The sequence below is a fragment of the Pan paniscus genome, chromosome X, assembly GCF_029289425.2.
Source record: "Pan paniscus chromosome X, NHGRI_mPanPan1-v2.0_pri, whole genome shotgun sequence".
Lineage (NCBI taxonomy): Eukaryota > Metazoa > Chordata > Mammalia > Primates > Hominidae > Pan > Pan paniscus.
Window position 1 is genome coordinate 100,223,089 of NC_073272.2, and position 144,179 is coordinate 100,367,267.

At 41.3% G+C, this 144,179-nt stretch overlaps 3 protein-coding genes across 12 annotated transcripts; 1 reads left to right on the forward strand and 2 right to left on the reverse strand.

The window, feature by feature from the left end:
- Positions 1-13,746: 13,746 nt before the first annotated feature.
- TSPAN6 (tetraspanin 6) lies at positions 13,747-24,708 on the reverse strand. Of its 3 annotated transcripts, XM_003810386.7 has the most exons (9): positions 24,637-24,708; positions 21,301-21,797; positions 20,252-20,440; positions 19,872-19,946; positions 18,650-18,748; positions 18,124-18,258; positions 17,204-17,287; positions 15,481-15,588; positions 13,747-14,708 (listed from the first exon to the last, which is right to left on the reverse strand). In XM_003810386.7, exons 2-8 carry the CDS (start codon positions 21,385-21,387, stop codon positions 15,520-15,522), a joined length of 738 nt encoding a protein of 245 aa, XP_003810434.1. In that variant the 5' UTR covers positions 21,388-21,797; positions 24,637-24,708; the 3' UTR covers positions 13,747-14,708; positions 15,481-15,519. The 3 variants fall into 3 exon arrangements, with proteins under 3 accessions (XP_003810434.1, XP_057157063.1, XP_008960989.1); XM_057301080.2 differs by lacking the exon at positions 24,637-24,708 and having other exon boundaries at positions 21,486-21,591; XM_008962741.4 differs by lacking the exons at positions 21,301-21,797; positions 24,637-24,708 and adding an exon at positions 20,884-20,900.
- Positions 24,709-25,036: 328 nt separating this feature from the next.
- Positions 25,037-55,960, forward strand: SRPX2 (sushi repeat containing protein X-linked 2). The gene is made up of 11 exons (XM_057301081.2): positions 25,037-29,191; positions 30,869-31,080; positions 35,458-35,538; positions 46,856-47,047; positions 49,452-49,628; positions 49,921-50,047; positions 50,214-50,335; positions 51,432-51,611; positions 51,952-52,085; positions 53,912-54,033; positions 55,468-55,960. Exons 2-11 carry the CDS (start codon positions 30,999-31,001, stop codon positions 55,646-55,648), a joined length of 1,398 nt encoding a protein of 465 aa, XP_057157064.1. The 5' UTR covers positions 25,037-29,191; positions 30,869-30,998; the 3' UTR covers positions 55,649-55,960.
- A 63-nt stretch (positions 55,961-56,023) lies between these two features.
- On the reverse strand, positions 56,024-115,063 carry SYTL4 (synaptotagmin like 4). 8 transcript variants are annotated; one of them, XM_055106322.3, is made up of 20 exons: positions 114,916-115,051; positions 114,331-114,418; positions 89,471-89,546; positions 87,753-87,845; positions 86,588-86,767; positions 86,118-86,333; positions 85,880-85,989; positions 85,557-85,659; positions 75,768-75,869; positions 75,223-75,298; positions 74,735-74,825; positions 74,516-74,619; positions 73,022-73,114; positions 71,738-71,916; positions 71,350-71,452; positions 70,661-70,822; positions 65,888-65,996; positions 63,974-64,073; positions 63,052-63,260; positions 56,024-60,837 (listed from the first exon to the last, which is right to left on the reverse strand). In XM_055106322.3, exons 5-20 carry the CDS (start codon positions 86,695-86,697, stop codon positions 60,689-60,691), a joined length of 2,016 nt encoding a protein of 671 aa, XP_054962297.1. In that variant the 5' UTR covers positions 86,698-86,767; positions 87,753-87,845; positions 89,471-89,546; positions 114,331-114,418; positions 114,916-115,051; the 3' UTR covers positions 56,024-60,688. The 8 variants fall into 8 exon arrangements, with proteins under 8 accessions (XP_054962297.1, XP_054962298.1, XP_034805546.1 ...); XM_055106323.3 differs by lacking the exon at positions 114,331-114,418 and having other exon boundaries at positions 114,916-115,058; XM_034949655.4 differs by lacking the exon at positions 89,471-89,546 and having other exon boundaries at positions 114,916-115,058.
- Positions 115,064-144,179: the final 29,116 nt, after the last annotated feature.

Consider the following 144,179-nt stretch of genomic DNA (forward strand, 5'->3'; position numbering starts at 1 on the left):
TGACTCTGAGCTTGCTTGACAAGAAAAGCCCTATCTTTAGTGCATTTATCAAAAATAATCAGCTGCAATTGTTTAACATCACAACTGCCTGAGGTTATTATACACGTTTGGGCAAGCCAGGGCCTGTCCAAAAACTTAAAAGAAAGATCTAAGGAATGCAATGTTTGTAGTGGGCTTTAAAGAACTTGAGACCGGCCTGGCCAACATGGTAAAACCCTGTCTCTACTAAAAATACAAAAATTGGCCAGGTGTGGTGGTGCACACCCATAATCTCAGCTACTCGGGAGGCTGAGGCAGGAGAATCACTTGAACCTGGGAGGCGGAGGTTGCAGTGAGCCAAGATCATGCCACTGCACTCCAGTCTGGGTGACAGAGCAAAATTCTCTCACACACACACACAAAAAAGGGTTTAAAAGATGCAAACAGAAATTACAGAAATTATGGAGTTGCAAAATACAGTAATTGCAATGAAAGATTCACTAAAATTGTTCAATAGCAGATTTGAGCTGGCAGAGAAAAAGAATCAGAGAACCCAAACATAGGTTAATTTAGGTAATTCAGTCTGAGTAATAGAAAGCAAAAAGAACGGTGCTTTGGAGACCTGTAGTATACCATCAAGCATACCAATAGACATGCAATGTAAGTCCCAGAAGGAGAAAGGGAGACGTAAACAAATAGAAAGAATACTTGAAGAAATAACAGCCAGAAATTTCCCAAATTTTATGAAAAACTTTGCTCCACATAGCTAAAAGTGCAACAAACTTCAAGTAGGGTCAACACAAGGATATCTACATCCAGTCACATCATAGTCAAACTGTTGAAAGACAAAGACTCTTTAAAGCAGCAAGAGAAAAGCAATTCGTCTCTCAGTGAGATTAATAGTGGACTTCTCATCAAAAAGGACAGAATGCCTTCTTGCCTTCATGGAAGACAGAATGCATTGGGATGGCATCCTCAGAGTGCTGAAAGGAAAAAATTGTCAACTAAAAATTCTGTATTTGGCAAAACTATCCTTCAAAACTGAAAGAGAATTAACACATTTCCAGATGAACAAAAACTGAAAGAATTTTTCACTAGCAGATCTGACCTACAAGAAATACTAAAATAAGTCCTTCAGTCTAAAATGAAAGAACTACACAGTAATTCAAATCCACACAAAGAAATAAGTAGTACCGGTAAAGGTATCTACGTAGGTAAACATAAAAGATAGTATAAATGTAGTTTGATAACTTTTGTCTCCTCCTACCTTATTTAAAATATAATTGCATAAAGAAATAATTGTAAAATTGTGTTGATAGACTAATAATATAAAATATATAATTTCTATGACAATAACAGCCCCAAAAAACAGATGGAATGGAGCTATATTGGAAAATGATTCCATATACTATTAAAATTACATTTCTATTAATCTGAACTAGATTGGTTTGTTGTTGTTGTTGTTGTTGTTATTGTTGTTGTTGAGACGGAGTCTTGCTCTGTCGCCAGGCTGGAGTGCAGTGGCGCGATCTCGGCTCACTGCAACCTCCACCTCCCGGGTTCAAGCGATTCTCCCTGCCTCAGCTTCCCAAGTAGCTGGGATTACAGGCGCCCGCCACCAAGCCCAGCTAATTTTTGTATTTTCAGCAGAGACGGGGTTTTGCCATGTTGGCCCGGCTGGTCTTGAACTCCTGACCTCAGGTGATCTGCCCACCTCGACCTCCCAAAGTGCTGGGATTACAGGCGTGAGCCACCGCCCAGCCTAGATTGTTTTAAGGTAATAATTGTAATCCCCAGAGCAACCACTAAGAAAATAACACAAGGGATATATGGTAACAGAAATGACAAATTAATTAAAATAGGGCATTAGAATAGGCCTACATGTCACAAAGTAAGGAAGTAATGGAAAAACAGAGGTACAAAAATGATATGACATACAGAAAACAAATAGAAAAATGGCAGATGCCAGTCCTTTCTTTAAAATCAGTAATTACATTACATTTAAATGGAGTAAACTCTCCAATAAAATGTAGAAATTGACATAGTGGATAAAACAAACACAATTCAACTATATACTGTCTATGAAAAAACTACTTTAAATTTCATATGGAACCGGAAAAGAGCCCGTATAGCCAAGACAATCCTAAGCAAAATGAACAAATCTGGAGGCATCACACTACCTGACTTCAAGCTATACTACTAGGCTACAGTAACCAAAACAGCATAGTGCTGGTATAAAAACAGACACACAGACCAATGGAACAGAATAGAGATCTCAGAAATAAAACCAAGATGAATTAAAGACTTAAATGTAAAACCCATAATTATAAAAGCCCCAGGAGAAAATCTAGGCAATACCATTGAGGACATAGGCACAGGCAAAGATTTATTGATGAAAATGCAAAAAGCAATTACAACCAAAGTAAAAATTGAAACACGGGATCTAATTAAACTAAAGAGCTTCTGCACAGCAAAAGAAACTATCATCAGAGTAAACTGACAACCTACAGAATGGGAGAACATTTTTGCAATCTATTCATCTGACAAACATCTAATATCCAGTATCTACAAGGAATTTAAACAAATTTACAAGAGAAAAACAAACAAACCCATTAAAAAGTGGGCAAAGGACATGAACAGACACTTCTCAAAAGAAGACATACATGAGGTCAACAAACACATAAAAAAAAAGCTCAACATCACCGATCATTAGAGAAATGTGAATCAAAACCAATCAAAACCACAATGAGATACCATCTCACACTCGTCAGAATGGCGATTATTAAAAAGTAAAAAAAAACAGAGGCTGGTGAAGCTGCAGAGAAAAAGGAATGTTTTTATGCTGTTGGTGGGAGTATGAATTAGTTCAACCATTGTGGAAGACAGTGTGGTGATTCCTCAAAGACATACAGAAAGAAATACAATTTGACCCAGCAATGTCATCACTGGGTATATACCCAAAGGAATATAATATAATCATTCTATTATAAAGATACATGCATGCATATGTTCATTGCAGCACTATTCACAATAGCAAAGATATGGAATCAACCTAAATGACCATCAATGATAGACTAGATAAAGAAAATGTGGTACATATACACCATGGAATACTATGCAGCCATAAAAAAATAACAAGATCAGCCAGGCGCAGTGGCTCACGCCTGTAATCCCAGCACTTTGGGAGGCTGAGGTGGACAGATCACGAGGTCAGGAGATGGAGACCATCCTGGCCAACATGGTGAAACCCCGTCTCTACTAAAAATACAAAAATTAGTCCGGTGTGGTGGTGCGCACCTGTAGTCCCAGCCACTCGGGAGGCTGAGGCAAGAGAATCGTTTGAACCTCGGAGGCAGAAGTTGCAGTAAGCCGAGATCGCACCACTGCACTCCAGTCTGGCAACAGAGTGAGGCTTTGTCTCAAAATAATGATAATAATAATAATAATAATAATAATAATAATAATGAGATCATGTCCTCTGCAGGGACATGGATGGAGCTGGAAGCCATTATCCTCAACAAACTAACGTGGGAACAGAAAAACAAACACTGCATGTTCTCACTTATAAGTGAGAGCTAAACAATGAGAACACATTGACACATTGGGGGAAACAACACACTGGGGCTTGTCGGGGGGTTGGGGGAGGGAGGGAGAACATCAGGAAGAACAGTTAATAGATGCTGGGCTTAATACCTAGGTGATGGGATGATCTGTGCAGCAAATCACCATGGCACCCGTTTACCTATGTAACAAACCTGTACATCCTGCACAGGTACCTCGGAACTTAAAATAAAATCGAGGGGAAAAAAAGAAAGCATTCTTATTGTCAATTATGAAATCGTCAAATATATCAAATATAAATTATATTTTTCAGATGAATGTCAAACAGAACATGTAACATGTATAATGTAAAAAGGGTACATGAGGAAAATGAATAAGTACCACTTTTAATAAATATACTGATTTTAAAAATAGTGTGAGACTAATTACCTTAGGAAACAGAAAAACAATAAAAATCAACAAAATCCAAGTTGACTTTCTGAAAGGATCAACAAAATTAATAAACCTTTAGCTAGACTGACCAAGAAACAAAGATTCAAATTGCTAAAACTATAAATGAAAGAGCAGGCATCACTACTAACTTTAGAGAAATAAAAACATTATAAAGGAATACTATCGACAATTGCATGGAATCGAATTAGATAATCTACATGAAATGAACAAATTACTAGAATAACACACAAACTACCAAAACTAATTCAAAAAGAAATACAAAATCTGTATAGCTTTATGACAAGTGATTGAATTGGGAATCAATAAACTTTCCACAAAGAAAAACACAGGCTCAGATGGCTTCACTGGTTAATGCTATCAAAAGTTTAAACAGGAATTAATACAAATCCTTCATTAACTCTTCGGAAACTGGAATGTGAGAAAACACTTCACAACTCATTCTATGAGGCAAATATTACCCTGAAGCCAAATTAAAACAAAGACATAATGAGAAAGCTACAGACCAATATCCCTTATAAACATATGCACAAAAACCCTCAACAAAATATCAGCAAGCCAAACCCAGCAACATAAAGAAAAATTTATACATCATAACCAGTTGGGATTTATTCTGGGAATGCAAGGTTGGGTCAACATATGAAAATCAGTCAACATAAACCTAAAATGATCAATTAAAATATTTTAAAAGACAAAAACCACATCATCATTTCAGTAGACACAGAAAAAGCTTTTGACAATGTACAATATCTTTTTATGATAAAAATGTTCAACAAACTAGGAATAAAAGGGAACATCCTAAACCTGATAAAATGTATTTACACGGTGGCTCACGCCTGTAATCCCAGCACTTTGGGAGGCCGAGGCGGGCTGATCACAAGGTCAGGAGATACAGACCATCCTGGCTAACACGGTGAAACCCCGTCTCTACTAAAAATATAAAAAATTAGCCGGGCGTGGTGGCGGGCGCCTGTAGTCCCAGCTACTCGGGAGGCTAAGGCAGAAGAATGGCGTGAACCCGGGAGGCGGAGCTTGCCATGAGCCGAGATCGCGCCACTGCACTCCAGCCTGGGCGACAGAGCGAGATTCCGTCTCAAAAAAAAAAAAAAAAAAAAAGGTATTTACAAAAAAACCCACAGCTAAAATCAGACTTCAATGTAAAAAACTGAAAACTTACCCCTAAAATCAAGAACAAGACAAGAATATCTGTGCTCACCATTTTTATTGAACATTGTACTGGAGGTTCTATCAGGAGAATTAAGCCAGAAAAAGACATATAAATCATCCAGATTGAAAAGGTAGAAGTACAATAACTCTATTTGTATATGACATAATCTTGTATATTGAAAATCCTAAGGAATCCACAAAACAAAACAAAAACTATTAGAAGTGCATCAAGGCCACAGGATATATGATCAGTGCATGAAAAAGATTATATTAGAGCTTCATCTCACACCATACAGGAAAATTTATTCTGAATTTTTCATAGACTTAAATGTAAGAGCTAAAAACAATAAGATTTTTAGAAGAAAACATAGGATAAAATCTATAAGACCTTAGGTTAGGTAAAGGTTTCTTAGATATGACACCAAAAGCACAATCCATCAAAGAAAAAAATTGATAAATTCAGCCTTAGGAAAATTCAAAACTTCCACACTTCGAAATGACGCTATTAAGAGAACAAAAAGACAAGCAACAGACTGGAAGAAAATATTTGCAAAACACATATGCAATAAAGGATTTCTATTTAGAATACAGAAAGAACTCTTGCAATTTAATAAGCAGACAACCCAATTTTAAAATGGACAAAAGCTACGAGCATAGTTTTCATCAAAGAAGATCTACGAATGGTTAATAAGCACATGACAACATGCTCAACATCGGTCATTAGGAAAATGCAAATTAAAACCACAATTAATACCATTTTGTACCCGGTAGAACGAGAATGAAAAGTAAAACAAACAACAACAAATGTTAGTGAGAATGTGCAAGAATGGAAACCCTCATGAAATGCTGATAGGACTGTAAAATGGTACAGCCACTTTGCAAGCAGTTTGGCAGTTCCTCAAAATGTTAAACATATAACTTCCGTACAACCCAGCAATTTCATTCCTAGATATCTATCCAAGAAAAATTAAAACATATGACTACACAAAGACTTGCATGGAAATGTTCACAGGAGCATTATTCGTAGTAGCCATATATTGGAAACAATCTGAATGTCTATCAACTGGCAAATGGACAAAGTGCGATATAACAGAATAGTACTCAGCAATAAAAATCACAGACTACTAACACATGCTATGTCATGGATGAACCTCACAAACATTTGGTAAAGTGAAAGAAGCCAGGCAAAAGAAACCACGTATTGTATGATTCCATTTACATGAAATTTCTATAAAAGACAAATATTTGGAAATGGAAAGTAGACTAATGCTTGCCTAGGGTTGGGGGTGTGAACAGAGATAAACTGTAAATGAGCAAGAGGAATGTTTATTAGGAGAGTGAAAATGTTGTAAAACTCATTTATGGTGATGATTGTACCACTCAGTAATGTTACTAAAAATCACTGAATTGCACACTTAAAAGGGGTGAGTTCTCGAGACCATCCTGGCTAACACGGTGAAACCCTGTCTCTACTAAAAATACAAAAAATTAGCCTGGCTTGGTGGCAGGCGCCTGTAGTCCCAGCTACTCGGGAGGCTGAGGCAGGAGAATGGCGTGAACCCCGGGGGCGGAGCCTGCAGTGTGCCGAGATCGCGCCACTGCACTCCCAGCCTGGGCGACAGAGCGAGACTCCATCACAAAAAAAAAAAGGGGGGGGGTGTGAATTCGGCTGGACGCAGTGGCTCATACCTGTAATCCCTGCACTTTGAGAGGCCAAGGTGGGCAGATCCCTTGAGCCCATGAGTTCGAGACCAGCCTGGGCAACATGGCGAAACCCCGCGTCTACAAAAAATACAAAATATTAGCCGGGCATGGTGGCACGTGCCCGTAGTCCCAGCTACTGGAGGGGTGAGGTGGGAGGATCACCTGAGCCTTGGAGGTCGAGGCTGCAGTGAGCCGTGATCGCACCACTGCACTCCAGCCTGGGTGATAGAGTACGACTCTGTCTCAAAAAAAAAAAAAAAAAAAAAGAGCTGAATTTTATGATATGTAAAATATATCTCAATAAAGACCCTTTAAATATTAGACTGACACTTACATAACGCTGTTTTAAGTGTCTGGCATATAAGCAACTCATTTAATCCTTATAACAGCCCTATGAAGCAAGTAATATTATTTATCTTTTCATAAATGAGGAAACTGAGGCACAGATAGATTAGGTGACTTGCCAAAGAGCTCACAACCAGTAATTGGTAAAGATGGAACTCCAACCTAGCCAGTCTGGCTCTAGAGTCTGTGATCTTAACCACGGCTTCCATTTGTGGGAAGAAAAATTTGTACAGATACACATGTATATGGCAATATGTGGAAGGAATCATAAGGCACTTTAATCAGTGATCCTCTCTGGGCAGTGGGAGTGAGGGTGGGCAGCAAAGCAAGACTTTCACTTATTACTTTATACTTCTTTGAATTCTGAATTTTTTATACATTTTCTAATAATTCATGTATTCATTTTGTAGATAAGAAACTTCTATTTTTAAATCAAAACATTGGTTATCTTTGATTTGTTACATTATACACCTTTAATTTCCCTGAACATTTTTACATTTTCCATGTTCTTTGGGATATGTGTGTCTTCGGGCCAAGTTCTCAAATAATTACCATGACATGTTTTCTGCTACATTTTGTCTTGCCAGTGTCAGAGTCCCAAGATGGGGCTGAGGCCAAGAAGGGTTGGGTAGGAGGCTAAGGAAAACTTCATGAAAGAAGGGCCTGTATTGCTCGCTCTGCTTGGGCAAGACTGTGATTGGGCTGGATTCAAGGCTGTCCTGAGCTGCAGTGTGCAGCTCTGAACTCCCTGGATCCCCTGGGGCACTCTAAGGGGGGCTGGCTGCTTCAGAAATTGCTTCTATTCTGTAGGGGAATAGATTATCTGCATGCATGTGCACATGTGCGAACAAACCCATTTAATGAAAGCAGGAGTTTGGACTTGTGCCTAAAGGGTAGGAGTGATTCTGCCCTGATGTGTGAGTGTGTAGCATGGGTGTTTTTGTTCTTGTTTGTTTCACTTAATATTTAAAGATACTCAAATGGGACTATGTTATGAAAGCAACTAAGTGTTGTGGAGTGTCTTTACTAACATAGGAAATAATAGTTTGTAAACTTTAGGAAGCATTAGACTGTTGAGATGCTTAAAAGAAAATGGAAAGAGTTGATGTTTAGACTGCGATTAACTCTCTTTGTAATCATTCCCTTGGTTCGATGATGTTGTGGAGCTGAGGAATAATAACAAGGTTGGTTGGTTTGTTTTTAATATGTACTTACTGTATACTAACACCCTACAAAGGGCATATTGTGAGAGAATAGGATATTCTTTTTTTATTATTATACTTTAAGTTCTAGGGTACATGTGCACAATGTGCAGGTTTGTTACATATGTATACATGTGCCATGTTGGTGTGCTGCACCTGTTAACTCGTCGTTTACATTAGGTATATCTCCTAATGCTCTCCCTCCCCCCTCCCCACACCTCACAACAGGCCCCGGTGTGCGATGTTCCCCACCCCGTGTCCAAGTGTTCTCATTGTTCAATTCCCACCTATGAGTGAGAACATGAGGGTTTGATTTTCTGTCCTTGTGATAGTTTGCTGGGAATGATGGTTTCCAGCTTCATCCATGTCCCTAAAAGGACATGAACGCATCCTTTTTTACGGCTGCATATTATTCCATGGTGTATTTGTGCCACATTTTCTGAATCCAGTCCATCATTGTTGGACATTTGAGTTGGTTCCAAGTCTTTGCTATTGTTTACAGTGCCGCAATAAACATACATGTGCATGTGTCTTCATAGCAGCATGATTTATAATCCTTTGGGTATATACCCAGTAATGGGATGGCTGGGTCAAACGGTATTTCCAGTTCTAGATCCTTGAGGAATCGCCACACTGTCTTCCACAATGGTTGAACTAGTTTACAGTCCCACCAACAGTGTAAAAGCGTTCCTGAGAATAGGATATTATTTCATGAAGGTTTTCTCTTTGAAGATTTCATATTCAATAAGGACTGATTAAAAGATATTTGGACAGGTCGGGCGCGGTGGTTCACACCTGTAATCCCAGCACTTTGGGAGGCTGAGGTGGTCAGGAGTAAGAGACCAGCCTGACCAACATGGTGAAACCCCTGTCGCTACTAAAAATACAATAAATTAGCTGGGCGTGGTGGCATGCGCCTGTAATCCCAGCTACTCAGGAGGCTGAGGCAGGCAGAATTGCTTGAACCCGGGAGGCGGAGGTTGCAGTGAGCCAACATCGCACTACTGCACTCCAGCCTGGGCGACAGAGAGAGACTCTGTCACACACACATGCACACACACACACACACACACAAAGAAAAAAAAAGAAACTGAAGGGGGGAAAATAGGTCTTTTCAAATGGCCTATCTTCTCTTATATGCCACTTTTTTTTTTTCAGACGGTGTTTTGCTCTTGTTGCCCAGGCTAGAGGTGCAATGGCGTGATCTCGGCTCACCACAACCTCTGACTCCCGGGTTCAAGCAATTCTCCTGCCTCAGCCTCCCAAGTAGCTGGGATTACAGGCACGCACCACCACGCTCCGCTTATTTTGTATTTTTAGTAGAGACGGGGTTTCTCCATGTTGGTCAGGCTACTCTCGAACTCCTGACCTCAGATGATCTGCCTGCCTTGGCCTCTCAAAGTGCTGGGATTACAGGTGTGAGCCACCGCACCTGCCCTTATCTGCCACTTTCCTGCTGAGGAAGTACATGGCCTTTCTGGACAGGAAAATGTGTCCAGAATCTCTTACGCTGTACCCTAGGTTGCCCTGTGTACATAATGTAGCTACTACTTTACCTTTCTAGTTATGATTCTGAGTAATTGTCTACCCTGCTATATATGCTGTATATAGCCATTGGTGAATTGTCTATATCCAGGCAAGTGCCACGTCAGTTTGATTTGCTTTGTGGACATTGCTAATAGGTTTGTGTTTTCCCAGAAAAAAAGTGGTGAGAAACCGGCTAGAAGAAACAAGAGCCTTACCAACTCACCACTTCATTTTTTTTAATGAAAATTTTGAGGATATGGTAATGAGAACACCATCAGATGAAGCATGACAATCCCAAAGAATTGATGTGCACTTGATAAATGCTTGTGGTTAGAACAGCTGACCCATTTTCCCCAGTTTCCATAAGCCATGTCATCCCTGGTTAAAGAGCCAGGTAGGTCAATGTCAAATAAGTACTTACTCTTCCATTTGCTAGATGTTATAGGAGGAATATTTTAAAATTTTTAAGTGTTCAGAATGCTACTAAACTTTTAGGTATTGGAGAGGGGTAGGAATATAAGCAAGCTGCTATGACCAACACACAACTAAAGTGCATGTCCCAAGAATAAAAGGTTAGGCCTGATGATCATGCACTTTATTCCTCAAGGTAAGGTCGGCATAATCTAAGAGCAAAAAGCCAAATACAAGCCCTTGGGGTCAGCCACACTTGAAAAGGAGGAGGAAATTCAAACAACAAAGTAAACTAGAAAGAGCAGTAAAAGGGAAGAAAATCAGGATGTTACACAGTCAAAACAAAAAAAGAAAAATATTTTTAGTGGTACCAAATGCAACAAAGACTTCAAGAAAGAGAAGCAGCAAAAAGCGATTTGACCAGGAGGAAGTTAGCTGTGGTTTCCGAGGTTAAGTGGTTTCTGACTGGGCAGGTGGTTTCTATTATATAAATGGTGGCTTACATACAATGAGATGTTGAGATCATCTTATTTCACACAGAACATTAAAGGACCATTATAATTAGACTCACTCATTCATTCATTTATTCCATTAGCATTTACTGTGTTCTTACAAGTGCCTGACGCTACTAAGCTCCATGGGGTCAGGGTACCTAATAGAAAAACCATAATTAAATCATAATGGCTTCTCTCTCACAAGCAATCTGGGTGAAGTTTTAAAGCGATGACTTAAAAATGAAAGTCTTATTTCCCTATAGCTGTTTCAGTTTATATATTCATTTCTGACACATTAGCCTTTTGTTTTCCTTTTTAAATTAGTAAGGTTTGGTTTGCCGCATCACAAAGTTTCAACCTAGAAAAGTGGCAAACTTAAAAAAAAATCAAATCTCAAATTATCTTATATATGCTGTGAGGAAAAGTAGAAATGGCATTAATAGGTTAATTTTTTTTCCTGCAAACACAAACAAAAACCCTCACAGAATAGTCCAAAGGAACCAAAGTTTACTGTTTCATGAGAAAATGCATATATTGCTTTGTGTCTCTTTTTTATTTTATTTTATTTTATTTTATTTTTTTGAGACGGAGTCTTGCTCTGTCACCCAGGCAGGAGTGCAGTGGCACGATCTCGGCTCACTGCAAACTCCGCCTCCCGGGTTCACGCCATTCTCCTGCCTCAGCCTCCTGAGTAGCTGGGACTACAGGCGCCCGCCACCATACCTGGCTAATTTTTTGTATTTTTAGTAGAGACGGGGTTTCACCGTATTAGCCAGGATGGTCTCGATCTCCTGACCTCGTGATCCACCTGCCTCAGCCTCCCAAAGTGCTGGGATTACAGGTGTGAGCCACCGCGCCCGGCTCTGTGTCTCATATTTTAACAGGTTTGTTTGGGTGCATCACCAACTTGGATTCTGACAGGAGGTTGAAAACATCAAGTCTCAAAGATTCTTTTGTGAGCTCTGAGGAAAACCAGAAATGGTATTTATACCTTGTATTAGGTATTTATTTCCACAAAAGTTTGATGCTTACAACATAAACCCAACAACCCACCTGGAATAGGCCATGGAAATCTAACAAGCTTTTCACACTTAAGATATACCTAGAGATCTCTGCTTCTCAAAATGTCACCTTGCAGTGAGCAACCTGGTGCCTGGAAATAAGGCAACCCACATCAATTTTGGGACATCAAAAATGAATTATTTTAAACATAGATATATAGTGAAGTAAAATGTAAAATTATCCAGATTTCTATAAAACAAAACTTAAAAGCTCAAAACCCCCAGCCTGTGCCACTAAGGGAAACTCACTCCCTCTGCCATTAGGATTGTCACCATGGAAATGAGCAGACCTACTGCCTCCAGTGGAAACTGGATCTCTCTCTCCAATCTAGTGATCCCTCTTTCTAACCAGCTAGTCTAATTAGCAAACTATTAAAGACACGTGAACTTTCCTTTGTACCAGTTATCATCAGGTGAAATGTTTCCTCATTACTTTCAGAATTAAGTATACAATTCAGTATGCACAAGCACACATCAGCTATAAGGGCGTTTTCTAACTGGCTATCCAAAATAAACCCATCTTAAAAATAAACAAACCAATCCACCTGACGAGTGATGTGTGGTGTTTTTCCTCTTTCTACATTCTATATTTTAATTTTCTATAATTTTTCCTTTTTAATAATGAGGGAAAACTTTTTTTTTTTCTGAGATGCAGGTTCACTCTTATCGCCCAGGCTGGAGTGCAGTGGTGTGATCTCGGCTCACTGCAACCTCTGACTCCCGGATTCAAGTGATTCTCCTGCCTCAGTCTCCCAAGTAGCTGGGATTACAGGTGCTTGCCACCACACCCAGCTAATTTTTGCATTTTTATTAGAGACGGTGTTTTACCATGTTGGCCAGGCTGGTCTAGAACTCCTGACCTCAGGTGATCCGCCCGCCTCAGCCTCTCAAAGTGCTGGGATTACAGATGTGAGCCACCATGGCTGGCTGAGGGAAAACTTTTTTAAAAACTCTAAATATAACCTTAAAACATTCTTCAAATGTTCCACTGCAGTGAAAAATATGTATCTGAAAATTGCTGATAATCCTTTAAATATTTGCTTCTTTAATCTCAGTAGCCAAAAATCTGATTTGCTGTACTTGAGTCACTATTTTTCAACTTAATTTTCTTATCACCTTATCCTATGTCAAAAGTCACACATCAAATGTTCTAATGGAGAATATCATTTTTCTGCAATAACTCCAAGCATTTTAAAACACATACTCAAAATTCATGATTATTTAACTAGTAGTTTTTGCCCAGGTTTTTTTCTAACTGTAACTGACTCCCCCTTACCATCAATTCAAGGACTGTGGCAATCAGACTAGACAGGTTCTACTAATGGATGTATAAAGAGACTCAAAACCAAAGAAATAATTCCCTGACTTCAACTCAAATTTTAGTAATTATTATTTTCCTTATTAATTTCCCTATTACCCTGAAGATACAGGTTACATCCCTCCCTGTACAACTTTTTAATGCAAACTATACAATCAAAAAAGTCTGATCTCTAGGAGAACACTAGTCATATGCTACTTTATAACATGGAATATGATTTTTTTCACAGAGAACAGTTTTTTTTAATATTTGCACTTTAAGATTTTTTTGTTTACATTAAGTTCTGGGATACATGTGCAGAATGTGCAGGTTTGTTACATAGGTATACATGTGCCATGGTGGTTTGCTGCACCTATGGGAACAGTTTTTTTTAAACAAAAACTTTTTTTTAAATACAGAGTTAAGGCCGCAGGCTTATATTTCACATCTAAAAACAGTACTCTGAATAGAAATGTAGGGCTTAGCTTTCTCAGTGGAAAACAACAACCATTCCAGCAGATTTTCTACAAGTTAACTTAAACACGATCTTTTTAGAGGAAAGCAGTATTTATTGTATAAGAGTTATACTTATTAATCAAAGGCACAAACGAAAACTAAGACTTAAAGTTGACCATAATATTGACAAGTCATATCAACCTGGTACCAGCTAAATTTAATGAAGATAAGTTCCACTGAATTCCTAAGGAAAATACAACAATTCCGACACCATTTAATAATTAGAAACTTTCAAACAAGAGGGAAAGTATGAACATCATAATAAATGCCTCAATTTGGAGGCAAAGAAATGTAAGTTGTGTGCTGAAACCTGATGTATCACAGAACATCAGTAGTCCCTTCCAGTCGTGGATGCCTTAGACCCAAGGCCTTACACTGTTATCACCATCTGGCAACCCTGATGAGGGATGCCATCTATTGACTGACTGAAATTAAATTACACAATGTGACTCTCTGCCTGTCAGCAGAACAGAGAGTCATAAAACATTTTAACTTCTTGGTGCAAATTATACAATCAAACCAGATAACCTTGACTGGGAAGGAGCCAGTTCAGAGAGGTGAATTTTCTATCACACTACATCAATAGCAAAGTCAGAGGAATCAATTTTCCATCTTGTAACACTACATCAAAATAGCAAATTCACAGTGCCTTCCAAAGGCCCCCTACTAAGAAAAATAACAGTCAAGAGGAACACAGTATTACTTCATTTACAATTTACTAGCTCTTCCAGTGTTTCAGAGGGATACAGGGTTTCAACGATCTAACATGAATGGGATAGAAGGTGGACTTAGAACATAGCAAACATACATCTTGATTGAATCAGCCCACTGCGAGCACAGATCTTGATTGAATCAGCCTATTGGTGTAGTTTTAGGTCTACATACATCTTGATTGAATCAACCTACTGGTGTAGTTTTTTGGTCTATCAGTAAGTAGTGTTGTCAGTTCTCCAGCCAAGCAACTTTCTAATTCACAGGGGGGACCCTAAATGTCCTAAAATTAAAGAAAAAAAGTTAATGTACTTGTTACCCAAATTTCAACATCTGTATTTGCTTACATACATTCTAATCTATTCCTGCTAATGAAGACCTTCCTATGTGTTCCTAGTCAGTGGCTCAAGTAAAATGCAAAGTGTGCCCTAGGGATCAATTCAGCCAACAACAGTTCTCACAGTATTTTACCAGTCAAATACTAACGCCATTGAAACACACGTCTTCCCAAAATCTGGTTCCTTATTAGACCAGATGAGTTTACGGTTTTAACAATAGCCCACCAAAAACATCTTTTTACCAAGAAAGCCACACTCTCAACGACTGATTAAGATTGTGGTAAATGAAAACTACGAAAAGGACTAAGGAAAATGTCAGTATTGGTGAGGAGCAGAGTGCACCTGCCAGGGAACCTCACGAATAAGGTCATTCTTGGGATTCTTTGTTTCTCCTCTCTCTAGGCCAAAACATGTTAGAAAAGGGACCACTTATGATCTTTAGGCTGACATGTGTATGTAAATATATAAACCCACACGGGGAGTCTTCTGTTGCATAACTGTAGAGAGCATGCATAGATAAGCTGTAGCTAAGTCATTACTTTCTGACCATGCCCTGTGTATAGAGACCTAACCTGCCTACACAGGGTTTACATAGCACCAGCTAGATTTAAATATACTACTAGACAAGACGTTCTTGGCAAACTTAGTCCATGCATCACATACACAGGCTAGAATAAATATCAACACTAACAGAGCTGAGGACCAAAATGAACGCACCTTAAAGGTAGAGAGGAATAGGCCCACAGATACATTGGGTTACACTATCTCATACTGGTTATTTGTTATGGCACGAGAGAGGCAGTAGGCGAGAAAGATTCCAATCAGCTAGAAATAAAATAGGAACAAAATTAAATACATACACAAAAGAACTTGAACACCTCAGACTATATTCTCCTCTCACTTGTAATTCGCTTATAATTTTCGTCCTTGAGTTTTTCTAGAGTTATGTTTAATACTCTGCAGCATCTAGATCACATTCAAAGAATGTAAGTGAAGTTTCATTGCCACTGTGACCCAGAATTTCACAACTCGCACCAAAGGAAAATCCAGCAAACTCACTCAAGGAAAATTCAGTCACGAGTTTTGAAGAAACTTTTCTTACTCTCATTTCCCAGAAAAAACAAAGACATGGTTTTCAATAAGTATCTTAACAAGTGAAATCTCCATCAACGAGGGCAGAGATTTTCCTGGAAAGATCCACAGCAATGCTACAATAATGAAAATGTTCTAGAATCCCTGTACTGTCCGATATAGTAGGCAGCAGCCACATGGCTACTAAGTATTTCAAATCTCCAGCAAACTGAGGTTTTAATTTTATTTAATAATTTATAACAATTCAAAGGTGGCTAGTGGCTACTGCATTAGCATAGATTTAGATATAGCTTTGCTTGCTACTTTAAAAATATATTAAGACTAAACTTGAATTGGTCTTATTTCTAGTGTTTAATATAAAAAAAAACGTTCAGAGCCACAAAACAAACTTCATGCTACAGTGGGAAACACAACTTGGGAAACACAATTTGATCTACAACGTGGAATCAACCCCAAACAACTGGTGCATAAGGAATGTGGGGGTGGCATCATCTAAATTTTAATAGGTTGGAACTTGTATGCAACTCATCAGGCAGTTGCAGCCCAGAAAAGATCCTAATAACATTTTAGAATCTTGACTGACCGCAGAGAGAACCAAGGTTCCTATCTAATGTTTTGTTTCATGAGCTATGATACTGGAAAGTTGCCATAACTAAGAGGGCACTGAGTCTTTCCACAGTTAACTGCTTTCAAAAGATACGCACTGCTACAAGTTAATTCTAAATCTTACTTTTTTTCTTCTTTTTTTAAATTATACTTTAAGTTCTGGGATACATGTGCAGAACGTGCAGGTTACATAGGTATACACGTGCCATGGTGGTTTGCTGCACCCATCAACCCATCATCTACATTAGGTATTCTCCTAAATAAAGTATTTTTATACTGTGACAACTGAGAGTTTTGTGAAAACGCGACTTCCCTAAAAATGTCCTCACTATCCAGTCCCCTGAAGCAAAAACTTATAAGCCTTAAAAGTGAAAATCTCGCTGCATGCAGTGGCTCACGCCTGTAATCCCAGCACTCTGGGAGGCCGAGGAGGGCGGATCACTTGAGGTCAGGTGTTCAAGATCAGCCTGGCCAACATGGTGAAACCCCAACTCTACTAAAAATACAAAAAAATTATCCAGGCATGGTGGCGCACACCTGTAATTCTAGCTACTCAGGAGGCTGAGGTGGGAGAATCGCTTGAACCCAGGAAGTGGAGGTTGCAGGGAGCTGAGATGACGCCACTGCATTCCAGCCTGGCAACCGAGCAAGACTCCATCTCAAAAAAAAAAAAAAGTGAAAATCTTCTAGCTTACACCTACAAGAGGGATGAAATATTTCCTAAGTAACTACAAAGACTTACTTGGAAGCAAGCAACTCCAAAGGAAATTCCTGCAACGACTCCCATTTCTGACTCTATAATGGTCATCACCTTTATAAAACAACCCTAATGGGAGGAAAAAAACAAAGATTAAATACAGCACAAGCAGCCTGTGCTTTTCTTTATGGTAATAAATACTTCGATCATATAACTCTGCAGAAAGATATATTTATGGTAATAAATACTTTGATCATATACCTCTGCAGAAAGATGTATGTATCATAGCCTTTGATTGTCATTTTATTGAAATCTATTCTCTTCCATATGTTCTCAACAGAACAAATAATTATTCCCAATTATTTCCACCTTCTGGATTATATATTTAAAAGTGTTACTTCACTTGAACCCAGGAGTTCAAGGCTCCAGTGAGCTATGATCACAACATTGCACTTCAGACTGGGTGACAGAGAGAGACACTGTCTTTAAAAAAAAATACTAAATAATAAATAAACAAAAAAGTGTTACTTGCTGGCCGTCTGAACTCAATTCTTACCCGCCCTATCTATTTCAGCTTATATTTAAAAATTAAAAACTGGCCAGGTGCAGTGGCTCACGCCTGTAATCCCAGCACTTTGGGAGGCCAAGTCAGGTGGATCACAAGGTCAGGAGATTGAGACCATCCTGGCTAACACAGTGAAACCCCGTCTCTACTAAAAAATACAAAAAATTAGCCAGGCGTGGTGGTGGGCACCTGTAGTTCCAGCTACTCGGGAGGCTGAGGCAGGAGAATGGCGTGAACCCGGAAGGCGGAGCTTGCAGTGAGCCGAGAACGCGCCACTGCACTCCAGCCTGGGCGACAGAGCGAGACTCTGTCTCAAAAAAAAAATTAAAAACTGGGTCAATTTTGCATTCAGTTAAGTCTTCAAATATTGCCAAATAGAATATTTTAAAAGGCACCTTACTTCATTGTTTACTTTGTCTGCATCTCTCTGTGGAGTACAATCTTCAAGTTTACAGCAACTCTTAGGAAATCCTTTTTCTGAGTAATAATTAGTATCTGTCCAATCTCTATAATCGGTGACACCACAACAATGCAACTGAAAAACCCAACAAAAGCATTTACAGTTTATATTACAACTTTGTAGTCAAACATTTAACCTAATATCCTCTATTGCAATTTGTGCTCAAAACATTTACTAATCTCAATGATCTCTCTCCTCAATTGATTCAAGAGATGAGCACTGGGTCCCTGATTAGCACCATGCATGACAGTTTTGTATTGGCCTTACTTTCCTGCTATAGTTGGTACTAACTGTACCTGGACTATGATGTAAGTGGGGAAGGAAGAGAACAGGTGCACATGTGAGGAAAATGAAATACGTCACACTTCTTTCCCCTACAGGTGGATAACATCTAGTAGCCAGACTCTGCTCTTTTCTCTGAGGCAACAGGGAATGTGTTCCCCTCTAGGTGGTGGTTACCACTTACCGTATTTTGGATCTTGTCTACTGCATGGCTTCTATAATCTCCTGTAGAGTTATACTGCTTCAAAGCCTTCTCATAATTATTCTTAAAGCTGTTCTTAATCTATAGCAAAGAAACACAATGTCAGTAAGAAAATCCTCTAGAAAGTTTTTGGTTTCAGGTCAAATAAGTTCTCGAATCTGACCAATGGTCATATCTTTAACTTCCATGGTACAGTCCTGTCCTCTAAGGGGTATAGGTTAGCTGAGAGGACTACTAAGCAAATCATTAAAATATATGATGAGAACCACTACAAGTTCAAAGTGCTGTGGGAATATGTATTTATCTGAGTGGCAATGCAGTATTGCTGTATTCTGCACCCTGCTAATTTTTCTCCACTTTAAACTGAGTTCAAATTCGATGCCTATGGAATTTGTAAGCTACAAAACCTTACTTTGGGAGGCTGTGCTACCACTTTATAAGAACTCTCATTAATGAGCCTTTGCTACTCACCGAATGTTATTTGAACAACCCCAAGTTTACCTGTTTTCTAATTCAGTATTAAGCTTTTTTTTTTTGAGATGGAGTCTCGCTCTGCTGCCCAGGCTGCAGTGCAGTGGCGCGATCTCGGCTCACTGCAAGCTCCACCTCCCGGGTTCATGCCATTCTCCTGCCTCAGCCTCCCGAGTAGCTGGGACTACAGGCGCCTACCACCACGCCCGGCTAATTTTTTGGGTTTTTTTGTATTTTTAGTAGAGACAGTTTCACCATGTTAGCCAGGGTGGTCTCGATCTCCTGACCTCGTGATCCACCTGCCTCGGCCTCCCAAAGTGCTGGGATTACAGGCGTGAGCCAACGCGCCCGGCCCAATATTAAACTTCTGATGATTTGCATTAAGTATATCCAATCTTTTCAAAATGCAAGGCATAAGAAGGTTATCAATTTTGTGATTTGAATATTTTCCTATCAGCAAAGTTATAAATTGTACTATCTCCGTTTTAATAGGTATTTATACACAGAAAAACGACAGGGAATATAAGTAAGTAATTTTCTTCTGGTGACTATCAGTCTTTACAATTTTCTAAATTTTCTTTTAAATTAGAAGTGGACCAGAATTTTTACAAGAAGGCCATTATTGTCAGCTACAGGTTTAAATACAGAGGTCTGACTCTTCTACTTTAATAAATCCATTTTTATCTCTCAGAGGATAAATGTAACATGCTAAGCTTCCCTAATTCAGGCTTACCTCATGTCTGAAAACAAATCCTACGATGGCAGCGACCAGTTCGACCAAAAAAACGAGAGTCAGAAACATTGCATACTGCAGGACAAGAAAGAATGTCCAAGTCAGCATAAATAAGATATAGCACAACTGCAAAGGGAGTCAAAGAAAAAATAATGGTCGTCTTCTCAATTAGTTCATCATGTTTTCATTGAAAAGGGCAGGGAAAATAACAACATGTCTATTTTGAAAGTGGAAACTGGCAGCTGAACTGTTACTTGATAAGTTTCCATAAGGAACAGGAAAAATTGTAAAGGGCCATGGCCAGTTCCAAGAAAGGAATTCTATAACATACAAAACTTCTCTAAAACCAAGAATCAATTCTAATGAAAACAAGGACTCACCAGTTTTAGCATCCATGCAGAAGCTCGGCAGGTAGCAAAACAACCAAAGGTGCCCAAAAGAATAATGACGGTACCAGTAGCAATGAGCACGAAGGGGACATTGGTGGCCTTCTCATTTAAAAGAGAAAAGTAATTCTCCAGGCTCACCTTGCCCCAAATGCCAACTGCAAGAAGGATAACGCCAGTGATCTATGTGGGAATTCAGAGAATACAAACAGTTACGCACTGTGTACAGCAGCATCTTCAAATCACAACGCATGAGGTATTTAAGGCACAATAGGTGTAATATGCTGGGATACGGCAGACAAGGGGGAAGAGTAGAAGGGGTTGGGGGGGATCTGCACACAAGAGCAGGCTGTGGACCAGGTATCTTATCAAAATTCTTAAAATTCATCTTTTTGTGTGTAAACACAAGCCCATGGCATATTTGCCCTAGGGATCAAAACTTCCTTAACTATCTTACTCCAACCTTAGGAAGAAAACCTTGAAGGGGAAAAAAAAAACGTGATTTTATGAGTTCCAGAAACTTCCCCCGTCCTCTCCAGTTAGGGATGGGCACAGGGTACAAAGGACTGGTACACAAAAGCAAGCCCAAGGATAGACTGGCGGGAGTGGAGGCATACCATACTTACCTGCGAAACACTCCTCTCTTACGAAGCAGTGAAAAGAAAGACACTATTATGCAAGTGAGCCCTCAAAGGGGCCGGGCAAGCCTTGCTTGCCTTTGCAAAGGTCCAGGGTCACCGTCTGCGTGCTCTGGGGGCTTAAGGCCCCACCTCGCCTCCCGTATCGAACTCGAACGCTGGTACGTCTGGGTCCCAGCTCAGCCTGTCGGCTGCCTTCGTCCCGCACTCCGACCCCAGCGCCGGCGAGATGCCTGAGTTCTTTGTTCGGGGCCCAGTCACTGGTCGCCGGCGTCGGGGTCCCAGGCGCGATGGCCGCCCAAACCCCACACCGTTCCCGACCTGAGCTCCCGCCGCTCAGGGTCACACCCCCCACAACTAAAAGCCCGGGATCCCCTGCCGGCCCCAGGCGCCTTCGTCTCTCACCCAGAAAATAAAAGTGTAGATTAGCAGAACGCTCTTGAAACAAGTAATGACTGGTTTAGTCTGCAGTCTCCGAGACGGGGACGCCATGACTAGCCCGAGACCCTGCACCACCGCACCGGGCGATCGGAACACAGAGAGCGAGACGCGGAGTCCCCGAGTCTCCCCGGAAACTGCCGAAAACTTACGAGCGTCCACAACTGAGAAGGGCCGGAAACACTGTGCAATTTTGTAGAGGGTAAAGTACGGGAGGCTGTCCGGAAAGTGGCAACAATTTCAGAGCGCCCCCTGCCGAAGGTTACCGAAAACTATATACAAAGGTTCTAGTGTCGGAAATTTCATAGGTCTTCAAGTGGAGCTTTCTTCATTGTTTTTTTTCTATCCTAAGGAATCTTTCCCGCCCCCCACCCCTCCCCTCTCCTTATAACTTCACCATATTGTTTCTATCACCAGCAGAGCCCGCAGCGCTCTGAGATTGGGCCTCCCTGGCCCCTGGTGCCCTAGAGAGAAGGAAAAGAATGAAGAGGTTAAAAGCGACCTAAGAAAATACATGGGAAAATACCCACAAGAAATATATTCGCAAAAAGAAAGCGGATTGCAAAGCAATACATACAGTCACGTGTGCTTAGACAAAAACTGAAAGGAACAGTGAAATTTACCTCTGGTGGAATTAGGCTGATTTTTTTCTCACTTGTGTGCTTTTCAATTTGTGAACATTGTTTTATGGGTTAGGAAGGGGAGATGTGAATGGAGGAAAATAATCACCACTTGTTGAAAGAATTTCTAAGCTAGGTATTAAAGATAATAATGACTTTAGAATTTACCTGCAGGACTTTGCAAAACCCCAGTATTCCTCTCCTTTTTTATCCCCTAAGTAATTGGAAAGTTGAGGGAAAGTATTTTTACATAATAGTGAAATGTAAGTTCAGCTATTCGCTGTAAACTTTTAAAAAGAGAGAGTGCAATGGAAAATCCCTGGTGAGTGTGACCTCCTCTTAAATGTTAAAACAGAAAGGCACTGTACATTCCAGCCACCTGGTTTTTGCCATCAAAACCCAGCTGATTACAGAGAGATTAAAACCTAATGTTATATATTGTGAATATATTGGTCTATGTTGTTACAGCACAGGAGGTGCGTTAAGGTCTGATTTCTCAACTAAAGCGTCAGCTCTTTGAAGGCAGAGACTGAGTGTTAAGTGAGTTTGTGTTATCTCTAGAGGAACGGGGTTAGAAGGCTGTATCAGTTCCCTATGCAATCCAACCCTTCATCATTGACACAAGCTTAATATCACAAGTGGCTATTTACTCTATTGCCATTGCAAAAAGACCTGCATTTGTGGAGGAGAGATGAATACTCAAACTTTTCTGCTTGAAACGTTGCTTTAAACATACACCTCAGGACCAGAACACAGGAAAGTTCCATTGACTTGGTCACACAGAGCTTCCCTGTGCTTCGAATATTGACCTAGGACCAGTTCCTATAACATCTTGCCAGACGTCTGAGGTGCAAGGCAGCAACTGTTGGAAAATTAATTATTGCACTGCCAGGCTTTATACTAAAATTTTTACTAAAATTTGAAAGGCCTAATACACAAATACATGGAGAGAATGGATAAACGATACATCTACATACACCTTTAAACACTTTGAGGTAAAGTCGTTAGGAAATACCAAATATTCAACATGGTGGAGGGGGGTGTCTAAGTATATGCAAAGATTTCTCCCTAGGCTAAATGACCCCAACTGAAGGGTTCTTATACTAAAAACAAGGATCAAGGGAAGTCTTGATAACTTCTTGTCATCTTAAAGAGAAGTTTCTCTGAAACTTAGATATGTACTGAAAGGGATTTACAATGTGAGCCCAAGAGCAAAGAAATATGTCTGTAGCTGAAGAAAAAACAAAATAGCAAAGCAAAAGCCACATCTTATTTCCAAGAATGTGTTGACTTTCCTCCTCTCCCTTCCTCTACCACTCACAACGCTGCTTTGTTTGAATAACACTCGGTGCCAAATTAAACCAAATGCTGACATGGAAATTCATATTCCTATGGCTACAACACCTTGCACCATTGCCTCCTACTCTGCTACACCCACTTCCATCTCCCCACCCCCACAATGCCACCAAACCGAAAAATTCAATTTAGTTCAAACCTAGTCCTGGGTCTGGGTACAAACCCAGACCAAAGGGGCATCTAATCCCGTTTAAGGCAATTTAAGAAGTATTTCCCTAGGCCACTAGATACATGTATTCTTTAAAGTATTAATAATGACTGTGATAATAAGCATTGACTATATACCAACCACTATTGCTAAGAGCTTGATACACATTACCTCGTATGCACACATCACAAGAACCCTATTATGAGGTTGACACACCTAGCACCTTCATTTTACAGATGAAGAAACAGGTTGAAAGAGGCCAAGTAAGCTGCCTAGGACTAAACCTGGGCAACTTCTGTCTCTTTCATCAGAAATGGGGCCCACTTTGTGATGAAACATAGCTGCTGTTGTACGTGCAGCTGCCTCTGCGCAGAGTAACCTCAGTAAAGACTGCTGTTGCACAGACATTTAACCTAAAACAAGGACTCCTCGGAGCCTCTGAAGCTTAAGAACCTCAATGATTGCCCCAATTCTGCCTTGCACTTGGGGTTTTTTGGTTGAGTTTGGCTTTTGCCTTCACTCCAATAGCCCAGCCACCTAGGAAGTAACCCTACCTGCCCCAGAGTGGTAAGGCAGAGAGTTCAGTACTTTTTCTTGTTCAACCTCTTAATTTCTCCCTCTTTCTGAGCACAGAAACACAATTTGATGCCAACAATGTAGGAAAAAAGGAAAATACTTTAAGTATTGTTACTGCTTGTTTTACATGGAACATTTAGTAGCCCCCCTTCCCAATTAATTTCCTGTAACCTTCAAGATTAGGTGTAAATGTTTTTCATTGCTAGACATCAGGCAAGGGAAATGACATAAACAAGGGCTCACTGTTAAGTCAGACCTCCCTTGTGCCACCTCCAGCCTCCCTCCATCCCTACCAAGCCCCTCATCCCAATACAATCTCAACTGATTTCCTACTGCTTTTCCAATGTGAATTTTCTGCTCTGTACCAGGTCAGTATGATCAACCCCCCAAATAAACAAGTCCTATTCCCTAGTCCCTGCCCGCCCTCAACTTCACTCATACTTTCTGCTTCTACTGAATATCCAGTTCAATCCCAACTCAGTAAAAAGTCCCTCCTTCCTCACCTCTTTCTCCAACACCGTAACTGTCTTAACTACACACTCACTCCCATTAACCCAGCCCTTTAGTCAATTACTGCAATATCTGCTTTGCATTTCTACTTACCTATTCTACATCCTACCGTCTAGATGTTCAGAAACTACTGAAGAGCTAGTGTGGCAGGGCCCCTATGCCCCCTTTTATACTCTCCTCAGTACCCTAGGACATAATGCCCAATTGATGAGTTCATTTTCTGCTCGGCCAATCCCTGTTGAGCTGATTGCTCATTGAGGTCATAACTGGTCTCTGGGAGCAACCACATAGTAATTACTCAGGATTGATTGTTGAAATTAAATAAAAAATTAAATGTCTAAGCCATCCCAGTATCACACTATAATAAAACATAAAAAATTAAATTGAGTACCTAGATAATGTCTTGGGACATTCCTCTCTCTCTCAGGAACCACTAAAATAATAACAACAATAATAATAATAATAATAAACTGTATCGCTGAGAGTACATCTTATCTCTTATTCACATAATAACTTTACCATTTTCATTTTCTAATCCCTTTTCTAGCATCCCTTCAATTACCTTTGGCTAAGTGCCTATCATAGAATTTAAAGGCGCATCCTACTTATCTTCTTAATATCTCATATTTTATGTTACAGCCATCAGATACCTCATTATTTAAACAGTTAATTCATATGTACAGTTTTAAAAATCCATTTCGTTAATGGAATATCTCTTTATTTCTATTGTCTCTTGTGCATTCCCATTCTCCTTCTCTGAAATTCTATTCTTTGTCTATTTTTATGCCCTTGTTTTCCATCCACTCCTTTCAGATGCTCTGTGAAACCTTTCCTCCCTTTCCATCCCTGATCTTGCCTTCTTCAAAAAAGCTCATAATATACAGTTTGGGACACATAGACATGATAAATACTTTTTTTTTTTGAGACGGAGTCTCGCTCTGTCGCCCAGGCTGGAGTGCAGTGGTGCCATCTCAGCTCACTGCAAGCTCCACCTCCCGGGTTCATGCCATTCTCTGGTCTCAGCTTCCCGAGTAGCTGGGACTACAGGTGCCCGATACCACGCCCGGCTAATTTTTTGTATTTTTAGTAGAGACGGGGTTTCACCGTGTTAGACAGGATGGTCTCGATCTCCTGACCTCGTGATTCGCCTGCCTCGGCCTCCCAAAGTGCTGGGATTACAGGCGTGAGCCACCGCGCCCAGCCATAAATACTTTTAAATGGTATTAAAATTGACAATTCTATGTCCATTTTCTAAGAAAGTTGTTTCTAGTCTAGCCTTGTTGAGCTTTCCTGAGATCTCAACTAGGGAAGTCAGTTTCCATATCTAATATTTCGTAAAACAATACCTTATTTACTGCTGAGGGGCTTCATATTAAAAGTCTTAAAGTTGAAAATGGTACTGAACTTTAAGAAACTTAAGAAATTGAGTATGCCTGGATGCTGTCAGTCTCCTTATCCACCTTTGTCTTATCCTCCCAACCAAACCATAAAGAGAGGTGTTTTATTTTACTTTGTAGCCTCACAGTATCTAACGTTGTGTTTTACACACTGAGTATGTGCTGCAGAAACATTGGGGTTATTATAATTAACCTCACTTGTTTTGGGTGAGCTCTTTATATTATTAATCCCAATGCTTTGCAAGAATGCTGTCTCTCTCTTCTGACATATCCCCTTACTTTGATCTCCCTATGATTTCCATATTCTCCCCCTTCACTTTCTTCTTTAACCTCTCTCTGGAACCCTTCTGTCCCACTGCTTCCAGCTTTCAGTGGGATTGAGGCCTTACGCAGCATCTTCACCCTGGCATGTGCTAGGCTTTGTGTTGGATGGCTGGGGATATGAAGAAGACTAGGATAAGGTTCTTGCCCTTATAAGCACTCATAGTCTAGTAGGAGTCAGAGATAAGTAAAGAACAATGCCAATAAGTGTGAAAAGTCCTAAAATTGAGATATGTACAAAGTGCTGTGAGAGAAAAGGAAGGCAAAGTTAACCATCTTGGGCTGGGATGGGCTGGGGGAAGGTTCCTAGCAGCAAGGGTGAGTAGAGTTCCAACAAGCCAAGAAAGGAGGGAAGGGACCATGGAGCAGAGTGAACACGTCTGTGCAGAGGCTCCAGGGTGTGAAAGGAAGAACAAGAAACTCAAGGAAGAGCATGAGGTAGAGGGTGTCCAGAATGAGGAGGCATGGGGTGAATGCTTAAAACTAGGCTAAGGACATAGGTGGGGTTTGCTTGTGAAGAACATGGTATGCAATGCTAAGGAACTCAGACCGTACACTATGCCAAGAGGGAGCCAGTGAGGGGGGTCTAAGAAAGAAAAAACTCTGGTAGAATGTATTACTTTGCTTGTTCCCTCTCTCTCTCATATTCCTCTCTCTCTCTCTCTCTCACCCACACACACACACACACTCTCACATACTCAAACACACAGACACACACATTTAATATATTCACTATTTTCTCACACACGAGTTTAAAATAAACTCCTATATCTGATTTTCTGGCCCTACCCTATTTATTCAGCTTTGTTTTCTATCTTTCCCTGAAACCTCTTAGCAGTTAGCCTCTCCCTCCTCTGACCTAAAGGTGAACTCTTGTTGATGGCATTTCCTTTGCCTGAGACTAGACCAAGGCCCACCTCTTCTCAGGTGACCCCCTCCTCTGACTTCCTCCTAGCGTCCTTAAAGTCTGTAACACAGCTTTTGGCAGTCTATTACCATAGGGAGTTGTACTGTTTTCTAATTGATTGTGTCCCTCTTCTCTCCCCTACTAAACATAAACTCTGGGAGCTGGAGAGTAAGCTCCATAAGATCAAGAATCACACATTACTTGCTCACCACTGTATCTGCAGTGCTTAGCTTATAGTAGACGACCAGTAAAGATTCCCTAAACACACACAATTGTAATTAAGAACATGCTTGTTTGATGTCTGTCTCCTCTGTTCCATGAGGGCAGGGATTTTTGTCCATTTTGTTCACTGATGTTTCTCAAATACCTAGAACCATATGTGGCACATAATGGATGCTCAACAAGTATTTGTTGAATTAATTATGGATTACAATGCCTGGGATTTTGTCTGTCTTGTTCACCACTACATCCACCACTCTTGACATGGTAGATACTTGATAAATTTGTGGAATGAATAAGGCCATGACGATCACGTCTTCTTCTTCTTCTTTTTTTTCTTCTGAGACGGAGTCTCACTCCCTCGCCCAGGCTGGAGTGCAGTGGTGTGATCTCAGCTCACTGCAACCTCTGCCTCCTGGGTTCAAGCAATTCTCCTGCCTCAGCCTCCTGGGTAGCTAGGATTACAGGCGTGCACCACCACACCCGGCTAATTTTTTTTTGTATTTAGTAGAAACGGGGTTTCACCATGTTGGCCAGGCCGATCTCGAACTCCTGACCTCGTGATCTGCCCACCTCGGCCTCCCAAAGTACTGGGATTATAGGCGTGAGTCGCTGCGCCCAGCCACATCTTCTTTACATAGCTATTACACTGTTAAGCAAATGGTAGATACTCAATACATATTTGTCACAGGTGAATTGGAAATGAAGCAGGCTCAGGCTTGCTTTTCAACTTTGTATACTCATAAGTACAATTCTTCCCCTTATGACTGAGAAGGGGTTACCAATTTGCTTGCATACACAGGAGAAACACCCTTTCTACAACAGCTTAAAATTCTTCCTTCTATAACCACTGATTTTCCAAGAGATGGAAATGTCAACCGTGAGGGGAGGGAGATTGTAAGTAGCTGCTCTGTGCTATGGCAGAATAGTCTCATTATCAGATACTAAAATGAAAAAATCTTGCTGAGTGAAATGTAGCCCTCCATCAGAGACCACTGGGAAGCAGCTAGATTTGCTCAAACAGCCTCCCAGTAAAGCCTCTCCAGGCATGCTTTCCCTCCATTCTTAGTGTGGGAAATCAGTCTTGATCCTTCGGGCAAGAAGTACATGTTTTTTGTTTTTTGTTTTTTGTGGTTTTTTTTGGTAAACAATATAATCTTAACAGAAACTGAAGTCCAGAGAAGTTAGGTCACTGGCATGAGGGTTTCAAAGCGTATCTGACGTGATACCATATAGATTGCAAGATAGTTCAGAGTTGGGAGTCTAAGGAATTACAGGAGAAATCTTAGGGAATGTCAAAGTCAGCTACAGTCTTCCCCTCTCTTTGGTGTTTGTGAGTATTTATGAAATTCCTTTTCATTCAATTCTTATGTCATGCTGAGTCATAAAAAGAAGTGTTCTTCAGTGCAACACATCTCTGGAGGCCGCTTAAGCCAGCCTCTGTGTTAGTCATCACTATATTCACAGGCTTGGAGCCAGTGCCATTCACACTTCCCCCTCTTCTGCAGCAGACGGACTGAGTTCCTCTAATCCCTGTGTTCCTTCTCCCCCATCTTTCTAAAACCCTTCTCTGAGAGAGGAATAACTATAGCTTCAGGGATAATATAGCTTTAAGGAAACTTTTGGCAGATGTGGACGTCGTAACATCTGGGCAGTGTTAACAGAATCCCGGAGGCCGGGACAGACCAGGAGCCACTCGTTCTAGGAATGTTAAAGTAGAAGGTTTTTTCCAATTGATGAGAGGAGCAGAGAGGAAGGAGAAAGAGGAGGAGAGAGAAAAAGGGCACAAAATACCATAAAACAGGTAAGATCTGCAACTAACCCCTCCACACTCCACTACCCCAATTCACAATTGTGAAGGGGATAAGGAGACCCAGAACTTGGGCAACATGGCTGGGGGTGGAGGTCGGGGGGAAGTTCTTTTATGAAGCTGGATCATATGCTGCTTTTCATTTGTGCCGTGACCTGACTGCAAACACATGTTCCCAGCAACTTCTCAGCCCACAGCAGAGGGATGGGATGGTTGACTCTGGTGAGTCAAGTATTAAGCCTGAGATTGGGGAGAAGCTGGGCAGGTACGAGGTCACAGGTTCAGGGATCTGAAAAAGGAATGCCTCTGCTCCAGAACGAAGGAACTGGATGGAGGCTAGATGTGGGAGAGGGGTCAGTGATTAGTTATCTAATGTTCATTTCCTGGACCTCTCTTTAATCTCCTCTTTCTGCTCCTTTTGTTGCCTCTTTCTGCGTTTATCTATCTCTTTCCTTCAGCTCTGTCAGATTTTCTTTCCTTCCTTCCCACATCTTTCTACTTCCCTTGCCTCCTTCGTTTACTCTCACTTTTTCTCCGTCCTGCTTCCCTGTCACTTTCTAGACAAAATCTGAAGCCAAGTAGCAATGAACTAAAAAATACACTTTTCCCTTTCTTGGGCTTTGCATGTCCCTTAGGGACTCTGGCCAGAATCTACCACATTTTTGTTTCTCTATTTCTAGGACTGACTCCTCCCCTGAGCATGGCATTTCATTGAAAGCCTGTGAGTGAATGGGTGCTTGCTGAAATGCCCAGTGGCCAATTTATACCAATGGGCAGCAAGTTTTAATACTGTCATTTACAAAATATTTGCCCGCCGGGGACCACAAAACTCTCGTCCCATTAGGGTGAGGACAGGGGAGGAAGTGAGAGGGCAATTGGAGCTTGTTCACCCTCTCCTCATGTACCTCAGCAGGTCCTCCTCTACCTCGCTGACTTCCTGCTGGCTCAGCAAGGTAAAACTAGAGGGTTAGGCTGGACTTGAAAGCCAGAAGCCACTACCAAACCACCAAGCCTTAAAACTCAAAGCTAAGAACAGAGCCAGAGTCTAGTTACTGCCTGGGACACTAGAGAAGGGAAACATTCAGTCCTGTCCAATACAAAGTTGGTAATAATATTGTCTAATATATAAATTACCTCCCTATATGACAGACAATAATCAATTCATGAGGTAGACAGTATTATTATTCCCATTTTATAGATGAGGAAACCGAGGCTTAGAGAAGTTAAAAAATTTGTCCAAGACCCAATAGCTAATAGGTGACAGAATTGGATTCACATCCAGACCTGTGTAACTTCAGTGTTCAAATTCTTAGACCACATATGCTAACGCTTTCCCAGATTAGTGGCTAGGAAATGTTAGTTGAATGAATGAAACCTAATGGCAGCCTTTAGGTCACCAGGTTCCCTCCTGGTTCTGTGTAACTTCATGTTGGCCTTTTCCTGGTCTCAGTACTTCAATGTCCCTCTCTACAACTTGGACCATGAAGCATTTGCATCTGATCCCACCAGAGTCAGATGAAGATTGGTTGTTTTACATCCTCCTCCTCCTGGGAGGAAAAGGGACCATAAATAACAAACAGAGTCTTGTTATTCTATAACATGAAAGATCCTTATGAGGGAGATAATATAAAAGGCATTCATTAATTATAAAATCTCTCTTCTTCCTCACAGATCCCATATTTCTGCTTCCTCTCACTTTTAGAAGTTAATTGATGGCTGACTTCTGAAAGTCACTTTCCTTTGCCCTGGTACTTCAGGCCATATACATCTTTTCTTGTCTCCATAATCCTCCCTTTCAAGGATGGCCAGTCAGCTAACTCAAAGAGGAGCTCTCTTTCTGCTGTTCTTCCTAACTCCGGCAGTGACACCAACATGGTATGCAGGTAAGTTCTAGGAGCTGTTGCCTATTATTTCCAGGAAGGATAGGTCCTAGACCAAGACTTGGAGAAGGAAGAGTTAGACTACAAAAAGAGACACTTATTTTCTATACAGAGAAGTAGTAAAGGACAGTAAAGATGGTTAAACATGGCAACAGACTACCAAGGGAGGCTTTTAAGGCAGCCTAACAAGAGCTATTTGAAATAGGTGAAATAGGCCACACTAGTACAAACATGAGAAGGTTGGACATCACCTTTGAGGCCATTGTCTCACCTGCTTGTGCACTTAGCTTCCTGAAAACCATTTTCTAATATGAAATCCTTTATGAGTCAAATCTTTATTAATATTAATTCTTTTATGAGTCAAATACTCTTGTCAAGACCACAAAAATGGACTTAGACCACATACCTCATTTGGAAAAAATAAGGGGGGCAGGCAATCTATTCAAGTGAAACGAGAATCCATCAGACTTCTTCCCACCCTCTCTGATCTTATTTATAAAATGAGATTTTTTATAGCCCTTTTATGCCAAAGCTGTTAGTGGCAATACAGATCACATCCTTTTAATCAGGAATTTCCCAGTTTCTTCTCATTTGTTCTTTACTTCAGAAGGGATGGAGATTTCTGGATTCCTGAATATTTCACTCTTCACCCAGAGAGCCAGAGAACAAACTCAGTGAGAAGAGGGAAAGGGGAGGGGGAAGGGATGAGGGCAGGATAATGAAGTGGCATACAGAGGTTTTATATGGGGCCCAGCTGGCATTCCAAGTGCTAAGAATATTCTGTGGCCTGCAGTGTCTGCCCTCACAGGGGCCCGTGGGGAGCAGTGGGGGAAGGAGACAGGCCCAACCAATGGGGTTAGGAAAATATCCAGAGTTGAGTAAATAACAAACTGCTCCCATCACAGCCACAGTCCCTGCAGCTAAAATTTTCCACATGCCCTTAGCTCCTGGTGGAGGCCTTTGGCAGTAGCTCTGTTTGTCTGGAACAGCTGCATCAAGCTTTCAAACAAATATGCAAACTTCTTCCCCTTTTTGGCTTAACCTGGCTTTGTAGGGGGTGAAGCACAAGGACTGACATTGAGATGAAAAAATTCAAGTCAAGCCCTTGGCAGAGCATATCCTGTTTGGGGTTAAAGGTGCCTCAAGTCTCCAGGAGATAAATATGCAACTGTCCTCCCCAACCTCCCCTTGCTTCAGTTCATTTACAGAGACCAAAATCCAGCCAAAGACCACAGGACTAAAGGAGTGGAGATTAGATGGCTCGAAGCCCAATTCTGAACACCTGTATGAAACCTCATGGCATGCAAAGGTCTTTACCTTTCCCAAAACAGAAGCCTGAGCTGTTGGAGGCGTGAGCACAGAGCAGTTTTTTAAAAGTGAGATTCAGTTGAGGTTCTCAAAGGGCTATTTGCAAAGGTGGAACACCCCACTTCCACGTGAATCACAAGTCACCACTCCTGAGAAGCTCAGATTGGTGAGGCCTCTGCCAGCCCTGCAATTCCACTCATTCTTCCCTCTTCTATCCTTAGGAGGCCACATGATGAGAGACATTTCCCCTACACTGCTAGCTCAGCTGTTGGGCTTGCCTTCATGCCTTTGTTCATTCATTCCTTCAACAAATATTTATTGAGGACTCTTTATGCATCCAGGACTGTTTTGTTTACTTGTACAGCCTTGTCTTCAAATGGGCATGGCACAGAATAGCAGCCAAATGTGGATCCAGGGCTAATCAGAAAAAGGGTCCAGGAATAATCAGCAGTGGCTGGGAAAAGTTAAGAATATAAATAAAGCAAAGAATGGGTTAAAAGTGTGTGCTGGCATATCTGTGCAGCCCAGAAAGTCAGACTGTATTTGTCATCATAAGCCAAGGATTAATATGAATCTTAAAATAGTCTTTTAACTATCAATTACATGTCTAACTATACTTTTGTGAAGGGCAGTGCTTAGAGGGCCTGACTGTACTATGGAGGTTGGAGGAACCCAGTAACAGACCACACAGTAACCAAGCACTGATTGATCTAAAGGAACTGAGGAATGCTCCCCAAGTCCTTCCCCCAGGGCTGAAGAGGGACAAGCAGACAGAATAATGTAGGAAATGTTCCCCTTTAATTTCATTCTTATACCCATCTTAGTATTCCACCATTTGCAAAAAAGAAAAATAACTCAAAGATAGGCAAAGAGGGGAAATGGGAAAATGGAAAAGTTTAAAGTGGCAAGATGGTCTGAACCCTTTCTCCACACAAAGCATAGTTGGCACTGGTCCAGCTACTTCCGCACCCTGATGGAGACTGTAATTATCTTATTGAGTCTTCCCCACAGTTTTCCTACATCCCTTGTAATTCTGGAATGATGTAAAATGCTTGGTGGCCTTCGATCCCACATACACAGTAAAAAAGCTGGATTGCAAAAGAGATTTTGGACTTTTACCCCAGTTGGACATTATCAAAAGCTCTTCCCTAATCACCATCTTCAGTGGAGTGTCTGAGTTTGGTATCTAGGGGGTCAAGCAGACCTGGGCTGGAATGCCCACTCTGCTGCTTACTAGCTGGGAGACCTTGGTTCTCTTGGTTCCTCAAGCCTGTTTCTTCGGCTTTATATTGGAGCACATTAGTAGTACCTACCCTGCTGACATGTTATGGTGACATAATGAGCTAACATATGTAATGTGCTTAACACAGAATATGAGCTGAGAGATGTTAGCAGTCATTGTCGTAGTTGTTCTTGTTGTTGTTACTGTTACCAAGCCACAGGGCTCTGACACTCCTGACACTCCTGTTTTCTCTTCTGTTAAACAGTCCTTTGCTCCCTGCTGAGCATTTCTTCAAAAGCTGGCTCTGTAACCGGAGCAGGGAGACCTAATACTTTAGGGAATCACACACATCTGGCCTCCTGTTTACAGGACCTATAAAGCTTTGAGGCTAATACCGAACTGAAACAGCTGACAAAAATTCCATGACCCCCACCGACTCCCCCGCACCCACCAAAGAAACCTCCCATAATGGGAAAAAAGAGAGCAGGGGAGATGAGGTCTGAGAAGAAATCAACGGAAGCCAGAAGAAGAACTGAAATGGGAAAACAGAAAAAAAGAAAAAGGGGAAAAAGAAAAAATGAACTCTTTCCTCTGGAATGAGGGCAAACCAACGAGGACATGATTTCATAAGGCAAACTTTCAATTGATTCATTCCCTTGTTCACCAAGTTGGACTGGTTTCCCAATACCTCACCTCCCCCGCCCCTAGTCTGGGCCTGTGGGGAATGGAGGAGCTTCATCATCTGGCCCTCTGCTCCGCCCTTTAGTGCAGGGGGCCCTGTGCCTCTTCCCAAGAGGAGGAGGCGAGCTTGTGGCCTGAGTATTTACACAGGCCAAAGGGCTCCAGCACTAAAACCCAGCCCTGTCCTGGAAGCACACCCTCTCCTGGAAATAGGGAATTGTCTCTTGACTCCAAAACAGCTGGCTACCCTATTCCTGTGCGTGCATTAGGGCTCAGGGAGGCTGGAAGGAGGGCTTCCGGAAACTTCACTCCGGAAAGGACCAAGTTGTTTTCCAATTAGTTCGTATTCATGACCGATTTCCTGCCGTCTGGTGGAACATACTGTTTAGTCTCCCAGACAGCCGCAGACCTGCCTCCACTAGGGACTGGGCCACTTAACTGGATGGAGATAGATTAGGAATGTTCTCTAGCTCAGCAGCTCCCTGTTAAAGTTCCTTCTGATTAGAGAAACAGGAAATTTATCCGAAGGACTCTGCCTTCTCTGTTCTCCAAACCAGGGCAAAGTGCTCACAAAACGCTTTCATTTCCTCTTGCCTTTTAAGTCATCCCTCTCGGCCTTGGCATGCCACCCCCAGCAATGGTAATCCGGTAATCCGATGACAAAAAGGCCTGTGCCCTGTGGGCTAGTGGAAGCCTGAGTAATTGTGTTTTTTTGAGGACCATAAGCAGGGCTGTCACTAGGGGGAAGACACAGGTTCTGTTTTTGCCTCCTATCAGGGACCACAGTCCATTCTCAGAGATTAGTCCCCAGTGTCTTACCAAGACTCATGTGTTGCTTCAAGGAAATGGGTCATTTATAGTCCAGATTGACAGGATTGATGTATGGTCAGGTTCAATTTTTTTCTTTTAGATGGAGTCTTCCAGTGCTCGCAGTAACTGGCCACCACAACCATGAGCCTGCCCTCTATGCAACTGAGGTGCTGAGATTCACCCACAGTAGTTCTGCTGCCTTACAATGCAGGATTTCCCCCATTAAATATCCCCCTGGCTCCCCACCCATGGAATGCCATGTCCTAAGGAAGTGACAAAGTTGGATGAGAGGGGGAAGGTTGGGAAGGAATTGAGTGAGAAATCAAGACACCATTTTGATATTGTCTTCCTTATTCTAGGTTCTGGCTACTATCCGGATGAAAGCTACAATGAAGTATATGCAGAGGAGGTCCCACAGGCTCCTGCCCTGGACTACCGAGGTAATCTACCCTGCTTCTCAAGCCCAGAAAATCTCTTTTCTGGCCTCAGACCTAGGCCCTTCCCTGAAGCATCCCCATCAGGCTTGGCTCACATGTGCCAAAACTGTAGCACAGGGAATCAGGGGCTGTGATTTCTCATCATGAACTTGGTTACTGACTTACTGTGTGACCTCACCTCTCCAGCCTGAAGGTTCTCCATGTATTATTAATCATTAAGTATTGACTAGTTACTCAATGCCTAATCCTGTGCAAGGTAAGCCTGTGGGTAATACAAGGTCTCAGATAGGGTTTTGTCCCCATCATGTAGCTTATATTCTGTTGGGGGTGATGGGGGGGTATAAAATTAGCACATGTAGGGCAAGTAAGTGTGAAGCTATGTCATAGCAGTAAATGCAATAGGGTTTAAGAAAAAGAAGTCAGGAAAAGGGTCATGAAAGATGACATTTAGGCTAAGCTTAGAATGATAGGTGGGATTTTGAGAATCAGAAAGGGGAGGGGAGAGCATTCAGCAAAGCAGATGGCTAAAAATACGAAAGTAAGAACAAACCTGGTAGAGGAGGGAGCTAAGAAGAAACGAGCCTGATTGGAGGAAATGGAATGTGGAGGGAGTAGTATCAAAGAAGGTTAAATATAGGCCAAGTGCAGTGGCTCATGCTTGTAAACCCAGCATTTTGGGAGGCCGAGATAGGTGGATCACTTGAGGTCAGGAGTTCAAGACCAGCCTGGCGAATATGGTGAAACCTCATCTCTAACAAAACTACAAAAAATTAGCCAGGCATGGTGGCACGTGCCTATAATCCCAGCTACTCAGGTGGCTGAAGCAGGAGAATCACTTGAACCTGGGAGGTGGAGGTTGCAGTGAGCCGAGAGCTGAGATGGCACCACTGCTCTCCAGTCTGGGTGACAAAGCAAGGCTCTGTCTCAAAAAAAAAAAAAAAAAAGTTAAATATAAAGAGTGAGACCAAATTAGGAAAGACTCCATGATCTAGGGACAATACTAATGAGAAGCAGGAAAATTATCTGTGATGAATGCTGCATAGTGAGTAATTCCTGCATTAAAAGGGAAGTTAGGCCAGGTGGTATCTAATATCCCTTCTATTTCTGATTCTTTGTTTCTTTGCTTTGCAAGCCATGTGGAAGAGTTTAGCTGTTGTACTAGGATCTATAGGGAGCCCATCACATGTTTTTGCACAGAGGCATGACACAGTAAATTGTCATTTTAGAACATTAACCTGATTATTCTATGCAGAAATAGGGGTTCAGTGGTTAAGTCTGAGTCAGGGAGACTCTCCAGGAACCAGCTATAGTAATGTTGGCTAGAGATGACTGATGGTGGTGGCAAAGAAATGGAGGGTACAGATGAACCCCATAAATGTTTCAAAGAAAGAGATGACAAGACTTAGTACAGACTTGATGTACCAAGAGGCTAAGAAACAAACTGATGTCTGAAAGCACTCAGTCTGTACACCTGGAAGAAATATGACCCCTCTCAGAAAGACAATGTCAAAAAAGAAAACTGGTTTGGTAAAGATGCCCTACAGGCGGCGGAAGGATGAAGTTGTGTGAGTCATCAGCTTAGATAGATGGGTTGTCTGAGGGAGCAGAAGGCCAGGGTCAGAGCTTTAGAAGACATCTGTAGACATGAGTAGGAGAAGAGGAACCAGCAAGGGGAAAAAAAGAGAATTAGTGGTCAGTCATGTAGGAAGATATCTGGGCAGTACCTGTCATATTACAGAAGCCACAGGAGAAGAGAGTTTTAAGGAAAGGAAGGGGTAAGAGATAAATTGTGTCAAATATTGCAAAGAAATCAAATTGAGGGTAAAGGAAAGATTTTATTTGGCAAGAAGGAGGTAAATGGTGACCTTTAAGAAAAATAGTTTCAACTGAGAAATTATCAGAGCTTTGAGCTCCTCTGAGCATCTTTGTAGCTACCTTCTACTCACGTTCTTCTCACTGCCAAATGGTGCATACCCACTGCCTCTCTCCTCAGCACCCACTAACTCCTAAACTCTCTACAGTCTGTTTCTCGCCCACTCACAAATCTACAACCTGAAATGACATCTCTTGAAGAAAAAAGTTCTCTCCCATGAGAGAACCAATTCCCATGACCCTTTCTTGAGCTTGTCTCTCAGTCTCTCCAGCAGCAGTGAGCACCTTCCTTTCTTCTTAATCCCCCTTCCTTGGTCTCCATGGCATTTCACAATTCTGGTCAGAGCTGAAACCGGGAAAGGAGGTGGACTCTCTGGTGGTGACAATAGAGAGAATGAGACTGGGATCTGAACTTGGGTCAACCCTGACCTGTCTCCTGAGCTGGTGGACTACATCTCCAACTGCTGCTACACACTTCCATTTGGAGATATCTAAAACAAAAGTATTTCCTCTCTCCTGAAAAATGTTCTACCTACTGACCTTCCTACTTCTGATAACACTACCATCATTCTCTTAGTTACTCGGACTTCAAAATACCTCAATGTCACCTCTAATAGGTCCTGTCACCTTTAACAGCCCCCTTTTCCTCATCACTTCCTGCCAGTCAGTCACCAAGACCTGTCATTTCTTTATTAATCCATGGGATTAAAACTTTGACCTCACACATGGATAATACAGTTGCCTCTAACTGGATTATCTGACTCATGTTTCCCCCTCCCCCAAACCTACTGGCCCACAATGACCATTTTAAATCAGAATCTGGCCTTGGTCTAGCTTCCCAGACTGACAACTTCCTACCTGTTCTCCCCACATGAAATCTGTGCTTTGGTCAGGCTGTGTTCAGTACTGTGTTCCCAACTGCTTTAGCCCACACTGAGCTTTCTCTCACCCATTTATTCTTTCATCGAATATTTATTGAATACTTATTAGGTACCTTTTCTGAAATAAATGTTTACTGTCTAGACACACTCATTTGGCCTTCATTATGCACTGCCTCTTTGGTTAACTTTTTATTACCCTCAAGAAAATAGTTCTGTATTTAACTGTATTTAGCTATATTTCTGTATTTGACTGTATTTGACTGTATTTAACTGTATTTGTGTATTTAACTGTTTTTAACTGTATTTAACTGTTTTAACTGTATTCCTGTATTTAACTGTTTTTAACTGTATTTGTGTATTTAACTGTATTTAACTGTATTTAAGGAATCATGTGTGTTACTCTCACAGAGCCATGGTAAAAAGTAGATGCTGACCACTAGCATCCTGGGAGCAGAAGCCAGATTATGGGAGACTATAGTTTGGAGAGGTGGCTAGTAAAAAGCAACAGATGCAGAAGGTACTTTCATGGAGTCTGCAGCCCTATTATTAACATTAACCTTCTTCACTGGTTCTTCTTAAATGAGCAGAAAGCCCTTTAGAGAAATATAAGCTGCATACGGGCCTTTGGTTTGGAGGTGTAGTGTCTCATAGCTCTTTTTAGGACTTAGTCTCAGGGCATAAAATGAATTGAGTGAAGTTAGCAATGATGAGGGGGAGGGAGTGGCCAGGAAAAGTACAACCTGAGGCCCCAGCCTCCCAGGTAAAGTCTTTGTGACCTTATAATCAATAGGTCTGCAACTGTAGTGCTAAATGACTTCCCGTAATTTGAAGATGGTGTCTCCAGATGGCAGTAGTGTGTCTCAGTCACATGCTCAAAACGAATGCTGGGAACCACAGCATGTTGCTGCTTTAGGAAAGATGGGACACTGGCTCAAACCCAGACACTGACTTAGGGAAAATCATTCACAGGGTTGAATATTTTACACATGAAATTTCATTTGGTTCTCACAACAGCCCTATGGAACGGTTTATTATCCCCCATTTTACCAACCAGGAAACTAAGCTCAGGGAAGTTTTAGATTCAGAGAGTCACAGAGAATTTAAACTCAGATCTGTCTGACTCTAAAGCCATGCTTAATTCATCTCTTTCATCAAAAATTAACTCATTGTTCTACAAAAGAAGACCAGAAAAAAAAGAACAACCAAATCATTATTTTAGAGCAAATTGGCATGTCATTTGCTATCATTTTCACTCATCTTGCACTTTCTATCATTCCCTTATCCCAACTCCTAGCTTGGAGTCAGCTGGGGCTGCTGCTTTCCTTGCAGCTTGCCTCATCCCTGAGCAAGCTAGTCACACTGCCTGGGTTATCTGAAGATAATAGAAGACAACAGAGAAGGCCCTTTCAAAACTCTTGTCAGCACTTTATTTTCTACATACACCTTAAAAAGAGATAGACAGATGAATAGCTACAGAAAGCAGAGACAATGGGCCTGAGTTCAAACCTCCGCTTCTCCCGCTTCCAGCTCTTGGACTCTGGACAAACACCTATTATGTGCCAGTCACTGTGCTATGTATTTTATAAATGTCATTTCATTTAAATAAATTGCACACTTGCTATGTAGTGATATGGAAAGATCTCTAAATACACTGTTAAGTTTACCAAACAAGCAATGGAGGGAAGAGTGGGCATAATATGCTACTCTATGTATTAAAAAGGAAGGAAAAATAAGAAGCTATACCAACATTTGCTTTATAGGCACAAAGAAACTATTAAAAGTAGTTATTTGGGAAGGGACTAAGTCGGGGTGGGCATGGGAGCAGGGGTTGGGGGAAGACATTTTACTTTGTAACTTTTTATACTTTTGAGGTTTTGAGTCATGCCGATATATTATCTATTCAACAAGGTCAGTGTTTACTTCAAAATAGTAGCCTATTTTATATCTGCAGTGGCAGACACTGCAATTACATAGGACATGGGGTTTGGAGCAGACAAAGCTTGGGTTCAAATTTCAGTTCTACCCCTTACTTGCTTAGGGATCCTGGGCAATTTACTTCCTCATCTGCAAAAGAGGGATAAACACCTGCATACCTTACAGGGCTGTTGGGAGAACTGTATAAGATGATATATGTGAAAAGGAAAACATGTAGCATGGTGCCTAGAACACAGGAGATACACAATAAAGACTTACACACTTCCTACCAGACAATTTTGCCATACAGTATTTTGGGGGTTTTTTTAGGTGGGGTGGGGGAGTTGGTTTTTTTTTTTTTTTTAAGACAAAGTTTCACTCTTGTTGCCCAGGCTGGAGTGCAACGGCGCAATCTTGGCTCACTTCAACCTCTGCCTCCCAGGTTCAAGCAATTCTCCTGCCTCTGCCTCCCAAGTAGCTGGGATTACAGGCGCACACTACGGCACCCGGCTAATTTTGTATTTTTAGTAGACCGGGTTTTACCATGTTGGACAGGGTGGTCTCAAACTCCTGACCTCAAGTGATCCGCCTGCCTCGGCCTCCCAAAGTGCTGGGATTACAGGGGTGAGCCACCACGCCCAGCCAGCCATACAGTATTTAACCACATTCTTTTTTCTTTTATTGGTACATAATACTTTACATATTTATGGGGCACATGTTGAGTGTCACACGCATAGACTGTGGAGTAATCAAGTCAGGGTATTTGCGGTATCCATCACCTTCAGTATTTATTATTTTTATGTGTTGGTATCAAGTCCTCTCTTCTACTTACTTTGAAATATACAAAACATTGTTGCTAAGTATAGTCACCCTATTCTGCTATCAAACATTAGAATTTATTTCCTCTAACTATAGATTTGTATCCATAACAAACCTCTCTTCATCCCCTCTGCCACCCACTTACCCCTCCCAGTCTCTCGTATCTATCATTCTATTCTCTATGTCCATGAGATTAACTTTTTAGCACCCACAATTAAATGAGAACATGCAGTATTTGTCTTTTTGTGCCTGGCTTATTTTGCTTAACATAATGTCTTCCAGTTCCATCCATGTTGCTGCAAATGACAGGATTTCATTCTTTATTATGGCCAAATACTATTCTATTATGTATATGTACCACATTTTATTTATCCATTAGTCCACTGATGGATACTTAGGTTGATTCCATATCTTTGCTATTGTGAATAGTGCTGTGATAAACACACGAATGCAGATCCCTTTGATATCTTGATTTCTTTTCCTTTAAATAGGTACCCAGTAGTGGGACTGCTGAATCATACGGTAGTGCTAGTTCCCTCCCTCCCTTCCTTCCTTCCTTTCCTTCCTTCTCCTTCCTTCTCCTTCCTTTCTTCCTTCCTTCCTTCCTTCCTTCGAGATGGAGCCTCATTCTTGTTGCACAGGCTGGAGTGCAGTGGCGCCATCTCGGCTCACTGCAACCTCTGCCTCCTGGGTTCAAGCGATTCTCCTGCCTCAGCCTCCCCAGTAGCTGGGATTACAGGCACCCGCCACCACGCCCAGCTAATTTTTGTATTTTTAGTAGAGACGGGGTTTCACCATGTTGGCCAGGCTGGTCTCGAACTCCTGACCTCAGGTGATTCACCTGTCTTGACCTTCCAAAGTGCTGGGATTACAGGTGTGAGCCACCACGCCTGGCTAGTTTTCATTTTTTAAGAAATTTCCATACTGTTTTCCATAGTGGTTATATTAATTTACATTCTCATCAACAATGTATGGTTCCCTTTTCTCTGCATCCTGGCCGGCATCTGTTATTTATGTCTTTTTTTTTTTTTTTTTTTTTTTGAGACAGAGTCTCACTCTGTCCCCCAGGATGGAGTGCAATGGCATGATCTCGGCTCACTGCAACCTCTACCTCCTGGGTTCAAGCAATCCTTCTGCCTCAGCCTCCCAAGTTGCTGGGATTACAGGTGCCCACCACCATGCCCAGCTAATTTTTGGATTTTTAGTAGAGACGGGATTTCATCATGTTCGCCAGGCTGGTCTCAAACTCCTGACCTCAAATGTTCCGCCTGCGGAGGCCTCCCAAAGTCCTGGGATTACAGGCATGAGCCACTGTGCCTGGCCTTTTTAATAATAGCCATTTTAACTGGGGTGAGATGATATCTCATTGTGTGGTTTTGATTTGCATTTCCCTGATGATTAGTGATGTTGAGAATATTTTCATATATCTGTTGGCCATTTGTGTGTCCTCTTTTGAGAAATATCTGTTCATGTCCTTTGCCCAATATTTTGTTTTTGTTTTTTGTTTTTGTTTTGGAGACGGAGTCTCCTGACCTTGTAATCTGCCCACCTTGGCCTCCCAAAGTGCTGGGATTACAGGCGTGAGCCACTGCGCCCAGCCCCTTTGCCCAATATTTTAATGGAATTATTTGTTTTTCTTCTGTTGAGTTGTTCGAGTTCCTTGTATATACTGGACATTATTAGTCCCCTGATGGATAAGTAGTTTGCAAATATTTTCTCCCATTCAAGAGGCTGTCTCTTCACTCAGTTGTTTGTTTTGCTGTGCAGGAGCTTTTTAGTTTAATATAGTCTTCCTGGTCTATTGTTGTTTTTGTTTCCTGGCTTTTGAGGTCTTAACCATAAAATTGTTGCCTAGACCAATATCCTGAGGAGTTTTCCCTATGTTTTCTTCTAGTAATTTTATACTTCTGGGTCTTACATTTAAGTTTTTACTCCACCTTGAGTAAATTTTTGGATATGAGAGATGGGTGTCCAATTTCATTATTCTGTATAAGGTTATCTAGTTTTCTCAGCACCATTTATTGAAGAGAGTGTCCTTTCCCCAGTGTATGTTCTTGATGGCCTTGTCAAAGATCAGTTGGCTATAAATATGTGAATTTATTTCTGGGTTTGCTATTCTGTTCCATTGATCTATATATCTATTTTTATACCAATACCGTGTTGTTTTGGTTACTATAGCCTTACAATATATTTTGAAGTCAGGTAATGTGATGCCTCTAGCTTTGTTCTTTTTGCTTGAGATTGCTTTGGCTATTCTAGCTCTTTTTTAGTTCCACATTAATTTTAGGATTGCTTTTTATATTTCTGTGAAAAATGATGTTGGTATTTTGATAGAAAGTGCATTGAATCTGTAGATTGCTTTGAGCAATATGGTCATTTTAACAATATTAATTCTTCTGATCCATGAACACGGGATATCTATTTTTGTGTCCTCTTTAATTTCTTTCATCGATGTTTTATAGTTTTCAGTGTAAAGGTTTTCACTTCTTTGGTTAAGTTTATTTCTAGATTTCTTTGTAGCTATTGTAAATGGAATTGCCTTCTTGATTTCTTTTAACCACATCCTCGTTTCAGTTTCCCATGGGCATTCTTTGGGTACAGTTGCTCAGCCACTTATGAATTTTTAACCATATTGTCACCTCTCCTGTATTACATCTCATCCACATCAATGACATGAAAAGCATTGTCACATGCCTCACTTACTTGCACATAGTGTATCCACCATTTCCCCTGCTCTACCAGTCTGGTGACCCTACCCAAACAGGAAATTAGGTCAGTCTGGAATTACTTGTTCCAGAGGGTTTCTGGAGATCACTATTTCTCTGGGTAACTGCCATACGCCTTATGTTTAAATATTCTAGAACACTATGCTATCAGTGCTGTCAGTGTCACTAGGCTATAGTTCCCAGAGACTTCTTCCTTATTTGAAAACAGATTGTGTTTGCTCTTCTCCAGCCTTTCAACGTTTTTGTCTTTATGCCAGGATTTTTTCTGGGTCGGAAAATTTGAACTTATTTACAATAGTTGGGGCCTCTCCTACTGTCTCAGCATTTAGACCGACCTTTATATTTCCCTTTACCATTCTTACTTATTCTACCGATTCCAATCTGATGTGTATTTTCCTTGACAGACTATGGGAGCGATATAGAATGGGAGTGATTGTTGAGGTCCCAGCCTGCCAAATAAGGTCTTTGTGATATGTGTTGTGGCCTTATAATCAACAGCTCTGCAACTGTAGTGCTTAAAAGACTTTCTGTAATTTGGAGATGGTGTCTCCAGATGGCAGCCATGTGTCACTGCCACAGGCTCAAAAGTAATGCTGGAAGCCCCAAGAGTAGTGTTTACTGAAGAAAAGATTTCTCACTGTCATCTGTCTTCATTCTCCAGTTGCACTCAGAAAGAGGCTCTAGCCTTTCTTTGTTCCTTTGTTGTCTCATCTACTTCTTTTTTTTTTTCAAAGCTTTTTTTTTTTTTTCCCTTAGGATGTGGGAACTGAGTCAACTCACATGGGGCTTTAGCCTTCCCAACCCTAGGCCAACAGACCTGTGCCATGCTGTGTGTGTGCATCCTTGGGCAGGCGGCCCTCTGCTTGTTTATATGTGCCCCTTTAAACTCTGAACCCACTAAAGAGTCATTTATTTTGTATAGCCTGTGAGGCATCTTTATGATGCCTTTATGATTTAACAGCCCTATAACCTTTTGTGCTCAGTACTGAACTGGGATTGGACTTTAATTCCTAAGAAGCCTTCTTCCTTCTTTGATGTCACATTCCCTTCCTTTCTCTACTTTACATTTTTGTATTATCCTTTAAATTTTTATTTTAAACATACATACAGAAAAACTCACTCTTTTTGGTGTACAGTTCTGTGAGTTTTGACAACTGCATAGGGTCACATAACTCCCACCACAGTATGAGACAGTTCCATCACTTCAAAATCTTGCCCAGTGCTTCCCCTTTGATGTTATTCCCTACCTCTACCCCTAATCTCTGGCAAACACTGATCTGTACTCTGTCACTGTATTTTTGCCTATGTCCCTATATTTTTGTTATATAAATGGAATTCTACAGTATGTAGTTTTTCAAGTGTGGCTTCTTTCACGTCCCAAAATAAATTTGAGATTGATTGATGTTGTTGCATGTATCAGCATTTCATTCTTTTGTATGAATACACCACAGTTAGTTTAGCCATTCACCCATAGAAAGACATTTGAGGCTGGGCGCAGTGGCTCATGCCTGTGATCCCAGCACTTTAGGAGGCCAAGGCGAGCAGATTAAGAAGTCAAGAGATCGAGACCATTCTAGCCAACAAGGTGAAACCCCGTCTCTACTAAAAATACAAAAATTAAATACAAAAAATAGCTGGGCGTGGTGGCAGGCGCCTGTAGTCCCAGCTACTCGGGAGGCTGAGGCAGGAGAATCAAGCTTGAACCCGGGAGGTGGAGGTTGCCGTGAGCCGAGATTGCACCACTGCACTCCAGCCTGGTGACAGAGGGAGACTCCATCTCAAAAAAAAAAAAAAAAAGAAAGAAAAGAAAGACATTTGAGATTTGAGTTGTTTCCAGCTTTTGGCAATTATGAATAGAGCTACTTTTAACTCTCGTGTACAGGATTTTGTGTGGACACAGGTTTTTATTTCACTGGCATAAATACCTTTAAGTGGGATCTCAGAGTCGTATGGTAAGTGTACCTTTCTTTATAAGAAGGTAGGTGTTACCTTTATAAGAAATAGCCAAAATATTTTCCAAAGTGGCTGTATTTTTGCATTTCCACCAGCCATATATGAGAATTCCAGTTTCTCTCCATCTTCACAAACACTTGGTATTACCAGTTTTTTTTAAGGATACCCTCCCTGATGGATATATAAGTAGTATCTCATTATGATTTTAATTTGCATTTCCCAAATGATTAATGATGCTGAACATCTTTTCATGTGCTTATTTGCCATCGGTGTATCCTATTCAGTGCCATGTGTGTTTATATCTTTTGTCCATGTTCTAACTGGATTGTTTGCTTTTTCAATGTTTTGAGAGTTCTTTCTATATTTTAAATACTAGTCCCTTTTATGGCTTTGTCTTTTCACAGAGCAATTTTTAATTTTGACAAGGTCCAATTTGTTAATTCATTAATTTATTTATTAAAATTTAATTCTTCTGGCCGGGCGCAGTGGCTCACGCCTGTAATCGCAGCACTTTGGAAGGCCGAGGCAGGAGGATCACAAGGTCAGGAGATCGAGACCATCCTGGCTAACACAGTGAAATCCCGTCTCTACTAAAATACAAAAACTTAGCCAGGCATGATGGCAGGCGCCTGTAGTCCCAGCTACTCAGGAGGCTGAGGCAGGAGAATGGCGTGAACGTGGGAGGCGGAGCTTGCAGTGAGCTGAGATTACGCCACTGCACTCCAGCCTGGGCGAGAGTGAGACTCCGTCTCAAAAAAACAAATTTTAATTTTTCTTTTATTAATTCTGCTGTTGGTGTCATACCTAAGACCACTTTGCTTAGCCCTAAATCCCAGTGACCTTCTCCTGTTTTTTCAAGTCCATGATCCCATTTGAGTTAATTTTTGTATAAGGTGTGAGACTTAGGTCGAGGTGGGTTTTTTTTTTTTTTTTTTTTTTGCATATGGAAGTACAAGTGCTCCAGCACCGTTTGTTTGAAGGCTATCTTTCTTCCACTGAATTGTTTTTGCACTTTTGTCAAAAATCATTTCAGCACACCTGTGTGGGTTTACTTCTGGGCTCTCTATTTTTTTCCATTGACCTATTTGTCTTTTCACCAACACCACACTGTCTTGATTACTATACTTCTAGCTTGCCTTTCTTCTATTGCTACAGTCCCCCGATGGTGTTATACATTAAATATCCAGGATGGAGAAGCCACATGCTACTCACCGAGGGGAGGAAATTATCACAGCAGCCTGGGCACACGTTGTGAGCTCTCCTGTGACCGGGGCTTTCGATTGATTGGAAGGAGGTCGGTGCAATGCCTGCCAAGCCGTCGTTGGTCTGGAACTGCCTACTGCAGGCGTAAGTTGTGTGTGTGCATATGCTGATGTATGTATGCGAGAGAAGCCAGCCAGCCAGCTGCTGAGGGTATATGCCCGGAGGTGTTACTAATATGCCCTTCTCTCAAGTACAAATTGAGAATATTCCATAAGCCCCCCAGCAGGGCCTTTCCCCATTCTAACATTCGAGTTCCATTTCTCTGGGTTACTGCCCAGGCAATATGAGCATTTAACTAGCAACAAGCTCTTCTGTCTCGGGGAGCCCAGGAGTGCACAGCCAGAGCTAAGGCTTGGGCCTGAGGTCTGTTGTGGACCTAGATCTTCTTCTGGAGCTCCTAAGGATGTGTGGTCTTAGACTCTTTTCCACTTGTGGTCAACTGCTGTACTTCCTGGCCTGTAGCCTTAGAAGACCTTGGCAGTGGAGCTGTGAAACATCTGCTATTCTTAATTTTCTTCTGGAAGTCAGAAGAAAAATCCCTAAGTCTAGAATGTGAAAGTGCTGATATACACACATTCCAAATCACGTCCCCCTTCAGCTTCCAAATCTCTACCTCTTACTCAAGTTCCATAGCCTTTTAGCAGCTGAACTTTTCCTGTCCATATGTCCATGGCAGAACACCACTTGTAGGACACCCATGTATGCGCAGCCCTGTATTGGTCACTTCCTGTGTTACTCAATTCTTCAAGTACTCCCAGGCTGCTTATAGACGAATGGGATAGAAACACAAATGTGTGCACATCAGTGTGGTGTAACTGGATGCAGAAGTGCTGAGCATTCATATAGAAATGGGGCTGGTCAGAGAAGACGCTGTAGACGAGAAAAGAAGCTTGATAGCCAGAAAGCAGGCAGTCACCACACCCCTCTCGGTGACTGGAATTAAATTGTTTCAGGACTTAGACCCCAACATTTTCAACAGGAATTTGAATCGGTATGACACAATTGAAAAATATAGGGCTGTAAAGTACACGTGAACACAAAACCAATTAAAATAATGGTGACATACATATTTCCAGGTGCCTACAATGAGTCAATTACTACATTTGAGCACTGAATCTAGCTTTGACTTTCCTCATAAGAGACAAAAGGGCAAATGCTTTGGATCTATCATTTTTCCTGTCATATGATACTAAGCAAACACATTCATCTGAAGAGACAAATCTTTTCGCCCTGATTTCAAAAAGGTCATTTTTGCATAGGTCTTTACAAAGGGACACTGGAAAACAGAAAATGCAATAATCTTTAAGTCTGGTTTGCCAAGCAACAAAATGAACATAGCTTATACAGATCTTTATTCAAAGCTCCAACAATTGAACTTAGGCAGGATTAGAAGTTAGACAACCTAAAGGAATATATGGCCTCCTTCTCTCAAGTATCAGGTATCTCCAACAATACTTTGGCAAGCATAGGCTCACAATTAATCCATGGTGACAGGCTCCACCTCTGCCACATGTGGTGTCCAAGGCACATGGATTCCTCTTTTACCAAATACCACACCTGGCCCTCCAGGCACTGGTCTGACTTGTATTCTTGCCCAGACAGAGAGTCAGCCCAAGTTGGCATGTAAGTGAGCCTCAGCTGAGCAGTACCTACGGGAGCCCCAAAATTATATTGAGTATGCCTGGAGGAGAAAAGAAGCTTTGAACGTGCTCAAGGGCATCTAGCATTTGAGGAATAAGAGACAAAAATTAACAGTTGCTAAGGCCCTAAATGAGCCCAGAGGATATATGCATTGTCTCTTTTAATTTATACAACAATCCTATGAGATATCCACATTTCACTGAAGAAAACACTGAGACTCAAAGAGATGAGGCAACTTCTTAAAGTTACAGAGCTAGTAAGAGGTAGAACTGGGATGCAAAGTCAGGTCTGATTTTTTTTTTTTTACTCTTGATAAGTTGTTTTCCTTCCCCCTCTAAAATAGATTCTAATTGTTTAGAGAAGTTTTAAGTTCACAGCAAAATTGAATGAAAGATACGGATATTTCCCATTTATCCCCAGCACCCACACATGTACAGCCTCCCCTGTTGTCAACATCCCGCACCAGAGTGGTACATTTTTTACAGTTGACGAACATAAATTAATACATCATTGTCACCTGAATTCCATAGATTATATTAAGGCCCACTCTTGTTGTATATTCTATGGATTTTGACAATGTACAGTGTTAGGTCTGATTTTGAAGTCTACATGCTTGGACAAGTAATTTACTTTTTTGACACCCCGCTGCCCAAGGGTGCTGCTATACTTTATGAAAATACAAAGACAATTAGGGAAAAAGGCAGTTAGGCACAAAAATGTAAGGGCAGTTCAGGTAGGGTTTCTGTATTTTCTGCTCTTTCTGATGTTTCTCCCTGTGCTAGATGCCCAGGCATCACCTCCAGATAGTCGCACAAGCCACTGAGCTTGCCACTTGGTTTTCTCTTAGAGATGAGATGCCACGCACTACCATTCATCACTAGTGGCACTTACACCTGCACAAATGGAGTGCTTCTTGACTCTCGCTGTGACTACAGCTGTTCCAGTGGCTACAACCTGGAAGGTGATCGCAGCCGAATCTGCATGGAAGATGGGAGATGGAGTGGAGGCGAGCCTGTATGTGTAGGTAAATGCTGGTTGCTCCCAGTTGTCCTGGTGCAAAGAGCCACCCCAGCATTATATCGACAAAAGATGTGGAATTCTCACCACAGAAGGCATTCCTCTTAGCTATGAGGGTGGCACCCTGGGTATTTGCTAAACAAAATGATCTTCTCCCCTGAAGTTGCGCTTCCTTCCCCAGTTTCCTTCAGCACCTTGAACTTTTTATCTACCCAGTGGTGTGTGGCATTGCTTCAGTGGATTCCCTCCAGGGAAAGCAAGGGGCCCACGAGTCAGCACTTGATTTTTCATCTTGGCAGACATAGATCCCCCCAAGATCCGCTGTCCCCACTCACGTGAGAAGATGGCAGAGCCAGAGAAATTGACTGCTCGAGTATACTGGGACCCACCGTTGGTGAAAGATTCTGCTGATGGTACCATCACCAGGTGAGCCTGAATAATGGATGCCCCTTATGCCTTCCCTCGGCTTCTCTCAGTCATTCAGGCTGGTCACATTGAAACTGCACAGGCTAAGGTGACAGTGGGGATGTGCCTCAGACTTCAATTCTAAGGGTCTCTTTCCTCAGTGTTTATTTCACCCTGTCCCATGCAGGGTGACACTTCGGGGCCCTGAGCCTGGCTCTCACTTTCCCGAAGGAGAGCATGTGATTCGTTACACTGCCTATGACCGAGCCTACAACCGGGCCAGCTGCAAGTTCATTGTGAAAGTACAAGGTCAGAAAGAATTATTTAGTTTCCATATTGTTCATTAATCCTGCTCTACCCTGACCCACCCCATGTCTCTCCTCTCTGTGCCTGGAAGAGACACGCCTCATTTATACTGGGAGAGGAGAAAAACAAGTTCACCAAACAGGCTTATTTAGGAAGCCAGCGTTACATGTGCATACATATGTTTCTGAAACCTTGACTCTCCAACAAGACTCTCATCAACAAGACTCTCATTATCCTAAATCCAGATAAAATCCACAAGGATATTCTTTATCCATTTCTTTTCTTAGACTTCAAAATGACCACATGTAATCAGCCATCATTCTGTCGTTCACCTCTGATAAAATTGGTGGTGTTGGCTGCCTGATTCTTCCTCTTTGCTTTGTGTTGTATTGTTTTGTTTTGCTTTTCTCATTATAAAAATAATTCATGCTTATTGTTGAACATTTGATAAATAAGGAAATATATAAAGGGGGAAAATCTATTACCCCATCATCCAGAGGCAACTGCTATTAACTTTTTGGTATTTTCCTTCCAGTCTTTTTTCTATACATACTTTAAAAAATATATAGTTGAGATTGTACTGTACATCCATAAATCATCCTTTTCACTTTTCATTAACAAAGTAATTTTCCCATGTTATTTAAAAATTCTTCAGAAATATTTTTAATGACAGCATAATATTCTACTCTAAAAATATATCGTAATTTGCTTAACCCTTCTCCCACCAATGAACATTTAAGATTCCTCCAACTTATTTCTGTTATTAAGAGGAATTCTGCAAGGTAGTCATCTTTACATAGCATGTCCATAAAGTCTGGAAACAGATGGTAATATTTTCTTTTAAAGATTGTCAGTCTTTTGATAACAACATGTATATTCACCTGTGTTTCCAGACTTTACAAACCTTTGTCTGCATTTCAGATTTAATTCCTTAAGAAAGGAAAATTCCAGCTCTATCTCCAGCCAGTGGAAATACAGAAAAGCCATTTTTCTGATCATCCTAAGTCTTCTGATCTAGAAAGCCCAGCATGGGCACCCTCTTAGCCTTTCCTTCTTATAAGAAACACCATAACTTCTAACTTGAGCTCCTCCCTGACAGTGAGACGCTGCCCAACTCTGAAACCTCCGCAGCACGGCTACCTCACCTGCACCTCAGCGGGGGACAACTATGGTGCCACCTGTGAATACCACTGTGATGGCGGTTATGATCGCCAGGGGACACCCTCCCGGGTCTGTCAGTCCAGCCGCCAGTGGTCAGGTTCACCACCAATCTGTGCTCGTGAGTGAAACCGGGGAATGGGGCAAGTGGATGTGGTGATCAGGGGAACTTTGGAGGATCTTCCTCATGGACAGGGGTCCAATAACAATGTATATGATGTGGGAAAGGGGGGTTCTGGGATGTGTCTAATTTAAAGGCCAACATTCCCCCGTAGATTTCTCCTACCCCAAGAAGAAGGGTTTAAAATCTCTAAGTGTTCTTTTAGGATTTCCCCCAAGGGATGGGAGAAACAGCCAGAGAGAGGTAACCTGAAAGACTGGAACACCTCAAGATGTTAGGTTACCTAAGCTGGGATGGAGGAGAAAGCCGTACTCTGACTGGTCACCTGCTTCTGCCCTAGCTATGAAGATTAACGTCAACGTCAACTCAGCTGCTGGTCTCTTGGATCAATTCTATGAGAAACAGCGACTCCTCATCATCTCAGCTCCTGATCCTTCCAACCGATATTATAAAATGCAGATCTCTATGCTACAGGTAAGGCCCACTCCCCTAAAGAGGGCTTAGCTCCTGTAAATAATCCCTTACATTTTCCAAATCAGAGTTGTTCTCTGCAGCACAAACCTTACCTACTTCCTGAAACTTTTTGTGGATAGCATTTGATCAGTTTTACCACAGACATATTTAGCACATTAAAAAAACTGTTTTTACTGAAAAGGCAATAAAGTCACTGGAGTGGTGGCTGTGACTTGCAGGGAGCTGGGTGAAAGATGGGAAGGGAGTGTGGCAAAGCACTCTGAAGAGACTTGCAAGACAGCTATGATCAAATGTAAATGTTGGGAATTAAGTACATTTATGTTTTCAAGGAATAACAGCGCTAACAAACACTTATGCAGTAAGTGCTATGTAGCTATCCAGTACTGATCTATGGGTTTTACACATATTCATCCAATTCTCACAACAACCCTTTGGAGGTAGATACTATCGTTATCCCCATTGAATAGGTGAGGAAACTGATGCATAGAGATTAAGTCACTTGCCCAAGGTCACTAGCTAGTAAGTGGTGGAGCTGGGATTGAACACAGGGAGTCTGGCTGCAGAATCTGTCCTCTTAGCCACTACCAGTAGCAAAAAAGAAGGAAAAGCGTTATGATATCTCAAAGTAAAATGAGAGAGTTGCATGGCAGTTTTTAACATAAGAGATACCTAGCCAAAGCCACTGGTAGGGAGAGGTCGATAGGACAGAATAAATATGATTATGGGGACTTATAAAAGAACAGGCTAGGTTACTGAAGATAATTCAGGGTGTGCTGACAAGACTAAGAGAAGCAGCTCTAGGGAGCTACAAGGGGCTGGATACCCACGTGGGAGAAAAAGCTACTTAGGAGGTTTCTAAAGATTGAATCTTAGAAGTTGCCTAGTGAATATTCAGAGGCCCAGGATGGAAGCAGTTTTACAAAAAAAAAAAAAAAAAAGGACCCTGGAGGGTCTAGACCAAAAAGAGGGCCTTATTCATCCAGAGATCCAAAAAGACTGACAAAGACAACAGTTCATTTGGAAGCAAGGGAGTAAGAACAAGAAAAGGAACCTGTCAGCAAGCATAGTGACTCTGAGGGTGAGGACTAGAGGGGAAGCCCAAAGATGAAACAGAGGTGGGGTGCCGGGGAGTATTCAAGGCCTCTTTAAACCTCACCCTGGTAAATGGCTAGCAGGTGATCCTGCAAGACAAGGCAGGACAGAGATCTGGGGTAGGACTGCAAGCTGCACTGCCCAGTGCAAGGAAGGTAACAAGGGGTAATGAAAAGAGCACTGGGCACAATTTTGGAGAAATCCTGGAGACCGAGCGAAGGCCCTGGCCAGGTAGCCTATCGGTAAAGAGCACACGCTTGGGCAGGGGGCATCAGTCCTCAGTTTGAATCTTGGCTCAGCATGTTATTGTCACCACCTGGCTTGTGAGGGGTGTTGTGAAGATTAGATTATGTCTACAAAGCATTAGGTTTGTGTATTCAATAAACAACAGCCATTATCATATCACATTGGCTATCCATCAAGAACTTATGTAATTTAAAACCTATGCAAAGCTAAATGATTATGTTCCTGCAATTTACTCATTGCATTTCTCTTCTCTACCCCACTTTGTGTAACTGGTTTCAGTAGAATGAAGGAAACACTGTTGGGGCAAGTACTTCAGGAATGACAGAGGGAACAGGTTGTTGTAGACCCCACAGTGTGATTGCGTGATCACTGGGGGAGAAGGAGCTCCTTTCCCACACTGCTTCATATGGTCCCAGGAGGAATCAGCCAAGTAGCCTTAGGTTTGAACGCACAGCTCTGTTGCATAAAATGTTCTGTCTCCCTCCCAGCAATCCACCTGTGGACTGGATTTGCGGCATGTGACCATCATTGAACTGGTGGGACAGCCACCTCAGGAGGTGGGGCGCATCCGGGAGCAACAGCTGTCAGCCAACATCATCGAGGAGCTCAGGTCCAGGCTGGGAGGCTGCCAAACTTGGGGGGAGGGGGGGCTGGGGCGGGGGGAGAAACCCTAGGCAGGACACTGGCAAAAGCGGACTATGGGGAAACCATCAGACACTACTCTCTTGCGGCACTTCTTGCGTTTGAACTCTTATGGATGCATTAGGTAAGACCAGAGAGTAGTTTCTTTACTTTGGTAGAACATCAGAATCAAATGAGGGCTTAAAATACAGATGACCAGGCCCCATCCTAAACCACCTTAGGAATGTGCTTTTACAAAGGCACCTGAGGGGACTCTGAAGCACAGCCAGGGCTGAGACAGTAAACCCAAACTTGACTCAGATAAGCCCCTGCTCTTGTTTTCTGGCCTCATCTCTTTGCCTTCAGTCTCCAAAGGAGCAAAAGCCATCTTTTTTTTTTTTTTTTTGAGACACAGTTTTGCTCTTGTCGCCCAGGCTGGAGTGCAATGGCACGATTTCAGCTCACTGAAACCTCCACCTCCCAGGTTCAAGTGATTCTCCTGCCTCAGCCTCCCGAGTAGCTGGGATTACAGGTGTGCACCACCACACCCAGCTAATTTTTGTATTTTTAGTAGAGACAGGTTTCACCATATTGGCCAGGCTGGTCTCAAACTCCTGACCTCAGGTGATCTGCCCACCTCCGCCTCCCAACCTGCTGGGATTACAGGCATGAGCCACCACGCCTGGCCGCAAAAGGCATCTTTAAGCACTGAAATCTGAGTAAGATCTATCAAATCCTGGGGAAGAGAACATTAGAGGTGACAGGTGATGTAAGAAGTGGGTCTTTCTCATTATCTATCCAGTATCACCCTTCTAATGCCTTCACATATATTCAGGGCCAATAAAGCCATCACTGCTCTGTTTTAGAGCAGTGCCTCTAAATGATAGAGAAACTATACCTGCCTCTAGGGCGCAGTCTCAGTGGGGACAGAAAGATTCAGTCCTAGTTAGAGAAGAGACTAGAAAACCCTCAGAGGGAGACTGCAGACTTGCAGCTACAGATGGAAGAGTTAACCAGAAGGTATTTATCAACCTAAGGGCTGCCAGGTATGATGTGCATACACAGCACAGTCTCTGCAGCAGGTGGCCCCTGGAGTCACCCTGTGCAGCCTGCACAGCAATATGTGATAGCCCTGCTTAAAGGGGCCTACAATGAAAGCACTGCCTGTTAATAACAAAGCTGTTGCAGCTGAGGTGAGGAAGGGACAGCTTAGCAGAACTAGACGCATAGAGGCAGCAAAAGTAGACTCTGAACACAGAAAAACAAAGCGACTTGAGACAGGAAGTAGAGGGAATGGGGACCAGGGATGAGGTGGGGAAGGAATTAGTCCATGAGTGGAGCTGCAAAAAGTCAGAGGGTAGTAGAGCCTGTGGGGATGGGTGCCCAGACAAGGTCTCATACCTCCCTGGGCTGCTCTCTCTAGGCAATTTCAGCGCCTCACTCGCTCCTACTTCAACATGGTGTTGATTGACAAGCAGGGTATTGACCGAGACCGCTACATGGAACCTGTCACCCCCGAGGAAATCTTCACATTCATTGATGACTACCTACTGAGCAATCAGGAGTTGACCCAGCGTCGGGAGCAAAGGGACATATGCGAGTGAACTTGAGCCAGGGCATGGTTAAAGTCAAGGGAAAAGCTCCTCTAGTTAGCTGAAACTGGGACCTAATAAAAGGAGGAAATGTTTTCCCACAGTTCTAGGGACAGGACTCTGAGGTGGGTGAGTTTGACAAATCCTGCAGTGTTTCCAGGCATCCTTTTAGGACTGTGTAATAGTTTCCCTAGAAGCTAGGTAGGGACTGAGGACAGGCCTTGGGCAGTGGGTTGGGGGTAGAAGTTCTTCCTTTCCTAACCCGGGCCCCTGCCCAGCTCTCCAAAGTCTTTCAGAAAAGTAAATCCTAAATTCAGTGATGAACTGGCTGTTTTAACTGGTTCCTCTACCCTGAGGTGACAGCAGAGGGCAGCACGAGCACAACAGAAACCAGCTTACACTTTAAGCAAGTGTAGCCGGATTTTCCTTACAGGATGAGGGGTGGGTAGCAGGGTACAAAACATCCTTTTTTTTTTTTTTTCTGAGACGGAGTCTTGCCTTGCGCCCAGGCTGGAGTGCAGTGGCGCAATCTTGGCTCACCGCAAGCTCCGTCTCCTGGGTTCATGCCATTCTCCTGCCTCAGCCTCCTGAGTAGCTGGGACTACAGGCGCCCGCCACCACACCCGGCTAACGTTTTGTATTTTTAGTAGAGACGGGTTTTGACCATGTTAGCCAGGATGGTCTCGATCTCCTGACCTCGTGATCCACCCGCCTCGGCCTCCCAAAGTGCTGGGATTACAGGCGTGAGCCACCGCGCCCAGCCCAAAACATTCTTGAACTTGTTTGTCATTTCCCCTTCTAGGGCACTGGGCAGCAAATGTTATCTGAACCATTGCTTCACTGTTTAGAAAAACCCTGCAGTGGGAGAGAGCTTGGTAAGATGTATCCAATCAGAGCAGAATGTTCTCTGGGGCCCTCCAGCTGGCTCACGGGCAAGAACCCCTTCTTCCTGAGGCCTCCCGTTTCTGTAGCAGAAGGCAAACGATTCTCTCCCTTCCTCAGAGGAGTCCCCAGCTTGTTACTTAGGAAACTCCAAAACCACCACTGCAGGTCGTAGGGAAAGAAAAGAAAAACAGACTCAGCCTCATGTATTAACTTCTTCAGATACTTGTCCCCTTTTGAGAGATGAGCACAGAGCAGGTGGGAGCTATAGCAGCACAAAATCAAGCCTTACCAGGCCTAAAATTCGAGGTGGAGCCACACACAGATCCCTGCTCTGACTGCAGTCCCTCTCAATGGTGTGCCAGTGTCTGAAAGAAAAGTGTTCTCTCCCTTGCTGCTGAGAACCTTCTTTCATACAGTCATGGAACCCAGAGTCATAGCTAAGACTCAGCAGCCTCTCTCCTTCAGCTTTACCCAGGGGGTCATCAGTGGATGACTTGAGGGGAGAAGGAAGCAGGCTGGGTGGGGAGGCAGAGCTCATAATGCTCAAGCACTATGTGCCAGGTGCTGTTCTAAACACTCTACTGATTGACTCCGAAGTCTTCACAAGAACCCTATGAGGTAGGTACTGTTATTAACCCCATTTTACAGATGAGGAAATTGAAGCTGAGTGAGATTAGGTAATTTGCCTAAGATCAGACAGCTAGTAAGTGGCAGAGTCAGGATTTCAACACCAGTAGCCTGGCTCTAGAGGCAATGTTCTTCTTAGACATTATGCCATCCTGACGCTACTTCTTTTCCTACTTTCCATTTAAAGACAACTGAAAGCTGTAAGCAAGGAGAAACTTTCCATGTTCTATAATCCTACCCAGACACAAGGCTCAGAGTGGGCTCAGGAGGAAAGAGGGAAATGGAAATGAAAGGGTCTCAACCTGAGAAAATTCAGTCTTGAAAGCGGAGTGATGGGACATAAATCATGAGCCCAGAACAAATTGGGGGAGCAGTGAGTCAGAGAGAATCTCCTTCCACTGGGATTTTAGTGGAAATCTCATTTTTAAAATGCAATATAAAAAATTAGGGAGTTGCTGGGTAGACTGGAACATGGAGGAAATGTTCAAAGTTGGAGCAAAAAGGTCCCTTCTCCCTCTTCCCTCCAGGGAAATATGGGAACTGTGAGAGGCAGCAGGCAAGTTATGGGCAGAGGCAGATACAATGAGTTCATGTGGGAAATTTCTGGTCAGACTAGCTCTGTGGTTCCAAAGGCAAAGACTGCACCTTGGGCGCGATGAATGCCCTTCGTTGTCTTTATCACTAACACTTCAAATGGGGCAAGCCAGGACATACTAGCAGGTCAAAGGCCCAAACAGCAGAGGCCTACTACCTCCTGAACAGAGCTCCACCTGGACCTGACTCAAGGAACATTTATATGCAACTGAGGAGCTTTTGTTTCATTTCATTTTGAATAGTCAAGTCAGTCTTGCTTTCTTTAGGTAAAGTTTTACAGTAACCTCCTTTGTAGTCCTTTGAAGATGAGGATTTGAGAAATCCCAACTCCTAAAGTAGGGGAGAGACAGCAGCAGAATATGACCCACAGCCAGACCCAAAGGGGCTAGCCCGACCCCTGTATATATTGTACCTCTCTCTCTGCCCACCTCTCCCCCACTTCTCCCCACTGCCCCATTCTCTCTTATCCTGCCTATTCCTCTCCCCTATTTCTCTGTCTCTCTCTCTCTCACATACACACACACTCACTCACAAGCAGTACAGTCACTAAGTTGGCTAGGTAATATCCAAAGCACTCTGATTGTCCTACTTTTTGTAAATTGAACTTATTTAAGATATTTTAGAAGAGATGAGTCACGTCTTCCTTTGACCCTTCACCCATAACACACATACCATTCTCACAGGAGGCCACATGGTGCAGTAGAGTCAGACTTTGATTCAAAGCCCAACTCTGTCACGTGACAGTAGGCTTGAGTTTCCTCATCTGTAAAAAGGGAAGATTTCCTACTTCATAAAGTGGTTGGAGAAATTAAAGAAATAGTATATGAAGCCTTGCACATAAAAAGCATTTGATATATATTAATGCCCTTTTGCACAAGAGGTCAAGAATTGCTTGGGTTCTACCTAGAAATCAAGAGCCTTATTTCTGAGCTGGGTTACTTGGCACCTGTGTTATTTCTCTCTCAAAACTACATAATGGTAGGAGGAGTAAAAGAAAAAGTCCCTGCCTCCCAGAGAAATTGAAGGATCCAGAAAGAAGTGCTTATAGCAGGGAATGTCTCCCCTCACCTCCTGTATGAACATCTCTCTCCTTCCTCCAGTATAGGAGGGTCTGCAAAGCTAAAGGAAGAGTTCCTTTGTTACAAGATAGAAAAGTGGTGCCACTTTTAAGATGATTTCTCAGTGTTCTCCTTAGATAACCAAATACAAAGGACGAGGGATCAAGCTCAGCGAAAGTATCAGGCATTTAAGGTATCAGGCAGCAATGCAGGGAAAGGTGAATTTTCTTCAATCAGCATAGGATGGTTAGGGAAGAGCATTTATCACTTTGGTTCTTATCCTTCAAGCCAGGGGAAAAGCAACAGTGAGGACATCAGAGACAAAAGCATTTATAGAACTAACAAACGCAAACGTTTGACAAGTGAGAAAGCTTTATTAAAGCACACATACATGTCAGGGGGGTGGGAAACAAAAGAGCAAGTTACAGCCCGGGATCCCAAGTTACGCCTTCCATTACAATTGCAATCCACACCAAATCAATCTTTGAAAACATTCCTCCATTCGGTTCATACATACAGTAGAAACCACTGTAGCTGCCCTTAATCCAGTGTGCTTATAGGAAATCAGTTAGCAGCTGACTCTGTTGAAAGGGATTTCCTCTCTGCTATACACTCCTTCCACACACAACTTTGGGTAGAAACGCTTATGAGAATAGAAAGGTCAGTTTGGATCAATGAATACCAGAAGATGAAACTTAGCTCACTAGACCCTTCTTTGAAAAGCCTCAACACACTACACCCATGTAATATGTAGGTCAAATTTGGGAAACAATAGCAAAAACAGGAACTGAAAGCTCATCAAGCAGGAAGTCAGAATAACAGGGAGACTCTGTCTACATTCCCTTAGAGCCCTTAACAGTCCCCAGCCTGGAGAAACACTGGGCCAATTGAGATAACACTTGGTTATTCTGGTTGACACAGTGGGATGTAGACCATGCTCTGTTTGATAACACACCCCAGACGCAAACACTAAGACAGATGTGGTACATGAGGATGAATATATCTCATCTTTCATTCGAGAAATGAGGAGCTCTCTCTCCAATGACTGCAGTATCAGTTTAAAATGCAGAAAATTCAGCATGGGCTGTGAGACACTTTACCCTCAGTCACTCTGGTCCTCTGAGATCAGCTAGAAGCTCTCACTGGGCATCCTCGTGATTTAGTCAAAATACATTATCTAATTAAAGTGCTTTTCGAAAGCAGCTCCATTATAAGAGTCCCCCAAAGGTCTAGTAAAGATATCTAGAACTGGAAAAAGCTTGGGAATTCTGTTAGCATTTCAAAGAAAAGCATTAGACCAAAGCAAGGTGGAAACTGCTTAAAAACTAGAAAAGTTAAATTTAAAAGCCAAGTTCCAGAAGTTTATCCAGGTAGAAAATAAGTTAAAAGCATAAATTGGAGAGGAGAAAGAGGAAGGAACTACTCACCTCTCCCCCACATTCCTGTCTTTACTAACCAACCCTGCTTCCCAGAGCCTTAAAACCCAGACTGGTCCTAATGCGAAAGGTAGCCAGGGCTTCCTAGGGAAGTAGGAACAATGATAGCAAGACAGAAGATAAAAAGTTGTTTTAAAAGCTGTTTTTAAGTTAAGTAAACCTTATAAAGACATAAGAAAAAATGGACTCTGAAAATAAACTAGATTATACACAGAAACATTTTAAAGAAATGCTTATTCTTGAGACTGCTTTAAAAAGAAGAACAAGTCTGCATCACTCTAGCCAGCATAATGAGATTTGCAGAAAATACATGTTTGTACACATACACACACACACACACACACACACACACACACACACATACACATTAAATTATAAATCTTTGCTCTTGATTTCTTCACTTCCTCTGACCTGCCCTCGCCAGGGCTGGACCTGCAGAAGAGGACAGGGACTCATAAACCCAGCTTCTGCTTGGCCATTGAGGAACGGAGCTGCAGAGTCCCTTCTGCCCAAGACCCTGGGTACTGTCGCATCTTCTGCCACAGGCTCACTTCTTCCCCAGTCGAGTCCATCCAGTCCACCACTTCCCCATTACTGATCCCTGAGGAGAAACACCAGAAGAGGCTAAAGAGGGGCCCCACTCTCAGCCCACCAGGGAAGATGGGTTGTACAGCAAGATTAGCCACCCCATAACAGTTTCCTACGAAGATGGGCTAATGGCCACAGCACTCTGGGAAGTGCTCCCTCACCTGTATTCCTGAGACTCTGTCAAGAGACTCTGGGTTGATGAAATCAGACTCCAAATGGCACACAGTCACTAGAGACTTCTTATTCTGAGGCTGTTACAGAGTTCTAGTGCCTGACAACTCATGCCAGAGCTATTGCCAACTGTACTTAAACATTTTTCTTTTATTATTATTATTAATTTGAGACGGAGCCTCGCTCTGTCGCCAGGCTGGAGTGCAGTGGCACAATCTTGGCTCACTGCAACTTCTGCTTCCTGGGTTCAAGCGATTCTCCCGCCTCAGCCTCCAGAGTAGCTGGGACTACAGGCCTGCGCCACCACACCCAGCTAATTTTTTTGTATTTTTAGTAGAGACGGGGTTTCACCATGTTGGCTAGGATGGTCTCGATCTCTTGACCTCGTGATCTGCCTGCCTCAGCCTCCCAAAGTGCTGGGATTACAGGTGTGAGCCACCATGCCCGGCCAACTTTTTTCTTTTAAAGCTAAACACCTCTCCTCTAGCTGCAGACTCCACGTCAGAAGTGAGGATCGTATGTGGCCCCATTCATATTCTCTTATATATTAATCCATTAATTCAGCAAACATTTATTGAGTGCCTACTGTGTGCCAGGTACTCTTCTAGGCTCTAGAGACACTAGTAAACAAAGCAGAAAAAGTATCTGTCCTCAGGCAACTTTCATTTGAATAGGGAAGACAGAAAATATACAAGCAAACCAATAAGAGTATTTCAGACAGTGAGGTTAACATTATGATGTAAATAAACAGGGTGATGTATAGTGACTGACTCAGGAACTACTGTGCAGATGGAGTGGTCTGAGGACTCTCTGAGAAGGTGACATTTGAGCCAAGACCTGAAGGATAAGAAAGAACCAGACTTTCCATTCAGAGAAAACAATAATTGCAAAGGTTCTGAAGTGGGAATGAGCTTGGTATATTTGGAGAGCAGAAAGTCATTTTGGTTGAAGCATAGTGAGCAAGGGGAAGAGTGATACAAGACGGATCAGAAAGGAGTAGAGGACCCAGGTTACACAGGGGCCTGTAGGCATGTTAAGAACTTTGGATTGTTTTCTAAGCACAACAGAAAGCCACTGAGGGGTTTTAACAGGGGACTGACATGAATTGGCTTACATGTGTAAAAACATCAGTCTATATGCTTCATGTTAAATGTTCTGTGTGATTATTAATATGTAAGTATATTAATATACAAGTGCAGAGACTAGGGAGAGGGCAAAGAAGAGGATCCAAGACTAAGCTCTGCCAAGCACCAACATTTAGAGTTTGGGTATAGAATGCAGCACCTACAAAGAAAACTGAGAAGGGGTGAGCAGTGACTTAAAAGGGAATCAGAATGCAGTGTCAATAGAAGTTCAGCGTTTCAAGCGAAAAGGAGTGATCTAGCATGTTAAATAGTGCTGAAAATTCTAGTGAGATGAGAACAACACTTTGGCAAGAGCAACTGCTCAGCAGAGTGGTGGGACAAAAGCCAGATCACAGTGAAGGAGAGCTGAAGGAGAGGTGAGAAGTGGAGACAATTCTTTCTAAGAAACTAGAAGGGGAACGTGTAGTCAAGGAAATGTTTGTTTTTGTTTCATAAGATTGGAAATACCAGAGCATATCTGTATTCACCCCTGGTAGGTAGGGAGGATGAAACTGAGAGATGACGATTATAGAAGCGAGGTCATCGAGAAGGGTAGGGGGAGGTGGCCCAGAGCACTTGGAGAGAGCTTGGCTTTTGCTAGCAATGACCCTTCTTTCATTATTAACAGCATGGAAGATGGAATGTATAGGTACATACATATAGGTAGGTTTGTAGATTTTTTTGGTGGGAAGATTATGGAGTTCCTGGCAATCAGGGTCACATTTATCTGTGCACATATCAGTGCATGAGCTCAGCCTTCCCCTAGTCCTGGCACATAGTAGGCACTCAATAAGTATTGGCTGAATGTTAACTGAAAGGAAAGAAGACACCTGTCATCACAGAGGAGCTTTGTGTTGAGGGGCGGGAATGGTAATAGGAGTAAAATAGACAAGAAGCCTTCAAACAAGTGAGGATGGGGGAGGGGATCTCACCAGTGCCAACACCCAGCCTGACCCCTCCCAGGAAGTCATTGCTGGCCAGGGGCTCCCGGTCCCACACAGTCAGTTCCAGGCACATATGCTGTAGATCTTCCAGCCTCACACCATTGTAGACAAATGTATGGTTGTAGTGAGGATTCAGGGTCTTCTTCATCACAGGAGTTTTACGTTTACTGGCCTTGTTCCTCATGGGAAGGAGGTATCTGGCAGAGGGCGGGGAGTAATCAACAGCCTACTCAAAGTGGACAGTTATCTCTCTAAATTCCCCTTTCCCCTACCACAGGCCTAGCCCAAGAAGATGAACCCACATCCAGATCCTACTACACACGCCCCTCCTTGAATCTGCTGAAGCAGAGTTCCCACTACCTCTACTAGATCATTCACCTGATTCAATTCCTGTAACCTAGAGAGAAAATGAATATAATAGTATTAGTGAGGCTATTCTGTGCTCCACTGAAAATGGGTTTTAAATATTTGGCTTTGTTTCTACTAGACAATTTATCTCTTTAAATAAAACCAATAGTAATATCTATAAGCTTAGCCAAACATGATTTCTAGATAAATTAAGTCAGTGGGTAATCTGTAATTTTGGGAAAGCTTAAAAACTGTGGGAAACAAAGCCCTGAGTTCCCAAATCTAGACAGTCAGAAGACACAGATTTTCACCCAGAATTAATTAAGAACATGAGTCAGACAAAAGTCAGAACCTGTCTGCAGCCCTCCTCTTTGGATTATCAAGTCTACAGCCCAGACCAGTGCAAAGGTGGTGGAGGTTTTGTCATTACCTAATTTCAGGAACAAATTTGGTTGCCGGGAGTGGTAAGACACACTGGATAATATCCACAGAGAAAGTTAAATTCTTCTCTTAGCTCTCTTGTTCTGAAACTGGTTAGTTTGGGGCTGGTCTAGGGACTCACCCCTTGACAAAGCTGTCTGAAGTCCCTCCTGCTTTGGCAGCCGTCAAGTTCTTGGCTTCTTTGATCCACACCTGGAGCTCTCCCCCTTCCCCACCTTTACCTGTAAGGGATGTCAGCCATAGCAAGTGAGCCCCTTACACCTCTAGATTTATCTTGAGCTTTGTTTATGCAGCACTTTCTTTGCTTGCTCCTAAAGGCAGCGAGCTCCATAACAGAACCGTGCCTGTCCTGTCTCCTCAGTGCCTAGCACAGTGCCTGCCAGTAAGCAATAGGCGCTGTATTAATAACAACCACAATATTAATAAATGCCTATTGAAAACTGGCTATGTGCCAGATACCATGTTAAGCATTTAATTCTCAAAACAACCCTAGGAGAGTCACACTATTTTTGTCCTCATTTTGTACATGAGAAAATTGAGGCTTAGAGACATAAAGTTGCCTGATATTTGTTCAATGATTTAAAAAAGAGGGAACTCCTCCATCTGAGTTCTCGATTCCACCCCTACTTCACAGGACTCTTCAGACATCATCAATTTCAATCCTCACCTCCCAATTTAAATATCTCTTTCTCCACTTGTCCCTTCCCCTCAGTCTAAATATATACTAATCTCATCTCTTTGAAAAAGTACTTCTAAAAGAAAAGCTCCCTTTAACCTTATCTCTTCTTCAAGCTATTCTCCATGTCTCTACTTTCTTTCACCATCAATTATCCTGAGGAAAAAAAGTCCACACTTACCACCTCTACTTCTTTGCCCATTCACTCAGCCTAGTTTCTAGTGAAATCTGGTTTCTGCTTTCACTGATCCACTGAAAATGCAATCTAATGCCAATTGGCCATGTCTTCTCAGACCTCATCTGGTCTGACCTCCCTGTAGTATTTCAATACTGTTGATAACCTCCGCCCCTTCTTCTTGAAGCTCTCTCCTGATAACCTTTTACTTCACTGGTGTTTCTTTCTCTCTTCATCCTTTAAAATGTTGCTGATCTCTCTGGTTCTATACTTGCCTCTCTTCTCTAGTCATGCTACATACCCTCATTGGGGATTTCATTGATTCCCCCAAACCTTCTAGATGTGACTCTGCCAAAGGTATATTTTTTCAAAGAACGTAGGCCACACATTGCCAAGGGATCAAGTGAAACTCTTTATCATTAAGTTCAAGGCCCTCTTCAGTCAGGCTCCCACCTCATGTCCAACTCCAGCCCCACACCCACATCTAGTGTACCAGAACTCCAGTCCCACTAAAATAAGGGACACACTCACATACAACCCCACATTACCATGCCTTTTTAAAACCTTTGCGCATGTTATCCCCTCTTCTGAAAATGCTCTTCTCTCCTCATCCTGCTCCTTTTCTGTCTGGTAAAGTTTTAAGATCCAGTTTTAATGTTACTTCTTCAAAGCTCTCCCAAATGTAACCAGACATAATTCACCACTCCTATATCTGTGTCCTTTTAGCACATGACTGTCTTTCTTGCAAAAACTTAAGCTCCTCAAGGGAAAGCAAATATGTTTTACTCATCTACACAACCGTAGTCACTAACACAGCGGCTGGCATGTTGAATTACTCTTCCCCAGCTTTCAACTTCCTGTCCTTCATACTTTACCACCTCTCCCAGCCACCCTTCTCAGCCCCAAAGTTTCTGTTCTCTTCTGCCCTCTTAGTAGCTTGCCACAGCTGGACCAAGACCAAGTCCATTTAATAGCCTAAAAAAAGAAAAGAATGCCAACCCTAAGGCATTCCCTTCTGTTTGAAAAAACGCAGAGAGGCTTCCTTAGTAAAGGAATCTCCCTAGCAGATCCAGGGAGCATCCCAATTTGGTCTCTCCAACAGTGCTAGCCAGTAGCCAGCACCGGCCTTGCACAGATCCTATGCAGAAGACTAAGCTACATCCAAGACCCCAAAGAAAACTCACTCTTTTTCCGGTCACCTCCAACAGGGGTTTTGGAGGCTGGGATGTATTTCAATGAAACCACCAACTCGCCTTTGTGTGATGGCAAGCCAGTCGGGGACTCAGCACTGATCTGAAACACAGGGAAACCCAACAGGTCAAGCTGGGCTTCTCAAGAATTGTTGGGACTTCTCTCTGAAAAAAATTCTAAAATTACCCCCCAAGAACAGCATCAGGGCAAAAGAGGATCCTTCTTCATATGAATATAATCCACCGTCCCTAGGCCATGGCAGCCACAGGTTTCTATGGCAGTTTCTTTAGAAGGAAATAGGGCAGAACCAACAAAGAGTCTTCTGCAATACCCACTATTATGCCACTTTGGGGGCATAGTTACTAGATTCCAAATACTCTCAAAGATCTTCAAGCAAGGTTGCCATACAAACTCACGAAGGACTGACAGCATGACAGAGAATCTTGCTACCAGCATTGTTAGTAATAGCCAAAAAGTGGAAATGACCTAAATGTCAATCACTATAGAAAGAGTTAAATGAATAATTGTAGTGTCCTTGTATGGCATATGGCATGCAGTCATCAAAAAAGAATTCAGTGAATCTGTACATGCTGACATGGAAAGATATCCAAGACACAGGGTTAAGTCAACAAAGCAAGATGCAGAAAAATGTTCCACTTATATTAAAATATATTCATAGTTGTACATGTGAATATAAATGTATGTAAATAACGATTGCCATTATCACTTATGTTAGCCCTTACTATGTACTAGGCACTGTTATAAGTACTTTAGGTGTATCATTTTGTTTGATGACTGTCTCTATGAGATAGGTACTATTAACTCCATTTTACAACTGATGGAAGAGAGGAACAGAGAAGCTAAGTAACTTGCCCAAGGTCACACAGTTAGTAATTGGCAGAGCTAGGATTCAAATTCAGACAGACTGGTTCCAGAGTCCATGCTTTTAAACATTATACTACACTGCATAGAAAAACCCAGGATATGAACAAACTTATCCTCGTTTCCTCTAGGGAGGGGAACAGAATAGGGAAATGAAAGACAACTTTCCCTTTTTTACTCTATATTAACTTTTAGTGTCCTTTTAATGAGAATAGTATATATCATTTGTATGGTTTTTAAAAATACAAAGTATTTTTACAAGGTATTTTTAAAAAGAAGGCTTGCAGGGGAAAAAAAAAGAGGGCTTTCAGTCAGGTGCAGTGGCTCACATTTGTAATCCCAGCATTTTGGGAGGCTGAGGTGGGCAAATGCTTGAGTCCAGGAGTTCGAGACCAGTCTGGGCAACACAGCAAAACCTTGTCTCAACAAAAAACACAGAAATCAGCCAATGGGGTGGTGTGGGCCTATAATCCCAGCTACTTGGGAGGCTGAGGCATGAGAATCACCTGAACCCAGGAAGCGGAGGTTGCAGTGAGCCAAGATCGCACCACCGCACTCCAGCCTGGGCGACAGAGCCAGACCCTGTCCCTCCCCCCAAAAAAAGAAAAAAGGAGGGCTTGCAAAGATTTGAGGGCTAGGTGAAACTCTGTTACACGAATTTGGATATGCCACAATTATAAATTTTGCATTTAAGTTATCTTTGATCAATGTCTGTCTCTAACACTGTAGCCGAAGTGCCAAGAGACAGAAATCAAGCCTATTTTTGTTCATCCTAGTATGCCCAACACTTAGCAAAGTATCTGGCACATAGTAGGTGCTCCACAAATATTTACTGAATGAAGGTAAGAGTGAACGAATGAATGTCTGAGATGAGCAGCAGGTGGCCTATTGTCTTTGGCTTTGATTGGCAGAACTGCTTCACTCGATTGGCTCTCTCGGCATGACTTTGTTCCTTGTGCTTTAGTATCCAGAGCATGAGCTGGTGCAGACTAGAGGTGCCCTTTCACCTGCCTGTATTTTTTTTTTTTTTTTTTGAGACAGGGTTTCATTCCCAGAGCCCAGGCAGGCTAGAATGCAATGGCGCAATCTCGGCTCACCGCAACCTCTGCCTCCCCGCAACCTCTGCCTCCCAAGCTCAAGTGATTCTCCAGCGTCAGCCTCCCGAGTAGCTGGGACTACAGGCGCACACCACCACACCCAGCTAATTTTTGTAGAGGTGGGGTTTTGCCATGTTGCCCAGGCTGGTCCAGAACTCCTGAGCTGAAGCGATCCACCCACCTCAGCCTCCCAAAGTGCTGGGATTACAAGCAGGAGCCACTGCACTTGGCCTTGCCTGTGTTAATTGGGGTTCCTCTAACTTAGGTCCTTACCAATGCTAGGAAGGCATAATCCCCATAAGTTTGGATCAACATACCACATACCCAGAACACACAGTTTAATATATGTGAGAGAGACAAAAGAATCAGGAGGTAGATGCAGGCAAGGGAAAACTGAATAGGAGCAAATGGATTGCTAGGGAAAAAACAAAAAACAAAAACAAAACCAGAAACAACAAATGTAGAAGTTAAAATCGATATATAATATGGGAATGGTCTTTCTGTTGTTTATAAAATGTCTACACAATTTATTAATTCCTAGAAAATTATTTTTTAGAAAAGTTCTGTGAACTTCAGTGGACTCTTAAAAATTGGAGTTTAGCATTAGCTAGAAACTGGCATATTTGTTTTAGTAGCACATTCTTATTCTGGCTCCAAATATTTACAAAGAGCAAAGACCTCCATGTTAATGTGGTTTCTTCTCTTTATATAAAAGTTTTATTGGCAGTAGTTCATGATGGTTTACAGTGACATTTCCAATATAATTATATTGACCGTAGAGAATGACTTGGGTGCCAAATGGTTAAGAAATTCTAAATTTGTAATAATATGTTATACTTTGGTAATAATTTCTTTCCTGTCTTTTTATTGATATATAATATTTGTATATATTTATGGGGTACATGTGATATTTTGTTACATCCATCATTTTGAACATTTATCATTTTTTTGCACTGGAAACATTTCAAATCTTCTAGCTATTTTGAAATACACATATTTTTATTGACTATAGTCATCCTACTGTGCTGTTGAACAAATTCCTGTTTTTATTAGTATTTAAAGGGACAAATTTAATGTTGTCACTATTTTTTTTTGCAAGGGCAACAGCTATCAAAATATTGGATTTATATTTCCTTTCACTCAGCAATTCCACCAACAGGAACTTCTCTGACAGTTACATTCACAAAAGAAGACCAAGATATATTACAGCATAGTTTTAAGAGCAAAAAAGAATTCAAACAACTTAAAGGCCTATTAGTGGGGGAATGGTAAATAAATTATAATACAGGCACATGAAAAAATACTATGCAGCAGCAATTAAAATGAGATAGATCTGTAAGTGATGGCACAAAAGGATGCCCATGATAAATGAAAAAAAAAAATGTGTACAATGAGGTCCATGTGAACCCATTTGTGTAAAAAAAGAAAAAAATACATATAAATACATGGATGCATATCTGTGCTGCTTAATACAAAATTTCTTTCTTTCTTTCTTTCTTTTTTTTTTTTTTTTGAGACAGAGTTTCACTCTTTTGCCCAGGCTGGAGTGCAAAGGCGCAATCTCGGCTCACTGCAACCTCCGCCTCATGGGTTCAAGCGATTCTCCTGCCTCAGCCTCCCAAGTAGCTGGGATTACAGGCTTGCGCCACCATGCCCAGCTAATTTTTTTGTATTTAGTAGAGACGGGGTTTCACCATGTTGGTCAGGCTGGTCTCGAACTCCTGACCTCAGGTGATCTGCCTGCCTCCGCCTCCCAATGTGCCGGGATTACAGGCGTGAGCCACCATACCTAGCCATAAAAAATTTCTAGAAGGATACACAAGTAGTGTTAACACTGGTTATTTCTAAGGAATGGAACCTACTTTCCTTTTAATATATTTTATGTTGTTTTAATTTTGAATCATGTGTACATAAGTCCATTTTTGCTTAATTTTCTTAATATGGTAAAAAGTTCAAATGCTTAAAAAGGGGATATAGAGAAAACTAAATATTCCTTCTACCTCAGTCTCCATTCCTAGAGGCAGCCACCATGACTAGTTTCTCATCTAACTTCCCAAAGTCTATGGACCATGTAAAACCATCCCACATTTAAAACGCTAGTGCAAAAAAAATAAGATGAACTTTGTCATGTCATTGTGTAGTTCTGATAATCAAGAAGTTGCTGAATAAGTCCTCTGTTTTAGCTATTTCTTCTTAGCCAGATGATTTCCCTACATTATTTTGTAGTTAAGTGACTCATCTAGTTGGCAAGTGACAGAACCAGGATTCCAATACAGGTCTGCACTCAGATCCCAGGCATGATTATGCCATACTGCTACACTGTGGCCCGAGGTGCCACCTCCAAAGTAATATTTCCCTGGCCTCTGTAACCAAGAGCATAGCAATTGGAGCTCCATGAATTGCTTTACTTCCCACTTGGAAGTAAAGCAGTGGCTTGGCAAAAGGGTACAGATTAGGATATACACAGAAGGTTAGCTCGGAGAAGAGGTGCGAGTTAGGATGTTAGGATACACCCAGATTCTGGAAGGTTAGGAGACAAAGTTTGGTACACATATGAAAATTTTTTCAAAGCAAAACCATGGCTTCACACTTTGCCTGGTTTACACAGAACTCACACTTGATACACAAATGCCTCTGAAATTGCTGTCAAACTCAGAAACACCAGCAGGGGGCACTAGAACTCCAGAGAAGACTACATTCAAAGACGCTACCAACATAGACCAGCAGAGGCTACTGCAGACAATTCTACCTCAGATCCAAACTGCAGGAGTTGTTAAAGCAGACTACCTTTCCATGTAAAGGGAGGCAATGATCCAGTTTCTTATCAAGCTTCCAGGAATCCATCTGGATCTCTGCCTCTCCAAGGAAAGTGTTTCTGCCAAAACGACCATGATGCCAAACTGAGAACTGCAGGGTCCTCTGGGCCAGGAGAGATTCTGGGATCTCATACTGTGAAGGGAAAGTAAAAGCCCAAGATGATTAGTTAAGGGTAATTCTTCAGACAAGATTATTCCAAAACCTGAGCAACCATTCCTGAAGTCACTAGTCCTGAATACCAAATTACTTTATGTTCCCTGAGCACTTTGAGTTTCCTCACTCAAAGCCTCAACTTAACTCATTTTATAAAAACCTACCATATTCCATAGGAGGACCTGGAAAATTCATTTTTTCTTAAGTGGATGAGATAACACTGGATTGTCCAAAAAGAACTGCCAAGGAGACTCCTTATCTCAAATGTCTTTTTTACATGAGATTTGTGGCCATGTGAATCTCAAACTTCACAACAATCCAGGAAAGGCAGATCACCTTTGTTCTCTTCACTGGGAGATCAGGATGTGAACAGATACCCAACGTATCCTCAGACACAGACATGGCCCACTGAAGCCCGTGTCACCTGGTCATGTTGCAGAGGAATAGCTACAGCTTAGGGCACAAGACAGAACAAGTTCTCCTACCCTTGAGGTCTAGATACTTACCCTCAGCGTCTCATCATATAGTGGATTAATAGTGTCCCGCTTGATGCTGGTTTTTCTTTTTCCTTGGCGGGACTTGTCAGGCAGAAGGTAAGTCTTCACATATCTAGAAACCAAAGACAGCACTGAGTAATTTGCTGGCCTTTCTCAAGCCTGCTTTTCACTTTCCTCCTCTCCATATAAATATGCCATGGTGACATGTGATGTCAAAAATGTCACCTCAAGCCCTCTTAGACATGCCATTCTTGCTTTTTCCCAATCCTGGTTCTTTTCCTACATTACACCTCCCTGCTCCCCCAGAAACAGATAAGCTCTGTTCAAGAGTGCCCGGACAGATGCCGGGGTCTGGTCTCTGGTCTCAGAGCATCAGTCAGGTTCCAGAAGCACTCACGGGTTAGAGCGCTTCTTGGCTTCATCAGCATAGGCCAGCTGATGGCACTCCTTCACATGGACAACCAGACTCTGGGTTTGCTGCTCATACTTCAGGGAAAAGGCAATCCTGCCAGTCACAAAGATGTTCCCGAAATCACCAGCTTCACTGTAGATGCTCATCATGCTGCCGATCGTACTCTGAAGATAAAGCACCCACGAACATCTGGGGAAGGCACACTCCCCCGCCCGCATTGCTCACATCTTCCCTCATGATAAAACCACAGTCACTGAACAGAAGTTTCAGAAGCCCCTGCAATAAGCCAGTGCTGCTGACATTCCTTGACCCAGAGGGTAAGAGAGAACTACCAGCACTCAAAATTGTTCAGGTGAATGAATCAGCTCATGGCTCACCTAGCCTCTTAGCTTCTCTTCCTCAACTCTTTTTACAAATTTTAGTGTTCATTTTCACCTGCCCCAGGAAGTGGGCAGGGAGCAGAGGCAAGGTGCAGTTAAGTCCATCTGGGGAATGTGTTATATACACTAAAACACCAGCTAGAAGGGGGTTAGTTACTAACTAAAACAAGGTGCCTTAATTATCTGTGGGTTTCTCTTATCCACCTTATGTCTTATCAGGGCCTACAGAGAAAAGAGATTTGGCCAGAACTGGGAGTGAGTGGGAGGGAGGAAACCCCGCCAGAAGTGAAAAGGCACCTTCCTTTCTGGTAGTAATCGGTCATGCGAGCTGACATTCTCTTCCTGTGTGTGAGTGTGAACAAATTCTGTTCACCCTTGTTCCTGTTTCCCTAAATATCAATCTTCATGCTTATGACAGAACCAGGCCCTGATTCTTAAATGTTCCCTTTAAATTCATTATCCTGACTGGTATTATTGCTTGTTAACCATACCCTGATGTCGATCAACCCTGCCAGAGCCCCTCTCATGACACTCACTTTCTTTTAATGTTGAGAATTTGGAATGGGCTATGATGAAGAAATCTGATCTTGCTCACTTCATAGCCTGGGTGCCCCTTTAGAGGATAAGTTAAGGTTATTGTTCACAAAGCTGTGATGAAAAATGTCCCAAGCTGTAATGTAATAATCTCCAGGTGGGGGCTCAGGAAGTCACCTAGATGTACACTAAGCACCTATAGTCTAAATTGAGGATAGGAACAAACAAATGATCTTACTTACCTGAAAAGAGTGACTAGGATGGTTTCCCCAGGTCCCGAATCTGCTCTAGGGAGGTGCTTCTTTTCTTCCTAGTACCCCAACATGCCTGTAACCACAGATCTAATAGAACTTACCATGGAGGAGCCACTTTGCATGCTGCTTCTGGCTAGCTTCTGGCGATGTAACTTCACTAGGTGGTCAATGTCTTCTTCTTCTTCTTCCTCTTCCTGGAACAATAAATATAAATTCAGAGTTAATAAAAGAAAGACTTTTCTTTAGCTTCAAAGACTAATATCTTTCCTTTAAAGCTCCAAGTTGCCATGTGTATGCGTACGCACACGTACTTCTTTTTTTTTTTTTTTTTGAGACGGAGTCTCACTCTTGTTGCCCAGGCTGGAGGGCAATGGCGCAATCTCAGCTCACCGCAACCTCCGCCTCCTGGGTTCAAGCAATTCTCCTGCTTCAGCCTCCAGAGTAGCTGGGATTACAGGCACCCGCCACCACACCCGGCCAATTATTGTATTCTTAGTAGAGACGGGGTTTCTCCATGATGGCCAGGCTGGTCTCGAACTCCTGATCTCAGGTGATCCGCCTGCCTCGGCCTCCCAAAGTGCTGAGATTACAGGCATGAGCCACCATGCCTGGCCTCATATCCTTCTTTTTACATGTCTTCCCATTTCAAGGTTCCCAGCTCTATTCCAACCATCCTTCTCATATCTCAAAAGAATAAGATAAGAATATTTAATGTTTTTCATAGAAGCTATAACTCTTTTCCATTTGACTTTCCCCAACCCTCTTTACATTTTAATCAAAAGAAGTATTTATTTGAGCCCCAGCCATATATCCAGCAATTTATTAGAAAATAAAAGAGATGGTCAGGCGTGATGGCTCACGCCTGTAATTCCAGCACTTTGGGAGGCAGAGGCGGGCGGATCACTTGAGCCTAGGAGTTCGAGACCAGGCTGGGAAATACAGTGAGACTCCCGTCTCTCAAAAAAAAAAAAAAATTAGCTGGGTATGATGGTTCATGCCTATAGTCCCAGCTACTCAGGAGGCTGAGGTGAGAGGACAGCTTGAGCTCAGGAGTTCAAGGTGGCACTGAGCTATAATTGTACCACTACACTCCAGTCTGGGAAACAGAGTGAGATGCTGTCTCTTAAAAAAAAAAAAAAAAAAAAATTGGGAGGCCGAGGCAGGTGGATCACCTGAGGTCAGGAGTTTGCGACCAGCCTGGCCAACAGGGTGAAACCCCATCTCTACTAAAAATATAAAAAATTACCCGGGCATGGTGGTGCACACCTGTAATCCCAGCTACTCAGGAGGCTGAGGCAGGAGAACTGCTTGAACCCAGGAGGCGGAGGTTGCAGTGAGCCGAGATCGTGCCATTGCACTCCAGCCTGAGAAACAAGAGCGAAACTCCATCTCAAAAAAAAAAAGAGATAGCAAAGACAGTCCTTTCCTTTAAGCAAATCAGGAACCAGATTTACTTTAGAAACTTGGGGGTATCAAGTTTCATGTTGCCTTTTCTTAAAGAATTAAATAGGTTGACTGAGAATATCAGGTACTAAAGCCAACTCCAGATAAGTAAAATTTCATATAGTGACCAAGTAAAATATAAGGGCACCTACCATATCCACATTGAGGCCTGGGACGGATTTGCTTCTGTCTCCCAAGGAGCCACTTTCATGTACCACATCTTCTGGGCGAAGATCTATCACAGATTTAGTGTACTCTGAGGGGAAGACCAAAAAAGCCAAATCAAAGAGACCTATTCTTCTCCATACCAAGAGCCCATCAAGGGTACTCAGAACTTCAGTCCTGAAAGACCAGTAAGGGAAACCAGTTACCTGAAGGCCTGAGGATTTTTCTGGTGTTCTTCTTAAATATCATCTCACCCTCATCCACAAATACCACATTTTGACCTCCAGGCTGAGTTTCCTAGGAAGGAACAAGGGCAAGAAAATGGAAAAGAACAGATGGATAGGTAGAAGGAGTGAGTAAGGAAGGACAGTCTTAAGAAGAATAAGGCTCAGATTTTCGCTAAACTATGACAAACTTAAAGGAAAGATTAAATGCCTAGAAATAGTACAAAACCTATTTTCTCACACATTTCAAACAAAACTTCAGAAAATGCTCCCAAGTGAATTTGAACTGAAATTTGTTTAGTTGAAATTCCTGATTTAAATTCTGCCTAAGAGAATGGAGGGAGGGAGGGAAGAAAGAGGAAGAGAAGAGTGAGGGGGAGGGAGGGAGGGAAAGACGGAGGGAGATAGGAGGTAAAGGAGAAAAGGAAGGAAGGGAGGGGAGGAAGGTGGCTCAATAACCTGAAGCTTACCTTTTCTACTTGAGATTTGGGAGCAGACATCTTCTTCCATTCTGGAAAGAGGCCAGATTTATCCAGAGAGTCTCTCCTGGAGGTAGATTCAGAAATTATAACTAAGTCACCTCCTACCCTTCCCCTTCTACCCAGGGATCAAAGCTCTATGGAAGGAGAGCCAATGGCTTGGGTCATCGTAATAACCAAATTCAGAAGGTACACTTCGCATGTGATTTACCTGGAAGGAATGCAGAAGATCAGATAGGCAACTTTGCACAAACACAAACACTCACACCCTCATTCTTAAGGGACAGCAGCATCAGTTGCTACTGGGCTAAGAAGAATACTCCAAGATACTGGGGGAATTGACTAGAGATGTCAATATGTTCCAGGAAGCTGTGCTCAGAGCCAAATCAGTAGACGTGCTACTGAAAAGACTTCTGTTGAGGACAGAGAAAATACTTCGTTCAACTTCCTGAGGACAGAAGTCAGGAACACTGATGCTGCAGAACAAAATCACAACTTGGGTTGAGAGGAGATGAGGGAAATGGGGGGAACCCCACCTGGAGGTGCTATCCGAGTCAGCTGTGAAGCTATCCAGACTCTCACTCTCAGCTTCCAATGCACTCTTTCCACTTTTCAGCTTTGGCACTTCAAATAGCACACTAGAATAAAAACCAAGAGCCAATATTGAAAAGAAGCAGGTTCTCCTGCCTCTAGTCAGGCCTCTTTCCAATCCATTCACAATCGTAGCCTGAGTGATCTTTCTAAAATAAATATGAGTATACTTTAAACATATAATAAATTAATTAATTAAGAAATAAGGTCTCGCAATGTTGCCCAGGCTGGAGTACTGTGGCTATTCACAGGTGCCATCATAGTGCACAACAGTCTCTAACTCCTAGGCTCAAGCAACCCTGCTGCCTCAGCCTTCTGAGTAACTGTACCATGGTGTACCAGCTGAGTACAGGCATGTACCATGGTGCCCAGCTGAGTATACTTTTTTTTTTTGAGACGGAGTCTCACTCTGTCTCCCAGGTTGGAGTGCAGTGGCGCGATCTTGGCTCACTGCAAGCTCCGCCTCCTGGGTTCACGCCATTCTCCTGCCTCAGCCTCCCGAGTAGCTGGGACTACAGGTGCCCGCCACCATGCCCGGCTAATTTCTTTGTATTTTTAGTAGAGATGGGGTTTCACTGTGTTAGCCAGGATGGTCTCGATCTCCTGACCTCGTGATCCGCCTGCCTCGGCCTCCCAAAGTGCTGGGATTACAGGCGTAAGCCACCGCACCCGGCCCTCAGTATACTTTTAAAACTCTTCAGTGGTTCCCCATTGCTGTTGGGATTTAGCTGAAACTCCTTAGCATGGCAAGAAATCCTCATGATTTGGCCCCTGCTCACCCTCTCCAGTCTCATTTTTCACCCCCTACTCCTCCTTCAAGCTTTATATTTTAGAAAGACAAAGTTATTTTGTTTCTCTGAATATCCTGAAGCTCTCCATCTTCCCTCTTTTATCTGCCTAAGATATTCTTTTCACAATGGCCACTTTTCTTCACCTGCCTCAATCTACTCCTGCTTCAGGTCTCTCCTTATATGTCAATTCCTCCAGATCTCTCTGGCCATGCCCCCACCCTAAGTCTCGATTAGTAACCTTCCTCTGTGCTCCCATAGCATCCTGATTTCCTAGTAACAGTCACCACATATGTAACTATTTATGTATTTTAAACAAATTATTTAATTGGTTCAATAATTTAAACAAATTATTTAATGTCTTTCTCCTCCATTCGACAAAGTTCCATAAGATCAGTGACCACGTATCTTATTTACTGATGTGTTCTCAGTGCCTTGAAGAGAGACTAGCATAGAGTATGCACTCAAGTATTTTTATTGACTGAATTATTGAATAAATGCCCTCAGTGGGACTGAGATATATCCATAAATAAGCAGTATGTCTAGAAGACAGTATTCAGGTGACCAGAATTCTTTTTTTTAGCTTAATCGCCTTAATGAAGGATGACTCTGGGCATTCAAAATACCAGTTCTCATCTTTCAAGGGAAGGATACGGTTCCTCGGCCCCTTACCTCAAAGAATTAGTGAGAGCAGCAGGAAAAGGGGGGAAAAACATCCATTCTTCCTCAAATATCTCAAATAACTTCCCTTGGCTCCCCGGACACCACACTCTCCTGGTTTCCTCCTCCAACCTCACTGGCTGCTGCTTCTCAGTCTCCTTTGCTAGTCCTTCCTCCTCCCGTAGACCTCTAATATTTAGATTATGTCCAAACTTCTTCCTCGGGCTGCTCCTCCTCTCTATCTAGAATTATCCCTAAATGATCTCATCTAGTCTCATGGCTTTAAATATCCTCAATAAACTAATAACTCAAATATATTTATTTTTGTTTTTTATGTTTTTTGAGGTGGAGTCTCTGTCACCCAGGCTGGAGTGCAGTGGCACAATCTCAGCTCACTACAACCTCCACCTCCTGGGTTCAAGCGATCTCCTGCCTCAGCCTCTTGAGTAGCTGGGATTACAGGTTTGTGCCACCATGGCTGGCTAATTTTTTTATTTTTAGTAGAGACAGGCTTTCACCATGTTGGCCAGGCTGGTCTTGAGCTCCTGACCTCAGGTGATCCATCCGCCTCAGCCTCCCAAAGTGTTGGGATTACAGGCGTGAGCCATCATGTCCGGCCTCAAATTTATCTCTTACTCAAACTCCAGACTTGTTTTTCCAATGGCCTACTCAATGTCTCCACGTGGATGTCTCAAACACAGCAAGCCCAAAACCAAAGCCCTAATCTTCCCCCAAAACTACTCTTCGCTCTGTCTCATCAAATGGCAATTCCCTTTCATTTCTCAAGTCAAAAACGCTAAGAATCATCAGTTACTCCTCTTTTTCTCACAATACAAATCAAATCTGTCAGCAAATCCTCTTCAATGTATACCTAGACTCTGATACGTTCTCACTGCCTCCACTGCCATTACTCTGGTCCAAACCACCATCATGTAGCTCTTGGATGGTTGCAGTAGCCTCCTAACTAATCCTGCTTCTTCCCTTGGCTTTGACTTTCCCTCAACAGCCAAAATGAGCTTTTAAAATGTAAATCAGGCATAGAACTATCATATGACCCAGCAATTCCATTCCTGGGTACCTACCCAACAGAACTAAACAATATATGTCCACACAAAAATGTTACATGAATGTTCATAGCAGCATTATTCCTAATAGCCAAAAGATGAAAACACCCTAAATGTCCATCAATGCATGATTAGACAAATGAAATGTGGTATATTCATATAATGGATTATTCATCAATAAAAAACAATGAAATTCTGATACATGCTGCAACATGGATGAACTTTGAAATCATTATGCTAATTGAAATAAGCCAAACACAAAAGGCCACATATTGCATGACTGCATTTATATGAAATGTCTAGATTAGGCAAATCCATCAAGACAGAAAGCATATTAGGGGCTGGGGTAAATGAAGGTGACTACTTAATGGCTATCGGGTTTCTATTTGGGATGGTGAAAATGTTCTGAAATTAGATAGTGGTGATCTAATTTCACAACATTCTGAAAGTACTAACAATCACAGAACTTTATACTTTAAAACTGATTAAAATGATTTTATGTTATGTCAACTTTACCTCCATTTTTAAAAAGAAGACAAAATAAGGCTGTGCCCCTCAGAGCCATCCTTCTTACTTGGAGTAAAAGACAGAATGCTTACAAGTGCCACCAAAGTCTTAACATGATCTGCTTTTCATCCCATCTCTGTCCTCAACTCCTTCCTCAGCCTCCCTTGCTCACTCAGTTTCAGATTACTCAAAAGTGCCAAACAAAATCTCACCCTAGGGTCTTTATACCTCCTTCTTTCTCTATCTACATGCTCTTCCCCCAGATACCCTAAGGGTTTGCTCCCTCATTTTTTTCATATCTTTGCTCAAACGTTACCCTGTTGTTAAGACTTGCCCTGGCTATCCTAAACAGTATATGTACACACATTCATTCCTGGCACTCCCTATACCTTTGGTCTACTTCATTTTCTCCACAGCACCTGTCAATATCTGATATACCATACATTTACTTGACTATCTTTTTATCTCCCACCCCAGAAATCTAAGCCCCACAAACAAGAGGCCTTGTATTCACCAGTGCATCTCAGGGTCTAAAACAATGCCTGGCACATAGTAGGCATTCATAGATATTTGTCAAACAAACAAACTAACAGATGCACAAAGAATGAGGTAACCAAAATCTATAATGTCTTAGCCAGTAAAGAATAAACTCTCCAAGTTGTCACATGATGTTTGACAGTTCTGTGAAAACAGACAGCAGGGCTGAAATCCTAGTACTTACAAGAGGTGAAATGTCAGTCATTCCTTGAAAGATGTATTACTTGTATAGCACAAGACATAGCAGGGGGGCTTGATTTCATTTTTTACTTTAGAATTGTCCTTTTTCCCCTTTTGTCCCCACCCCCACCCCCGCCAAAAAAACCCAAGCAGAACCATTCCTCCAGAGAGGTAGTTTTAACAATGGTCCATGGAGAGTGGTTTTTCCTTTTTTTTCCTAAAGATTAATACATACCAATCCACAGCTAATACAAACAACCCAAGGGCAGAAAAGCAATTATTTGACATCTGGGCAGTAAAAAATAGACTAAGAGATGGGAGCCCTCGGCTCTAACTATCTGTATGATCTCAGGTAAATCACTTATCCTGCTTTCTTTTCTGCAAAAATAGGGTGGTTGAATTAAATTATCTCTGAGGCTCCATAATTTCATGGGAAAGATCATTTATGGTCACTTAATCTGTTTTCATGTTTAGGATAAATAAGAGTCTTCTGGGTCCAATGAGACAAGAGATCACAGACAACCAGAAGCAATAGGTTTCAGAAATTACATTCTGACTGATGATGTCAGATGTGTTAATCAGGTTCAGCAAATAAAAGCCATTCTTATCCTTAATCCACAAAGAAAAAAGGGGGCCTCATCACCTGGAACGGATGAGTCACCCACCCAAGGCTGTGTAGATAAAAATCACAGTCCATATATACAATGAAACATCATACAGATGTCAAAAGAATGAAACAGATCCTTGGTGCTGACACAGAAAGATGTTCATGTTATATCCTTCTACAATTTTTTTCTTTTACGCTTTGAGTAATAACTGACATAAATAAGCTGCACATGTTCAAGTGTGCAACGTGACATTTTGACAAATGTAGACATCTGCGAAACTATCACCACAATTAAGTTAATGGACATATCTTTCACTCCCAAAGGTTTCCTCCTGCCCCATTCTAATCCCTCCTGCCCTTCCTGTAAGTGTTGATCTGCTTTCTGTCACTGCTTTCTAGTTTGTATTTTCTAGTTTTTATACAAACAGAACCATACAGTATGTACTCTTTACTGCTTGGCTTCTTTCACTCAGCATGATTATTTTGAGATTCATTCATGTTATTGCGTGTATCAATAGTTCATTTCTTTCCATTGCTGAGTAGTATTCCACCGTATAAACAAATCAGTTTATCCATTCACCTGCTGATGAGCATTTGGGTTATTTCCAGGGTTGGGCTATTACAAATAAAGCTGCTATGAACATTCACGTAGAAGTCTTTGAACAAACATACGTTTTCCCTTCTCTTGAGTAAGTACCCAGGAATGAAATGACTTAATCACAAGGTAGGTGCACAATGAACTTTTTAAAATACTGCTAAACTGCTTTTCAAAGTAGCTATGCCATTGTACATTCCCACCAGCAGTGTATAAGAATGCTAGTTGTTTATAATAGCAAGGAGGAAATGTAGAAAAGAAAATTTTTTTTTAATCCAGTTGTTTTACATCCTCACCAACAATTGGCATGGTCAGTCTTTTTAATTTTAGTCATTCTAATGGGTATGTAGTAGTATCTTATTGTGATTTTTAGGTCAAATTTATTTAATGACTAAAGATGTTGAGCATCTTTTCATGTGCTTATCTGACATCTCTATATTGTCTTTGGTGAAATGTCTGTTCAAATTTTTTGTGCATTTTCTATGGGATTGTCTGTATTATTGAGTTTTTAAAGTTCTTTTTCTTTCACTTTTTTTCACTTAACATGTATATAGTATCATCCTTTAAAGAAAAAGAAATTAAAAACTTAGGAACCCAATCCATATATGTATATTTAGACAGTTTGGTAGTCCATATGCCAAAACTATTCACAACTATTAACGATAATTATCTGGGGAAGAAGCAGTGAGGTTACTGGAGGACTTACTTTACACATTTCTATGCTGTTTTTCAACAATCATATGAAACATGATAAAGTCATTTCCCTTTGGGTGAGTGAAAGTTAGGGGGAAAAAAAACCACACACACACACCATACAAAAGCTAAAAATTCACCGCCACAACCAAATGAGTCAAAAATAAAGCCTCAAGTCACAGATTTCAAAAATCGCACCTAAGAAAACAGAAGATTTAATTCAGCAAAGCTCCTTAACTAATCCTTTCCAATGTAGCAATTTCCAGATTAAGTGAGTGAGTAGTCAAGAAAAACAGAAGTCCTCAAGATTTATAGCCCCAGGTACCACTGTAGAACCTCAACAGAGACAGACAAGACTGATGCAAAATGTCATCTCCCAGGGCACTGGTATGAGCTAGGGGATTAACCCAGATCTGGGACAGGTAAGCCCTGAACCAGGACATTTAAGAGAATTTCATGAGACCAAAACTCAGGACTCCAAGTTGCCTTCTGCACCTACCCCTTCAGGTTACAAGGAAAGAAATATAAAAAGCAATATTCAGTCCTTAAACTAAAGTATAGCTGAGAATGGGGAAAAGATAAATTGTTTCAAGTTAAGGTGAGAAGAACTCACATATGCTGTATCAGAGGAAACAAAAGATACAGACAAAACTTCCCATATTAAAGTTCAGTAAAATGAAATAATAGTCTGGCAGATATATAAATAGCCATGAAGTGGAGAGAAATGAAAACAATTTGCAAGATGGATGAAGAACTGAGTCTGGAGAAGAATTTAACCCTAGGAAAACAAGTAGGTTTCATGTGAGTGCTTTACACTACAGGGGAACTAATAATATAAATTCAATAAAGTGCAAGAATTCAAATACAAGATGATAAAACAAAATGAGAGAAAGAAGATTAGAGCAAAGAACAAATCAAAACCTAAATAAGATAATTTACTCAAATAATTAAATTAGAAGCAGCAAAAAGTAAAGAAGGGAGGGGAAAAGGGGTAGGGGAGGGAAATAAACTGAAAACCAAATTAATAGCATGGAGGAATGGGTCGGGCTAATCACAGTTAATTGCTTTCACCATTTTTCCTATTCCATTCGCTAGTAAAAGAAAATGACAAAAATAGAGGATAAGAAAATCCAGTATCTCTGAGGTGGAGAACTTAACTAATAAAACAGAAAGAAAAAGAGTTCAGAGATACGATACAGAAAAATTTTCCAGCAATGAAGAAAGAACTCATCAAGGATATATCACATATAGAGAAAAATGATACAGAATGATCACCATTGAGTTACAACCTTGTTAAATTACTAAACTTCTTTTTTATTTTTTATTTTTTGAGACGGAGTCTTGCTCTGTCGCCCAGGCTGGAGTGCAGTGGAGCAATCTTGGCTCAGTGCAAGCTCCGCCTCCCGGGTTCACGCCATTCTCCTGCCTCAGTCTCCCCAGCAGCTGGGACTACAGGCACCCGCCACCACGCCCGGCTAATTTTTTTGTATTTTTATTAGAGACGGGGTTTCACCGTGTTAGCCAGGATGGTCTCGATCTCCTGACCTTGTGATCTGCCCACCTTGGCCTCCCAAAGTGCTGGGATTACAGGAGTGAGCCACTGTGCCCAGCCCTTAAATTACTAAACTTCAAGAAAAAGAAAAGAAAATTTTCAGGCAAGTCCAATCTCTCTCCCTTTCTCTTTCTCTTTCTCTTTCTCTCTCTCTCTCATCCATAAGAAAGAAAGACAAGGGCCAAGATGTCCTCAGACTTCTTCACAGTTACATTCAACGGAAGAAGACAATGGAACAATGTCTACAACATTCTGAGGGAAAGAAAATGTGGCCCAAGAATATAATATCCAGCCAAGATACCATTCAAGTATAAAGACACCTGGCAGACATTCTTAACATGTAAGAATACAATAAATATAGCACCTGCAAGCTCTTCTTGAAGGACCTCCTCAATGATGAAATCCAGAAAACCAAGAAATAAATCAGAAATAGAGAAGTTGTGGTATAAGGCCTGGTTGTAAGCATATAATCCTTTTAAGTATAAAACTAAAAGGAAACAAACAGATAAAACAAACAGATGGTTTATGGTTATATAAGAGAATGTAAATATTATAAACCCTGACAAAGGAAAAATAATTTGAGTAACAAATAGTGGGGATAGAAGAAAATAACCGGGGGGAAGTGTAAGAAAGCTAACTGCTTCCTCTTTCACAGCAAAGCGCCCACTGATAATGTTAAATATTGAAACAGGCAGATTTTTTAAATGACGGCTAACTCCAAAGTATCTACCTTAGAAAAATGAAAACAGGCCAGGCATGGTGACTCACACCTTTAATCCCAACATTTTGGGAGACCAAGGCAGGTGGATCACTTGAAGTCAGGAGTTCAAGACCAGTCTGGCCAACATGGTGAAACCCCGTCTCTACTAAAAATATGAAAATTAGCTGGGCTTAGTGACGCGTGCCTGTAATCCCAGCTACTCAAGAAGCTGAGGCAGGAAAATCGCTTGAACCTGGGAGGTGAAGGTTGCAGTGAGCCGAGATGGCGCCACTGCACTCCAGCCTGGGCAACAAGAGCGAAACTCCGTCTCAAAAGAAAAGAAAAGAAAAAGAAAAGAAAAGAAAAGAAAAAAAAAGAAAAGAAAACATACATCCACACAAAACTCTTAATGAATGTTCATAGCAGCATTACTCTTTTTTTTTTTTTTTTTTTTTTTTTTTTTTTTTGAGACGGAGTCTCACTCTGTTGCCAGGCTGGAGTGCAATGGCGCGATCTCGGCTCTCTACAACCTCTGCCTCCCAGGTTCAAGTGATTCCCCTGCCTCAGCCTCCCGAGTAGCTGGGACTACAGGTGCGTGCCACCACACCTGGCTAATTTTTTTTTTTTTTTTTTTGGTAGAGATGGGGTTTCACCATGTTGGCTAGGATGGTCTCAATCTCCTGACTTCATGATCCACCCGCCTCAGCCTCCCAAAGTGCTGGGATTACAGGCGTGAGCCACTGCGCCTGGCCCAGCATTACTCTTAATAACCAAAAAGTAGAAACAACCCAAATGTTCTTCAACAGATGAACAGATAAAATGTGATAAATACATATCATGGGGTATTATTTGGCTATAAAAAGGAATGAAGTTCTGATACATGCTATAACATGGATGAACCTTGGAAACGTTAATGTTAAGTGAAAGAGGCAAGTCAAAAAGGACCACATATTGTATGATTCAATTTACATGAAATACCCAGGATAGGCAAATACAGAGAGACAGAAAGTAGATGAGTGATTGTTTAGGGATCAGGGAGGGTGACAGCTAAAAGGGTAAAGGGTTTCTTTTTGAGGTGATGAAAATTTTCTAAAATTGATTCAAGGGATGGTTGCACAACTCAGTGAATATACTAAAAACTATTGCATTGTACACCAAAAATGGACAAATTGTATAGTATGTGAATTATATCTCAATAAGGCTGTTACCAAAAAAACTCCACTAAAAAAGTGACCAACTGCTCAATGGCTTTCATAATATTTTTTCTTAAGCTTAGAGGAATGTTAACAACTAATATCTTTTACTTTAAAAAAACATTTGTCTGAAGATTAGCTATTCTTTCATTTTATTTCAGTGTTTTATTCTGTTAAATTCAAGTAAAATTAAATAGGATGATTTTAATTTATTATACTATGATCCAATATTAAAAAGATTTTTCAGTTTATCCATCCAGTCAACCCGTTATGTATATACATAGAAGATATACGAAATAATTTTCACATAATGTGAAAACTGGGGTAGTAGGAATGTGGGTGATTTGTTGCTTAATAATGAGCATGTGTTATTTTTATTTGTCTTCAAATTGTTCGTATAAAGAACAAACTATTCAACCTGAGAAAGCGAATGCAAACTATAAAAAATAAAGAACTAAGTAAATATACCAAAATGTTAATGTCTACATATGAGTAGTGGGATTAGGAATGATTTTTTCCCTCCTTTACTATTTTCTGTACTTTTCAAGTTTTCCTATAATGAACATCTATTATTTTATAAACAGAAGAAGTAAAAAGAATAGTAAAAGAATTAAAGGGATATTGTAAGCATTTCTTTAAACAATTACTTGATTCTTACCTGGGCTCCTTCTGCCGCTCCTGAATGATCTTTCTGCCTGGCCAGATGTCACCCATCTGTGTCTGATGAAGGAGGGACTGTCCCACTGTCTCTCTTTTACTCACTTCAAGACAAAGAAAAGTATGCCAGGGTGGTGGTTATGAGTAGGGGAAAAAGGAAACAACCCTCATAGCAAATCCCCTGAAATACACCATGCTTGCAGAAGGGATGACAATACAATCTTCTATTCTCCACTAACTGGCTGAGCCCATGGAGTTAAGATGCCACCAGTCAGAATACACTAGGCTTCCATACCAAGAACCATCTCTAGACAGGTCCAGTACCTGCAGGTTTGTGGCGCAGGGACATCCTGATTATCTCACTACCTGTGCGGTAAGCAAAGCGATTCACTTTCTGGTCATAAAACCAGTCCCCAGTTGCTTTCTTCAACTCTCTGGGAAGAAATAAAAGAAAATGACAGATGGATAAAGAATGGTTCTTGTCTAATAAAGGCTGAGGAAAGAAATTCTCACCACAGCCAAGGCCTCATCCCCTCTCTACTCAGCCATAGGTGACACTCACATTTCCTTGGCGCACACCTTGCACCTCCAGGTACCATTGCTTTCCTGTATGCGGCAGTCCCGACACACCAGGTGATTACAACCCCGACAAGTATTGGTTTTGGGACTCAAACGGCCCAGGCTCTCCTGGCACCGGGCACAGGTCCGATCACTGTAGTGTTGGCTGCCCCTCTTGGCCCCTTTCCTTTTTATCTCCAGTAACTCATTCTTTAGTCGCCTGCCAAGACCCAAAACAGAAGCGTAAGTGGATTCAGGATATGCATAGATTGGATGGAGAGGGGTTGAGAGGTAAAGACAGTAAGACTATTTGGTTCTGTGGAAGCAACAAACTCAGAGCCCAACGTGACCCAATAAGTAGTGGTAAACATCACATATACAAATTCCTATGAAAGTCAGGTGGGAGACATAAGGAAAAGCCCAGACATCATTGGTCAAAGGCCTGGGACCCTATGCGTTTTGGGGAACTCTTACCTAATCCTTTTCTCATCTGCTTTCCGGACCTCCTCATCTCGCTGTAGAACACTGAGAATCAAATCCTTTTCCTCCTCAGACAGAAAAGAAAGGTCCAGTAACTCCGACATGATTTACTCAACTTTTTCTTCTACTCTTCTTTCTTCAAAACAACCAGACAAGGAGAGCTACCAGAGTTGCCTGAAATGACAAAAGAACTAATTTCACACAGATGATTTACTCAAGAATAGGCCCACAGCCCTAAACCCTTTCAATAGGTTCCTTTCCCCTTGAGCCAAGCTAAAGAGACAAAGTAGAAGTATCTGACCTATTTACTCTTCCTACTCCCATCCGAAACATGCCCTGAAAATGAAGAGTCCTTGATTTTTCAGAAAGAAAAAGTTATTCGTGACTCTGGGAAAAGGATTGGTTATTCAGTATATGCATCTTAGTCTGGAAAGAACATAGAACAGCTGAGTCAATCTCCCCCTCCACCAAGTGAGTCCTCAATCATCCAATTTTTAATACTTTAAATGTTCTCAAATCTCAAGCCTATTAACCCAAATAACGAGGCAGCTGGTCTCTGCAGTGAAGGAGAAAAGCACATGAAGGCTCCTGCCAGTTTAGGCCCAGTTGTCTATTCCTAACCAGCTTCCATTCTCCCAGGAGTCAGTCAGCTTTCTGCTATACTTCAAAACTTCCACCCCCTACTCTATCTCTCAAAGTTCTTATCATACTAGCACTCTAGCACTACCTCCAGGATATCTTTCCCAAATTCATGAACACTTGTTGAGCGCTACGCTGACAGGCATTGTGTAAAGTGCTGGGGATACAAAGATGAGTAAGGCACAGTTCCTACCCTTACGAAAATCACAGAGTAGCAGGGGAGACAGACACACATAAATACAGTACAACGCATTAAGTGCTATCAGAGGGATTATAAGGGACTATAAATTAAGTGCTATGAGAACTTAGGGAAGAAAGCAACTCATTCTATCTTGCATAGAGAGAGGAAAGAGAGCAGTATACATGGGAAATTTCACAGAAGAGGTGGATTTTGCCTTATCAGAGGACAAATTTCCTGGTAGGGAAGAATGGTAGGAAAGATAGTTTGGGACCAGATTACATAACTCTTAAAAACTTTTTAAAAATTTTAAGAATTTTGGCTCAGCATGGAGGCTCTCACCTGTAATCCCAGCACTTTGGGAGGCTGAGGCAGGAGGATCTCTTGAGCCTAGGAGTTCAAGACCAGCCTGGGCAACACAGGGCGACTCAGTCTCTACAAAAAGAAAAATCAAAACTTAGCTAGGCATGATGGTACACGCCTGCATTCCCAGCTACTCGGGAGGCTGAAGTGGGAGGATTGTTTGAGCCTGTGAGGTTGAGGCTACAGTGAGCTGAGATCACGCCATCACATGTGGCTCACTCTAGCCTGGGCAACAAAGCAAGATCCTGTCTGGAAAAAAATTTTTTTAATTTTAAAATTTACTGCATAGACAATAGAAATCCACCAAACATCTCTGATGTTGCTTTTTGATGCTGGGAAATCACATGATGAAATTCATTTTACAAAGACATATTATAGCTATATCGCTCTAGCTATAATATGAAAGACTGATTTAGCGGACAAATCAGAGGACAATTTGGTAGTACATACATTTAAAATAGGCATATACTTAACCAAGCAATATGACTTCTAAGAATTTACGTAATAGAAATATTCATACAAATGCACAAGCAAGAGTATATGCACAAGACTATTACTGCAACATTATTTGTAAGAACAGAAACAGTTATTTAACATAGGAATCATTAAACAAAATAATATGTCCCCATAATGGAACATTATGTCGCCATTAAAAATGTGGTAGATACACACGTACTGACATAAAAATATGGCCATGAGTGAAAAAGTAGTTGTAGGACAATAAAAAATGATCTTTTATAAAGAATTTATCTAAATATTTGTATATGCAAAGAGAAAGGTCTAGAACAAAAGCCACTATCATTGGTTTCCCTTGGGGAGTAGAATTGGGAAGGGGCAACTTTCACTTTTTACTTCACATAGTTCTAATTTGTTTTTACATATATCTTCCATTTATATCTCAAAAAAGAAAACAATACAAATGAGGCAGAGATATTATTACAATACTGCAGCAAAAGACAATCTAGATTTACTAACTGTGCCTCTAAACAATTAGACCAGTCATTTTATTTTTCATTTCATTTTATTTTTCATTTTTAGAGACAGAGTTTCACTATGTTGCCCAGCCTGGACTCAAATTCCTGGGCTCAAGTGATCTTCCTGCCTCAGCCTCCCAAGTAGCTGGAACTATAGAAAGAGCCACCGTGCCCAGCAGAAGTCATTTTATTTCTGACTCTTTGGTTTCTCATCTACAAAACGACCCACCTCAAACGTTGTTTAAAAAATTAAATAATGTGTGTTAAAGGGCCAATCACAATGTTTGGAGTACAAATACTTGCTGAATCTTCTAAAATGATAAAGGCCTGAGCCAGGCAGCAAGAAAAAACAGAATAGGTTTGAGAAGTAGAATTGACAGAATAGGGAGACTGACTGAGCAGAGAGGATGAAGAAGGTGAAGTCAAAGATGCCTAGTTCACAGTCAAGATTAAACAACTGACTGGCTAGTGACAGCCCTCATAGCAATAGAAGATGTAAGGAAAGAAACAGGTTTGGAAGTAAGGCAAAAAGTTTTGTTTTAACCCTATTAAGTTAGTGTTGCATACTTGATATCCAGGTAACTGGGCCCAGGAAATAGTTGGAGACACAGGGCTGGACCTCAGGAAGAAAGAATGTATCTGATAATATACACTTGGTAGTCATGGGAGTCAAAGAGCCCAAGGTAGACAGAGAGTGAAAAAGGAAATGAGAATCACACTTACCTTCTCTCCTCTCCTTTGAAACTAGACAACACGCCTCTTTCACTTTATTTTTTCTTTTTCTTTTTTTACTAGTTCCCTACAAAACAGTGGAGAACATAAACAACACGGCAAAGCTATACAGGTTCCTGAAACCTCAATATTTCCTCAACTTGTATACTTCCTGGTCTTTATTGAACTATAAGATGTTAAGCCTCTTGCACACACCCTTTCTTAGACAGTCTTGAGGAAGTGTTCTTAGTTCTTATCCCCAAGGAGAATATATACCCTCCATGAAAACAAGGACTTTTTCAATCTTCTCCTCTGTATCTGCCCTAGCACTTAATGCAATATCTGGTATGCAATTTTGCATATGCTGCCAATATTGCAATCACTGTCATTGTCACCCCAACAGTATCTTTTATTGAGAATTGACTATATGCCAAACAAGTACCTAACATATATTAACTAATTTAATCCTTGCCACAATACCAAGAATGAGTGACTATTATTACCCCCATTGTATAGATTAGGATTCAGGAGAGGTTAGGCTAATTTGCCCAAGAATAAAGAGCAAGTAAGTGAAATTGCAGGGATTCAAGCCCAGGCAATCTGATACCAGAGTTGGTGCTCTACAGGCTCAGTCTAGGCAGAATTATAACCAAAGCAACTAAAGTACTAAACAGACAAATCAAAAGCATTGTGGAAATGAATTCCCATATGTGTGATTACGGCTGAAACACTGCGCAAAAAAATCAGTGGCTCCTGGATAAAAGAGGTATTATCAGTTACCTGTCAGCTAAAAAGCAAGGATAGCACAGGCACACTAGAAATGAGAACCATACCAGATTTAAAAACTGGTGCTTGTGGAGAGGCAGCAGAATATTGTGATGAGAAAGGCACGTTGGCATAATAATGAGACCAAGTAATATCAAAATCCAGGAAAGTAAGAAGATCCTTGAGGAAATAAAGATAGTATCTTAAGAAAATGGAACTACCAACATTGTACATCTGCCCTTTCTTTTTCATTTATGGACCTGACCAACCAGAACTGCCCCCTCTGAAATCTTAAATTCAAGAATTCCCACTTTCCAACCACAGCTCACTCCTGCTCTATCTGTTCTTCAACCTTATCAAGACCACAGTCTCTTGAGCCCCACATTGTCTCTTGGTCCACTTGCCTTCTGCTGATCTATCTTCCCCCCCATACCCATCCTGGACTCCAGATGGCTCAACATTTGAACCACTCTCACCAGTACCTTCCATATCCATATACCTTCATCCCTCTGCCACAACTGCCCATGAAAATCCCAAACCTGTGCTAATGCTCTAGCCTGCCTTGTCTGCTCCTATACCCAGGTTCTACATAATTCCTGGTCTACAACCTCAGCTGAACCCTCATTGTCACCCATAAATTCTGTTACTTATGCTTGTTCAATTCCTTTACCTAGTCCCTTTGGGTTCTATTCAAGCCTTCATTCATCTCACACTCCCACTTCCCTTCCCTCCAGTCCCATCAGACATGCTTGTCTCATACTTGTAAAAAGGTTTTTGTAAGACCATCAGACATGGACTCTATCAGCTCCGTGCCTCCTCTTCCCCATCACTTGCCAATCTGACTCCTTTCAGAAAAGCCATATCCCACCCCAAGCCCCACCTTCCACCATAGGTTGCTGCTGTTTCCAACACTAACTCTGTTAACAGTCAGCTTGTTTGCAATGGGATCTTGCAGAATCAGTAATGAGGAGCAGAAAACAAATTAAGAATAAAAATTAAAAGGCAAGAAGACAAAGGTAAGTGCAGAAAAAACTGAGACAAAGAGAAAACAAAAGGTAAAATGGTAAAAACAAGTTCAAGTATATCAATGAATATGAAACTCATATATGAGCAAAATTCACCCTTTGAAATACAGGAATTAACAGACTGGATAAAAGGAAAAAATCCAGTTATGTGCCATTTATGAGAGACACATCTAAAACATAAATTGAAGGGAAAATTGAAAGTAAAAAGATAGGAAAAGATATACCAGGTAAATGCTAGCCAAAAGAAAGCTGAGGTAGCTATATTAATATCTAAAAGTAAAAAAGACAATAAAAGCTTTATAAAGGTTAGATAAGATCACTACATAGAGATAATAAACATGCATCCACTAATAAAACATCACTAAATATACAAAGGAACAAAAGAGAGAAATTGAAAAATCAACCATCAAAATGAGAGGTTAACATACACTTCTTTGTTGTTGCAATTATGAATGGTACAAGCAGATACAAACTAGTAAATATATAGACAAGTTGAACAACAAAATGAGCTTGATTTAATAGGAATACAAAAAAGTCTATATCCAACTGGAGAATTACATTATTTTCAAGCACATATAGAATATTTACCCCCAAAACTGACCATGTACTAGGCTGTAATGCAAGTCTCCATAATTTTTTTTAAAAATCCTTCCCATACAGACCAGTCTCTGACTTCGAGGAAATTAAATTAAATAAGAAATCAATTTAAAATAAGGTAATTTCTTATCACAATACTTTTTTTAAAATTTATAAAGACACTTCTAAATAACCCACATGTCAAAGAAGAGATCATAATGGTACTAAATCTATCCTTAACATCTTAGAGGAAAATACCTGCCTCCTACCTCACTACCATCACTACTCCCCATACTATGGCATAGAATGTTCTCTAGAAATTCAAAAAGGAAAATATGAAAGAAAAATACAGCTTTCATATGCAATAAACCAAGTGATATATTTTTATGGTAAATAGTACATCATATTTTGAAAACTAGAACTCAGGAAAATAATGGAGGCACAAATACAGTTATAATAAGAAAACCAGACAGATGTGAAGTTAGAAAAGCTATGACTAATCGGATACTCCCAATTTATGGCTACTAGGGTTTAATAGAGAAACCAAAGCCCAAGAAAACTTAAGACCCTTCATTACATTCAGTCCCAGGTGTACAGTCAAAAAGGCAAGATTATCTATTGAGAAGACCACGGCTCAGGTAACATGAGTGTCAGAATCTGAGCTCAGATGGACAACTTGTTCTGTGTTAGTCCTGAGGTGTCAAGACTCAGATGAAGCATCTTAATATAGCATCCTTGTGGGACCCATGCCCATAAAAATATATTTTAGAAAAGGTGATTTGTATCATTCTCAGCAAACTATCACAAGAACAGAAAACCAAACACCGCATATTCTCTCATAAGCGGGAGTTGAACAATGAGAACACATGGACACAGGGAGGGGAACATCATACACCGGGGCCTGTCAGGGGTGGGGGGCTAGGGGAGGGATAGCATTAGGAGAAATACCTAATGTAGATGACGGGTTGATGGGTGCAGGAAACCACCATGGCACGTGTATACCTATGTAATAAACCTGCACATTCTGGTATCCCAGAACTTAAAGTATAATAAAAAAAATTAAAAAAAAGAAAAGATGGCTTACTTAGCAATTATACATATTTACTGCTAAAAACTGAGGATAATATGTTAATGCAAATACTTACAAAACCAAAGGAAAAACTAAATCTACCATAAAAATGGGAAGTTACCATACCTCTCTCAATTACTGATAGTATAACAGATGAAAAATTAGTAAATATGTAGACAAGGTGAACAACACAATAAGCTTGATCTAAAGGACATATGTAGAATTCCATATCCAACTAGATATATCCAGTCTATATCCTAATCCTAATGATTGAGAAATAATAACAATGAATGAAAATAAACACTAACACAACTGGTTTTCAAGAAGGGGATGGGGGAGCTATCTCAAATTATTTCAAATTCTAAAGACCAATTTTAAAAATGAAAAGCTAGGCAAAACTTGACAGGAAGCATAGAATAATGAAAATAGTGGTGAAAGACAGACTTGGGTTCAAATCCTAGCTCTGCTATTTTTAGCTATATGACCTTGGGCATGAGACTAGAATATTAAAAAGATGACTAAAATATAGAATTCCTTGTAAGAATAGTACTCAGATTAAAAGTAATCATTGGTGTTCCCAAAATGAAAACTGATGTGAATTAGGAAGACACAAGTAATGTCCCTGCCCTGGACAGCAAATACAACAGATTTTGCTGTGTTGCATGCAGGCCACACATAAAAGTGAAGATGGTAATATATGGTACTTATGCTTAAACTAGAAACATCTACGAGACGTAACCTCTTTGAAGGTAGGTACTATATCTGGATATCATAGCCCCAGGAGCTTGGCACAGTGTGTGACACACAGTATGAGTTCAACAAAAGTCTAGTGAATGTCTTTACCCAGAAATCTATCTGTGTTTACATGTTTAAACTTAAACCCATGGAAATTGAAGAGCTGTAATAGAGCTGAGAGAAAAATGTTTTTGTTTTCCTGAGGCAGTGTGTGAGCTGTGGTTAAAAGCTTGGACTCTGGGCTGGGTGGGTGGCTCACACCTGCAATCCCAGCATTTTGGGAGGCTAAGGCGGGTGGATCACTTGAGGCCAGGAGTTCGAGGCCAGCCTGGCCAACATGGTGAAACCCTGTCTCTACAAAAAATACAAAAAAAAAAAAAAAAAAAAAATGGGCCAGACATGGTGGCTTGCGCCTGTAGTCCCAGATACTCAGGACGCTGAGGCAGAGAATGGCTTGAACCTGGGAGGCGGAAGTTGCAGTGAGCCAAGATGGTGCAACTGCACTCCAGCCTGGGCGACAGAGTGAGACTCTGTGTCCATAAAACAAACAAACAAAAAGCTTGGAATTGAGCCAGACTGCCTGAACTTGAATCCCAACTTCCACATTTACTAGCTGTGTGACCTTGGGTAAGTTACTAATCCTCTCAGTACCTCAATTTCCTCACTTGCAAAATGAAGATAAAAATTGTACCTATCCTTTGGGGCTTGTTTTTATAAAGATTAAATGAGTTTTTAAAATACGTAAAGTGCTTAAAGTAATGAGAACACAAAGAATGCTAAGTGTTACCTATTTTTGTCAGTTTGTATATGTTCATTTGTGCTTTCGGACTTAACTAGGTCTTAGAAAATGACATTTATTTTCTTTTAAAGAATGCAGATGAATTGTGAGTTAAACTGTCTAGACGTCAGTTAAAGTTTCAGGCTATTGTTATTGTTATTTAAATTTTTTTATTTCAATAGCTTTTGGGGTACAAGTAGTTTTTGGGTACATGGATGAATTTATAGTGATTAATTTTAATGCATTAATCACAGGCCACTGTTTTTGAAGTGAGGGACCATGCTGACAGCCTTATAGATGACAGAAGATTTTCTTAAAAATTGACCCATGCTCAAGGGCCAAAAGGCTGAACTGATATTAAATTATTCTCTAAAGTTATAAGTAGTAATTATATGATGGTTTTGCAAATACATTCTAATGGGATTATCATATCCTGCCAAAGTGATGTAATAAAAGTATTTTGCTGTTTAGGCTAAGGACAATGGACAATACCTCACTGAACATGAAAAAGTGAACCAGAGTCTTTCAAAATATATTCATTTAACCAAGAAGCCTGAATTAAACTGCTCTTGTTAAAATGATACTATGTTTTACACAGAAACTGATCAATGAGTTTTATACTGATGTGAGATTTATACTGCTGCATGCCAGATTCTGTATACTTTTGAACATGGGTATTCAGAACTGATTTAGCTACGTCAAGAAATGTGATGGTGTCTACACTTTTTTCGAAAGATGAGAATTTAAATTGGGCTACAAATTTTAATTGGTCATAATTGGAGATTATAAAATGTCAAGGTGGAATGAATTTCCACCCTGCCTGAAACAATAACAACAACAACAAATGTACCAAATACATGAAACAATGGTTTTCAAATCACTGAACATCAGGCAATGAAGGACTATGATTTCTGAGATGGAAAACACATAAGGTGAGCCCTTTGATTTTCCCAGCTTACTGTCTTAAGAGAATTTCCAGATAATGGTACAGAAAGGAAGAACCCAGGTAGAGCCTAGTGAACTCCCTGAGTTCTGGAGACAGAGCTGAGAGTCTGGGAAAAAAACCAGGTAGCTGGAGTTCATAGGACAGAGGACCTGAGAGAGCTCCACAGAAAGAGAAAGAGATCTTCAGAGGCCTGCAGAAGGTTTCACTCAAGTGTTTAGCAAAGGACTGATTAGCCCATGGTATGCCTGTGAGGAAATTACTCTAGGCCAGGGAAAGAACTACCTGAAAGGATTCAAAAGAACAATGCCTGTCACTCACACAGGGCTAAGAATAGTGCCTGTTTCCGCCAGCCAAATTGGAAAACCTCATGATTCACGGGACACTAGCTGAAGGACTCAGAAGGGTCTTGCCTCAGTAGTGGGAAATAGCCCAGATTATGCACTGCTCTGGTCCTGCCTAACAAATCTAAACAGCAAAACCTGAAAGGGTCACTCTGTATCCAAGTAATTTAAGGGCATCCCAGAACAGAGAGCAAGTATACTTATAGTAATACAAAAATATGCAGTACTCAACAAGGTCAAATTCATAATATTTGGTACCCAGTAAAAAACTAACAGGCATGCAAAAAAGCAAGAAAATATGATCCATAATAATGAGAAAAATCAATCAAAAAGACCAAGAACTGACACAAATGTTAGAATTAGTAAACAAAGTCATCAAAGCAGTTATTATAACTGCATTCTATATGTTCAAAAAGCTAGGCAGGGGACATGGGAGATGTAAAAAGACTCAAATCAAACCTATGGATAAAAGGTACAATGTCTGAGATGAAAAACACACTCGTTGGGATTAACAGCAAATTGGACATTACAGTAGAAAAGAGTTAAGAACTTGAAGACATAGCAATAGAAATTATTCAAAATGGAACACAGAAAAAAACTGAAAAAAAGAAAAAGGAATTAATGAGCTATGGGACAACATCAAGCTACCTTCTATACATGTCATTGATGTCACCAAAAATAATGGCCCAAATTTGGTGAACACTATAAACTCACAGATCCAAGAAGCTCTATGAACATAAAGCACCAGAAACATAAAGAAAAATATACCATGTGGCACACCATAAATTGCTTAAAACCAGAAACAATGGGAAAATCTTAAAAGAAGCTAGAGTGGTGGGGTGGGGTGGGGTTGGGGTCTTGGGGAAGGACACATTATATATATACAGATGAACAAAGATAATGATAAAAGCAAATTTATCATTGGAATCAATGCAAGTGTAAAGACAGAACAACCTCTCTAAAATACTGAAAGAAAAAAAACAACCATCAACCTAGATAGAATTCTACACCCAGCAAGATATCATTCAAAAACAGAGGTGAAATAAAGACTTTTTCAGACATGCAAAAGTTGAAAGAATTAATCACCAGCAGACCTGCACTATAAAAAGTGTTAAAGGAAGTCCTTGAAGCAGAAAGAAAATGGTACTGCACAGAAATATAGGTTTACAAAAAGGAATACAGAGCACATGCAATGGTAACAATGTAGGTAAAAATACTTTTTTCTTATTATTTAAATCTCTTTTAAAATATAATCGACTGTTTAAAGGAAAAATAACGATATATTGTGAGGTTCAAAACATATGGTAGAACAAAGCGGAAACTTAACCTGATTTTAAGAGACACTATAAATCCACAGTAATCAAGTCAATGTGGTACTGGGCAGGAAGACAGACAAATAAACGAACAGAATAGAGAGTATGGAAATAAGCCCTCATGTTTATAGTCACTTGATTTTTTAAATAAAGGTTAAGGGAAGTTTAGTGGAGAAATGGCAGTCTTTTCAACAAGTAGTGCTGGAAAAACTAGATATCCATATGAAACAAAAAAAGCAAGCATTTCTGACATGACACGTAAAACGTGATCCAGAACTTGATAAATTAGGCTTCATCAAAATTTAAAACCTCTGCTTTGTAAGAACTTTATTAGAAAATAAAAAGATAAGCAGTATACTGGAAGAAAATATTTGCAACTAGTATATCTGATAAGGACTTATATCCAGCATATATAAAGAACTCTCAGAACTCTACAATATTTTTAAAAACACAAATTTAAAAAATAGACAATGATATGAATAGACAAAAGATATGAATAAACATATCACCAAAGAAGATATACAAATAGCAAATAAACACATGAAAACATGATCAACATCATTAATCATTAGGGAAATGCAAACTAAAACCACAATGAGATATCACTACATACTTATTAGAATGACCAAAATTTAAAATGCACCAAATGTTGGCCGGCATTTGAAGCAACTGGAACTCTCATACACTACAGTGGGAATGTGAAATGGTATAGCCATATTGGAAAACAGCTTAGCAGTTTCTTAAAAAGTTAAACATCTATCTCCCATATGACCCAGGCTTTCCACTTTTGGTATTCATCCAAGAAAAGCAAAAGCATACGTAGGCCAGACGTGGTGGCTCACACCCATAATCCCAGCACTTTGGGAGGCCAAGGTGGGCGGATCGCTTGAGGTCAGGAATTTGAAGCCAGCCGATCAACATGGTGAAACCCCGTCTCTACTAAAAATACAAAAAATTACCCAGGTGTGGTGGCAGGCACCTGTAATCCCAGCTACTTGGGAGGCTGAGGCAGGAGAATAGCTTGAACCAGGGAGGTGGTGTTTGCAGTGAGCCGAGATCGTGCCACTATACTCCAGCCTGGGCAACAAGAGGGAAACTCCGTCTCAAAAGAAAACAAAAACAAAACTTAGCTGGGTGTGGTGGTGCATGCCTGTAATCCCAGTTACTTGGGAGGCTGAGGTGAGAGAATCGCTTGAACCTGGGAGGTGGAGGTTGCAGTGAGCCAAGATTGCACCACTGCACTCCAGCCTGGGCAACAGAGTGAGACTTTGCCTCAAAAGGGGGGGAAAAAAAAAGCATATGCCTACACAGATTTGCATGGAAATGTTAACAGCATTATTGGTAATAGCCCAAATCTGGAAACAGCCCAAATGCCCACTAAGAGGTAAATGGATAAACAAATTGTAGTATACCCATGCAATGGAATACTACTTAGCAATAGAGAAGAATGAACTACTGATACACATAGCAACATGAATGAATCTCAAAATAATTATGCTGACTGAAATAAGTCAGGCAAAAAAAAAAAACACTGTATGATTTCATTTATATAAAACTCTAGAAAATACATAGTGTCAGAAAACAGAATCAGTGGTTTCAGGAGTTGACGGGGGTAAGGAGGGTAATAGCACACAGGGACAAGAAGGAAGGATTACAACATGGCACAAGGAAACTTTTGGAGGTGATAGATGTTCAATATCTTAATTCTGGTGATAGTTTCATGGATATATACAGATGTCAAAATTTGTCAAATTGTATACTTTATATATAATTTGTCTATTGTAGTTCAATAAAATGTTTTTAAACATTTTAATATTAAATGTAACTAAACTTTCTTCTTGTAATCATGTTTTCCAATCCCAGAATACCTACAAGACACTAGGAGCCTTTAAATTAATTGAAACACTAAAATATTTTATGTCAAGATTTTTTTTTTTTTTTTGAGATGGAGTCTTGCTGTTGCCCAGGCTGGAGTGCAGTGGCACGATCTTGGCTCACTGCAAGCTCCGCCTCCTGGGTTCACGCCATTCTCCTGCCTCAGCCTCCCGAGTAGCTGGGACTACAGGCACCCGCCACCACACCCGGCTAATTTTTTGTATTTCTAGTAGAGACAGGGTTTCACCGTGTTAGCCAAGATGGTCTCGATCTCCTGACCTCGTCATCTGCCCACCTCGGCCTCCCAAAGTGCGGGGATTACAGGCGTGAGCCACCGTGCCTGGCCAAGGTTTTTTTTAATAGAGAATAAACAATACAGAGTAGGTTTGAAATATTTCCCTTACTACACAGTTTTGTTATCTAAAAGATGTTTCACGTTTTAACTTTTCAATTTGTCAAAAACGTAAAAGACAGCAGGTTCAGGAACAGCAATAAAATGTTTGCATAACTGGTGCCTGGAACTGTAATATGAGTATGATTATTTAGTAAGTGCATCCAAACAATATACTTCTTTTATTTTAAAATGTATATACTTTGTGAGGCATCAGTCATTAAAATCAAGTATAAAAATAAACAGAAGTTAGAATCAGATGTTCAAGTAGCTGTATCATAAACCAAAATTTTGTTTAAATGAAGCACATTTAATGTCACTGGCCTCATCAAAATGAGAGCAAAGGTTATTGTACCATTAATAAATATTAGAATTATTTTTTAAAAGTTCATTTAATCTCTCATCCTTCTTTATTTCCATTTTTGTGCTTTTTCTTTGAGACAGAGTCTCACTCTGTCACCCAAGCTGGAGTGCAGCGGCACAATCGTAGCTCAGTGTAGCCTTGACCTCCTGGACTCAAGCAATTCTCCCACCTCAGCCTCCCCAGTAGCTGGGATCGCAGGCACAAGCCACCACACCTGGCTACTTTGTTTTTATTTTTTGTAGAGATGGGGTTTCACCATGTTGCCCAGGCTGGTCTCGAACTCTTAGACTCAAGTGATCCTCCTGCCTCGGCCTCCCAAAGGGCTGGGATTACAGGCATGAGACACCACACCTGGCCTGTGCATGCTTTATAATATATGACCAATACAGTGGTAAATAATGTAGTTTATAAATACTTATTTTAGGAGTGATAAAAATTTGGGGTGATAAAGGTGAGTAATCAAAAAAGCTAGGAAGTCCTTTACTTAAAGGCTGGTTAAGGGAAACTATTCTACAAATTGCCATATATTTTCATGATTCTGCTTGCATAGAGATATGATGTATGTTAATTAGGAAAGAATAAATCATTCTGATGATTGTAATGCAGTTGCTCTTATGCAAGTAGTACAGCATAATGAATAAGAATTTTTGCTGTCATAAGACACATTCAAAAGTGGACTCTAGGCTAGGTGAGGTGGCTCATGCCTGTAATCCTAGCAATTTGTGAAGCCGAGGTGGGAGGATCTCTTGAGCCCAGGAGTTTGAGACCAGCCTGGACTACACGGTGAAACCCCATCTCTACACACACACACAGACACACACACACACACAAATTAGCCAGGTGTGGTGGTATGTGCCTGTAATCCCAGCTACTTGGAAGGCTGAGGTGGGAGGATCACCTGAGCCCGGGAGGTCAAGGCTGCAGTGAGCCAAGATCGGGCCACTGCACTCCAGCCTGGGTGACAGAATAAGACCCTTTCTCTCTCTCTCTCAAAAAAAAAAAAAAAAAAAAAGTGGACTCTATTAACTAATTGTGACAAAGGCAATGACAGCATCTAAAGCAGATCAAGCTAAAGTACTGTCAAAACTAATACCTATTATTTGTGTGGGTTTCCAGAACATGGGTGAAGCATAGCCCTAAAAGGTAGCAAAATCTAGTACCGATGGGCGGGGGACTAGTTATTTGATAATCTAAAGGTAAAAGAGTTGATTTGGCCGGGAGCGGTGGCTCACGTCTGTAATCTCAGCACTTTGGGAGGCCGAGGCGGGCGGATCACCTGAGGTTGGAAGTTCAAGACCAGCCTGACCAACATGGAGAAACTCCGTCTCTACTAAAAATACAAAATTACCCTGGCATGGTGGTGCATGCCTGTAATCCCAGCTACTCGGGAAGGCTGAGGCAGAAGAATCACGTGAACCTGAGAGGCAGAGGTTGCGGTGAGCTGAGATCACACCACTGCACTCCAGCCTGGGCAACAAGAGCAAAACTCCATCTCAAAAAAAAAAAAAAAAAAAAAAAAAGTTGATTTTAGAGCACGGAAAAATGAAACCAAATCCAGAGTATATGGTGGTCTGCAAAACTTTAAAAAAAAAAAAAAAGAAAAAAGAAAAAAACTCAAGTAGAAAAGAAAGCTTCCAGGGATGCAGGGCTTCCTAAAATCCCCTTGTCTGGATCCAGCCACCTATGCACAAAAATACCAATGGATAACATCTTACTGGTAACATTTGCATGAGCATACGACATTGCTTACAGTCAATCAAATAATTGCTTTGGGATATTGTGTTGGTTATTGTATCAACTGCCCCTTTCAATTTTAGGGTGATGTCTCTCCTAGAAAACTATAAATATTCTTATTAAAATGTATCTGTCTTAGATACCTATTCCAGGCTACTCAGACAAATTCAAGGAAGTTTCAATTTATAAAGCTGCTAAGTCTGGCTTCTTAGAAGTTTCAAAGTTCCCTTTGGATTCAGACCCCAGCTCCCATCTCCCCACATCCTTTCTGGCTCTTGGGTTAAATAATGTAAATTACCTGGCCCCAAAGATTTTTCTGCAAGAGCTCCTTCTGCTGTCCTGGTAATTATCTTTGAATGTGTGCACGGTTTCAGGCCTTCCAAATCCTACTTCTTTCCCTGTACTAGAGCTCTGTATTCTGCACTGTTACAGAATGCTCACTAGTTAGGAGGGCCAACTATGTGCTAAGCGGTACACTAGCTGGCTAAGAAGAAAAGAACAGAGCTAGTCCATGCCCACAGATTTCACAGTTTAGTAACAGAGACACTTAAATAATCCTAAAAAAAAAAACATGGTAACCAAAGAAATATATGCATGAGATATTATAAGAATACCAAGGGAGGGCACATAATTCAGCTTGGGGAAAGGGAACTAGAAAGAGAATATCCAGCAGTAGCACATGAACTGATTGTAAATTAATGTGTTTCAGCTGGATAAGCAGGAGAACGAGGGCTTTCCAGGCAAAGTGCGTAGCACTTACAAAAGCATGGAGGCATAAAGCAACGTGGTATGAGCAAGTAGTACAATGATGCTGGTTGGTTTAAATTGTAAGGGAGAATGCGGAAGAGGCAGGTGGGGAATCACATCATGTGTGGCTGGCGGGTGCTCCATATGCTACGCGCAAAAACACAGCTAATTAGCCTTTGACAACAGAAATCATTGAAGAGTTTTAGGTAAAGCAAGGACTTGTTAGGGCACACTGACAATTTTGCAGACTATGGATTTGAGGAGGCTGTGGCATAAATCCAGGGGAAAGATAACAAGAGCCAAGAGTAGAGGGCAGTGGCACTAGAGATGGAAAGGGGCATATTAAAGACATAACACGGAGAGAAAATCTGCAGGACCTGTGAATGTTCTGTAACACAAGTACGGCCTCTTATACTAGGACTGGGAGTTCTGATGTGCTAGATTTCTAATTAAGGACAGTATAGCATAGAATTGTGCTTAAAAGCACTGGATCTGAGCTGCCTGGGTTAAAATCACAGCTTTGCTTTTTCCCTGAATTAACTTTGGGCAAGTTATTTAACCTCCTTGAGTCTGTTTCCCCATTTGTAAAAATGAGGATTAATAATAAGAGCTCCTGCCTATGGCTTTGAGGATTCAAGCATGCATCATGAGTAAAAGGCATAGCATAGTGCCTGGCCTAGAGTAAGCACCCAATATTGGTAGCTGTTTAGTTTTAATTATTATTAACCATATGCTTTGGAAAATATATGAGCATATGGCAGTTTTGACATCTTTCTATGAAATTTGAGAAATCTAATCAGTATTCTTGCCTAGATGGAAGGTCACCGTACCTCTCTGCATGGAGGGAGGCTGACAAGCATAAATATGAAGCAAATGTTAGTAATTAGATATGATCAGTTTAAAGGATATTTATTTATACACTGTTCCAGACAGGATTTAAAGTGACTTACAAAGACTCATAAAACATCAAAAAATATCATAAATTTTAAAAATAGGATCAAAAAGAAGAAAAATAGGAGTGGAGACAAACTGGTAGAGTCAGTATCAAGGCTCCAAAACCAAAGGGCAACTGAGGCTTCCTAGGAGTCAGCTGGGGTCTAGACCCTCACCTGTCCATCCATGGAGCACATCTATGCCTCACATAAAATCCCCTAGGGCCTGCCTTCACAAGTCCATTCTCAAAAGTTGTATGGGAGCAAAGCTGTATTTTTCCCTAACAATGAGAAATTTACAACTAGCTCTTAATTTTACAAAATTCTGATTTTGCAGTAAGGTTTTGGCTCCCTACGATCCTTTTCAAAATAGATTCTACAAAAGTAGAGTTTGCATGTGCTGAGGCATTTTGTGCTTTTCACTCCTTTTTTTTTTTTTTTTTTTTTTTGTGAGATGGAGTCTCACTCTGTTGCCCAGGCTGGAGTTAGGCAGTGCCATCTCAGCTCACCTCAACCTCCGCCTCCTGGGTTCAAGGGATTCTCCTGCCTCAGCCTCCCAGTAGCTGGGATTACAGGCGTGTGCCATCACACCCGGCTAATTTTTGTATTTTTAGTAGAGACAGGGTTTCACCATGTTGGCCAGGCTGGTCTCAAATGCCTGACCTCGTGATCTGCCCATCTCGGCCTCCCAACGTGCTGGGATTACAGGCATTAGCCATCTCACCTGGCCGGTTTTCACTCCTTTTAAGATATCCACCAACTGATGAAGATGATGACAATGATAGTTAACACTTCTATAATGTTTATTATATACCATGCACTCTTCTAAGCACTTTATTTAGTCCTCACAATCACACTATGAGGTAGGTACTAAATTATTATGTCCACTTTACAAATGAGGAAAGTGAGGCACAGATTGAGCAAATAACTTGCTCAAGGTCACATGCCCTGTGACAGTCTGGTTTTTGGACCCAGGCCGTCTGGTTCCAGAGTCCAAGCTCTTAACCGTTACATTACATTATACTGTCTCTTCATATTCTGGCAATATTGCTCTATATGGTGATTTTTGGAAAAGGGAACATCAACTCAGGAACTTGAGGTGGGGTTTCTAAAAGTCTTCAGCTAATAACAAACACAATGTTTGAGAGGCCCTCAGTCTGGCTTACTTTCCCAGACCCCTGACCTCCTCCTGCAATATGTGTAACAGGCCAGAGCAACTCTAGCTCAAAGCAACATTATACGCAAGAAAATAACTCATTCCCCTCATCCAGGACATCCATCCTAAAAGATGGCAGGTGCATAATGGTGGGGCAGGGGGTGGGGGTGGGCAGCAGGGTGGAAGAAGGCAGTGGTAGTAACTAAAATGCCTCTTTTGTTAGCTCTTAGAATCATATGTGGGGACAATTTCCTCCAGATGGAATCCACATAGCTACCTTTCAATACCAACAAATTCTGTTCATAAATGGTTTGTAGAAATTCCCACTTAAAATAATATATACAACTCTAAAACAAGTCCCAGAAGGAAGTCAGATATCTTAATACTATATATTCATTTCTCCTGCAGAATGGTTGTTTTGGATATGTGGAAATGTGGTCCTTCATGATTCCACACATTTGTCCCCTGCTCCTCAGCAACTCTAGAAGGTGCCTTAAACCCACCACCAATCCTAGAAGGCAGATTTCCATAAATGTGATACATAGAAGTAACTCTAAAATATTATAAAGACCATGTGTCCAAACACCCTACTTGGCAACAGGGAAAATACATATATTAAAACAAATCCCATTTAGCTCTCCAGCTTTCAAAATCTACATTTGAAGCTTCCTCTAACATGAGCCAGACACAAGAGCCTCATAAGGCTGATGGGTGCAGGATGGCCAGTTTACCCTCTTCTCTGCCAAAAGCCCCTTCCTTGACAGCCCCATTTTTTAGATTTTTAAAAAATCTAAAATCCCCAACTAAAAGAATGGACTGTTTTAAAATCTAGGTCATTTATATGTATAAAACATTTTTAAGTCCAGTGAGAGCTGACACATTATTTTTCAATAAGCCTCATCACCTCCCACCCAGAACACTATTATCTTTCCTTAGTCAACAAGCTTTGATAATGCAGCACCCCCGCAGGGAAGACCCTCTTCTCCTGCTGGGATCACAGATGGTGGGGATTTCTAAACTGAACTCTAACTGGCATCTGATTATTTCTTGCAGATCATGTCACCTAAAAATTACCCACACAGTCCCCTTAAATGTGAAATCATCATGGTTCATGACTAATCCAGCCCATGCTCACACATAACTGTGATTTCATGCATTTGGTTTCTTTTTAATTTTAGGGATGCTGTGATCTGGCTATGGCCACAGAAACCTTAAAACAATAAAAAATAACCTGTAGTTGAATTTAAATTGAATTGCATACGTGGCAGGTAATTTTAAAGTGTTACTTGAGGCCTATAAGATGCCAAATAAATGCTTATTTCTTTCAAATAAAATATTAATAAATATATACATGACCATATGTACATTAAAAGGTAGGTATAAATAATAAATTGGAGAATAATATAAAAATAAACATAAAATATTAACTTATTACAAGCTCTCTTTCCCTCCTAAACTGCTTAACCATAATTACTTTACACATTACATCAAATCCCTAGAGCAAGATTAGTACATGCATTATCAACATCTGGTCTACAGCTTGAAGCAATATCCTAATATTTTTTAAAAATACAGTATAAAAAATTAAAACCAATGAAATGTTCAAATTAGATTTGTATATATTTGTTTATTTTCAATACTGACATAGTAAGTAAAAATACCTTAAAAAGTTCTAAGGGGAAAAGAGATATGAGTTTTCATAATTCAGTTAGTATAACTTGAGATAAAGCAAGATACTCAAAATGCCTAGATGGACCTTCTTAGCCCCCATATATGTAAATATTTGATCCTGGTATTATCATTAGTTACAAATAAAGCTACACATACAGGAATCAGCACATCAATAAGGATGTTCTTTTAGTTTATAAAAATAATCTCCCCCACTAGATTGTAAGCTGTATGACAGAAGGGACTTTGTTTTGTTCATTTCTGTACCTTTGGTGCCTAGAGCACTGCCTGGATCATAATATGCACAAAATAAATATTTGTTGAATGAATGAGCTGGCATCAAGAATACCATATATCATATTCAGCCACACCCAAGAGCTTATCATCTAGGACTTCTCCACCTTTGATATCACTGATTCAACACCCCCTCTCTGACCACAGCCTGCTGTGCTTCTAGCCTATTCAGCCAATGAGCCCCCCAACTAGCCCCATTCCTATTCTCAGATTTCTTGGATGGGGGCAGTCTTCCATAGACCCTTCTGCTTTCACCTCCTCAGCTCCTTCCCATCTTTACTTCCTTCCCAATAACATTTAAATTTTATTGTTTCTTTCTCTTTTTTTTTTCTGAGACTTTTTCTCTGTTGCTCTGGCTGGAGTGCAGTGGCATGATCTTGGCTCACTGCAACCACTGCCTCCTGGATTCAAGCGATTCTCCTGCCTCAGCCTCCCAAGTAGCTGGGATTACAGGTGTGCGCCACCATGCCCAGCTAATTTTTGTATTTTTAGTAGAGATGGGGTTTCACCATGTTGGCCAGACTGGTCTCGAGCTCCTAACCTCAGGTGATCCACCCGCCTCAGCCTCCCAAAGTGCTGGGATTACTGGTGTGAGCCACCGCACCCAGCCAATTCTATTGTTTCAACTGCACTCTTGTCAATATCCTCAATAATGCATAATTTCACTGCAAATATCTGATTTAAAAAACCATAGCTCTTCTAAGCCCAACTGTTATACTTTATGCATGCACAAGGACTCCTGAGATCTACTGGAGAAAAAAAAATCACACTCTGGTAGATTATTATCCATATGAATTCTTGGTCACCAAGCTCATCTTAACCTTGCCTGGCACTGCAACTATGCTTCCCTAGGCTGCTCTCCTGTTCTCCACAATAACTATTTCAAACCTTCTTCAAATACCACAAATATCTAATTCAAACCTTGTCCCATCTTAACCCCTGCTCTAAGAGGTTGGCCTTAAGTATTATATCATAGAGAAATAGAAATACCATCAGACAAGTTCCTGCCGCCAAATCTATGAACCTACTTTCATCTATGCCTATTGAGGATAATCCTCTACCTCAATCTGGATCCCCTCCCATCTGGCATAAGGACTTTGCCTTCCAAGGATTTTGCTCTATTAATTAGTCCCTCCTTCCCACCAGCCTTTAAAGAAACTCAAGTCCTTCCTAAATAAATAAATAACAGGTCCTCAATCTCAACTCCTTCCTTGCTACTACCCTTTCTCTGCTCTTCAAAGCCAGAAAGATTTCTCTAAGGAATTGTACATAATCACTGCCTTCACTTCCTCATCTCCCCAATCATTTCTCAACCCACCATAGTTTAGCTTTCTGCCTCACAGTTCTCTGAAATTGCTCTAAGGTCACCAAGAACTTCCTAAATCCAATAGACAGTTCTTGGTCTTCCTAGATTTCTCTGGATCTTTAGTACCACTGACCATATTTTTAACATAGCCATTTCATTTTGAGAAGCTTATTCTGCTGATATTCAAGTAAATTCACAAATATATATTCTGAGGATGCTCAATATTTGAAACAGCAAAAAAAAAAAATTAAAGAACATAAACATCCATCAAAGGAAACTGACTAGTTATGGTACACACATATTAGGGAATATTGTGCCTTTGTTAAAAAGAAGAAGGTACTGTAGTTCTATATATACTGACACTGAAAGCATATTAAATAAAAAAATTGCAAATCATATATATTATGATTCCATTTTTATTTGTTTACATTTTAGACAGATTGGATCATGGATGAATGGAAAAATGTCTAGAAAGAAATACAATCTTAACATTGTTACCTCTGGAGAGTGGGATAAGCAGGAACAGAAGATTTATATGTTACCTTTTATTGAGTCAAGTAATAAAAATGTAGTCCCATCCCTAAGCACAGCAACACTTCTAGGTAAGAAAAAAATTTCACAGGAGATCAAAAGGGAATGGCCGTAGAGACTAGGGGAAAATATTTTAAGGTCACCAGGGCTAAGAGAGAAAGGAGAGAAGTGTAGCTAATGGTTTCAAACATGGAATGAGAGATCTATTAAAAACAAGAAGAGGTAAGTATCCAATAGACAGAGAGCGTGAATAGATAATTCTTAAAGGGGAAAAATCACATGGCCAATACACATCAAAAAGAAAAAGTTTCACTCTTACTGGCAATAAAGATTTTTTTTATGTTTGCTTATTAATTCAGCAAAATTTCAGAAAGACAATTTTCAGTTTTTAAAAAGGATTTAAGAGATATTCTCATATTTTGTTGGCAAATGTAAATTAGTAAGGCCTGTTAAAAAGCAATGTGACAATCTGATTTCTAAGAAAACTGAACTTCACAGAACTTATCACAATTGTAATTAAAAAATTATGTGATACAATATTTAATATACACTTCCCCTGCCGAAATAAGTTCCAGGAGAAAAATGGCCATTGTCTACCTTCTTCTCAGCCATACCTCAAGCATCTAGCTGGGTTGATGGATGGATAGATGGATAAATCTACATTGTAGGATCCTGACTGTAGGCTCTCAGTTGGTGCAACGTAAATCCTCAGTAAATCAACACAGAGCATGGCACAACATAGGCCCTCAGTAAATCAAATCATGCTTTCTGATGAGTTTAAAGACACTGATACTAATGGTATTCTGATGCCTGAATTGATAGAGCTACAAACAAGAAGCAGTGTAGATGCCATGGAAATTTTCTACTTCTTAAAAATTACTCAAGGTCAAGTTAGGTTTAGATAGTCACAGATATGAATATGAAAGCCACAGTGGTCCATCATTTCAACTATTCTTCTGCCAGGGCCATCCAATCTCCAGCCCTCTCCCTATTTCTGTCACGGCCACCCGGAAAAAATTCCCCATACTAGATTGTCCACACTCTGTTCCTGGTCTGATGAGTGCTGCCAGACAGAATGGATACAGGGTTCTGCGACTTGAGGCAGAGACAAATTCAAGTTACCCAAGCCATTTTAAAAATTTTTTCCAGTTTTATGGAGGTATACTTGACAAAAATTGTGCCTATTTATGGTGTACAGCATGATATTTTGAAATACACATACATAACCTGGATGGTATGCCCCTAAAGAACTCCTCTTTTCGTCTCTCTCAAATGCTATTCCAACTCTTCACCATTCTTGCCTTCTTTACTCTCTGGTCAACTTTTCACTCTCTTGTTGGGGGCGGAGGGGCTCTCTCAAAATCCTGTCCCTCCACAGGTCCTTCCTTCTCCATAGTTTTTACCAAGAGGATTGGTGAATCCTCTTGTTTCAATGGAAGAGCCACCACTTTTTCTCTAAGGCTAGTCTTTTCTCCTCTTTCACTCTGGCACTCCCACCCTCTGACTTTCTCGGGGACCTTGCATCATCAAGCTGTATGCCATCTGCACATAAATGGGCTCATCTATCTCTTATATTTAAAGTAAAACAAAATTAAATAAAACAGCCTTTTTATCCCCTGTGCCTTACTGTCTATAAGGAACACTCTCTCTTTCCCATCATAGCCAAGCTTCTTCAATGTATATACTACATGTTTTTAATTATATAAATTTATGGGGTACACATGCAATTTTGTTACATATGCAGTGGTTAAGTCAGAGACTTTAGGGTATCTATAACCTGAATAACATACATTGTACCCATTAAGAAATTTCTCATCATCTACCCTTCTCCCACCCCTCACCCTTCTGAGTCTCCATTGTCTATCATCCCACTCTCCATGTCCATGTGTATCTACCATATTTTTTATCAGTCCTTCTCAGTCCTCACTGCCCAACCCTCTACGATCTGCCTTCTCTCCTCCTGCTGCACTGATGTTGTCATTGGCCTCCTAATTGCCAAATCTAATGAACGTGTTTTTTAAATGTTTTATAGTGGGTTTTATCTGATTACGAGAGGGGTACGCATCATGAACAAAGTTATGACATATGACAGACTAGAGAGAAAAAAACTTGCACTATATAATAGGCAGTGGGTAAATATAACTAATAAATATAGTGTTCTTACAAACAAATCAAATATATAACCCAAAAGATAAATGTGCAAAGGATATAAAGGAGCAAGTCTTGGAAAAATACAAATAGCTAGCACAAATGAAAAGATGCTCAGCCACACTAGTGATCAGAGAAATGCCAAGTTAAATCAGTTAGATACTATTTTTCACCTATCAGATTGGAAAAAATTAAAAGCGTCATCCATCCTCAGCAAGGGCAGGAGGAAAACCACTCGCAATGGTGAAAGGGTAAACCCTCTTAGATGTCACTCTGGTGATGCCTATTTAAATTGTTTAATGTATATGTCCTTTGACCTAACAATTCTCCTATTAGAAAGCTATCCCACAAAAATACTTGTGTATATATATATCCTTGAGCATTATGCAAGAATGTTTGTGGCAGACTTGTGGTGGCTTGGACTAGGGTGACAGGCAGAGGAGATGGAGACGTGTGGCAGAACACATGATACAGTCTGAAGATCAGGTCAGCAGGACTCCCTCATGAATTAAATTGGGTGGAGAGCAGTGATAGAAAAAGAAGAATCAAGGGTGATCTTAGGTTCTTGGTTTGAGCAACTGAATGGATGATGGTGACATTTTACTGAGACAGGGAGTGCTGAGGGAAGAGGGTGGGAATACAAGGGCAATCGGGAGTGCCATTTTGGCCACGTTACATTTGAGAGGTCTATCTGATAGGCAAGCAGAGATGTCAAATAGGTCATTGGATATATGAGGCTGCAGCTTAGAAGAAAGGCCTGGGTCACAAACATAAATTTGGGAGTGACGACAGTCTAGACAGATGTTCTTCAAAGCCATGCAGCTGGATGAGAGCCTCTGTGAAGATTTTAGATGGAGAAAAGTCCAGGGACTGAACCCCAGGTCACTGCAATGTTCAAAGGCTGGGGAGACAAATTTAGTAGAAAAAGAAGCTGGTCAGTTTTTTGTACAAATTTGAGTTTCAAATAAGTTAACATATATTAAATGATGAGAATCACATATTTACCACCTTATGAAGGGCCCAACTCCTTCCAAGTCTGTCTTCTAAGAGATTCTGGCCTCTTCCTTTCTGAACATTTCAAAACACTTTTAAACAGAATAACACTTTTTTCTTTTATGTTACACAGTGGTTTCTCCAGACTGCACAGTCATCCTGGTAGAAAACTAGTTAAGTACAACACAAATAGCACTCAGCTACGGCTTTTCCATAAAGTTCCATAATCCAATAACCACCTCATACCTAAAAGGCTATGGGTAACTTGAAACCAGAAGCCTAATTTGTGCCATCCGTTATTCTTTTGAGCTGTTCACTTCCCCATTGCACAGTAACTTTCTCCAGCCTCTTACTGATCTTGCGAGAAGCCTGAAAGGCCTCAAGACATCTGACAATCCACACCCCTTCCTCCCAGTGCAGTCCCCCTTCCTACCAACAAGAAGCACAACATTTTTACATTTCCACTTTTAAACTTTAGAGATTTCCACCCAGAGACTCATACTTTTAAAAAATAGAGAGGCCGGGCGCGGTGGCTCACGCCTGTAATCCCAGCACTTTGGGAGGCCGAGGAGGGCAGATCACGAGGTCAGAAGATCGAGACCATCCTGGCTAACACGGTGAAATCCCATCTCTACTAAAAACACAAAAAATTAGCCGGGCGTGGTGGCGGGCGCCTGTAGTTCCAGCTACTCGGGAGGCTGAGGCAGGAGAATGGCATGAACCCAGGAGGCAGAGCTTGCAGTGAGCCGAGATCGCGCCACTGTACTCCAGCCTGGGCGACACAGCGAAACTCTGCCTCAAAAAAAAAAAAAAAAAAAGTAAGAGAGAGGAAGTACTTCCAACTAGGTCAAAGTTGGCATCAGGAATGCAATCTCAAAGCAAAAATCAGCAGAAGTAAAGCTGAGTTTTGGGCCTGGGGCAAACTTACACCTGTAGGGCGACAAACTGGGTAGGCTTAGTTTCAGGTCCAGGAGTGCCTAACTCCAAGAGTGCCAAATTCCTAGAATGGCAATGCCATTAATTCATTAACAAATATTAGTATGCACCTATGATGTACCAAGGACTGTTCTGGGTCCAAGAGTCTACTGGTGAATACAACAGACAGCAATCCCTGCCCACAGGGTGTTTATGTAATGGTGGGTGAGGGAGTGGGAGGGCAGACAATAAGCAAGAACAATGTAATAAGGTAGGGAAAGGGCATATGGAATGTTCAGGGAAGGGATTACACGTTTAAATAGGGTGGTCAGGGCAAATTCCTAGCTGTGGTATTTCAAGTGCCTCAGGAAGGTGTCTTCTGTACCTCAACCCCACCATCACTACACCTCAGCCCCTTGAAGGAATGGCATGGTATGTCCGGTTACCGGCACAAATATTTGCCAACATCTTATATTTAAGACAAAGGGAGCTCCGAGATCCAGACCTTGCCCTTAGAGAACTTACAGCCTTCCAGGTGGAAAAACAACTAAGCAGTGTTAAGGGCTTTACTGAGGTGTAAACAAAGTGCTTTAGGACACAGGATAACTGGCAATTCTGCTTGGGGGAAGAAGTATGTGTTCAGTAAGGCCGTTCCAAAGGAGGTGACTTTAGAACTCAATCTTGAGGGATGGATAGGAATTAATGTCAGGGGAGGGGGAATGAGGGAGGAAAGTTAGCTTTTTAGGAAGAAAAAAAGGAACAGTTTGAGCAAAGTCCCAGAGATGGGAATAGGGAGGACATTTTCTTCCTATCCTTGTCTATGGTACTCCATCCATCCCATGACAAAACTAGCACACGATCACCCTCAGGCTCTCTGGTATGGCTGTCAGGAAATCCATATCACTTACCACTCCCTCATTTCTCCCCTAGCCAGCAGGAGAGGAAGAAGTTGAGTCAGGCACACATCCCTAGAATCCAGGGTTACCCTCCCCTAACTTCAGGACAATTACCACAGAGCTGAAAACCCGGGAGATTTCATTCATCTAGGTACACTCAGGGATGTGTACTTATAGTGGTAACGTGGCAACTGGCCCATGTTGGAAATGAAGTGGGTAAGACATCAGTAAGGTAAGTAGTCCATAGTCTCGGCAGTGCATCTAAGGTGGAATCAAGGAGAAAAACATATACTTGGGCTTGGAAGACAATTTTTTAATCACTTAGTCCTCATCCATGAGCTATTCAGTGTTCCCAACATCTAAGACAACAGAGGTGGTGTGACAGGATAGGAACACAAGCTCTGCCTCCGAGATTTTGAGGGCAAGGCACTTAACTTCTCAGTCTCTTTTTCATCATGATATGGTTATAACTGTAGCACCTACTGTATAGAGTTATTGTGAGGATTGCATTTTTATGTAAAGAACTTATCACAGTGTCTGGCTCAATGGAGCCTAACAACCAGAGCCTAACAAGCTCAGAGAGCCAGAATGCTACATATACTCACAGATCAATTACCCCAGAACAGGCCTCCAGCTCCATTTCACTGCTCTGACCAAGAGTGAGACACCTGAAATTGTGTTACCAGAAATGTTCATCCCCTGCCCAAAAAGGGCCTCACAAGCCAAGTTGGTGGTGCTTTTCTACTAGGGTGCTAAAAACCAAACAACCAAAAACGCAGAAAACTTCATCAAGGCCACGTCTCTGCATTAAACATTGTTCCCACAGCGACAAAAGTCTTAAGTCATTAATACCTCAATATTAATAGATTTATGAGAGGTGGGGGTGGGGAGCTTAAAGAGCAGAAAATAAGCCAGTTAAATATAGGAGGTCCAGGATGTACAGAAGACTCATTTTTGCCACAAATATACAAGGTCTAGGGTCAACCCTGCCAAGCACAGTACTCTGGAATTTTACGTCCTCTAATCCTGAAGAAGCAGGGTACTGGGGGAAGAAAAGCTTGATTAGAAAGTCACGACTTTTCAAGCCACCAGAATTCTAACCAAATGATTTCACCACCCCAAATCCCACCTCATTCAGTGTTAAGGGTTGGAGGAACACCTTTTTCTGCCCCATTACAAACCAACACAGGAGACAGAAGCATTCTGTGCCCCTTCTGAGATCTCGGGGACCCTCCTCCAGTACCAGATCTCTCACAGCCTGCTTGAAGAGCGGCAATATAAAGCAGCTCCACAGCACATAGCCAGGTCCCCAGCCCCAAGCGCAGAGGGAGCCCACTGAGGCAGGACTCCAGCCAACCAGCCTCCAGCCTTTACCTGTGGCTGACTGGCCAACGCCAGAGAAGCCGCGATGTCGGAGGTCCGAAGAGAGTGCGGGTTAGCGACCCCGCTCGACGGCCGAGCGCTGTGAGAGGAACCCACGAAAAGGTGACTGGACGCCTTGGAGGGCGCAGTTCCCGCTAGGAGCTCGGCCCCGCCCCCGCCCCCAGGGCCAGCTCTCGGGAGGGGCACCAGCTCGGGCTGGCGGGAAAAGCCCGGGCACTCCCCGCGAGGGGAGCCGAAGAGGAGAGGGGAGGCGGCTCCCAGAGGGGCACAGACCGCATTAGTGCTGGGTGGGTCAGGGAAGGGGCCAGAAGAAGCCCTGGAGAAAGAAAAGTGGCCGGGAGGGACCGCCCAAGCAGACGGGAGTCCAAGCCTGGGGGTGCGGTCGGGAGAGGCGGACGGGGAGAGGGGAGACGCGGTCAGCTAGGGAGAAGGAAAAATTGGGGGACCAGAGAGCGGGTAGGGAAGACGCACGACCCCGAGATGGGGGTGGGGGCGCTTCAGCAGCGAAAAGGAGCTGGGGGTCCAGAAGGAGCACCGGACCGAGGGCGAGGGGCCGGCCGCTGGCTGTTGACCTACCTGTCACTTGCAACAGGTGCCTCCAGAGATCAAGAAGTCCCAGTGCCGGTTTCGAGGGAGGGTCTCCGGCTCCGGGAAGATCGCAACCCAGCTCCGGCAGCCGGCCCTTCTCACCCTCCCGGGAGGCGGAAAAAGCTGCAACTTTCCCTGGAGCGGGGAGGAGCTGGACTCTTAAAGGGGCCGCACAGCGCCCCGGGCTCCTTAGCAGGGGGCCACTCAGCCCGAAAGGGAGCTCTGGGACCCAAAGCCTTGAGACACAAGAGGAATGTCCTTCCAGGTTAGGAATGGGAGCCTGGGGACTGAGGATAGGGGTCTAACACTAGACGTGCCTCCTCACCCACTTACTTCCATCTGTTGGTCACTCTCTTAAACGGTGAAATCACCTGTCTCTTTCGTTCAGCTGAGTCAAAAGTTGTCAAATTGTCTCACACTTCTAAGAAGATAAAAGAGTATGAACTATCTAATTTGAGTAAATATAATACCATTCTGATCCTTTGACTTGTGGCCTTTTATGGCAAATAAATGTCTGTCTAAAATAGAAACGTTTTGGGCAAAAGCGTAGACTAAATTCATACATACACACTCAAGGACACAGCTGGTTAAAATATCCAACTCACTAGTAATCAAAGAAAAGCAAATTAGAACAATAATGAGATTCTTTGGCAAAGATATTTGTTTTTTATTTTTTAATAACACTTAATGATGACAAAGTAGCCACCAAACAAGCTGTCTTAATTGCTGATAGCAGCATATGTTGGTTAAAAACCCTTTTAGAAAGCACGTGAGCAATATGTATCGATAGACTTGAAAATGTTTATACCTACCCAGTAATTGCAGATTCCTCTCCCTGCCTCTCCCATCCCTCTCCCCCTCATTTCACATCAGCAATTAAACATGCTCAAGTATCTACCATCTTAAAAAAAGATCCTCCCTACACAGGAGGTCCCTCTTCAGGTCCTCTTTATGGGCAAATGTATTGAAAATGTACTTCACAGGTGAAATTGCAATTTTTATTCCCTTACTTCTCATTCATTTCTTAGCTCTCAGCAGTCTGGCTTCCTTCCCCCACTGAAACTTCTCAATGAGATACACAAACAATGACCCTCAGTGTCAATAAATCCATAAATAAGTAAGGTATTTTTGGTCCTTATTTTGCTTGACTTCTCCCCTACATTTAACACCGTTAACCATTTCCTTGTCCTTGAAACTTTCTATGGCATCTATGACATTTTACTCTTTTGCTTTTCCTCCTACTCCTTTGCCCTCTCCTCAGTGACCTTTGTAGGCCACTCTTCTGCTATCTGACCTCTGAAAGTCAGACATTCTCAGGGCTAGGATACATATACTCCCTCCCCCAAATAATCTTTTTCACTCACTTGGCTTTAATTACCATATATATGGTCACAACTCTAATTCTATAACTCTACCCAGACTGCTTTATTGAGTTCTGTGTTCTTGACATCTCCACTTGAATGTCCTGCAGACACCTCAAATTCAACACATCCAAAGTTAAACCTACCATCTTTTCTCTTAAATTTGTTCCTCCTCCAGTATTTCCTATATCAGTAAATGACAACATGCCACTCAAGGCAATGGATTCACCATTCTAGATGCCATTAAGAACATTCATGATTCAACGGAGAAGGGCAAAATATCAACATTAACAGGAGTTTGGAAGAAGTTGATTCCAACCCTCATGGATGACTTTGAAGGGTTCAAGACTTCAGTGGAGGAAGTCACTACACATGTGGTAGAAATAGCAAGAGAACTAGAATTAGAAGTTGAACCCAGAGGCCAGGCACAGTGGCTCACGCCTGTAATCCTAGCACTTTGGGAGGCCGAGGCGGGCAGATCACGAGGTCAGAAGATCGAAACCATCCTGGCTAACACGGTGAAACCCCGTCTCTACTAAAAATACAAAAAGTTAGCCAGGCGTGGTGGCGGGCGCCTGTAGTCCCAGCTACTCGGGAGGCTGAGGCAGGAGAATGGCGTGAACCCAGGAGGTGAAGCTTGCAGTGAGCCGAGATCCTGCCACTGCACCCCAACCTGGGTGACAGAGCGAGACTCCATCTCAAAAAAAAAAAAAAGTGGAACCCAGAGATGTGACTGAATTGCTGCAATCTCATGATAAAACTTGACTGACCAAGGAGTTGCTTCCTGTGTGAACAAAGAAAGTGATTTCTTGAGATGGAATCTACTCCTGGTGAAGATGATGTGAACACTGTTGAAACAACAGCAAAGGATTTAGAGGCCGGGCGCGGTGGCTCACGCCTGTAATCCCAGCACTTTGGGAGGCCGAGGAGGGCGGATCACGAGGTCAGGAGATTGAGACCATCCTGGCTAACACGGTGAAACCCCGTCTCTACTAAAAATACAAAACATTACCAGGCATGGTGGCGGGCGCCTGTAGTCCCAGCTACTCTGGAGGCTGAGGCAGGAGAATGGCGTGAACCCGGGAGGCGGAACTTGCAGTGAGCCGAGATCCCGCCACTGCACTCCAGCCTGGGTGACAGAGTGAGACTCCGTCGCAAAAAAAAAAAAAAAAAAAAAGGATTTAGAATGTGACATAAACTTAGTTGATAAAGCAGCAGCAGGGTTTGAGAGGATTGACTCCAATTTTGGAAGAAGTTCTACTTTGTGTAAAATGGAATCAAACAGCATCGCATGCTACAGAGAAATCTTTTGTGAAAGGAAGAGTCAATCAATACAGCAATCTTCATTGTTGTCTTATTTTAAGAAATTGCTACAGCCACCCCAGCCTTCAGGAACCATCACCCTGATCAGGCAGCAGCCATCAACATCAAGGCGAGACCTCCCACCAGCAAAAAGATTACAACTCACTGAAGGCTCACAGGATCATTTGCATTTTTTAACAATAAAGTTTTTCTTTTTTTGAGACAAGGTTTCGCTCTGTCACCACCCTGGAGGGCAGTGGCACAATTGTAGCTCACTGTAGACTCTATCTCCTGGGCTCGAGCCATACTCCCACCTCAGCCTCCGAGTTGCTGGGACTATAGGCACACACCACCATGTCCAGCTATATATTTTTAAAAGTATTTTATTAGAGACAGGCCTCACTATGTTGCCCAGGCTGGTCTCTAACTCCTGAGCTTAAGTGATCCTCCTGCCTTGGTCTCCCAAAAGTGCTGGGATTACAGGCATGAGCCACCGTGCCTGGCCTAAAGTATTTTTCAATTAAGGTCATTGGTTTTTTAGACATAATGCTATTTCACACTTAATAGACTGCAATACAGTGTAAACATAACTTTTATATTACTGGGAAACTAAAAAATGTATGCGACTTGCTTTATTGTGGTGGTCTAGAACCAAACCCACAATATCTCCAAGGTATACCTGTATGCAAGAACTTTTATTAAAATATTGATAGTGGGCGGTGGCTCACACCTGTAATCCCAGCACTTTCGGAGGCTGAGGCAGGCGGATCACGAGGTCAGGAGATCGAGACCATCTCCTGATGGCTAACATGGTGAAACCCCGTCTCTACTAAAAATATAAAAAATTAGCCGGGCGTGGCAGCATGTGCCTGTAGTCCCAGCTACTCGGGAGGCTGAGGCAGGAGGATGGCATGAACCCGGGAGGCAGAGCTTGCAGTGAGCCGAGATTGCGCCACTGCACTCCAGCCTGGGCGACAGAGCAAGACTCTGTCTGAAAAAAAAAAAATAGATAGATAGATAGATAGATAGATAGATAGATAGATAGACAGACAGATAGATAGATAGAAGGATAGATAGTGGGTGTCTCTAGATGATGGAACTAAACAAATTTTTAGTTTTGCTCCTACTTTTCTGTCTTTTTCAACTTTCTTTTAATGAGCATGTATGGCTTTGATAATATTTTTTAAATATTCTTGAAAAATCTTCAAAAGCTAAAAAAAAAAAACTTTAAATTCTAGCAGACAAAACAGTAAAAATCCGTCTCCCAGGCTCTACCCAGAGTTTTTTTTGTTTTTTTTGTTTGTTTGTTTGTTTTAATGCTTTAGCCCTTCAATACACTGCCCCACCCTGAAGTGTGAGGCCACTTTGAAAAGGAAATCCTTAGCCTAGATGATGGATTGATAGGTGCAGCAAACCACTATGGCACATGTAAACCTGCACGTTCTGCACATGTATCCCAGAACTTAAAGCAAAATTAAACAAACAAACAAACAAAAAGAATGGAAATCCTTTTGTTCTGTCTAGCTTTGCTAATTCAGCTCTCCCTCCAGAGCCCTCTACTCAGCCTTGGACTTTGAATGTGTTCCGCCCCCCAAATCTGGCCTGTGGGAACTCATACCAGGCACTTCTCTGCTCCTTCTTTGCAGGTGGTGCTTGGCAGGAGCTGGAAACACTTTCAGCCAGAAGTAACTTTGAAAACATTTTTTCCAACTCCCTTATTCCTCAGCAAAATTTTAAGCTTTACTTCTTTATATGTGTGCAGTTTCTCACTGTCCAAGGTACCCCTCACTAAAGAGGATGTGAGGATTTGACCCCTCTTCTCTAAGACAGTCTTACTGACAAGCTTCAAATGCACAGAGAGACAAACATAAATAATGAACCCAAGCAAAGTTAGTCAGTGACCTGTTTACATACATTCTGTGCTTTGCAGACTGCTGCCCATTTCTGTTTTATCCTCCTCGTCTGCCACAAGTTCAAATTCTTATACTAAACATTGAGAGAGGTCTAATGAGAGCAAACCTAGGCACTATCCTGGCAAAAATGTAAACAGGAATGTATGGATTACCACCCCATGAATAGTATATGATCTCCTGACTCATTGTGAATGATTGAATTCAATGAGTCGATTTCGCCACGTTGAGAGAATTTGGACCAGTGCAAACTTTAAAAGATGAAGATTTTCCTCAGTCCCAGGTGACAGGATACCTCAGTATTGAGCAATTACTCTTTTGAAACAGTTTTAAATATTTCAAAAATATGTAAACATATAGAGAATAATATAACAACAAGGACATGTGCACTACCCAGCTTATGAAGTAATGCATTACCAAAACAATCGAAACTCTCTGTGTCCTCCTCCATCCTAAGGCTTTCACAATCTCAGATTTGGTCTTGATTATTTCCATGAAATCCGATTTTGCCACACTGAGCAAGTTCTGACCAGTGCAAACCTAAAACGATGGAGATTTTCCTCAGCCCCTGGTGACAGGATACCATGAAATTCCTTGTATGTCTATACACATTTACTAAATATGTGTTTATCTCTAAACAATATGTAGTACTTTACAGAAATATTATCTTTCTGTATGTAACTTCTGCAATTTGCTTTCCTCACTCAATATTATTCTTATGAGATGTATCCCTGTTGATAGGGATAAATTTATTTTCACTGCTATAGAGCATTCCAGGGCATAACAAGACTGCAATTTATATATCTGTTTTGCCATTGATCAGGTAGCTTTTAATTGCCAAAGTTTTAATTCTGGCTGCCAGGACACTCCCTTTTCATCTCATGTTGAGTTTACTTTTGTAAAAATCAAAATTAAAAAAAAAAGGCTTCCTAACACAGCAAAGTTAGTACACCAGTGGTCTACAGTAAGTATAAAGTGTAAAAAGTAAATTCAAATCTCTCATTCTGTCAAGATCGAGGTTTCTCGATCTCTACACTATTGATATTTTGGAATGGATATTTCTTGGGGTGGGGGGATGGTGCTATCCTGTGCACTGCAAGATGTTTAGCAATGTATCTGACCTCCATCCACTAAATGCCTCTATCCACTAGATCACTTTCCAATTTGTGACAACCAACAATGTCTCCAGATACTGACCAATGTCCCCAGTTGAGAACCACTGGTCAAGATGTACTGAGTACCCACTACATGTGAAGCACTTTAATAGGTACTATGAGAAAATAGATGAACAAACACTGGGGAAAAAAGGCTGTTCATTCAAATATAAATATATCGTGCTACTTAGGCACTGGGGTTTTGGTGACTGTTTCCTCTGGGAGTTCACAGAATGGGGTAGGGGAAGGCAGGCAAACTAAAAACATAAATTTACAATACAGTGTGGAAAGTGCAAAGCTGGGGAGATGCTCAGGATATGGGAGAATGCCTCAGAAGGCCATTTACATCAGCCTGATTGGGGAGTGGTCAGTGAAGGGTTCCTGGAAGAAGAAATTGCTTCTCTGAATCTTAAAGGATGAGTAGGAATTAGCTAGACCAAAAAGGTAGAAAGGCATTCCAGGCAGAAGAAGAGCATAAGCAAAAACAGAAAGGCTAGAAACACTGGATATGTGCAAAGGGAGTGCAAAGAAGTTGCTGGAGCATAAGGTTAAATGAAAAAGTGATGATAGATGAGGCTAAAAGGATGATGTATTAGTTTATAAGAAAGTACCAAAAACTGAGTAGATTAAATAACAGAAACTTGTTTTCTCACAGTTCTGGAGGCTAGAAATCTGAGATCAAGCTATCTGCAAGGTTGGTTCCTTCTAAGGGATGTGAGGAAAATCTGTTCCATGCCTCTCTCCCAGCTACTGGTGCTGTGCTGGAAATCTCTGGTATTTCTTGGCTTGTAGAAGCATTATCCCAATCTCTGCCCTGATCTTCACATGGCACTTTTCTTGTATATGTGTCTCTTTGTCCAAATTTCCCCTTCTTATGAGGATACCAATCATGTCGGATTAGGGTCCATCCTAATGACCTCATCTTAACCAATTACATATGCTATGACCTTATTTCCAAATTAGCGTACGTTATTAGGTGCTGGGGATTAGAAGTTCAACAGATGAATTTGGGGGTACACAATTCAATTCATAACAGGTAGGTAGGTACTAGAACAACAGAGGCCTTGGGAGTCATGTTAAAGAATTTGAACTTTATCCAGTAGCTAATTACAGCCATTTGAGGAGCCCTGAGATTCCCTACTCCATCATTTTGGTGACATCACTCAAATAATTTTTCATCCTTTTGTGACTAAATAATATTCCACTATGTGGATATACCACATTTTGTTTATCCACTCAAAAGTTGACGGACAATTGAGATTTTTCCATGTTTTGGCTACTACAGATAATGCTACCATAAACATTCATGCATGAGGTTTTTGTAATCATATGTTTTCAAAATGCTTGTGTATCTACCTAGGATTGGAATTGCAGATCACGTAGTAACTCTATGTTTAACCTTTTGAGGGATCGCCAGACTGCTTTCCAAAGTGACTGCACCATTTTACATTCCCATCAGCAATACGTGAGGGTTCCAATGTCTCCACATTCTCAATAGCACTTGTTATTATCAGTCTTTTTGATTACAGACATCCCTGTGGGTGGAAATTGGTATCCCATTGTGGTTTTGATTAGCATTTTCCTAATAACTAATACTTTTGAGCATCTTTTCATGTACTTGTTAACCATTAGTAGCACACCTTCTTTGAAGAAATGTCTATTCAGAACCCTTGTCCATTTTTAATTAGGTTGTCTTTTTGTTGTTGTGTTATAAGAGTTCTTTATATAGCTCATTTATACTTTTGAAAAGAGAGGTGAGTAGGAGGAAAGGAGAAGGACATTCTTAGGAGGGGAAGTCTCATGGAGTTGTATGCAGACATAAACAGCAGGTTTTATGGTTTGATTCAAGAGGAGAGTCCAAGTCAGGGGAAAACGTACTATGTTGCATTGAGGATGTGTCCTTTATGGTTAAGGCCAAGTACGTGCAGGACTGGTTTGTTCTTTGGAGGTTGGTAATGCGGGGCTGAAAACTTTTAAGGCCTATTTTCAAAGATTTATTCTGGTCAGTAATTCATTTTAATAAAAGCATCTTTCAGGGAAAGAAAGCCAATATTTACCAGGATATGAAAGCAAAAATTGGGGCTGCTTGTTAGACAATGCAATGACAATTTTTTAGTTTTATTTTCCTTTCATCCTCTAGCAATGTTTGACACCATTGCCCATGCCTGCCTTATTACAATCTCCTCTCCTGTGGTTTCTGGACATCATGACCTCCTTGTTCTCCTATCTCTCTGACTGTCTTTCCTAATATTTTTGGACTCCACTTTTTCTGCCAGTATCTTAACACTGCAAGACTTAAATGTCATATTAATTTATTCAGGAAAAATCTGAGGTCACTAACATTTACTAGTGCTTGTTATATGCACTGTTTTTTAGGAGTTAGAAGTATAGCAGTAAAGTCTTGCACACATGCAACTTATATTCTAAGTCAGAGAAAAGTAACAGCACTAATAGCAAATGCATATAGCACTTACTACTATCCTAAGGTACTAATCTAAGATATACAAACACAAGCACACACATGCACACATGCACACACACACACACACACACATTTAGTCCTCACAAAAGTCCTATGATGCAGATACTATTATTACACCCATTTTACAGATAAGGAAACTAAGTCACAGAGAGGTCAAATGGTAAACTCAGTATTTGAAGCCAGACAGTGTGGCTTCAGATTCCATAGTCTTAACTAGTACTCTGTGTTGTCTCTCAGCAATAAATAAATAAATATATCATATTCATGTGTGTGTGTATATAATACATATACACACAAGATATATATTTGTAAGTATATGGGGTTATGTGTATATTGCTACATATATTTGGAAAAGGATGTCAAATGGGACTTTTTCTGTTGTTTCCCAAAGTTTTGACTGAGGCTTCAAAGATAAAGACATACATACTAGGGGTAGTCATACATTCTAAAGAGGGATGTTAGACAGATTCCCACAGGACTTGCTAAGAGGTAACCAAACTGGTATTTCAATTACTAATCCCCACCAATCAACTCCAGAATTATTATAAGATAATTCTAGAGATTAATTGAAGCAACAAAGAGGATTTTTTGAAGGGAACTCATTGGAGTAGAAAGCACTATGGTTCCCCTGCTCGAGCGAAGCGAAAAAGATCCTAATTAAACCTTTTGAAGAGAGACTGACATCTCACCCCCAGGCTGGAGGCTTGCTGCACTACAGAAATTTTAGCCTTTGTTGCTACTGAAACAGGATGAGTTCATGAGAGAACCTCGCATATGTCCTCTAGTGCTATGAAAAGATAGAAACTTATACTTGACTTTTACCTAAAATCTGAAGGCAGAAGCCTGGTTTAAATTGCTCATAATGGCAGAGCAAAGAAAGAGATCTAGACTTCCAAGGGACCATGTTTGCTGTGGACCAGGTAGTTTCTTTTGAGCATAGCTGGCAACTCCGCATAAAAATGAGGATCTCATGAATAGAAAGTTGTGGGGGCAACAGCCAAGAGGGAAGAGGGTCAGATGGTACATTGTTCCTATCAGGGAATAGTGTAGGGAAGAGATCCCTGCTAGCAGGAAGAGGAGTTAGAAGGTCCCTGAATAAACCACGAAAGCACACTACAAGAAAAGGCAGTATTTGGGCATCTATGTCACAGAGGATATTCATAGCCAGATTACACCAGCACCAGTCAATTCAGCTTCTCACTGTCCCTTTAAGATTCCCCTCTCCATACCCACCCCACCCCTAAGCCCTGGAGGAGACAGAAGCAGTAGAACAAGTAGGGGAGGAGGTAGAGCAAGAAGAATAAAAGAACAGACCAAGTCACTTTTCTCACTAGAGATCTGTGGGATTGCCAGTCAAGCTGCACTGGAGGTTGGGGACTGGAGGAGAAGTTTTAAACTGGATGTGAGATGGAAGTTTTGATTTGACTGAACTTTTAAGTGCCTACAAATTAAACTATTGTAAATATCTGAGAGTAACCAAAAAGCGAGTGGGTTAAATATATAACATAATATGGGATAGTGAAACGTTACCCAAAAAATCAGAGTAAAGGAATAGAGTAATATTTTATATATGTTAGTCAAGCAAAGCCTCTCAAAAGAGGTGACACTAACAAAGTACAGAAGCAAGCCATGGGAATGTCTTTGGTCCTCATCTCTCTTCAGTATATTCATTCTCCTTGGATGATCTTAGAATAGAAGCTTGTAAGATAGACAGGGAGCAGATCATGAAAGTCTTTCTAAGTCATGTATGTATAAGACTCAATTTTGAGAACCACCGAGAGCCATTGAGTTTCTCCGTGATCCGATTTGGATTTGGGGAAGACTACTTTGGCAGTGGTATGGAAAATAGATTGGAAGTAGGGTAACTATCCCAATGACTTCAATTTCCCCCTGTTGACTCTCAATCTTGTATCTCTACCCTACATTTTCTCCTGATTTTCAGACTCGTATGTTTAATGGCTACCAGCCATCCCCACCTTAATGATCACAACCACCTCAAATTCAACTTTTCCAAACTTAAACTTCATCTTCCTTACAAATCTTTTCTGTCCCCAATGTTTTCTATCCCAGTGAATAGCACTACCATCTACCTAGTAGCACAAAACAGAAACCGTCCCCACACCTAACTAGTCCCTAGATCCTGTTGTTCTCATCACCTAAGTAGATTTTAAATTCCTTCCTACTGTCACTGCCTTAACTCAGGCCATAATCATCTCTCTCCTGAACTACACAAACAGCCTCCTGACTGGTTACCCTAATTCCAGTCTATTTTCCACACCACTGCCAAAGTAGTCTTCCCCAAATCCAAATAAATAGGATCATGGAGAAACTCAATGGCTCTCGGTGGTTCTCAAAACTGAGTCTTATACATGGCTTTGAAAGACTTTCATGATCTGCTCCCTGTCTGCCTTACAAGCTTCTATTTTACCATTCTTTGTCTTGACCATTCTGTTTCTAGGCAACCTAAATGATTTTCATTTTCCTCCAAACACCAAGTTCTCTCATGGCTCTTCCATCCTCCTTTTATCTTCTCCAGGCTAAGCCTTACTTATCCTTTGACTCAGATATGATCTCTTCTGGAAAGCCTCTCCTGTACCTTGCTAGTGTGGGTGTACCTCCCCTATGCTCCCATTGTTCCATAACACTCTTTATATATTTCTGACATAGTACTCACTACACAGTATTTGCATTGTCTTTTCAAGTGGTTGCCTTTACCACTAAAACATGAGCTCTTCGAGATCAAGATCTATGTCTTATTAACCTCTGTATTCATAAGGCCTGCATATGAAATAGGTTCCCTTTTAAAATCCAAACTGTTCTTCTGCCCAGACTCTTCTTTCCTTCACTCCCCCTTGCACTTTGAATTCCTAGTCACTCCTACAGATTCAATTTATCTACCCCATAGGGTGTTTGTATGCCAAACAACTAGAGGATTTATTTCTCCTAGGGTTTATTCTCAACCAAAAACAATATTGCTTCCCCCTGCCCAGGGGACATTTTTGGTTGTCACAACCAAAAAGAGAAGTGCTACTGGCATCTAGTGGGTGGAGGCCCAGGATGCTATTAAACATCTTATAATGCACAGGACAGCTTCCCACAACAAAGAAGTGTCCAGCCCCAAGCTCAGTAGTTCTGAGGCTAAGAAACCTTGCCCCTTAGCTGTGGTGTACTTTTCAGCCTTGTTTCTCTTGTGCTGAATTACAGCGTTTCCTGTGAAATTCAGTCCTGCATTCTGGAGTCCAAGATAATGACAAGAGGAAAAAGGAGTCATAAAGATAAAATTCTTGTGGGCTGGGGTTTCATTTGGTCTTGCTGATGAGCAAAACACATTTGCACATATGCTAAAACCCATATTTGGGAAAACATTCACTTACAGAGAGATGGGCCATTTGTAAGATGGGGCTTTAAATTCAGAGAACACTTTAAAGCCACTTTTTTGACTCAAGCTAAGCACATTAGACAAACTCCTATACAAGTGGAAAAAGAGAGGAAAATAATTATTTGTTGAGCTATTTCTATAATGTATCATCTCTTTTAATCATCACATTAGCACTATAAATTAGGCACTATTATTATCTCCACTTTACAGATGAGAAAACTGTGGCTCAGATAAGTTAGGTAACACATTAATGTTAAATGAAGAAACAGGGGCTTAAATCCAATGTCTTCCTATTATACCACGCAAGGATGATTCAGTGTTCAAGGCACAAAAAAATTAAAATGTTTTCTAATGCTTGCAACATTTTGTTTGTGCTGTCAAACTTAAAAAAAAAAAAAAAAGCAGTTTGGCATTCACTCCAAGTCCAGTTAACCCTTTGTTTGAGTCTCCTCACTTGAGTAGGACGCATCTGCCTTTGGTATATTTCCATCTAGGGGCACTGTAGTTCAATAGGATCTTGCCTGGGCTGGGAATCAGAAGATGTGAACTTGTTCAATTTTTTTTTTTAAATGACTGTGGCAATTATCTCACTATTCCTTGGTTTCTCATTTGCAAAATTATATTTTATTATGATAATATACTATGATAAATATGATATATCCAACATATCGGCCTTTTTTTTTTTTTTTTTTTGAGATGGAGTCTCACTCTGTCACCCAAGCTAGAGTGCAGTGGCGCGATCTCGGCTCACTGAAAACTCCTCCTCCCAGGTTCAAGCAATTCACCTGCCTCAGCCTCCCGAATAGCTGAGATTACAGGCGCTAGCCACCAAGCCCGGCTAATTTTTGTATTTTTCATAGAGACGGGGTTTCACCATGTTGGCCAGGCTGGTCTCGAATTCCTGACCTCGTGATCCACCTGCCTCGGCCTCCCAAAGTTCTGGGATTACAGGCGTGAACCACCGCGCCCAGCCACATATAGGCCTTTCTAATATGCAACTTCAGGGTCCCTTTTCAGGCCAAGACTCCCTAGCCAAAGGTCCCTAGGATTCAGTCTTCTTTTCTCTTTCCGAAAGTACTGCCACCCCCTCTATCCTTTTGGGCTGCTTCTCAATAATCCTTTTCCCCCATTCTGTGAAGTGGGACATGGTCTCAATGCTCCAGAAGACAATCACAGGAATTCTTCTACTGTAACCAGTTACAGCACTACTAAACTATTTTTCCCTTACAAGGAGTAACTATTGCATTAGCCAGATTCAGAGAAAAACATGGACTGTGCAACTTTTCTGTTGTTATTAGGAATACCATCAAACACTGCGCTAGCACCACTCATAATGCTTCACAGGAATGGTGGTCATTGTAATAGGACTGTACATATCTTATAATGCCTCAATTACACAATTGTCAACAGCTGCCTCAATGCAAAGGGCAGTTTGGGCTGAGGCAGCGTATAAGCAGAACATTGCACGCTATAATTTGCATTAATAGCCTTTCCACCCACTATGCTTGTATCTACTCTAATATCACAAGCTTCATCTTCAAGGATCTTGAAGTCACATCTCCACTACCTTGCTGTTGCCATTCCATTTTTCATAATGCAGCTCAAAATTTCTCTCTTCAGACTTACAAGGAGGAGCTATCTGCAAATCGCTTCATCTGGGTTTAATCCCTGCTTCCTTTTCCTAAAATTTTCTTTATTATTCTTCTTGCACTCTTACTTGACAATCTTAAAATTGTTCTTACTGTGTATCCAAAGGTATGTAAGAATGAGGCTTGACACAAATAAACTGCAATAAGATGTGAAGGCAGTTACTAGGGAGCTTCTGCAAATTTGTCGAGTCCTGGCACTCATTTTAAGCAAACAAACAAGTTTATTGAGAGTTCACCCTGCCCAGATACCTTTCTATTTGAAGCTCAGTAAATGTACAACTACCTCACCTCAGCATGAACTGAAAAGGTACAACAAGATTTCCAAAAGAAAAGTATTTGACAAGCAGAGTTAAAGTGAAAATTAGTATTTTCTTTAAAAAAATAAGAAGATTGGGTTCCTCTGTGCTCCAAGTCCTATGATTGTTCTTTGACAAATTTTTCACATTGTTATCTCTTTTGTTAGATCTTCAAAAAAGCAGACTCCCAAACAGGATGTTTTAAAAGTGAAAACCATGGGCTTGAAAAATAATAGAAAGAACGAGCAAGAAGAATAGTGTCCAAATTCCATCCTTCTGTTGCTACTACTGCTAACTGTCCAGAAAGGGGAACTGGTAGACAGTTGATGTTTCAGTTGCTGTGAAGTAGTGAAGTAAATAATAATACGGGAGGCCTCTAGGAAGAAAGACTATGTGTTGACACCAAATCAGCCAGCATAGAGTAGCCTCCACTCTGTATGTCTCTGCCTGTACAAATTCCTTCTCTCTGGAGGCTATTTTCCCAGCCTAATTTATAAACATCATGACAAAAGAGTTGGTTATTTGGGGTCAGCATAACACTGGGCAGTGGAAAAGCAAATACAGAGGACAAGATGTTCTACGCGTACATAATAGTGTCATTTCTTTTGAGGAGACACAGGAATCAAATAACAGGGATTTTTGGCTCTTCGGATTCTGAAGGAAAACAAAATGACCTTGGCATCTAGCAAATAAGCTCGAATTCAGAGGATTGAAGTTATTACCCAAAATAAGATTAGATTCTGCCCTGTGGGGACACATTTGTATTTCACAGTCAATTTGGGATTAACCTTTTCAGGGCTGGTGGAGAATTAATTGGTTCTTTACTTCTCTCTCTGGACTGCCTCAGGCTCTAGAGGTTTCCATGTATTCCAAAGGAGATTTGTGCAGGGCAGCCAGCTGTGCAACTGTGACTTATTTACTCATGCTTCTGGCATAGATTCCTCTGAGTGTGAGAACTGGAGAAGGCGCCCCTCCCAAAGAGCACACAAGCCCAACCCAGTGTAGCAGGACTTTGTGTGGGTGAGGTCCATCCAGTGCATCAATTATGACAGTCCAGAAAGGGACTGATCTGTGAAACGTCCCCAGGTCTGTTTCCTCCTCCACGGTGTTTCTCTTTTCTTCAATTGCTCCTGCTTTGTCCACACTACCACAGATGGGGCAGTTATGGTAATTCCAAAAGCCCAAGAATTCAAGCTGGCACTGCCTCAGCAACTGTGTGTTTTTAAAAGAAGCATACAAGTTCAATATGCATAGTTTAAAAAAGATGTCCGTCGAAATGTTAACAGTGATTATTTCTATGGAGTGGGATTACTGAAAATTTTTGTTTTCCTCTTTGTGGTTTCCTAAATTTTCTGTTTTGATCATGTATTATTTGTGTAGGTTTTTCAATTTTCTTCTTTTAAAAAGGTAAGCTTCGCAGATGAATCATTTGTATTTCCCTAGTGCTCTATCTCCAAGCACTGTAGAACAGCCCTGAAAGTGTACAGAAAAACACCCAAGTGGGGAGTTTCACTTCCAGCATTATTTTTCTTTAAAATCATGGAGATAAGGCAAAGGATGAAGATATGAACACATGTTATCAGTGCGGCCTCAGCAGAAAAATAATTCACTCCAAATGGCTCAAATGAAGAGAATTTGTGAAAAACCATTTATAGGAAGTGGTCAGGGTTATAGACCTTGTTACAGAAGAAACAAGGGATAGTGAGGTTTGAGTGGGAAACTGTTACCACCCCTACAGCCAAGGGATAAGCGAAGAAACAAAGTTACCAGAGGCCAGCAAGTGCTGAGTCTATGGAGGAGGAGTTGGCCAGTGGGTGCTCCAGTTGTTTAAGAACGCAGCTACTGCCAGGGATGCAGTGCACAGCAGAGAGTGTAGGGAAGAAATATCCCTGACGCCTCGCTCCTTCACTCTCTGATCTCCTATTATTTTTAACCCTTTACCAAACCCAATGCAAGCCAAGGCAAGGGAACCAAGGATATGCAGTCCATAGGAGTAAACCTCCTAAGACATAAGGAGGGACTAGGAAGAGTAAAAAATGGATGAAGGTAGGAGATAAAGACCATCTAGCAGTCTACTCCTTTTATTTGAAAAACCACTTTATTGAGGAATAATTGACATAAAAATTATACATATTTAATGTCTACAACTTGAAGAGTTTGGAGAAAAGTATACACACCTGAAAAAATAACCACAATCTATGTCATAAACACATCCATCATCTCCAAAAGTTCCCTCCTGCTCTCTTCATTTATTATTTTTTATAAGAACACAACATAAAATCTACTCTCTTAGCAAATTTTTAAGTATATAATACAGTATTGTTAACTGTAGGCACCATGCTGTACAGGAAATGTCTCGGACTTATTCATCTTGCGTAACTAAAGCCTTCCCATTTCCTAATACCTTCCCATTTCCTCCTCTCCCTAGCCCCCAACAACCACTATTCTACTCTCTGCCTCTATGAGTTTGACATTTTAGATTCCACATTAGTGGTATCATGTGGTATTTGTCTTTCTGTGTCTAGACTATTTTACTTAGTATAATGTCCTCCAGGTTCATCCATGTGTTACAAGTGGTAGAATCCCACTCTTTTTAAAGGCTGAATAATATTCCATTTTATGTATATGCAGTAGTCCCCCCTTATCTGTGGTTTTACTTTCCACAGTTTCAGTTATCCCTGGTCAACTGCGGTCCTAGAATATTAAATGGAAAATTTCAGAAATAAACAATTCATAAGTTTCACGTTTTGTGTCATTCATAGTAGTATGATAAGATCTCACGCTGTCCCACTCAGTCCCACCCTGGATATGAATCATCTCTTTGTCCAGTGTATCCACGCTGTATATGCTCCCTGCCCATGAGTCACTTAGGAGCCATCTAGGTTATCAGATCAACAGTGGCAGTATCACAGTGCTTGTGTTAAAGGAACCCTTGTTTTGCTTAATAATGGCCCCAAAGCACAAGAATAGGGATGCTGGCAATTCAGATATGCCAAAGAGAAGTTGTAAAGTATTTGCTTTAAGTGAAAAGGTGAAAGTTCCTGACTTAATAAGGAAAAAAAAATCATATGCTGAGGTTGCTAACATCTATAGTAAGAACGAATCTTCTATCCACAAAACTGTGAAGAAGGAAAAAGAAATTCGTGCTAGTTTTGCTGTTGCACCTCAGACTGTAAAAGTGATGGCCACAGTGCATGTTAAGTGCTTAGTTAAGGTGGAAAAGGCATCAAATTTGTGGGTGGAACACATCAATAGAAACATGTTCTGGCCAGGCACAGTGGCTCACGCCTGTAATCCCAGCACTTTGGGAGGCCTAGGCGGGCGGATCACCTGAGCTCAGAAGTTGGATACCAGCCTGGGCAACATGGTGAAACCCAAACTCTACTAAAAATACAAAAATTAGCTGGGCATAGTGGTGGGCATCTGTAATCCCAGATACTCAGGAGGCTGAGGCAGGAGAATCGCTTGAACTAGGAGGCAGAGGTTGCAGTGAGCCAAGATCACGCCACTGCACTCCAGCCTGGGAGACAAAGGGAGACTCTGCCTCAAAAAAAAAAGAAAAAGAAAAAAGAAAAAGAAAAAGAAAAAAGAAACATATTCTGACTGGCAGCAATGTATTGCTCCAGAAAGCATTGAGTCTATACAAAGACTTAGCAAGAAATCCCCTGAAATGAGCAAGCCATTTACTCTAAGTAAGGGATAGTTATACAGATTCAGGAATAGGTTTGGACTGAAAATATATAAATTACTGGAGAGGCTGTGTCTGCCAATGAAGAAACTGCTGCTACATGAGTACAGTACAATAAGATATTTTGCGAGAGAGACCACAGTCACATAACTTTTATCACAGTATATTATTATAATTTTATATTTATTATTAGTTATTGTTGTTAATCTCTTATTGTGCCTAATTTATAAGTTAAACTTTATCATGGGTATGTATGTATAGGAAAAAACATAGCATATATAGGGTTTGGTACTATCTACAGTTTCAGGGATCCACTGGGGGTCTTGTAAAGTTATCTCCTGAAGATGAGGGAGAGACCACTATACCACGTTTTCTTTATTCATTTGTCCATCCACAGACATTTAGGTTGCTTCCATGTCTTGTCTATTGTGAATAATGCTGCAATGCAATGAACATGGGAGTGCAGCTCCCTTCCAGATCCTGATTTCAGTTCTTTTGGCCATATACCCGGAAGTGGGATTTCTGGATCATCTGGTAGTTCTGTTTTTAATTTTTAAGGAAATTTCATACTATTTTCTATAGTATCTGTACCAATTTACATTTCCATTAACAGTGTTCAAGGGTTCCCTTTTCTCTACATCCTCACCAACACTCGTTTTTGTTTTGTTTGTTTGTTCTTGTTTTGTTTTGTTTTGAGATAGAGTCTTGCTCTCTTGCCCAGGCTGGAGTGCAATGGCACAATCTCGGCTCACTGCAACCTCTGCCTCCCAGGTTCAAGAGATTCTCCCACCTCAGCCTCACGAGTAGCTGGGACTACAGGCATGTGTCACCATGACCAGCTAATTTTTGTATTTTTGTAGAGATGGGGTTTCACCATGTTGGCCAGGCTGGTCTCGAACTCCTGACCTCAAGTGATTCGTCCGCCTCAGCCTCCCAAAGTGCTGGGATTACAGGTGTGAGCCACTGCACCCAGCAATACATTATCTTTTGTTGTTTTATAATAGCCATCCTAACAGGTGTGAGGTGATATCTCATTGTGGTTTTGATTTGCATTTCTCTGATGATTGGTGATATTGAGCACCTTTTCATATATCAGTTGGCCATTTGTATGTCTTCCTTTAATAAACGTCTATTTAGTTCCTTTACCCATTTTTTTAATCAGGTGGTTTTTGCTATTGAGTTGTATGAGTCCCTTATATATTTTAGATATTAACCCTTTATCAGATGTATGGTTGGCAAATATTTTCCTCCTTTTTGTAGGTTGCCTTTTCACTCCTGCTTGTTTCCTTTGCTGTGCAGAAGCTTTTTAGTTTGAGGTAGTCCCACTTGTTTACTTTTGCTTTTGTTGTCTGTGTCCTTGGTGTCTTGTCAAGAAATCATTGCCAAGATGAACATCAAAAAACCTTTTTCTCTGTATTTTCTTCTAGGAGTTGTACAGTTTTGGGTTTTATGTTTAATTCTTTAGTCCATTTTGAGTTGATTTTTGTGCATAGTGTAAGATAAGGGTCTATTTTCATTCTTTTGCTTGAGGGTATCCTATTTTCCCAACACTTTATTATAGAGATTGTGTACCCCTTTTGTCACTCAGGAGCCATTCTTGTCCTTTGTTCAAAGGAAGAACTCTCATCTACAATACAGAGGAGACACAAAATTCTATGAGCTACTGTATCAACATGAGGTGGTGGTGATTTAATTACATTCCTATCTGGAATCTAAATTATAATATTAGCCACCATCAGACTGTTCATCAAGGAAGTAAGAAGAGGGGAGTGAGAAAAAGAAATAGTTGATTAACATAAAATATGCATAGCTGTTACAGTACCCAGTTGCTGAAATGAGGGATGAATTCCCTCATCTCCCTCCCCCTACGCACAGGGAATCAGCCCTCCTCAGCATAAAATCTTAAATAAACACCCCTAGGGCAGTTACCAGGCAAGCTAGTGTTGAGCCTTTTCTGGATCCACACTCTCATCTGCTTCAAGTCCATGTGGAGAGTTAGACCCAACAATAGCATGAATTACAAAAGAACAAGGCCTGGCCCAAGAGAGAGAGCTTTTATCCCAAAAGAGTCCTAAGACCTCACCAGTCTGTATTGACTGGAGCACAGGAAGCATGTTCAGAAGTGAGTTCTAGGGGTATGAGTGAGATCAAGGAGGAAAAAATACAAGACTTGATAGAGGTGAATTCTTCAGCACAGGTGTATTCATCCAGAATTCAAAACTTAAAATTCAAGCACTAGGGTATGTTGTAATGGTATGTTAAATTGGCTAATTAAAACCTGGACCCAGTGATGGCCTGCAGTTATTGAAGTTAAAATGCCTGAACTTCTCTGATGTCCTATGGAATACGGAGTCCAAAGATTCAGGGTAATGGATATAATGAAATGGATCTATGTACAAACTGTTTAGCTACGCCCCTAGGCATCCCTCCTGGAAACACACAGAGGACACTTCCTTCACCAAGGCATTTAGAAAAAGGCATCGATGTCTTTCCTCTTTCCTCTCATTCCTGGGAAATTTAGTCTGAAAGCCATTAGGTGGAGGCAGAGCAATGGAGGCATCTGAAGGGCAGAATGTTAAGTCTGAGTAGAGTAGAAAGGTGTGGTATAGGGTTACGGAGATGGAGCTTAACCAGAGTATGAGGACACCCATGCACGTATGGAGGGCATCACACATAGGAACAGCCTGAATGGAGTGGCGAAGCCCAAACAGGGAAAGGAGGAACTTCGTGAAGAGGGGTCGCCTGGCTTGGGGGTATAGCACTCAAGAAGGATTAGGAGAGTGTCCACACTACCGGACAGTCAAGCATGAGGAGTCACAGCCAGAGCAGAGGGAGAAGGACATCCCTAAGAAGAGGTGGCTTTAGAGTCTGAAGATGGTGAGGAAAGCATCCACATGGATTAAAGGGGAATGCCTGGTGTAGGGAATCAGAGCCCAAGCAGAGTGAGGAAGGCATCCTTCAAGAATGGAACAGGGTATTTCTTTTTTTTTTCCTCTCTCTTTTTTTTAATATGCTTTAAGTTCTAGGGTACATGTGCACAACATGCAGATTTGTTACATAGGTATACATGTGCCATGTTGGTTTGCTGCACCCATTAACTCGTCATTTACATTAGGTATTTCTCCTAATGCTATCCCTCCCCCTGCCCCCCACCCCCCAACAGGCCCCAGGGTGTGATGTTCCCCGCCCGGAACAGGGTATTTCAAAGCCTAAGTGAGGTTAAAAGAGTGTCCATACTGGAGCACAACCCAGCATGCAAAGTCAGCGCTGAGCAGAGTGAGGAAGGCATTCACACAGAGATGCAACCTGGCATGCAGTATCTGAGCCCAAGTAGAATGAGAAGGGTGTCTATGAAGGCAGGCAGACTCATACAGGGCAACAGATCCTGTGCCAGGTGAAGAGTACCTCAATGAAATGAGGTGGCAGCCTAAAGCAGGGTGTCAGAACCTGAGCAGGGTGAGGAAGGCATACATGCAAGGGTAAGACCTAGAATGGGGTGACAGAGTCCAAGGAGCGTGAGAAGGGTATCCATGAAGGGGAGAGACTTCCTGGTGCAGGGTCTAAGAGCCCAGGTGGGATGAGAGGAAGGCTTCCATGCAGGTGAAGGACCAGTCTAGAGTGGGGAGTTTTATCCAAGCAGAGTGAGAAGGGTGTCTCCAGGAAGAGGATCCCTGGTGTGGGGCATCAGAGCCCAAACAGTGTAAGAAAAGCATCCATGTGGGAAGAGGGGCAGCCTGGCATTGAAGGGTCAGGGCCTGAGAAGAGCAGGGTGAGGAGGGCATCCTTGGAGAGAGATGCCTGGCGTGGGGTATCAAAACCCATAGTGCAGTCAAGAGGATATCCACACAGTGGAGGTGAGGTGGGGTGGGGATGGGCGGTGTACAACATCACAGACTGAGTGGGACAGAATGAGAATCCTTACCAAAACCAGTATCCTGGTATGGCACATCAGTAGCCAAGAAGGGTGAGGAAGTCATCCATGCTGAGGAGTGGCCTGGCAATCAGGTGTCAAAGCCAAAGTGGGGTTAGGAGATATCTTCATAGGTGAAGGGGTGGTAAAGACATAGATTAACTTCATAAGGGGAGGGGCCTAATAAAATCATTAAGGATAACTGAAGTCATGTTTCTCACCGTCAAAGAAGGGAGTCACCAATATGGTAAGGGAAAAAAATAAAATAAACCTTATGGTATCCGATTGGAATCGGAGGTCCAATTAGAACTTGTCATTTTAAATATAAAAATATAGATGTAGGCCAGGCGTGGTGGCTCACGCCTGTAATCCCAGCACTTTGGGAGGCCGAGGCAGGCAGATCATGAGGTCAGGAGATCGAGACCATCCTGGCTAACACGGTGAAACCCCATCTCTACTAAAAATACAAAAAATTAGCCAGGCGTGGTGGTGAGCTCCTGTAGTCCCAACTACTCGGGAGGCTGAGGCAGGAGAATGGAGTGAACCAGGGAGGTGGAGCTTGCAGTGAGTCGAGATGGCGCCACTGCACTCCAGCCTGGGTGACAGAGCCAGACTTTGTCTCAAAAAAAAAAAATAGATAGATAGATAGATAGATGTAAATGTTTGTATGTATATATACATATTTAGATAGACAGCTAGATACACACACACACACACACACACACACACACACACACACACACACATATATGTATGTCCTAGCTCTATCTGCTGAGATGGCCTGGGATTAATGACATCCCAGTAGCAACAATCACACTTAGCACCCAGATCTCAGTTTCTAAATACCATTCTTGGCTAAAAGAAGCCAGAGGTCCTTGAAGAAATGACTGATTACAGAGCTGGGACAGAAATTGATAAGATGAGCCTGGAACACCCTTTTGAGCTAGAAAGCAAGGAAGTGCTCAAGAATGACTGAAGGCATGTCAAAAGAACATATAAATCAGCTTAAAGTGAATCCCTTTGGCCAAATTAGTGACAATTTGAGGATCAGATTAATGATAGTAACAAGTTATTGAATAAAATAAGGAACTATGAGTCCATACTGGTACAGATACTGCTAGACTTCCCATGGGTTTACACCCCGATAAACCCATTGTACACTGAAAATATCATGGGTCAAAAATACATTTAATACACTGAATCTAGCAAAATCATAGCTTAGCCTAGCCTACTTTAAATGTGCTCAGAACACTTACACTAGCCTATAGTTGGGCAAAATCATGTAACACAAAGCCTATTTTATAATAAAGCATCGAATATTGTACACAATTGGGCATTTTATAGACAATAAGATGTGAAAACACAAAACACAATATCCATGTAATGTTGTCAACGCAGTCCACTGTAAAATATTGGTTGCTTACCCTCGTGATCTCATGGCTGACTGGGAGCTGCCATAGTCCAGCATTGCAGAAGAGTACTATACTGCATTTCACTAGCCTGGAAAAAGATTAAAATTCAAAATTTGAAGTACAGTTTCTACTAACTGCATATTGCTTTCACATCACTGTCAAACATCATAAGTTGGGGACCATCTGCATGTGTATATATAGCCGCAAATGTATTCTTAACAAAATAGGGAGGAAATACTCATGACAATTATAATCCGTGTTTCTGTAACTGGTCTTGTGGTTGTAGCTGGTATTTATAACTATGTTCTGCTCCCATTCTATATTCCTTTTTCCTTCAAAAAGCACCTTAGCTGGTTGTGGTTCTTTAATTGGCATGGTGACCCAAACATTTATTTCTGAAGGGTGTGGGTCATTTGTACTCCTGCCTGAGTTGGGTTGTTGCAGTTTCCCATTAACCTTAGCCAGAAGGCATGTTAATATTAAGAGATGCCCTAAGGGATCCCTTGTATTCTAAACATACTCTTTCTTACCTCCTTTGTAGAGAACTAATCCAATTTCCCCTTGGTAGTCTGGATCAGTCACCTCAGCTAACACTATAACTCTCTTCTTAGCCTGTTGACTCACAGTTATGAGGAGCCCAAAGTGGCCAGGTGGCAGTTTTAACTTCCAGTTCAGTGGAATCATTGTTATGTCTCCTGGTGGAAGCATTTCTCCCTCTGGAATTAAGACCTCCAGGCCAGCAGAGCATAAAGTCATAGGAACAAGAAGCAAAAATGTTGCTTGTTTGTGGGTCACTACAGGTAATGGTAAGTGGTGTCATTCCCATGTCCACTTCTTGATTCCTGGACCTGTGCATCATAACCATGGGAGATACAGTACCATATATTAGACACTGATTAAGAGCAGAAAGAGCCTTCCAAAGAACCTTGCCCGGCCCTGCAAAGTACTGTCATCTACCTGCTACTGTAACTGTGTCTTCAAAAGGCCATTCCATACTACACAGCCATTAAAAAGAAAAAAATTGTATGGTTTGCATCAACATGGATGCAGCTGGAGGCACAAATATCTTCACAGTTTTTACTAGTTCAGATGTCCATCCACATACCTCTTCCCCATATTTCTTTGTCATCAATTTCCCAATCATGTTCCTTGCAAGTCCCTGACCATGTAGCCAATCCACTGGCCACATTCCATGAATTGGTCTATAATTACATGTCTGGTTCTTTCTCCTTTCAAGCAAAGTGAAAAGCCAGGTGTATTACTTGGTGTTCTGTGCACGAGAAGGATTTCCCTTCACCATCGTTCTTTAGGGATGTCTCAGAAAGGGGCTGTAGTGCTGTAGCTGTCCACTTTCTGGTGGTGCCTTCATATCATGAAGAACTATCTAAACCAGGCCCAAGTGTTCTCTTCCTCTGTCAACTGATCAAGATATCTGCAAACTAAGTTATGACATAGGGCTACAGGGCTGATATACCCCTTCACAGGCAGAACAGTGAAGGTGTATTACGGGCCTTTTCAGCTGAAAGCAAACTGCTTCTGATGGGCCTTATGGATAGGGATGCAGAAAAAGGCATTTGCCAGATCAATAGCTGCATATCGGGTACCAAGAGCTGTGTTAATTTGCTCAAGCAATGAAACCACATCTGGTACAGCAGCTGCAATTGGAGTCACCACTTGATTAAGCTTACAATAATCCACTTCATTCTCCAAGATCTATCTGTCTTCTACGTAGGCCAAATAGGAGAGTTGAGTAGGGATGTGGTAGGAATCACCACCTTTGCATCTTTCAAGTACTTAATGGTGGCACTAATTTCTGCAATCCCTCCAGAAATGAAGTATTGCTTTTGATTTACTATTTTCCTGAGTAGAATGGCTCTAATGGCTTCCATTTGGCCTTTCCCACCATAATAGCCCACTCTCCATAGTAAGGGAACCATTGTGGGAATTCCGCCAGCTACTAAGTATGTCAATTCCAATTATGCACCTTGGAACTGGGTAAGTAACTGCAGGGTGCATTTGGGGTCCCACTGAACCCACTGTGAGTTGGACTTAAGCTAAAACTCCATTGGTAACCTGACCGCCATAAGCCCCTACTCTGAGTGTAGGGCCACAGTGATGTTTCGGGTCTCCTGGAATCAATGTCAGTTTAGAACAAGTACTCCCTGAAATATCTGATTTTTCCCCTCAATGCACAGCTACCCCGGTAAAAGGCCACAGATCCCCTTGGAGAAGGCTGGGACAAAGATTAACCGTAAATATTTTCAGTAGTGTACCAGGGTTTTTCCTTGAGGAGACCCAGCCTCCCCTTCATTCAAGGGATTCTGGGTTTGTAAACTGGCTCAAGCCTGAGAATTGATTGAGGGACCATGATTCTCTGTTTTTATGATTTGGGTTAGACTTTTATTGATTTGACCTGGAAGTTTTCTGCTCACACAGATTAAGTAAAAATTTAGTAGGCTACGCCAGTATTACCCTAATACCAAAACCAGGAAAGGACATAATAAAAAAAAGAAAATTCCATACCAATATCCTTGATGAACATAAATGCAAAAATCCTCAACAAAATATTAGCTAACTGAATTTGACAACATATCAAAAAGATAATACACCATGATCAAGTGGGTTTCATACCAGGGTTGGTTTAACATACACAGGTCAATAAATGTGATACACCACATAAACAGAAGTAAAAACAAAAATCATATGATCATCTCAATAGATGCAGAAAAAGCATTTGACAAAATCCAGTATCCCTTTGTGACTAAAACCCTCAGCAAAATTGGCATAGAAGGGACATACCTTAAGGTAATAAAAACCATCTATGACAAACTAACAGCCAACATTATACTGAACAGGGAAAAGTTAAAAGCATTCTCCCTGACAACTGGAACAAGACAAGGATGGCCACTTTCACCACTTCTATTCAACATATTACTGGAAGCCCTAGCCAGATCAATAAGACAAGAGAAAGAAATAAAGGGCATCCAAATTGGTAAAGAGGAAGTCAAACTGCCACTGTTTGCTGATGCTGATTGTATATCTTGAAAACCCTGAAGACTCATCCAAAAACTCCTAGATCTGATAAATAAATTCAGTAAAGTTTCAGGATATAAAATCAATGTACACACATCAGTAGCACTGCTACACACCAACAGCAACCAAGCTGAGAATCAAATCAAGAACTCAACCCATTTTACAACAGCTACAAAAACAAAACAAAACAAAACAAAACAAAACAAAACGTAGTAATATACCTAACCAAAGGGGTTAAAGATCTCTACAAGGAAAACTAGAAAATACTAGGCCAGGCGTGGTGGCTTACACCTGTAATCCCAGCACTTTGGGAGGCCGAAGCGGGTGGATCACGAGGTCAGGAGATTGAGACCATCCTGGCTAACATGGTGAAACCCCGTCTCTACTAAAAATACAAAAAATTAGCCGGGCATGGTGGTGGGCGCCTGTAGCCCCAGCTACTCAGAAGGCTGAGGCAGGAAAATGGCGTGAACCCAGGAGGTGCAGCTTGCAGTGAGCCGAGATTGCGCCACTGCACTCCAGCCTGGGTGACAGAGTGAGACTCTGTCTCAAAAAAAAAAAAAAAAAAAAAAGGAAAGAAAAAAGAAAACACTGCTGAAAGAAATCACAGGTGACACAAATGAATGGAAACACATCCCACGCTTATGGATGGGTAGAATCAATATTGTGAAAATGACCTTACTGCCAAAAGCAATTTTTTTTTTGAGCACAGATCTTTTTTTCTTTTTTCTTAAATTTTATTATTATTATACTTTAAGTTTTAGGGTACATGTGCACGACGTGCAGGTTTGTTACATATGTATACATGTGCCATGCTGGTATGCTGCACCCATTAACTCGTCATTTAGCATTAGGTATATCTCCTAATGCTATCCCTCCCCCCTTCCCCCACCCCACAACAGTCCCCGGTGTGTGATGTTCCCCTTCCTGTGTCCATGTGTTATCATTGTTCAATTCCCACCTAAGAGTGAGAACATGCAGTGTTTGGTTTTTTGTCCTTGCGATAGTTTGCTGAGAATGATGGTTTCCAGCTTCATCTATGTCCCTACAAAGGACATGAACTCATCATTTTTTATGGCTGCAATAGTATTCCATGGTGTATATGTGCCACATTTTCTTAATCCAGTCTATCGCTGTTGGACATTTAGGTTGGTTCCAAGTCTTTGCTATTGTGAATAGTGCCGCAATAAACATACGTGTGCATGTGTCTTTATAGCAGCATGATTTATAATCCTTTGGGTATACACCCAGTAATGGGATGGCTGGGTCAAATGGTATTTCTAGTTCTAGATCCCTGAAGAATCACCACACTGACTTCCACATGGTTGAACTAGTTTACAGTCCCACCAACAGTGTAAAAGTGTTCCTATTTCTCCACATCCTCTCCAGCACCTGTTGTTTCCTGACTTTTTAATGATCGCCATTCTAACTGGTGTGAGATGGTATCTCATTGTGGTTTTGATTTGCATTTCTCTGATGGCCAGTGATAATGAGCATTTCATCATGTGTTTTTTGGCTGCATAAATGTCTTCTTTTGAGAAGTGTCTGTTCATATCCTTTGCCCACTTTTTGATGGGGTTGTTTGTTTTTTTCTTGTAAATTTGTTTGAGTTCATTGTAGATTCTGGATATTAGCCCTTTGTCAGATGAGTAGGTTGCAAAAATTTTCTCCCATTTTGTAGGTTGCCTGTTCACTCTGATGGTAGTTTCTTTTGCTGTGCAGAAGCTCTTTAGTTTAATTAGATCCCATTTGTCTATTTTGGCTTTTGTTGCCATTGCTTTTGGTGTTTTAGACATGAAGTCGTTGCCCATGCCTATGTCCTGAATGGTATTGCCTAGGTTTTCTTCTAGGGTTTTTATGGTTTTAGGTCTAACATTTAAGTCCTTAATCCATCTTGAATTAATTTTTGAATAAGGTGTAAGGAAGGGATCCAGTTTCAGCTTTCTACATATGGCTAGCCAGTTTTCCCAGCACCATTTATTAAATAGGGAATCCTTTCCCCATTGCAAAAGCAATTTATAAATTCATTGGACTTCCCATCAAAATACCATCATCATTCTTCACAGAACCAGAAAAAATATCATAAAATTCATATGGAACAAAAAAGAGCCCGCATAGCCAAAGCAAGACTAAACAAAAAGAATAAATCTGGAGGGATCACATTACCCAACTTAAAACTATACTATAAGGCTATAGTTACCAAAACAGCATGCTACTGGTATAAAAACAGGCACTTAGACCAATGGAACAGAATAGAGAACCCAGAAATAAAGCCAAATACTTAACAGCCAACTGATCTTCGACAAAGCAAACAAAAACATAAAGTGAGGAAAGGACACCCCCACATTCAACAAATGGTTCTGAGATAATTGGCAAGCCACATGTAGAAGAATAAAAATGGATTCTCATCTATCACCTTATACAAAACTCAACTCAAGATGGATCAAAGACTTAAATCTAAGACCTGAAACCATACAAATTCTAGAAAATAACATCGAAAAAAATCTTTCTAGACATTGGCTTAGGCAAATACTTCATGACCAAGAACCCCAAAGCAAACACAACAAAAGCAAAGATAAATAGATGGGACTTAGTTAAACTAAAAAAGTCTACTTCACAGCAAAAGAAATAACCAGCAAAGTAAACAGACATCCCACAGAGGGGGAGAAAATATTCACAAACTATGCATCCATTAGACAAAGGATTAATGTCCAGAATCTACAAGGAACTCAAACAAATCAGCAAGAAAAAAACAAATAATCCCATCAAAAACTGGGCTAAGGACATGAATAGACAATTCTCAAAAGAAGATATACAAATGGCCAACAAATATATGAAAAAAATGCTCAATATCACTAATTATCAGATAAATTCAAATCAAAACCACAATTCAATACCACTTCAGTCCTGCAAGAATGGCCATAATTAAAAAATTTTAAAAAAGATGTTGATGTAGATATGGTAAAAAGGGAACAGTTTTACACTGCTGGTGGGAATGTAAACTAGCACAACCACTATGGAAAACAGTATGGAGATTACTTAAAGAACTAAAAGTAGAACTACCATTTGATCCAGCAATCTCACTTTTCTTCTGGGTAGAGGAAAAGAAGTCATTATACAAAAAAAAAAAAAACACTTGGACATGCATGTTTACAGCAGAACAATTCACAATTGCAAAAATATGGCACCAGCCTAAATACCCATCAACCAACCAGTGAATAAAGAAAATGTGGTATATATACCATGGAATACTACTCAGCCATAAAAAGGAATGAAATAATGGCATTCGCAGCAACCTGGTTGGAGTTGGAGAGGATTATTCTAAGTCAAGTAACTCAGGAATGCAAAATCGAAGATCATATGTTCTCACAAGTGGGAGCTAAGCTATGGGAATGCAAAGGCATAAGAATGATATAATGGGCCAGGCATGGTGGCTCACACCTGTAATCCCACCACTTTGGGAGGGTGAGGCAGGTGGATGACTTGAGGTCAGGAGTTCAAGATCAGCCTGGCCAACATGGTGAAACACCATGTCTACTAAAAGTAGAAAAATTAGCCAGGCGTGGTGGCACATGCCTGTAATCCCAGCTGCTTGGGAGGCTGAGGCAGGAGAATTGCTTGAACCCAGGAGGTGGAGGGTGCAGTGAGCCAAGATTGTACCACTGCAATCCAGCCT

What these genes read in the sequence shown, in the direction of transcription:
- TSPAN6 (XM_003810386.7), bottom strand. Translation starts at nt 21,387, where the DNA reads ATGGCGTCCCCGTCTCGGAGACTGCAGACTAAACCAGTCATTACTTGT. An exon ending in TCTACACTTTTATTTTCTGG is followed by an intron (nt 20,441 to 21,300) that starts GTGAGAGACGAA and finishes ATTCCCACATAG; the next exon opens with ATCACTGGCGTTATCCTTCT. An exon ending in TAGACAAGATCCAAAATACG is followed by an intron (nt 18,259 to 18,649) that starts GTAAGTGGTAAC and finishes TGGGTTTTTCAG; the next exon opens with TTGCATTGTTGTGGTGTCAC.
- SRPX2 (XM_057301081.2), top strand. Translation starts at nt 30,999, where the DNA reads ATGGCCAGTCAGCTAACTCAAAGAGGAGCTCTCTTTCTGCTGTTCTTC. An exon ending in GTTCATTGTGAAAGTACAAG is followed by an intron (nt 50,336 to 51,431) that starts GTCAGAAAGAAT and finishes CCTCCCTGACAG; the next exon opens with TGAGACGCTGCCCAACTCTG. An exon ending in AACATCATCGAGGAGCTCAG is followed by an intron (nt 54,034 to 55,467) that starts GTCCAGGCTGGG and finishes TGCTCTCTCTAG; the next exon opens with GCAATTTCAGCGCCTCACTC.
- SYTL4 (XM_034949657.4), bottom strand. Translation starts at nt 86,697, where the DNA reads ATGTCGGAGTTACTGGACCTTTCTTTTCTGTCTGAGGAGGAAAAGGAT. An exon ending in GAGCGGCAGAAGGAGCCCAG is followed by an intron (nt 75,870 to 85,556) that starts GTAAGAATCAAG and finishes TTTTTATTCTAG; the next exon opens with TGTGCTATTTGAAGTGCCAA. An exon ending in GCCTCCCTTTACATGGAAAG is followed by an intron (nt 65,997 to 70,660) that starts GTAGTCTGCTTT and finishes CCTGTGTTTCAG; the next exon opens with ATCAGTGCTGAGTCCCCGAC.